Below are 144,179 nucleotides of genomic sequence, written 5' to 3'. Positions count from 1 at the left end.
AACATTTTTTAATTCTTTTTTTCTATCAACTCCCGGAAGATACAAGGAGTGATTCCTTTCTGACAGTTCCTGACTAATGACTTAGAAAAGAACGTTGTTGTTAATAACTTGATATTGGTTGGGAAAAACACATTGGGTATTTCAGGGCAACATAGAAGTTTTCAGTCAGAGGCTGACTCTGATGTAACGTTCAGGTAAATTCGGATTTCTCTAGTTTACCTGAAATTGAGAGTATGATACACAGATGTGGTTCTGAGCCAGTAAAAACCCAAATCAAACCAGTATTAAAAAACAAAATTCAAACAAGAAAATTTTAAAAATCTAATTGGCTTTATTCAAGAATCCATGAATCAGGCAGCATCCAATCTAGCAGATAGAAAGGAGCTCCGAGGAGCTGAACATAGTGAAGGACTTTTGTAGGCAGACGGGAGCAGGAACAAGGACGTTACATGAGCAAAAAGTGGACGGGCTGTGGCCAGGCCACTTTCCTTTAGTGGATGGCAGGCATTTGTCAGGCAGGTGACCTCACTAGTGCTGATTAGGTGATTCCTGATTGACTGGTTTAAGGTTCCATCTCTGGGAGGGGTCAAAACTGTAATTGAGTCTTGGTTTGGCGATGTGGGGTTAGCATAAGCCACTCCATTTTGGGCCTGCTGTCTTGTTTTTAACACCATTAACAACGTATATGAAGACTGTGAGCTTCTTTGGGAGAAAAAGCATGTGTTTAATTTACTGCCCAGTCCATCATGACTGCCGTTTATTGAATACCTGCTGTCATCCAGGGCTAGTATCAGGTGACTAAGGTATACACAGATAGTGTGACTTTTCACATGGAGGCCGTGATCTTCACAACTCCATTTCACCACCACCATTTCAGGTAAGGAAATCAAGGTCCAAATGGGGAACCTGAGGCCTGGAGATGTTAAATAACTTAGCCAAGCCCAAAGACTTGGGAAGTGGGGAAGACCTGTGTGCTTGCTCACGAGACGTGTTCTTTCTGCCTCTGCAGTTGACTGCTTCCATTGTATACCTGACAGAGGTCATTAAACGGTGCTCAGTGGGAGAAGGGGAAGCAATTTGTGGTTGAATTGGTAAAGGCAACGAATAAAATGGATTTACGGTTTGCCATTCTCACCTCTCAGCTTTGCAAGAAGACATGAGCTACATAGCATCCTCTGATGCCAGTTAACCAAATTATGCTCAGAAACCAGGTTTGAGTGTGAGTGAAGCTGCAGTGAGGTTTTGGCTAACCTCTGTCTGTTTGTAGATTACCTTCTCATTCAAGGTTACAGCACAGGATAGGTCCTATCCTTGGGAGGAAGTGTGGTTGGTGAGCTCTAGGACTTCTCAGAATGTCACAATTCAAGAGACACCTGTGCTGAAGCAAGTGCAAAAATCACAAGTGCAAAGAGGGTTACACTTTGGTTACCTTTAGCATCTTTGTTTCTGCTTCTGGAGCAAGAATGTATGTCAGAGTGGAGTGGAGGGCCATAAACTGGGGGAAGAGTGAGAGTAAAGGAAGTCAGGGGTAGGGGAATAATGATAAAAAAACACTTGTTTTGGGCTTCCCTGGTGGCGCAGTGGTTGAGAGTCCGCCTGCCCATGCAGGGGACACGGGTTCGTGCCCCAGTCCGGGAAGATCCCACATGCCACGGAGCGGCTAGGCCTGTGAGCCATGGCCGCTGAGCCTGCGTGTCCAGAGCCTGTGCTCCGCAACGGGAGAGGCCACAACAGTGAGAGGCCCGCGTACCGCAAAAAAACAAAACAAAACAAAAAAACCACTTGTTTGAATGTGCAAATGAGATTCCCTTGGGCTTCTTTTAAATGTCTTCATACTGTTTCTCTAAGTACAGTCAAATAAAAGATGACAAAAACTCAGACGACAGAACAAAGGCACCGAGCTGATTGTGTGCACATTGCACGCAGTAAACTGCAGGGTTTCATTACCCTCTTTCCAAAGAAAGCATATTTCAAGAGTTGAGATAGATTCACCCCAGTTTGCACTAGATTTTACTAATTATTTAGACGTTAAAAAGAAACAGCACCCCAAATCCAAGTGTTGCAGAGAGTTTTGGCAACTAAATTTGTACACCTGGGCCCTGTGAAAGAAAAAGAACAACAGAGGCTAAGAGAGGGCAGAAATGGGGGAAGGCCTCTCACTTCACAGAAGCCAGGCAGGAGTTACATATATCCATTTACACAAGGAATAATGGACCCAGAGGTTCAGAGAGTTCTTTCAGCCTTCCTTCTACCAAAGTATGGGCATATTCATTTTATAGAGGGTGAGTATTCTACTGGGAGAGTGGATCACAAACTCATTAGTTCATTTCACAGAGAAAGCACTCAGACTCCAAAGGAAGAGGGCTCTAGTCTGTTTCTTTCAGAAGCCCTTGAGTGAGAGAGCCACAAAAATCCACCTGATTTTAAAGAAAACTGTCACTATCTGTTTGAGCCCATCCCTTAACGTCACTTTCCTCATTTGTAATATGATGGCTTTATATTCTCTGAAGCCCTCCCAGCTCTAAAAGTGGATAGTTTTGGGATTCATTAAGTACCGACTAATACCTTTCATTTCCACTGATTCTAAGAGGATCTTGAAACTGATTGAATCAAACAAAATTGACAAATAAAAAGATCTATTTGTTACTTTCGAAAAAAGCTCCATTTCCCAGCCTTTACTCAAGCCAGAGTTTCTCAAAGTGTGGTCTCTGGACCTAGGGTATCAGCATCACCTGAAATGCAAATGATCAAGCCCCTCCTCCACCACTTACTGAATTAGAAACTCTGAAAGTGGGTCTCATCCATCTGCATTTTAACAAGCCCTCCAGGTGACTCTGATGCTTGCTCAGTTCCCAGGCCACTTGCTCTAGCTGTCCCAGCTGCCTGAAATGACGTTTTTTGAGGTTTATTTGAGACCTAGCTCAAATTTTGCTTTCTTCAAGAAGCCTTTCCAGCATCCCCCAGATGAAATTAAGTTCTCCTTTTCCTACTGCCTTGGAGCATTTCCATTCTACCTTTGTCAAACTTCTTTGCGTCTGCTGTAACTGTATGTGTGTTTGTCCATGATGTAGAGCCTGGCAGGGTGTGGTAGGCAGCCTCTAAAACGGCCCCCAGTGATCACCATTTGTTTCCCTCCTCTTGAGTGTGAGTTGGTCTATTAAGACTTACTTCTGGGCTTCCCTGGTGGCGCAGTGGTTGAGAGTCTGCCTGCCGATGCAGGGGACGCGGGTTTGTGCCCCGGTCCGGGAGGATCCCACATGCCGTGGAGCGGCTGGGCCCGTGAGCCATGGCCGCTGAGCCTGCGCGTCCGGAGCCTGTGCTCCGCAATGGGAGAGGCCACAACAGTGAGAGGCCCGCGTACCGCAAAAAAAAAAAAAAAAAAAAAAAAAAAAGACTTCTGTAGCAGAAGCAATGGGATATCAATTCCAAGGTAAAGTTATAAAATGGCTGGCATCCATCTTGGTCATATTCTCTTGCTTATCTTGCCTCCCTCCTTCTCCTTCTCTCACTCCTGTCACTCCTTCTCTCCCTTCTCTTCCTCCCTCATCACTCCTCCCGCCCAGCCTGACCTCCATGTAAATGTTAGGGAACTGTGGACTGAAACTGCCGGCTCTGGCCAGGCATGAAAATAATCACGTGCATAAACTGTCTCACAACACGAGGTCCCAATAAGGCACACGAAACTGACAAGCTGCCGCGAAAACCAGCCGGAAGAATTCGGGAGGAGCCAAAAGGTGGGAGGAGTCGCCACGCCAGCCCATAATGTCCTGCCAACCTCCCAGGAACCTTTACGCTGGAATCCATCTTGACTGGGGCATGCGCGGGCCACCCGGAAGGGCCCTGGGTTGGACCAAATATGGGCACGAGCAAGATGACTGGCCAGAGACATCCTGGAAACCAGCCCCATCTCCGTAAAACCTGAGACGGTGAAGCGCGAGGCAGAGCAGTTCTCCTGGGTTCTGTTACTCTGCTGCTATCCACTTCAGTGCCCCTTTTCAGTAAAGTCTTTTGTTTTGTCAGTATATGTGTCTCCTCGGACAATTCACTTACGAGTGTTAGACAAGAGCCCACTCTCGGGCCCTGGAAGGGGTCCCCTCCAGTAAAGTAAATAAGCTCAGGCTATCCTGGGCTGTCCAGGCAGGGAGGCCCTGGAGGATGAGAGACCACATGGAGAAGCGTGGAGCCAGCCCTGTGGAAAGGCACCTGTGAGTGAGCTTGTAAGTGGATCCTCCACTGAGCTGAACTTAGAAGTGACTGCAGCTCCTGCAGACACCTTGATTTGCAGTCTTGTGAGTGACCTTGAGCTAGAACCACCCAGGTAAGTCTCTTCTCCATTCCTGAGCCACAGAAACTATGCGGTAACAAGTGGCTAAGTTTTGGAGTAATGTGTTGTGCAGCAATAGATAACTAAAACGCAGGACTGGCATGTTTTTGTATTCTCCGAAGCACATAATGGGATGCCTTGCTTATAATAGTTTGTTATATGACAGTTGGAACCGGAAGAATGTTGCCTTGAGAAATTTTCAGGAGTAGTTGATTTCTAGGTTTGTAAGGGATGTATTCACTGTGGGTCCCAGGGAAAATATGTCTGAATAAGTTATTGGAAAACAACAAAAAGGGTGGGTGTTAGGGTGGCAGTTAACATGTGATGAGTTTGAGGAAAACACAATTAGGCTTCCAGACAATCTGCGTTTTCCTGCAGTTGTGGTTCTGTAACTGGATGAAATGAAACTTTTTTTTTTTTTTTGCGTTATGTGGGCCTCTCACTGTTGTGGCCTCTCCCGTTGCGGAGCACAGGCTCTGGACGCGCAGGCTCAGTGGCCATGGCTCATGGGCCCAGCTGCTCCGCGGCATGTAGGATCTTCCCGGACTGGGGCACGAACCAGTGTCCCCTGCATCGGCAGACAGACTCTCAACCACTGCGCCACCAGGGAAGCCCAAGACTTTTTTTTTTTAATTTTAAATAACCATTTGAAGAGGATTGAGGCCCAACTACCTAAATAAATATCTGTAGTACGATAAAGCCCAGAAGTGCCAAAATGTCAGCCAGAGGCCACTAGATGAGGACCAAGTGCAACACTCAAGAGTTTGAGTTTGCATTTAGCTGAGACAAGTATCCAAAGAACTCTGCTTCACATCTATTCTGTCCCCAACTACATACCTTTTTCTCAACATCCTGACATTTATATAATATGTTTTCTTTTTTTATTGAAGTATAGTTGATTTACAGTATTATATAAGTTTCAGGTGTATCAACATAGTGATTCACAACTTTTAAAGGTTATACTTTATTTATAGTTATTATAAAATATTGACTATATTCCCTGTGCGGTATCATATTTCCTTGTAGCTTATTTATTTTCTGCATAGTAGTTTGTACCTCTTATTGCCCTGCCTCACCCCCAACCATGCCCCTCACCCCTGCCCTCTCCCCACTGGTAACCACTAGTGTGTTCTCTGTATCCTGAAATTTATATTTTCTTTTTTTTTCATTATAGTTTATTATAAGATACTGAATAGAGTTTCCTGTGCAATACAGTGGGACCTTATTGTTTATCTATTTATATATATGGTAGTTTGTATCTGCTAATCCCAAACTCCTAATTTATCCCCCCTTCCCCCTTTGGTAACCATAAGTTTGTTTTCTGTCTGTGAGTCTGTTTCTGTTTTGTAAATAAGTTGATTTGTATCATATTTTAGATTCCCCATATAAGTGATATCGTATGATATTTGTCTTTCTCTGTCTGACTTCACTCAGTATAACAATCTCTAGGTCCATACATGTTGCTGCAAATGGCATTATTTCATTCTTTTTTATGGACGACTAGTATTCCATTATATATATGCACATTGACATATTTATTTTCTAATCAGCAACTCCCAACTTTGCCTTGAATGATCTTCTGAAAGGAAGAACAACAGATAATGCTGGGATTTGGGAGTAGCTGGAATTCTGTCTTCCTTCTTTTATGCAAAGTACACCTCTTGCCTGGTTCAGTGTCAGTCTGCTTTCTTTCCCCTTTCTTGTCTGAAGGAGAGCTGAGTATGCCTGAGAGGAAGGAGAGGAGGTTGAAAACAGGCTTGCAGCCCACCTCTCACACAACCAGAAGCTTGTCCACGGAGTGACGGTCTGCTGTTCACTCTACCCTTCAGGACTAGGACCCAAAACGCTCCCTGGGTGCTCCTGAATGCTGCTTCTGGCTCCTGACACACACACACACACACACACACACACACAGTTCTACCACATCTCTGTGGATGCGAGTTAGGTTAGATAACTATTGCTCTGCAAATCTCACTCTCCCCTAGCAGATTTACCTAAGTCTGCATTAAAAAAAATTTTTTTTATTGGGGTATAGTTGATTTACAATGTTGTGTTAGTTTCAGGTGTACAGCAAAGTGAATCAGTTATACATATACATATATCCACTCTTTTTTTAGATTCTTTTTCCATAGTGGCCATTACCAAGTATTGAGTAGAGTTCCCCGTGCTATACAGTAGGTCCTTATCAGTTATCTATTTTATATATAGTGGTGTGTATATGTCAATCCCAATCTCCCAGTTTATCCCTGCCCCCCACCTTACCTCCTGGTAATCATAAGTTTGTTTTCTATATCTATAACTCTATTTCTGTCTTGTAGATAAGTTCATTTGTACCCTTTTTTTAGATTCCACATATAAGTGATATCATATGATATTTGTCTTTCTCAGTCTGACTTACTTCACTTAGTATGATAATCTCCAGGTTCCATCCATGTTGCTGCAAATGGCATTATTTCATTCTTTTTTATGGTCGAGTAATATTCCATTGTATATATGTATCACATCTTCTTTATCTATTCTTCTGTCAGTGGACATTTAGGTTGCTTCCATGTCCTGGCTATTGTAAATTGTGCTGCAATGATCATCGGAGTGCATGTATCCTTTCGAATTACGGTCTTCTCCAGGTATATGCCCAGGAGTGGGATTCCTGGATCATATGGTAGCTCTATTTTCAGTTTTTTAAGGAACCTCCATTACATTCCCACCAACAGTGTAGGAGGGTTCCCTTTTCACCACACCCTCTCCAGCATTTATTATTTGTAAATTTTTTGATGATGGCCATTCTGACTGGTGTGAGGTGATACCTCATTGTAGTTTTGATTTGCATTTCTCTGATAATTAGTGATGTTGAGCATCTTTTCATGTGCTTTTTAGTCATCTGTATGTCTTCTTTGGAGAAATGTCTATTTAGCTCTTCAACCCATTTTTTGATTGGGTCTTTTTTTTGATATTGAGCTGCATGAGCTGTTTGTATATTTTGGAGATTAATCCCTTGTTGGTCTAAGTCTACATTTTAAGGGAAGATGTAGAAACCATACTGGACTCCGGTCCAAGTAATTATTTCTAATACATATCTGTTAGGTATTAAAAATAAGTTTGATCCCTCTTCCACTCTTGCGTCCATGTGTCAATTGGCTCAGCAATCAAAGTCTGGACTACAACCAACACCCTCTTTGGCCATTCCAACTCTGAGGGCTCATTCTAGCTCGTCCACCTGCTCATTCTAACCTAACCCCTTCCAACCTTCATTTGTTTGGTCTTGGAAACAAAGAGGTGGGGTCTGCTCTCTCCCGTCCCAAACTTATTTGTGCTGAGGCCACACGATGGTGGTCCACGTTGATGGCACTGAAAGAGCGAGCACGGCCCAACCCTGCTTCCTCCCTCTGTTTATACTTTTGTCCACTTGGAAGGCATTTGCCAGGGAAGAAAAGCCATGCATTCTTGGTCTAATTTATAGGGCACTGTTAAGCAGATGGCATAAGTGGTTTATTTTTAAGGAGGTTATTACTGGTCACAAAATTTCAAGTCAGCTATTTGCAGGGAACCCTGATGAAGGAGGCCCCTGTTTGTGGCGTCCACCCTCCAGAGCATCTGACAGAGGGCTTACTGTGCTTTTGCACCCAACCACATTTAATCCATTTATAAGACCCCTTTGTGTGAGATGCCATACCAGAGGAAATTAATGTAGGATATTGCAAACAGCTTTTAAGAATGTATTTTCTATAGAAGAACTGTGTCGTTCTGAGAGCAAAGTGGGCTTTTTTCCCCCCACATTGTTTTGACTTGACATCTCCGACATGGAGTGTTTCCAGCCAGTTATGATAAGAAAAGGCTGGAATTTTCACTCTTGTGAAAACCACAGCAGAAGAAAGCTATTAGATTATCTATTCTCTTACTCTCCTCCTGTAAATGTAAGTGCATTTAATTTGGGGTCCAAGTGTGGGGAAGAGAGGTGACAGCACTTAAAAATTAGGGTATGAAAAATTGAAAGTTCAAGATGACAATGACTAGTCATGCGGACAACAGAAGATAAACATGTGCCTTACATGAAGGAAGATATTTTCTCATCTAGTAGGAAATTTTAGATTTTTAATTTCTGGGAATGAAAACAAAATTTTTAAATTAAAAACTGACACCAGATGCCAACTTTTGGGGTTTTTTGTTTTGTAAGTAGGGCGTTGTGAAGAAAGTAACTACCAACTTCAATTTCCTCATTCCATAAGATAAGGACAATATGATATAAAGGAAAAGTAAGACATAATCCCATAAAGAACCATTCTTTAATAAAGCAATTTCTATGTAAAATGTCACTATACTGGACGTTGGGGGCTTTGTTTCTTCCTTTTACAACAGACAGTGAACTTACCCTTACTGCTTGGCCCCAGTTCAAGACCTGATGCTGGGAACACTGCTCTGGGCGTTGGAGTGCATCAGCTGTGAAGTCAGATGACCTGTGGTCAAGTCTATCCCTTGTCACCAGTGGGTGTGTGGCTTCGGGCAAGTTATTTCCCCAACTTTCCATTTTTGCACATGCACAATATGGATAAGAGTGATACCTACTCTTCATAAGGCTGTTGGGAGGATTACATGAGGTAAGGGAAAGTGACTGGTGCCTAATGAGTGTGCAGCACTAGGCAGCTGTTATCGAAGGACTGACATAGCCCTGTGGACCATTGTGAGGACAGAATACAGAGTTAAAGCAGAGATTTTAAAAGAGCTGACATTAGAGGAGCATGATTTTTTTTGTTTTTGCTTATTTGCTAAAGTCACCTGATTTTAGCTTTTATGCCTATAAGCGTACCATTTAGTAAATAAAGAGTAGAAATTTGAAAGAAAAGAAACAATATCTTATGAAGGTAGAGGTGGCTAGTATAGAAAATGGAGTTCATAGAGGCAAAGCTTATTGCTTTTTTTCTTAATTGAAATATAGTTGAGATACCATATTATGTTAGTTTCAGGTGTAGTACATAGTGATTTGACATTTGCACACATTGCAAAATGATCACCAGGATAAGTCTGGTAACCATCTGTCCCAATAAAAAGTCATTACAATATTGTTGACCATATTCCTTATGCTATATTTTACATCCCTGTAACTTATTTATTATATAACTGGAGGTTTATGCTTCTTAATCCCCTTCCCCTGCTTCACACAACCACCTCTGGCGACCACTGGTTTGTTCTCTGTATCTGTGAGTATGTTTTTGTATTGTTTTGTTTTGTTTGTTTGCTTTGTTTTTCAGATTCCACATATAAATGAGATCATATGGTATTTGTCTTTCTCTGTCTGACTTATTTCACTTAGCATGGTACCCTCTTGATCCATCTACATTGTTGCAAATGGCACGATTTCATTCTATTTTTAATGACTAATATTCCATCGTATTTTTATATACCACAGCTTCTGTATCTATTCATCTACTGATGAACACTTAGGTTGCTTCTATATCTTAGCTGTTATAAATAATATTGCAATCAACATAGAGGTGCACATATTTTGGGTGCATGTATTTTTTCAAAGTACTGATTTTGTTACCTTTGGGTAAATATCCAAAAGTGAAATCTCTGGCTTGTATGGTAGTTTTATTTTTAGTTTTTTTTAGGAGCCTCTATACTGTTTTACATAGTGGATGCACCAATTTACAATCCCACCAAAGTGCGAAGGTTCCTTTTTCTCCACATCCTTGCCAACACTGGTTATCTGCTGTCTTCTTGATGATAGCCATTCTGATAGGTGGTATCTCATTGTGGTTTCTATTTGCATTTCCCTGATGATTAGTGATAGTGAGCATCTTTTCGTCTGTCTGTTGGCCATCTGTATGTCTTCTTTGTTTTCCCAGCACCACTTATTGAAGAGACTATCTTTTCTCCATTGTATATTCTTGCCTCCTTTGTTGTAGATTAACTGACCATAGATGTGTGGGTTTATTTCTGGGCTTTCTATCCTGCTCCATTGATCTATATTTCTGTTTTTGTGCCAGTATCACACTTTTTATTACTGTAGCTTTGTAGTATAGTCTGAAGTCAGGGAGCCTGATTCCTCCAGCTTTGTTTTTCTTTCTCAAGATTGCTTTGGCTATTTGGAGTCTTTTGTGTTTCCATTACAAATTAAAAAATTTTTGTTCTAGTTCTTTGTAAATGGGATTGTTTCCTTAATTTCTATTATTTCTTCAAATACATTCTCTGCCCTTTTTTTCTTTCTCTCTTCTCCTTCTGGGACCCCAGTAATGTAGATGTTTACTTGATGTTGTCCCCAGGTTCTCTTAAACTATCCTCATTTAAAAGAAAAAACATTTTTTTTTTCTTTTTCCTGTTTAGCTTGGGTGATTGCCACTACTCTGTCTTCCAGATTGCTGATCTGTTCCTCTGTATCATCTAATCTACTGTTGATTTTTTTTCTTTCTACAGTATTGCTTATTTTAGTTATTGTATTCTTTGGTTCTGTTTGTTTCTTCTTTATATTTTCTAACTTTGTTGGAATTCTCACTGTGTTCATCCATTCTTCTACTAAGTTCATTGAACATCTTTATGATCATTACCTTGAACTCATATTGGATAGATTGCTTGTCTCCACCTTGTTCAGTTCTTTTTCTGAGGTCATGTCTTGTTCCTTTGTTTGGGACATATTCCTCTGTCTCCTCATTTTGCCCAATTCTCTTGTTTATTTTTATGTGTTAGGTAGGTCAGTTATGTTTCCTGATCTTGGAGAAGTGGTCTTAATGTAGGAGATGTCCTACGGTGCCCAGCAGCGCACTCCTCTCTGGTCAGAAGAGCTATATGCACTAAGGGTGCCCCCTATATGAGCTGTGTGTGCCCTTCTGTTGCAGGCTGACTACTGTGGGTGCTCTGGTAGGTGGAGCTGGCTCCTGACCTGGTTGGCTATAAGGCCCTGCCTCGTGAAGTTGCTACAGGCCTGCCGTGGGATGGAGTAGGCTTCCTGCATGGTTGGCTGTGCAGCCTGGATGTGCTTCTGCTGGCCTGCTGGGTCCCACGTAGCTGGCTGCATGGCCTGGAGGCACATGGCTGCTGCAGACCAACGGGTGGGCAGGGTAAGCCCCTGGTGCCAATAGGCTAGAGGGAGGATTCCAAAATGGCACTTGCCAGCACCAGTATCATCATGGTAGAACAAACTCCCAAAAATGTCTGTTGCCAGTGTCACTGTCCCCAGGGGGAGTCCCAGTTGCCTCCTGCTTCTCTGGGAGGCTCAGTAAGTGGGTCTGACCCAGGCTCCTTCCCAACTACTGTCTCTCTTCTGGGTCGCAGAGCAGGTGAGATACTATGCACATCCTTTAAGAGTGGAGTCTCTGTTTCCTATGGCCTTTTGGTCTCCTAAACATAAGCCCCACTGATTTTCAAAGCAAGATGTTCTGGGGGCTCATCTTCCCAATGTAGGACTCCCATGTGGCGATCAGACCCCACGCTCCTTGCGAAGAACCTCTGCAGTTGTGATATTCCTTCCGTTTGTGGGCCGCTGACCCCAGGGCTGTGGTTCAGACTATACTGTATCTCCACCCCTTATACTCATCTCGCGTAGCTCTTCCTTTATATCTTTAGCTGTGGAAATCTTTTCTGCTAGTTTTCAGGTTGTTCTCAAAGACCGTTGCTCTGTAAATAACTGTAATTTTGGTGTGCCCATGAGAGGAGCTGAGTCCAGGGTCTTCTTACTCTGCCATGTTGGGGAAGCTCCAAAGCCTATTGCTTCTTAAGCAGAGAGACAGAAGATCTTGGTAACAAACACAATCTGGTCTCTGAGAGCTGTTGTTCTCTGTGGTCAGTTAGAGATAGCTCAGTGTCCCCTTCAACCCTTAGATGCAGGAATGTTCCCCCCATCACTTATTTTCTTTCTCTTGTTCTGATTTTGTCATCATTTGTCAACTTCTGATTAATAACTTGGCTTTCCCGATTCTTTTGCCTAGATCCTCATTCTCCCCCAGCCTCCATCCTTCTCCTGACAAACTCTTCTTCATCCTTCAAGATATCCTCTTTGAAAAAGATTTCTCTCTCTGTCATTTCCCTAATTCTTTTACACCAAATTTTAATTTTAAAAAATTTTCTTTTTTTTCCATAAAATTGTGAGCTCCTGACAGGCAGGGGTGGCATTCTTATATTACTGGGAAGAGTTACCCTCTTTCCCAGGTGCCAAATCCAGTACAAAATATGCACTTAATAAATACTTATGGGGCTTCCCTGGTGGCGCAGTGGTTGAGAGTCCACCTGCCAGTGCAGGGGACACGGGTTCAAGCCCTCGTCCAGGAGGATCCCACATGCCGCAGAGCAGCTAGGCCCGTGTGCCACAACTGCTAAGCCTGCTCTCTAGAGCCTGCGAGCCACAAATACTGAGGCCCGTGCACCTAGAGCCTATCTCCACAACAAGAAAGGCCACCGCAATGAGAAGCCTGTGCACTGCAACGAAGAGTAGCCCCCGCTTACCGCAACTAGAGGAAGTCTGCGCACAGCAACAAAGACCCAACGCAGCCAAAAATAAAATAAATAAAATAAAAATAAATAAATAAATAAATACTTGTGGACTGAATATTGAATAAACACGTTGAATGAGTGAAGGTCAATTTGTAGGTGAACAAGTGTTAGCCAGTGTGTTGTATCAGAGTAATATAGATGAGCCATTTCTGGGGGAAAATGTTGATGTAGTTTTAAACTGATGTGACAAAAGGACTTTCTTAAAGGGAAGAAGTCACTTAACACCAACCAAACAATTACAACAATAGCAAGTCACATTTATTGAGTGCTTACTGTTTGCTGACATTTGTTAAAGTGACTTATATGCATCATCTTCTTAAACTTTTTTAGTAATCCCATGAGGTTGTATTTTTTTTAAATAAATTTATTTATTTACTTTTGGCTGCGTTGGGTCTTAGTTGCTGTGTGCAGGCTTTCTCTAGTTGCAGCGAGGGGGCTACTCTTTGTTGTGGTGCGTGGGCTTCTCATTGCGGTGGCTTCTCTTGTTGCGGAGTATGATGCGTGGGCTTCAGTAGTTGTGGCACGTGGGCTCAGTAGTTGTGGCTCGTGGGCTTCGTTGCTCTGCGGCATGTGGGATCTTCCCGGACCAGGGTTCGAACCCGTGTCCCCTGCATTGGCAGGTGGATTCTTAACCACTGCGCCACCAGGGAAGTCCCAACCATGAGGTTGTTATTATCATCCCCATTTTACAGATGAGGAAACTGAGGTTTAGAAGGATTGAGTAAAATCTCACAGATCACACAGGTGCTGAGTAGTGGAGCTGGGCCTTGAACCCAAGCTCATGTGCCCATTCCACCATTATTGCCAAGTTATATCCATCACCCTGAATAGTACCCTCAAAAGCAGTGGAGAACACACCATAGAATTTGAACAGTCTCCAAGGCATGCTTTCACAAAAGCATTACACTTCAAAGGAACATGTCTTTAGAAATACATGGAACAACTAAAGATATTCTGAAAGTTTGCTGATGGGTGAAATTATATATTTGGGTACTTGAGAAGACTTTTAGATAGGGATGAAATTAATTTTGAGAATAATTTATATTGCACTAGGCAACAACTGAGTGAAAAATAAAACAGATACAAATATGGGGCATGCAAAAAAAATTGTGGAAAATTCAACCTAAACAACCCTAATTAATTAGTATCTGAAGAGCTCAAACCCTCTATGAATCTTACCTTGTGGCAAAGGAACCAATGCCCAATTGCAGAAATGTGAAGTTGTCATATTCTTTCATAAGTGAAATATGGAAAATGGACTCAGTTCAGGTCTTTTCATGAAAGATCTAGTTTTTTTCTTTTCCCACAAAGTTAAACTTAGCAAACAGTTTTTTTCTCCTTAGGAATTTCTTCACTAAAGGACTATTAACAAGCTTTTTAAAGTCTGTATTAATGAAAACACATTGCTTAATTACACCACTAATTACAGTCTTCTAGTAATTCCAAAGTCTAAGAGGCACCTATTAACTTGAAACTCAACACAATTTAGAAAATAAACCACAGTGAAATATTCTGGAAGAATAAAAGTACTTTGCTACAAATGCTTTTGACCTCTTATCATCCCTTTAATGTTCGCCAACTTTCTTGAAGACTAGGTTTGTGTTGACTGTTACTTTCATGTTATCCGCATTTCCCAGCAGTGGTTGAACCGGATTGAATTCTCAACTGTTCAGAACTGATCCAAATATTGGTTTCCTTTGAAGTCAGTTTTAACTGTGCTTTTGGAATAGCAGAGGAGGATCAGGACTCTTTTCCCAACTTCGTTAACCATAGCTGATTGTGGTTTATTTTAATGTGCAACACCTGCCTTTTTGATTTTTAAAGCTATTCCAATGAGCCAAGAGTTTGACTCGCTTGAACAGAGAAAGACAAATACTATATGATATCACTTGTATGTGAAATCTAAAAAACCTGAACTCATGAGAACAGAGAGTAGAAGGGTGGTTACCAGGGGCTGGGAATTGGGGAATTGGAGAGATGTTGTTCAAGGTACAGATTTGCAACTAGTAGATGAATAGGTTCTGGAGATCTCATGTGAGTGATTATAGTCAACAGTGCTGGATTATAAACTTGAAAGTTGCTAAGAGACTAGATCTTAATTGTTCGCATTACAAAAAAGAAATGATAATTATGGGATGTGATAGAGATGTTAGCTAACGCTAAGGTAGTAATTATATTGCAATATATAAATGTATCAAATCAACATGTTGTACACCTTAAATGTATACAATGCTATTTATCAATTATATCTCAAAAAATTAAGTAAAAAATTAAAAGAGTCTGACTGGCTTGAAATCTGTTATGTGATATGGCAAAGTGTGATTTTAACCTTTAAAGGCAAGAGAATACTCTTTATCCTCTACCATCCTAATTCTCTGGGGGAAAAGATTAATTGCAAGGGGATAAGTGTGCTGCCTGTAATTATGTGGTATGTGTAAGAAAAGGCTAGGTCAAGTGCCCCAATACAGCTTCTTTTATAAAACAAGACCTGACCTGAGTGGATAAAAAGCAATGGTGGGAATTAGATCAGGGAAAGAAATCAACCCAGATGTCACTACGTTTTATTATGAAAGTAACAATAGAATGGAATCACTTTTAAAAAACTTTAGAAACAACCTACACTTATTCTCAGTTAAGATTCCTTATTGGTCCCTGGTTGAACTTTACAAAGATTTAAGCTGAAAGAAACCAAGTGTTCAGCATGCACCAGTGAAATTCTCCTTAATTTAATGATCAGAGAAGAATAGGATCAGAAGAAGGTTAGATGTAGCATCAAATCCTTAAAAAAAAAATCTTAAAAGGCCACACATTGTCACATCAACTAGGACTAGGCATAACACTGATTTCTTTCAACAGAATTGAGTAAATATTTGACCTCCAATGTCATTATGGTTAATGTATATTCTAGACCTCAGAGGACACTGAGACGGAAGCTTTGCTTTCTGATTGGCTCCCTAATAGCCTTTGCTTGCTTGGGAAAGACTGATAATATACTGTGTCCTTAACTTAGTGCAGTTCAACTCTTAGCTGTTCAAGAGATAAAACAGTAATGATCTCATCCTTTGATGATTTAAGTTCATGTGATTTGTAAATCAGTACATAGTAATAACCTCTGGGTTAACTATTAACTCTCTGAAAATATTCAGGATTAATATCATTCCTTTATTTAATTCTGAAAAGATTGAGATGTAGTTGGTGCACATACATGAATGTCCCATAGAATAAAGGATGACAATTACACTAATATTTCTAGAACTTGTATCTCTTGCAATTCCCTATAAGGATGCAGCAAACTCCCCCACGTTAAATTACTCATTTTGATAACTATGTGAGAAGAAGAGGCCCAGATGGTATTTCTGAGAATGGCATCAAAGCAATTTAAAATGCTCATTGGCAACATATCGCATATTTATGTGTGAGTGGAGAGTCATCTTTTGGCTACATTAATGCTGCAAAAATAAACACACTTTGGTCTCTGATGCAAAGTTGAAAGTTCTCATGGCAACTTTCACTTTGCTTACCAGATACAATAAAATAGTCAACATTTATCTGTCAACTGCATGTGTTAAACACCCACTGTGTGTTTAGTATCAGGTGCTGTGGAGCCTTAGAGAGAAAGACATTCAAGGACTTTATAGTTTAATGGGGGGGGAAGGAGAAACACAAATGTGTACATGTAAACAAGCATGGCTGGAGATGTATAAACACACACACAATCCTGACCATCTGTGCAAAGGTGGAAACTGACTGGAAGGATAAATGTGGGTGGGTGGAGGGAGTGAAGCAGCTGAAATGAGGTGAGTCTTGTTTTGTCAAGGCTGCGTTGGGGTTTGAACGGAATGTGTTTTACATCTCTCAAAAAGTTGAGAAGTAAGATACATACATGAACGGAATTTTTCATTCCATTTTTGGTGCAGCGGGTAGGGGTCTATGGGATTTGAGAGAGGACTGGCTTGAAGTGAGAGAAACACCCATGGCAGTGATTTTCAAAGTGTGGTCCTGAGCACCAGCATCAGCATCACAGGGGCAATTATTAGAAATATAAATTCTCAGGCCCCACCCCAGTCTTCCTGACTCAGAAACTCTGGGAGCGGTCCAGCCGTCCATGTTTCCACACGCCTGCCAGGCATTCTGATGCTCCCCCAACTGAGGAACGCTGCTCTGTGAGGTGGTTCTGAGGCTGGAGCAAGAGTAGTATTTCTGAAGTAGCAGGTCCAGAGGCCAGCAGTGTTCGTAGGAAGGTTCTAGAAGCAAGCAGCTGGTGAGGAGGGGCAGCTGGTGAAGGCCTCAGAGCTCTCTGGCGGGAACTCCACGAGGCTGAACTGGAGCCCTCTGAACTGTGTCAGAGCCGCGATTCTGAGTTAATGTCTTCAGAGAATTCTAACTTTTGCATTTCCTGACTTTTATGAGCGTGTTGAGTGTTGTAATTCCGTGAGGCTTTTAAATGTAATTTCCTTTGCTTTTAAGGAAAAGTTGAGTTGGGGGGAGGGGGTTTTTAGGGGTTGGGTGGTGGCTGGTAGTGAGATGGTAAAAATGGGGAAACCATGTTCAAAGGGAATAAAGCTTCAGCAAAATTATTCTGTAAAGATATTGCTGCAAAGCCTGTATACCTTTACCGAAACATGATAAGATAATAATAATAAAAGCTAATATTTAGCTCTTATGATGTGGCAGGCATATTCTAAAGTATTTACGTATGTTGACCCATTAATCCTCAGACCAAGTTCTGGGGTAGGGCCTGTTATTGTTGCCATGTGTTAAAAGAGGCAACTATATCTCAAGAGTGGTTAAGACACTTGCTCAGGGTTACACAGCTAGAGCTGGGACTAGAACCCCAGCTTTCAGACTGTGTTTTTAGCCGGTATACTATGTTATGCTGCAAGAACTTAAACACTGCATGACAACTATTTCTATTTTGAAAGATTTCTGTGACTCATTGTTCTAAATTGTTTGGCTTTTGAGAATTAGGCTTCAGGGCCTGATGACTTTCTTATTTAATTTTCTGGTTGGCCAGCCGAGTATTTCGTGAGTCTAGCCAGTTCTCACAGAAGGTAGCCAAACCTGACTTCTGGGTAGAGTAAATCAGTTACAAAAAAAGGTTAGGCTCAGTGCCAGAGCAAAGCTTGGAAAGACTCTGGAACCCCCCGCCAGCCAGAACAGTTGAGCCCAGTGTCAGCAAGGGTTAGAAACTCCTAAAAGACCTGGGTTCCCCTCTGAGGACATGGAGTGTGGGTTCCATGGGGTGGAGGGAGCTAGAGGGAGGAGAAAGGAAGGACTCAGTCAGTTTGTTTGTTTGTTTCTTTTAGTTGTTTCTGAGATTTACGTTTTAAAGTAATAACTAGAATTATGACTTATAACATTAAACCAGAACATATAAAATTTTTAGAAATTTCATGTAATATCTGAAACATTTATATTAACGTATTATCATACAAATAACTCAAAGAAAGTTTCATATTAGTTGTTTTGTTTGTTTGTTTGTTTATACTGCAGGTTCTTACTAGTCATCAATTTTATACACATCAGGGTATACATGTCAACCCCAATCGCCCAATTCAGCACACCACCATCCCCACCCCACCACGGTTTTCCCCCCTTGGTGTCCATACGTTTGTTCTCTACATCTGCGTCTCAACTTCTGCCCTGCAAACCGGTTCATCCATACCATTTTTCTAGGTTCCACATACATGCGTTAATATACGATATTTGTTTTTCTCTTTCTGACTTACTTCACTGTGTATGACAGTCTCTAGATCCATCCACGTCTCAACAAATGACTCAATTTCGTTCTTTTTTATGGCTGAGTAATATTCCATTGTATATATGTACCACATCTTCTTTAGCCATTCATCTGTCAATGGGCATTTAGGTTGCTTCCATGACCTGGCTATTGTAAATAGTGCTGCAATGAACATTGGGGTGCATGTGTCGTTTTGAATTATGGTTTCTTCTGGGTACATGCCCAGTAGTGGGATTGCTGGGTTGTATGGTAGTTCTATTTTTAGTTTTTTAAGGAACCTCCATACTGTTCTCCATAGTGGCTGTATCAGTTTACATTCCCACCAACAGTGCAAGAGGGTTCCCTTTTCTCCACACCCTCTCCAGCATTTGTTGTTTGTAGATTTTCTGATGATGCCCATTCTAACTGGTGTGACATGATACCTCATTGTAGTTTTGATTTGCATTTCTCTAATAATTAGTGATGTTGAGCAGCTTTTCATGTGCTTCTTGGCCATCTGTATGTTTTCTTTGGAGAAATGTCTATCTAGGTCTTCTGCCCATTTTTGGATTGGGTTGTTTGTTTCTTTAATATTGAGCTGCATGAGCTGTTTATATATTTTGGAGATTAATCCTTTGTCTGTTGATTTATTTGCGAATATTTTCTCCCATTCTGAGGGTTGTATTTTTGTCTTGTTTATGGTTTCCTTTGCTGTGCAAAAGCTTTGCGGTTTCATTAAGTCCCATTTGTTTATTTTTGTTTTTATTTCCATTACTCTAGGAGGTGGATCAAAAAAGATCTTGCTGTGATTTATGTCAAAGAGTGTTCTTCCTATGTTTTCTTCTAAGAGTTTTATAGTGTCCGGTCTTACATTTAGGTGTTGAATCCATTTTGAGTTTATTTTTGTGTATGGTGTTAGGGAGTGTTCCAATTTCATTCTTTTACATGTCGCTGTCCAATTTTCCCAGCACCACTTATTGAAGAGGCTGTCCTTTCTCCACTGTACATTCCTGCCTCCTTTATCAAAGATAAGGTGACCATATGTGCGTGGGTTTATCTCTGGACTTTCTATCCTGTTCCATTGATCTATATTTCTGTTTTTGTGCCAGTACCATACTGTCTTGATTACTGTAGCTTTGTAGTACAGTCTGAAGTCAGGGAGCCTGACTTCTCCAGCTCCGTTTTCCTTTCTCAAGATTGCTTTGGCTATTCGGGGTCTTTTGTGTTTCCATACAAATTGTGAAATTTTTTGTTCTAGTTCTGTGAAAAATGTCAGTGGTAGTTTGATAGGGATTGCATTGAATCTGTAGATTGCTTTGGGTAGTAGAGTCATTTTCACAATATTGATTCTTCCAATCCAAGAACATGGTATATCTCTCCATCTGTTGGTATCATCTTTAATTTCTTTCATCAGTGTCTTATAGTTTTCTGCATACAGGTCTTCTGTTTCCCTAGGTAGGTTTATTCCTAGATGTTTTATTCTTTTTGTTACGATAGTAAATGGGACTGTTTCCTTAATTTCTCTTTCAGATTTTTCATCATTAGTGTATAGGAATGCAAGAGATTTCTGTGCATTAATTTTGTATCCTGCAACTTTACCAAGTTCATTGATTAGCTCTAGTAGTTTTCTGGTGGCATCTTTAGGGTTCTCTATGTATAGTATCGTGTCATCTGCAAACAGTGACAGTTTTACTTCTTCTTTTCCGATTTGGATTCCTTTTATTTATTTTTCTTCTCTGATTGCCATGGCTAGGACTTCCAAAACTATGTTGAATAAGAGTGGTGAGAGTGGACATCCTTGTCTTGTTCCTGATCTTAGAGGATATGCTTTCAGCTTTTCACCATTGAGAATGATGTTTGCTGTGGGTTTGTCATATATGGCCTTCATTATGTTGAGGTAGGTTCCCTCTATGCCCACTTTCTGGAGAGTTTTTATCATAAATCGCTGTTGAATTTTGTCTAAAGCTTTTTCTGCATCTACTGAGATGATCATATGGTTTTTATTCTTCAGTTTGTTAACATGGTGTATCACATTGATTGATTTGCATATATTGAAGAATCCTTGCATCCCTGGGATAAATTCCACTTGATCATGGTGTGTGATCCTTTTAATGTGTTGTTGGACTCTGTTTGCTAGTATTTTGTTGAGGATTTTGCATCTATATTCATCAGTGATATTGGTCTGTAATTTTCTTTTTTTGTAGTATTTTTGTCTGGTTTTGGTATCAGGGTGATGGCAGCCTTATAGAATGAGTTTGGGAGTGTTCCTTCCTCTGCAATTTTTTGGAAGAGTTTGAGAAGGATGGGTGTTAGCTCTTCTCTAAATGTTTGATAGAATTCACCTGTGAAGCTATCTGGTCCTGGACTTTTGTTTGTTGGAAGATTTTTATTCACAGTTTCAATTTCATTACTTGTGATTGGTCTGTTCATATTTTCTATTTCTTCCTGGTTCAGTCTTGGAAGGTTATACCTTTCTAAGAATTTGTCCATTTCTTCCAGGCTGTCCATTTTATTGGCATAGAGTTGATTGTAGTAGTCTCTTAGGATGCTTTGCATTTCTGCGGTGTCTGTTGTAACTTCTCCTTTTTCATTTCTAATTTTATTGATTTGAGTCCTCTCCCTCTTCTTCTTGATGAGTCTGGCTAATGGTTATCAATTTTGTTTATCTTCTCAAAGAACCAGCTTTTAGTTTTATTGATCTTTGCTATTGTTTTCTTTGTTTCTATTTCATTTATTTGTGCTATGATCTTTATGATTTCTTTCCTTTTGCTAACTTTGGGTTTTGTTTGTTCTTTTTTCTCTAGTTCCTTTAGGTGTAACATTAGATTGTTTATTTGAGATCTTTCTTGTTTCTTGAGGTAGGCTTTTATAGCTATAAACTTCCCTCTTAGAACTGCTTTTGCTGCATCCCATAGATTTTGGATCATCGTGTTTTCCTTGTCACTTATCTCTAGGTATTTTTTGATTTCATCTTTGATTTCTTCAGTGATCTTTTGGTTATTTAGTAACGTATTGCTTAGCCTCCATGTGTTTGTGTTTTTTACTTTTTTTCCCTGTTTATCATTTCTACTCTCATAGCGTTGTGGTCAGAAAAGATGCTTGATATGATTTCAATCTTCTTAAATTTACTGAGCCTTGATTTGTGACCCAAGATGTGATCTATGCTGGAGAATGTTCTGTGTGCGCTTGAGAAGAAAGTGTAACCTGCTGTTTTTGGATGGAATGTCCTATAAATATCAATTAAATCCATCTGGACTATTGTGTCATTTAAACCTTCTGTTTCCTTATTTATTTTCATTTTGGATGATCTGTCCATTGGTGTAAGTGATGTGTTAAAGTCCCCCAGTATTATTGTGTTGATGTCGATATCCTCTTTTATAGTTGTTAGCAGTTGCCTTATGTATTGAAGTGCTCCTATGTTGGGTGCATATCTATTTATAATTGTTATATCTTCTTCTTGGATTGATCCCTTGATCATTATGTAGTGTCCTTCCTTGTCTCTTGTAACGTTCTTTATTTTAAAATCTATCTGATATGAGTATAGCTACTCCAGCTTTCTTTTGATTTCCATTTGCATGGAATATCTTTTTCCATCCCCTCACTTTCAGTCTGTATGTGTCCCTAGGTCTGAAGGGGGTCTCTTGTAGACAGCATACAGATGGGTCTTCTTTTTGAATCCAATCAGCAAGCCTGTGTCTTTTGGTTTGAACATTTAGTCCATTCATGTTTAAGGTAATTATCAATATATATGTGCCTATGACCATTTTCTTAATTGTTTTGGGTTTGTTTTTATAGATCCTTTCCTTCTCTTGTGTTTCCCACTTAGAGAAGTTCGTTTAGCATTTGTTGCAGAGCTGGTTTGGTGGTGCTGGAGTCTCTTAGCTTTTGCTTGTCTGTAAAGCTTTTGATTTCTCCATCGAATCTGAATGAGATCCTGGCCGTGTGGAGTAATCTTGGTTGTAGGTTCTTCCCTTTCATCACTTTTAAGTGTATCATGCCACTTCCTTCTGGCTTGTAGAGTTTCTGCTTAGAAATCAGCTGTTAAACTTCTGGGAGTTCCCTTGTACGTTATTTTTCGTTTTTCCCTTACTGCTGTCAGTAATTTTTCTTTGTCTTTAATTTTTGCCAGTTTGATTACTATGTGTCTCGGCATGCTTCTCCTTGGGTTTATCCTGTATGGGACTCGCTGCACTTCCTGGACTTGGGTGGCTATTTCCTTTCTCATGTTAGGGAAGTTTTCGACTATCATCTCTTCAGATATTTTCTCTGGTTCTTTCTCTCTCTCTTCTCCTTCTGGGGACCCCTATAATGCAAATATTGTTGCTTTTAATGTTGTCCCAGAGGTCTCTTAGGGTGTCTTCATTTCTTTTCATTCTTCTTTCTTTATTCTGTTCCGCAGCAGTGAATTCCACCATTCTGTCTTCCGGGTCACTTATCCATTCTTCTGGCTCAGTTATTCTGCTATTGATTCCTTATAGTGTAGTTTTCATTTCATTTATTGTATTGTTCATCTCTGTTTGTTTGTTCTTTAATTCTTCTAGGTCTTTGTTACGCATTTCTTGTATCTTCTCAATCTTTGCCTCCGTTCTTTTTCCGAGGTCCTGGATCATCTTCACTATCATTATTCTGAATTCTTTTTCTGGAAGGTTGCCTATCTCCACTTCATTTAGTTGTTTTTCTGGGCTTTTATCTTGTTCCTTCATCTGGTACATAGCCCTCTGCGTTTTCATCTTGTCTCTCTTTCTGTGAATGTGATTTTTGTTCCACAGGCTGCAGGACTGTAGTTCTTCTTGCTTCTGCTGTCTGCCCTCTGGTGGATGAGGCTATCTAAGAGGCTTGTGCAAGTTTCCTGATGGGAGGGACTGGTGGTGGGTAGAGCTGGCTGTTGCTCTGGTGGGCAGAGCTCAGTAAAACTTTAATCCACTTGACTGTTGATGGGTGGGGCTGGGGTCCCTCCCTGTTAGTTGTTTGGCCTGAGGCAACCCAACACTGGGGCCTACCTGGGCTCTTTGGTGGGGCTAATGGCAGACTCTGGGAGGGCTCACGCCAAGGAGTACTTCCCAGAACTTCTGCTGCCAGTGTCCTTGCCCTCACGGTGAGCCACAGCCACCCCCCGCCTCTGCAGGAGACTGTCCAACACTAGCAGGTAGGTCTGGTTCAGTCTCCCCTGGGGTCACTGCTCCTCCCCTTGGGTCCCGATGCACACACTACTTTGTGTGTGCCCTCCAAGGGTGGAGTCTCTGTTTCCCGCAGTCCTGTTGAAGTCCTGCAATCAATTCCCTCTAGGCTTCAAAGTCTGATTCTCTAGGAATTCCTCCTCCCGTTGCTGGACCCCCAGGTTGGGAAGCCTGACATGGGGCTCAGAACCTTCCCTCCAGTGGGTGGACTTCTGTGGTATAAGTGTTCCCCAGTCTGTGAGTCACCCACCCAGCAGTTATGGGATTTGATTTTACTGTGATTGTGCCCCTCCTACCGTCTCACTGTGGCTTCTCCTTTGTCTTTGGATGTGGAGTATCCTTTTTGGTGAGTTCCTGTGTCTTCCTGTCAATGATTGTCCAGCAGCTAGTTGTGATTTTGGTGTTCTTGCAAGAGGGTGTGAGAGCATGTCCTTCTACTCCACCATCTTGGTTCCTCCCCAGTCAATTTGTTGATATCATTTTCATTGGTGAAGTGCATTGGCTTTGGGGTTGGATGATGGCTTGAGTTTGAGGACCGATTCATTCCCTTGCTAGATGTGGAAACCTACTGCTATGCCTCAGTCTTCCTCACTTATGAAACACAGGTAGTATTATTGCTGGCCTTAGTGTTGTTTAGAGGAATAAATAAACGGTACATTTAAAGTTCTTTAAACAGTGCCTGGCATAGAGCAAGTACCAAATAGGTGTCAATTCTTATCCTTCTTGTTTATTGACCTCCTGCTACCTGCCTGGCACTGTTCTACAATCTTTTGAGAACACTGATGACCAGGTACCACTATTTTTCGCATCAGCACTAGGACTTAGGTATCTCCCATTTTGCAGGGGAGGAAACTGAGTCTCAGTGGGGTCATTTGCCTGAGGTGACACAAGCAGGGAGTGGCACAGTGAGACTTTAACTGGGGTGTGCCTGAGCCCATGGCTTGGTGGCACTACTGTTGTACCTCCCACAGGCAGCCGTTGTGCTGACATTCACCCCCACTGGATTGAAAGAATTGGCTCTGAGCCCCTGGGGAAACTGATACTGAATTACTGCTTTATTCATGCTTTTAAAAGCTGGGTTTGAAGTGGCTTTTAATCACTTTCCTCAAACTTTTACCACTGTGGAAATCCTCCCAATTTGTTGTCTTATGGATACATCAGCAGAAGAACTGTTTGATGGGACCCGTGATTTGCTTGTGGTTTTCCAACCACCGTGTGATGGATAAGTGGTTTGAATCACAAATGCGTGGGACTTCCTCTGCGGAAATGAACGTAGATGCCACAGTCACATTCCCTGACACTTCTCACACTTAACTTTGCACTGTTACTAACACATTGGCATCATAAACTTGGCGCTCTCTGTCCATTGTCTACATACGAAGGAGCAGCTGGTCCAGATGAGGAGAGAGGTCTACTATGACCTCTGACCTCTTCCCAAGCCTGGGTTGCTGTCAAGGTCATTGCCAGGCATAGCACTCAACTTCCTGTTGCTGTAAATTGAATTTATTGTTCTCTGACTAGTCCCGCAACAGGTTTGGACTTCTTTAGTAGATTGTTTTCTCCCCTTGGTGTCTTACTGTGTCTGTGTCAGACAAGGCAGGGAAGTATTGGGGACCCCAAAATAGATGCCCTAGATGTGAGAGACTGAGATTCAAGGGGTATATTAATGGGCATTTAGCTCATATCTGTGCATGTTTTACTGCTATTTACACAGAAAATCTTTTGACTTTATAATATTTACTTTAAAGTATACTGTATGCCAAGAAAATACAGAAGCAAGAAGCAAAATTCACAGTACCAGTGACTACATAAACCTAGAAACAGAGACGGTATTTGACTTTTCGTTATCAGGTTGAAACATATAAAATTGCCAATACAAAATATTTTTGACCTATAAAAACAGAATGCCCCTTGGGAAACAAAGGAGTTAAAATTAGATGAGAAAAGAAAAGATTAAAAAATATGAAAATGAAAGCCCCCCCCCAGCCTCCATATATTATCAAGACAAATGATAACTGAGGAGTTTTTGCTAGAAAATTTAGCAATATCTTTATTGGAGATGGGTGAGCAGTCTTTAAAATTTGGGAAAGATGAATTTGATAAGACAAAATATCAGAGGAAAAATATTATGAGGGGCACTGACTTAACCCATTTGAGTCTCAGTTTTCTCATTTGTAGAATGGGAACATTATACTGGGTGATTCAATGTGAAGAGTCTGAGACTTAATGGACACTTGAAATAGGCATGGGATTTGAAAAGCAACTCTCCATAAGTCAGGATGCTCCAAAATAGATAGAAAAAACTTTTGAAGAAGTATGGCAAAGGCAGATCAATTTGGGATTGGTATCTTTTTTTATCTTTCCAAGGCCTGTTTAAGCTTAACATTACACAGAAGCATTCCTAAGTTGCTACATTCCATGGAATTTTAGGTCTCATGCCCGTCATAAAAAAGAAAAAAAATCCATTTGCAGATTTGACCACAAACAGGAGGTGATTCTTCTTACCATCCGCCTTGAAAACATCTTCCGCCATCTCAGTGTGGCAAAGGGCATAAAACACACACCCTCACCCTCCTCAGAGGTTACTAGGAGCTACAGGCAGCTGTGGACAAGAGGGAACCTTTTCTGGGCAGTTAATAAGCCAGTCAGGTAAGAGCATTTTACAGATGCTTTGGAGAGAAGCAAAGTCTCTTTGGCAATATCCTGATAATGTCCGTATTTTTTAGCAAATCCATCAATAGGGACTAAAGTCAGTTCTTCAAATGGGAATGTGATCCCTCTTCAAGGATGTGGCATGATGCTAATAGGTAACATTTCCAAAATACCAATAATATGCCAGACACTCTTCCAAGTGTTTAATTTTTTTAAATTTTTTTTGCTTTTTATTTTTTTAACATCTTTATTAGAATATAATTGGTTTACAATGGTGTGTTATTTTATGCTTTATAACAAAGTGAATCCGTTATGCATATACATATGTCCCCATATCTCTTCCCTCTTGCATCTCCCTCCCTCCAACCCTCCCTATCCCACCCCTCTAGGTGGTCACAGAGCACCGAGCTGATCTCCCTGTGCTATGTGGCTGCTTCCCACTAGCTAGCTATTTTACGTTTGGTAGTGTATATATGTCCATGTCACTCTCTCACTTTGTCCCAGTTTACCCTTGCCCCTCCCCATATCCTCAAGTCCATTCTTTAGTAGGTCTGCATCTTTATTCATGTCTTGCCCCTAGGTTCTTCTGACCATTTTCTTTTTTTTTTTCTTTTTAGATTCCACGTATATGTGTTAGCATACGGTATTTGTTTTTCTCTTTCTGACTTACTTCACTCTGTATGACAGTCTCTAGGTCCATCCACCTCACTACAAATAACTCAGTTTCATTCCTTTTATGGCTGAGTAATATTCCATTGTATATATGTGCCACATCTTCTTTATCCATTCATCTGTTGATGGACACTTAGGTTGCTTCCATGTTCTGACAATTGTAAACAGAGATGCAATGAACATTTCGGTACATGACTCTTTTTGAATTATAGTTTTCTCAGGGTATATGCCCAGTAGTGGGATTGCTGGGTCGTATGGTAGTTTTTAGTTTTTAGTTTTAAACTATTCTTAGTTTTTTAAGGAACCTCCATACTGTTCTCCATAGTGGTTGTATCAATTTACATTCCCACCAACAGTGCAAGAGTGTTCCCTTTTCTCCACACCCTCTTCAGCATTTATTGTTTGTAGATTTTTTGATGATGGCCATTCTGACCGGTGTGAGATGATATCTCATTTTAGTTTTGATTTGCATTTCTCTAATGATTAATGATGTTGAGCATTCTTTCATGTGTTTGTTGGCAATCTGTATATCTTCTTTGGAGAAATGTCTGTTTAGGTCTTCTGACCATTTTTGGATTGGGTTGTTTGTTTTTTTGATATTGAGCTGCATGAGTTGCTTGTATGTTTTGGAGATTAATCCTTTGTCAGTTGCTTCATTTGCAAATATTTTCTCCCATTCTGAGGGTTGTCTTTTGGTCTTGTTTATGGTTTCCTTTGCAGTGCAAAAGCTTTTAAGTTTATTTGTTTATTTTTGTTTTTATTTCCATTACTCTAGGAGGTGGGTCAAAAAGGATCTTGCTGTGATTTATGTCATAGTGTGTTCTGCCTATGTTTTCCTCTTAGAGTTTGATGGTGTCTGGCCTTACATTTAGGTCTTTAATCCATTTTGAGTTTATTTTTGTGTATGGTGTTAGGGAGTGTTCTAATTTCATTCTTTTACATGTAGCTGATCAGTTTTCCCAGCACCACTTATTGAACAGGCTGTCTTTTCTCCGCTGTATATTCTTTCCTCCTTTATCAGAGATAAGGTGACCATATGTGCGTGGGTTTATCTCTGGGCTTTCTATCCTGTTCCATTGATCTATCTTTCTGTTTTTGTGCCAGTACCATACTGTCTTGATTACTGTAGCTTTGTAGTACAGTCTGAAGTCAGGGAGCCTGATTTCTCCAGCTCCATTTTCCTTTCTCAAGATTGCTTTGGCTATTTGGGGTCTTTTGTGTTTCCATACAAATTGTGAAATTTTTTGTTCTAGTTCTGTGAAAAATGTCAGTGGTAGTTTGATAGGGATTGCATTGAATCTGTAGATTGCTTTGGGTAGTAGAGTCATTTTCACAATGTTGATTCTTCCAATCCAAGAACATGGTATATCTCTCCATCTATTTGTATCGTCTTTAATTTCTTTCATCAGTGTCTTATAGTTTTCTGCATATAGGTCTTTTGTCTCCTTTGGTAGGTTTATTCCTAGATATTTTATTCTTTTTGTTGCAATGGTAAATGGGAGTGTTTTCTTAATTTCACTTTCAGATTTTTCACCAAGTGTTTTAAATCTATTAACTCTCTTAATCTTGATAGCTCTCTGAGTTCAGTACTGCTTATACAGATGATAAAACTGAGGCACAGCTGGAATGTAAATGTTGGCAGTCCACACACAAATGGATTAGGAAAAGCTAGACAACCCAGGGAGGAGAGAAACTTAACAAGGAACAGAAGCATTCTTTTAGTTGGGAATAGTGGGAGGAGGTGGATGTTTCTATCCTAGTCCTACTATGATTCATTTAACAGAACAATGACACTGTATGTCATTTAATTATATCACACACACACACACACACACACACACACACACACACACACACTTAGTTCTCATACTCAGCTACTCTGTTTTCTTCATAAATCGTAAGATAATGAGCCTTTCCGGGTATTGTTAGAGGTAGATAACTGTACAGGTGGGGCCGCATCTGATATTGCAGTATCAGTGCCGGGTTTGGTGTCCTTTCAGGCCTGGTTAAAATCCCAACTTCACTATTCATCAGCTGTGTGACCCAAGTAAATTGCCTGATGTCACCCATATGTAAAAAAGGCTTAACAGTACTTACTTCACAGAGCTGTTGGGAGGTTTAAATGAGATCATATGAATAGTTAACAGAGTACATAGCACAAAGCAGATGCTTAGGAAACAGTGACAACAGTAGCTATTTCTAGAGTCACCTAACAAAGTAAGCCACCTCATTTCACAATGCTTATTTTGCCAGGTTTAACTGCGTGTGACACCCTATGAACTTGTTTCTCAAGGTACTTCAGTGGACCCAGCAGATAGAAATATGTTTAAAGTAATGAGCTTGTTCATTATCTTGCTAATTTTATGGGTCAGTCAAACAGGATCTATATGATCCTGGAAATGAAGTGATGAAGACAGTGCTGCTAAGCTGAGATTTGTGGTGGGGCAGCTCTTCCCATAAGATGCCTCTGCTAGACTTCCCTTTGCTTTTTCTACCTCTGTGCTGGAAGCCAGAGCTATGTGTATTTTCGTTCTCAGCATTCTCATATGTTGATTTTTTTTTCACCTACTAAAATGTAGTAAGCTTAAGAAAAGTTCAATTAAAATGAAACATAAATATTTTCTTTCTTACTGTGTCATTAAAAACTCTACCCCCACGCCCGAAGTTCCTTGGCATCCGCCCAAAGGAAACATTTTTCCCTCTTGGCCCCCTGCCGTTTAAGGCATAGAGGAAACAGATCTGCTTAGTCTGTCTCAACAGGATCCTTGCATGGGGAGAGGAGCAAAGGTTTCAAAGGACTGGAAAAGAGAGTACGAAGTAGAAAAGTAAGCCAAGAGAAAAAAGATGGAGCGTGAACACTAAAAGAGGGAGAGAAGAAAACGATTTCATAAGACAAGCCTATAATGGACAGTTTCTGGAAGATAGCATCTTACCCTGAGTTTCTGCCTTGAAGATATAAAGCTCACTGTTAGGTGATGACCTGCTCCAGAAGAGAGTCCAATATAGCATTATTCCTGACTATTTCTAATGGATTCCAGCATTATTCAACATAGCTAGTACTTCAAGTTTATGTTATGAGGTGAGATCGTCTTCACCAGCATCAGTAGCACTAATATTTACTGAGCATTTACTATTGCTATGAAGCTAACAAAGATTAGTTTCTTTAATCCTTAAAAAACCTTGAGCCAGCTATGATTATAATCCCAACTTTAAAGATGGGAAGTTTAGGGAGGTTACAATTAGTAGAGAGTGGATCCTGGATTTAAATCCCGGCAGTTGGACTCCAGTACTTGTGCCCTGAATCTTACTTGATTGTACACTCCCATTTGTTGGGCACCTTTTCGGAGTTCTTCCTACTATAACTCCTCTCCCTCCTCTTCCTCTTAATCTTCTGCCTTCCCCTGTTTACGTGGATCCCATCCACAGAGTCAGGTTCTATTTTGTAAGTGGTGGATCATCCAGTTCTATTTCCTATCATAGAGCTAAGGTATTCCTACCAGTCATCTTTCCAATAGATACTAATCCAGTGGAATCAGGATTCCATTGCCAGAAAAAATTCAGATAGAGGGAACTGCTCCATCTAGAGTTCCATCTTGCAAATAAGTTCAGTTATTTTCATTTGCTGCTCTTCCTCCCTTCCTCCCTTCCCCAGAAACTTTTGCCTTGTCTAAACATTATGCTTTTATTCCAGGTTGAGCCCCGAATAAACTGATCTATGGTGGCGCGCACGGAGAGCGGCTTCCTGTGGATATCAGGAGGGCGGCACATTCCTTTTCATCTTCTCTTTTCTAAACAAATATATCTCTGTGTCAGTCTTTCTTCCCATGTGCTGAACACTCTCTGTTTCTTTCTTTCATCCATTTAGCATGTCAATTTCTGTTCTGCGCACATTAAAGCAATAGAGTCAACACTGAGGTGAGGATGGGTGATTGCTTTACAATGTTCTCATTTTAATCAGCCCATCCTTACATTCATGTAGAAAAATTTCAACCTGAAAAGTGACACAGAGGCTGCTGAAATCCAGATAAGAGTTTCTCTGATGTTCATCTGTTGAGGAGCTTGACATGTAGAGAAGATACAGAGTTTTTTACTTTCAAAGTCCTATTCCAAATAAGATAAATTCCTGCCCCTTAAAAGCAGTGGTTGCTAAAACCCTTAAAAGTGGTTGGGCAAAACGGTTCCCAGAGAAGATTGGCTACTTGTGGTTATGTATGAACATAATATCTCTTCAGTTATGAGGTACATTACATTTGCTAGCTGTGTGACTTCCTTTTTTCTTTAATAAATTTATTTATTTATTTATGGCTGTGTTGGGTCTTCGTTGCTGTGCACGGGCTTTCTCTAGTTGCGGCAAGTGGGGGCTACTCTTTGTTGTGGTGCACGGGCTTCTCATTGCGGTGGCCTCTCGTTGTGGAGCATGGGCTCTGGGCGTGCGGGCTTCAGTAGTTGCAGCATGCGGCCTCAGTAGTTGCAGCATGTGGGCCCTAGAGCGTGCAGCCTTTAGTAGTTGTGGCACGCGGGCTCAGTAGTTGTGGCGCACGGGCTTAGTTGCTCCACGGCCTGCGGGATCTTCCCGGACCAGGGCTCCAACCCATGTCCCTTGCATTGGCAGGCGGATTCTTAACCACTGCGCCACCAGGGAAGTCCCTAGCTATGTGACTTTGAGTAATTAATTTCTATGTAGTTCAGTTTCCTCATCTATGAAATGAAGATGATAAAAATAACTACCTCATAGGGTTGTCATGAGGAATAAATTTATCTTAAGACTTAACATTGGAAGTTCAAGATGTGTTACCTATTATTATCATTCATTTAAAATGCTAGACCTTCTCTTTCTTATTTTAGTAGTATCCATTTGCCACCCATACATTCTTCCTCCCTCCTTTCCTCCCTCCCTCCCTCCCTTCTTCCTTCCCTTCCTTCCTTCCTTCTGAATGTGTTTATTTAGTAACTGGTATGTGCCAGACACTGTGCTAGGCTCTGGAATACAATGGTAAGCAAAAAGAGATAGTGTTCCTGCCTTTACAGATCTTACAGTCTAGTGGGGAGACCAGGTAGAAATTAAACAATCATACAAGAGTATATACATGTCCTGTGATACATGCTTTGAAGGGTTCATGAGCCGGTTGATGATGTCAGAGGAGTTTGAAACATGGGGATTTGGCCTAACCAGGAAAGAGAGGGCATTCCTTAAGCATCCTTCAGGAGCTGATATGAGTTAAGAGCTAAAAGGTGAGTAGGAGAGACAACTTGGCAAAGCAGGGAGGGAGAAATGTTCCCAGGCGGTGGAATCTGGGTGAGGAGAGCAGAGGGAGTGAGGAGGGAGGAACATGATGCAATAAGAAAAGGGAAAAGGGTGGGAGGCACAGATTATGCAGAGCTTCTCGACCTAATCTACCAGCTAAGTGTTTGGAGCAATGGGGATCCAGAGAAAAAATTTAGGCTAGGTTTTACGTGTATGTGTGGGGTATTTAGACTTTAGTGGTTTTATTTGAGTTTCCAAAAGAGTGCTGTGAATGAATTACTGTGAACTAATACTGTGAATTAGTGAGTTACTGTGAATTAATGTAAAGACAGATTTGGAGTGGGCTAAACAGGATGTGAGAGACCAAGTAGAAGGGTCTTGCAGTAATTTACGAGAGAGATGACATCAGTTTAGACTATGATGGTGGTGGCCAAGGTGGAATGATGTGGAAGGACGTGAGTGGCCTTTAACGAATAAAATTCCTAACATTTGGTGATGGATGAGGTTAGGGATCGGGGAAGAAGAACCGGGTGCCGTGGATGACTTCATTAATCCTAATGAGAGTGAACAGTTTCCCTTTTGTTTCCCTTCAGTGCTCAAGAACTATAGACTGGTATAATATGTGGGGTCTTTATAGAGTTGAAATTGTTAGCAGACCTGAAACATTTGAGAAAGGCTGCTTAGGTGTGCTTTTTATTTAGCCAAAATAAAAGAAGTTGACCTTCAACCCTTGTCTTTGTTTTGTTCCAGCAGCAGAAATCATTTTTGGTTGCTCTCTGACTTGAGTAAACAACACTCCCTGTCACCTTATCCCTTTGACGGTCAGTTCCACTTCTATATTTTCACTGGGACATGATTCTTACTGACAGGAGAAAGTTCAGCACCCAGGCCTGCAGCTGTGAAAATACTTGCTCCTCTCCAGAACTATTAGTACTTCTGGGAAACCTGTCACAGTGCCAACCACTTACTGGTCCTGAAGTGACCCTGTTATTTTGGGAGGTAGTAAAGGAAACGATATTTTAAAAACCCCAAGTGGTACTCTCTTTGGGCATTGAAAGGTGTAAGTGATAAAATGCTCACTATACTTAAAGGCCAGAGGTAAACGGGTGCTGGATGCTCCCCAGACTCCTTCTATGTGTCAGCAAAATATATCTGAGCTTGGTAAAATAACCCAGGACCGAAGCGTTCTCTTCAGTTGAATAATCAGACAACAAGAAGCAGTCAATTAGGTTAGGCAGAAGTTAGGCAGAAAAGCTAACTTCTTCTGTTCCTGATTTAGAATTTTTATTACAAACAAAACACAGTCCTTAGGCAGATTTAAGAGCACAGGAAGAAGACTTTAGATTTTGAACTGCTGTCAGTGGAGCCCATGTTTTACTTACCTTTGTCTCTAAGCACATCCACGGTGCTTGTCACATAGTAGATACTCAATGAACGTTGGGTGGATAAAGCATTCATGTATGTTTTCATGGGTATTTATAGGGTATAGTGAGTTAATTATTTTTGTCCCAGTCTGTAGAGATGGGTGCTTCCTGTATTCCAAATTTATTTTGAATACTATTTAGCCACAAGGATGTTCTAAAATTAAATAATAAGGAAATCAGTTTTAGTACAATTTTACATGTTCTGATGGATACACTTGCTGACCAGGTGCAGCTGTGGATGCTCTCCCTGGAAGAAGCTTTTGCAACCTAAATTGCACTAGAATGAGGTTATTGATGTGGGAGGAGGGGAAAGTAAGATAAAACTCACACCTTAATTTCTAGACAGGATTTCTATTTTAAAAACCAATTCCAAGCGCTCCTTGTATACCTGGCCCAGGCACTGGAGATTTACCAACGATCTGTGATTTGAAATGACCCAGAACAGGCCCAACGGTTCCCCTGTCCTTGGAAGCAGCTGATCTGTTCTCTTGACTGCTGATCTGTACTTTCCCACCATCAGCTTCCTAGTCAGGGCTCCATTCCTTCCGGTCTATCCTGTTGGAATAGTCTCTTTACCTTCATTTTCATGCTACTCTAGTCTTGACTTCTTGTTGCTACATTACTGTGTTGCTGGTTCTCAAATGGTGGTTCCCAGACCAGCAGCATTAGCATTGTCTGGGAACTTAACTATTAGAAATGAAAATCCTTGGGCCTCACTCAAGAAGAAACTGGCCATGGGACCCAGCAATTTTAACAGGCACATAATCTCAAATGTGAGAACCACTGCTGATACAAAGCTCAGTTCTGAGCGTGTCACCTCTTTGTTCAACACCCTTTATTGCCTTCCTTGTCAGCGACCATGTAACCATGTGTTTGTATGTCCTTCTACAATAGAGCAACAGCTTCTGTTTCCCGATCCATGTAGGTATAGGTGTACCCATGCTCTCCAAATGGATTACTCCCCCTTGCCTCTGCTCTCCGGCCTTCTCTCTCTGTTAATGCTGGTTCCTCTGCTAGGAATGCCCCCCCGCTTCCCTCTCCTTATAGAAACCTTACTCATTTCTTTGAAGGCCAGTTAAAAATTAATATTTATCGAAGTAATTCATACCTGTGACTTTAAAATCAAATAGTTTTGAAGGATTTATAAAGAAACATGACAAGCCCTACCCCACCTCGCAACCCCAATCCTTCTATCCCCCCAGTTCCATGCCCCAGGGAAGCCTACTTTAGCCACTTCTATTTTAGTTCTTCTTGTGTTTACTTCTATTTACATAACTAATATGCAACTACTTCTATTTAAAAGTAATTTAGAAATATTATCTATTAAAGGTAATTTGAAAATATTTAATATTAAATATTCTATTTAAAAGTAATTTAACAATATCATCTTGCCATGGTAGATACAATTTGAATAGATGAAATTTTATAGACAAAATTCAGTAGGTAAAATTTGGTAGACACCCCATTCCCCTCTTCATTTTTCTCAGTATATCCTCAATTAAATCTTGATTTCGTGCCAAGTTCATCTTGGAATGAAAGGTGATTTTTTTTGTGGAATGTTTTCAGATACTGCCCTTTCCCTGCTCCTGTAGAACTCTGCATCTCTCCTGGTGCATGCGCACCCTTCCCTTGTATCACAACAATGATTGTATGTGTGTGTTTCCCATCCCAACTAGGTTGTAACAACCAGGGAAATCTAACCTGTCTTTTACTTTCTCCACAACCTCCCAGGGCACAGCACAGGGCCTGTGATATAGTACACACTGAGTAAGTGTGGCCAGTTTAACCATAAAGTAAAACATTTACCTGACCTTTGAAGCTTGGTGCTATGACAGCAGTACTAGGAATGAGTCTTTCCTTTCCAATGTGGTTTTCTAATATTACCGTGGAGAATATTAAACTGGAGTCAGGAGACTTGAGTCAGATCAGTCTTCTTGGTGATGTCCTCTAAGACTTGGGAAAGCATTTAATGGCTTTGCTTCCATTTTTTTCATCTATGAAGTGTCAACAATAATATCTATGGACAGAGTTGTAGTGAGGCCCAAATGCAACAGCACATGTTATCAAATACAAGGTATTCCATTGATTTGGTGTATTTAAAAAAAAAGGCAAACCATTTTCTGGTTGCACATAGCACTATAAAGAACATTAAGGACAACCTTTAAAAAGAAAACTCCATTTTTAGATTATCCAGAGGGTCTTTCTTTCAAGGTCAGCCTAAGAGTTTTTACGGGGGAGTTGTATTCTCATCGTCTGAAATTTGAAGCAAGGAAGCACAAATGCTTCGTACCACTTGTCTATTCTTATCTGTTGATGAGAAATCAGCATTACTTACAACCTTTTAGGCTTTGAAGGGATTTCAAGCTTTATCTTGATTTAATGGTTGAAAAACAACCAAAGGCACATTTTCTAAGAGCTTCCCTGGTCCTACCCATCAGAAAAGTGTGAGCTACTCTTCAATCAAAACTAATTAAACCGGGCTTCCCTGGTGGCGCAGTGGTTGAGAGTCCGCCTGCCGATGCAGGGGACACGGGTTCGTGCCCCGGTCCGGGAAGATCCCACATGCCGTGGAGCGGCTCGGCCTGTGAGCCTATGGCCACTGAGCCTGCGCGTCCGGAGCCTGTGCTCCGCAACGGGAGAGGCCACGACAGTGAGAGGCCCGCGTACAGCAAAAAAAAAAACACACAAAAAAACCCGAATTAAACCTTGGGCTTCCCTGGTGGCCAATGCAGGGGTTTGGCCCCTGGTCCTGGAAGATCCCACATGTGGCTGAGCAACTAAGCCTATGTGCCACAACTACTGAGCCTGTGCTCTAGAGCCTGTGAGCCACGACTACTGAACCCGAGTGCCACAACTACGAAGCCCGCATGCCTAGAGCCCACGCTCCACAACAAGAGAAGCTGGTACAATGAGAAGCCCGCACACTGCAACGAAGAGTAGCCCCACTCGCCGCAACTAGAGAAAAGCCTGTGTGCAGCAATGAAGACCAAATGCAGCCAATAATAAAATAAATTAATTAAAAAAAACTAATTAAGCCTTAAGTGTATAACCAACTTTCAATTACCAAGGTTACTGGGACTACATGCATACATAATTATATCTTACATTTATATAGTGCTTTTAACTTCTTCAAAGCACTTTTCACTGTATTGCATATATAACATAGATGGATTTTTTTTTTAATCCACAAATCAGGTGAAAAAGAAACCTTTGATTCAATAATTTCAACTTTGTACCTTTCCAAAGCTATTAGAACTAGTAAAATTGTCTAGTAGAACTTTCATTGCTCTACTCTCTTCTTGACCCCTCTCAACTAAAGGCGAGAAATGACTGAAAGATTTGGAGGAATCTCCAGAGGAAAGGAACCCAAGAAGGAGAGGCAGGCAAGGACCTGCGCCATCCACAGACTAGATCATTAGTGCCAGGGTAATTAAGAATAATGGACTGTATATGTGATTATATCCAGAAGTCCAGGAGGAGATGAAAAAGCACGGGAAATGATGCATGAGTAGCAGTATTTACAGGACTCTTGTCATTGTCATTCACTCCACAGGCATTATTGAGTACCTACTGTATGCCAGGTACTTTCAACAAAGGGGATGGATACAGCAATGAACAACCCAGGCAAGACTGCTACTGTCATGGAGATGGCTTTTTTGAATGGTGAAGACATGCAATAAACAAGAACATAAGAAGACAAATCAGATAAGTTCTGTTTATGGACTTTTATGAAGTCCATAAACACCAGAATGTGATAGTGAGTGCCTTGGGGAGGCCATGCTATTTTAGATAGGGTAGCCAGGGAAGGCCTTTCAGGATATTTGAGCTGTATCCTACAAGAGGAGCCCACCCTGTGTAAGTCTGCTAAACAGAATGATGGAATAAGTGAACTCATCAAGTTCAATGCTAGAGGGAGGGCCAGGCCCCACCAGTTGTGTGGTTATTCATTTTGTGTCCTTTTGTGGATATTCCTAAAATCCTCTCCAGGAGCCCTGATTTATTGCCTCTGCAATGGGGGTTGCTAATTCTGTTCACCTTGAGAGGGGTGCTCTGAGGAATAATGGGTAAACAATTGTGAGGAGCTATATAAATGCTAAATAATGATCACAGTAATAACCACTTATTAAAGTCAGCACTGTGATAGGCAGCTCACGCTCGGATGCCTTGGCGAATGTGGAAATCGATGCTCCCTGCGAACCCCAGCACCATCCTTTAAACTAGAAAAAATAAATGAGCTGATGATCATGATATTCAGAGTGGTTAGTGATCAAATAACTGTCGTGAGAGAAAGCTGGTGTGTGAAGTGTAAAATGGGAGTAGCGAGATAATGGCACATTCCAGCCCAGAGCAGGTAGAGGGTAGCTGGTGACTGTAACAGGATGCTTGCTGGTACACACACCGCCCGCTGCAGAGTGGTAATTCTAACCTCATCAGGATGAGGCACTGCCACCACCACCAAAAGCACTGGCAGACGGAAAGTGGGATGAGAAAGAGCCGGATCAGCAGCATCTCTGCCAGCAGCCCCATCTGGCCCTCTTGGCCTTGGCAAGCCTCCCCAGGGGGAGGACTGAGAAGCCAGCACCAACGGGCCCTACCTTGGAAGGGCACCAAGGAAGCGGGGAGGGAGGGGGGGAAGGAGGCGAGGAATGAGTGTTGCATTTTCTCCTTTCTCAATGAAAGATCCCAGTTCCGGGAAAGACTTCAGTTGTCTTTTTTACCAGAGCCTCCCTACATAGTTAGAGACAAGAACCCACTCCCCTAGCTGCACCTCTTCCTTCCCTGCAAACCTCTCTCCAAAATATAACATTAATATCACAGAAAAAGTCTTTTTTTTGTGGGTCCTATCATCTCTTTAATATAAATGTGCGTGTGCCCAAACTTTCTTTCGTCTCCCACCTCATACTGGCATACAACATAGTGTGAAGTGCACACACACACAAGCACACACACACACGTGTATACCCACGATCACGCAAGTCCTTTGTTAAGCACTGGCTAGGTTGTTATACAGTGTCTGTGGAATGTAGGTCACATAGTGGAAAAGTTTAAATTATTGTTGCTGCTTCTCTGAAAAGCAGGAAAACAACAAAAAAAGAGAAGACAGTAAAAAAAGAAACCACTTATTTTAAGGCTGATACTAAACACTTCGCTTCATTTTGACTGAGCAAGTCACCCCCACCTTTGGACAAGTAGAATGGAGGTGATCTCTGAAGTGCTAAGAGCCCCAAGTGTATACTTCATATTTTGAGGCTTGACTAGAAATTAGGGAGGTTAAAAAGAATATGGCAAGATAATCCCAGTCTTCACAAAATTATGGTTTAAATTGGGGTGGGAAAGGATCAAGCGCCTCACAAAAATCTCATTGATTTTAACCAAATGGAGAAAATGTTAAACGTTAAACACACTGGAATATTAATATCTAAAGAACTTTGGGTGGGCATGCTGCATGGGGCATAGTAAGTGCTCAGGAAATTTTCTGCACACGAGTAAGGCATTTCCAACCACCAGCATCTCAGGCTGCTTGAACCTAAACTCACTTATTTACATATACCATTTCTTCAAGTGCTCTGTTTCTCAAACTAGTCAATGGAGGAATCTGGGGAGAGCTGTCCTCAGTAGATGTGGTCATCTTCATGGCCAAATCAGTCTGAATTAAGTTGGTTCCATTAGCAGGACTGCCTAAATGGCTTCCAGATTTTGTTTGGTAAATATTTTAAATGCCTTGTTGATAATGGATTGGCAATAAGGTGGGAGATAAAGTCAGAAGGAGACAAGGTACCTGCTCAGATCCTATGCTTTTAAATTAAGCTAACTCGTACTCAACCAAATCTAGTGCCAAACTCCAAGTAATCGTTCCCAGTTATTGTCTTGGATCCTTCATTTCACTTTATTTATTTATTTTTAAGTCTCTGTTTCTGCTTTTACCTGACACTTGACTTTCTTAACTCCCTTCTCCCGCCAGCTTCTGGCTCCGTGCTCACCCCTTTGGACTGGATGAGTAATTTTGTCTTTCCTGCTTGTCACCTTTGGCTCCTTCGAAAACGGGTTATGTTTATCTTCTGGCTCTGTCTGCTTTGGGCTGCTCAGAACTTTTCACCCTACACAGCCAACTTTTGGTCCCAGGACCTTTCCCTGCTTTGACCGTCTCAGTGGCATCTGTGCTGGGCTTAACTCCTCCAGACTGGGGACATGGGCAAGAGGAGAGATCAAGCAAAGATCAAGCAAGGAAACAGGAAGAATATCTGGCTCAACTCAAACTGTGCAGGGCCCTGAGGCCTTGCTGGTTGCACAATTTCTGCCTACTTATTCCTCTGCTTTTTTTTTTCCCCCTCCTGTCTCTGACTCTTTCTATTTCAGTTTTTTTTTTTTTTTTTTGCGTGGGCCTCTCACTGTTGTGGCCTCTCCCGTTGTGGAGCACAGGCTCCGGACGCGCAGGCTCAGCAGCCATGGCTCACGGGCCCAACCACTCCGCGGCATGTGGGATCCTCCCGGACCAGGGCACGAACCCATGTCCCCTGCATCGGCAGGCGGACTCTCAACTACTGCGCCATGAGGGAAGCCCTCTGTTTTAGTTTTTATTAAGCCTTCACCTTCTAACTGGCTGATCCTCCTCTAGTACCCCTTTGTAAGACTTAAATGGGAGTGAAAGTAAGTGATATCCATTAGCCAAAATAAATTTGATAACCAGGAGAAATTGCTGAATCTTGAGTGTCCTTATAGCACTTATCAAATGCCATTTTACCAGATTAGTTGGTAAACGGCTGTGGTTTTCCAGAGAGTCTATTGATAGGTAAGTCAATAAATATTTGTCAAATGAATGAATGAATGCATACTAGTTGTGTAGCACTGTATCAGGTATTTTAAATAATACAAAATATAAGATTTCGTCCTCGGCTTAAGAAGGACATCTTCTCATGCCCATTTACAAAAAGACTGTTTTGAAATATTACCGAGGGCCAGACAAGTTTCACTATTTCTTCTAGAAAACAAGATCATCTCTTAACGCACAACCAGCTTCATTTGGGCAAAAGGGAATGAGAGCAAAGTACTGGGTAGGGCAGTAATTGACACCTCCAAGTTAATGGACTGTAGAATTTGAACATTGGATTTTTTATATTGCATCTTCAAAATGCATAAAAGATAAATGAATTGAATGAAGTGAGCACCTGCAGAAATACCACCCATGTCAAGTAATACAACTTTGATATCACCCCAGAAGCCTCCACTCTCCTGTCTGATATAATAATATTTTACTTTTCTTTATAATTTTACCATATTTACAAATTTCCCTAAAAAGTTTAGTTTTACCCAATTTTGAAATCAAAAAAGATTAAAAAAGAAAAATAGCAATTTGCACGCACATTCAATGTTGGGCATGAAAAAGAAAACTAATTTTTTAAATAAGATTCAGAAGTGTATGATTTCATACATAGTAGTTTGTACCTCTTAATCCCCTACCCTTATCTTGCCTCTCCCCACTTCTCTCTCCCCACTGGTAATCACTAGTTTGTTCTCTAGATCTGTGAGTCTGTTTCCGTTTTGTTATATTCATTTGTTTTATTTCTTAGGTTCCACATATAAAAGACGTTTACTGTTTAGTCCTTTTTTTTTTTTTTTTGTGGTACGCGGGCTTCTCACTGCTGTGGCCTTTCCCATTGCAGAGCACAGGCTCAGCGGCCATGGCTCACAGGCCCAGCCGCACTGTGGCATGTGGGATCTTCCCGGACCCGGGGCACGAACCCGTGTCCCCTGCATCGGCAGGCGAACTCTCAACCACTGCGCCACCAGGGAAGCCCTGTTTAGTCCATTTTTATGGTGGCTGTTGCCAGTCACTCTACTCCTTTATACTTCAAAGGTATTCCTCCCAAAGCTACCTTTGGTCTTACACAAATGCTTTCCTGCACTCAGTGGAACTTTGAAGGATACTGAGCTCATCTTGATGAAATGGATGTTGACATTCCATGATCATCACAGTAATTATTCCTAATTTCCACTTTGCTTCAAAAGGTCTCTTCCCTTGCCCCCTAAATCTGTACTTTTAAAATGGTATCTACAACTTTAATTATACTTGACAATAAACTTCTTTTACCACAAAATCTGTTTTATCATGTATATACCCATCATTACCTTCAAATATCCTATTTTTAAGAAATCCCATTTATGTAGGGCTCCCAAAGAGTTATAATATTAGCAAGGGTGTTTTTAACTGTTTCTATAATTGCTGTTTGTAATTATTGCAAATCAAATTCGTACAAATTATTAGATGCTGGTTGAATTATCTGTCAGACTGGGGTGAAATTGTCCTGTAAACCACTGTATGCTGAACAAATCTACAGAGTAGAAACTGGGATGGAATTTGGATTCCATGGACAATCAAATCAGACGCTGTAGTATTAACACATACTTTGGGTTCAGAATAATCTTGCTAATCACACTTCCAAATTAATCAGCTAATGTCAGTTTCCATGAAGAAGAGATTTTCTAGTGGGTCCTGGTTAGATAAGATTTGGGAAGGTTGAGGGCAACAGAGAAAGCTCCTGGTGAGAGGATTAGCTAGAGCACAGGACAGAAGACAACACTGAGAAGGCTGTATTTGTAGATGAACTGGGCTATAAGTGCTATAATATAAACTTACAATTTTGCCACACTGCTTTGTGAATTAATTATTTTCCTTGATTCAGATTTTGTATTTTTCAAGATGTAATAAATAGTGAGATCTAGTCTCATTCTTCCGTGTGTTTGGATACAGTGAGTAGACTGCTTTGGCTGAATCAATAGTTTCATGCAGGGGAGATCTGAGAAACAATATTGGCAGGAAAAGTTAGGTCAGATTGTGACAATCCTTAAAATGCTTATATTGGACTTTATCCTTCAGAAGTCATTTAGTGTTTATTTTTAATTGAGAGCACCATGAGGAAAACAGTGTTTCTAAGGGAATAAAGGCTCTAGGCAGGGAGATTAGGTAAAATAATATAGCAATAATTCAGGCGTTAAGAAATAAGGTTGGACTAGGCTGGTGATGGTGGCAGTGGATTAAAAAGGAAGGGGAAGGTGCAACATTATAAGGGGTAGAATTTGGCTACTTTCTCTGTCTTTTCAGCCACTTGGGCTTAATCCTGCTCACTCTCCTTTATTTATTTCCCTTCCCATTTATATTTTCCTTCTTCTCTTGATCCTACTTTTTCTTTACCATTTTTTCTCTCTTTCCTTTGCCTGCATGAAAAAAAATTCTCTTAATACCTTACTATATAGGATGATGACTGAGTCAGGCAGATATCAAATGGGCGATATGGGTAGAAATTAACCGTATGATTCACTAACTAATCAGAATATGTTGGTGCTTGTAAATATATACATATATTTAAATATATATATTTACCTTTTATTTTCAGTTACAAAGAAGGAAAGAAAGGAAAAAAAAGAGTAAATGGAAAAATGAGAGACAGAGGCTTTCATTTATTCATTCATTCATTCAAGAAGTGCTGTGTTTCCAGAGAATGAAATAGAGCCAAAGAAATAGAAAAAAGACAACAAAGTAATTTATGTTATTGTAATTTTATTATGTACTTCCCCTTTTAACTCGGCTGGATAAAGTAGACTTGCCAGGATGGGAGGCAAAAGACTAAGGTGTGATGGGTAGTTTCCTTGCCTCGCTTTTTGTCATGTTGTTTCTCTTATCAAAAGGTGGGGTCTAAATCTGTATTCCTAGGCCCCAGTGACTGGCTCAACTAATAGAATGCGGTGGAAGTGACTTTCTGGGACTTCTTAGGCTAGGCTGTAAGAAGCCTGGGTCTTTTGGAACATTTACTCTTGGAATGCTCCGTTTTGGAGCCCAGCCACCGCTTTGAGAGAAGCCCGCATCACGGCTTGTCCGTGATGTGGGCTGTCCTCCAGTTGGTAGCTGCAAGCAATAGCCAGCATCCCGTCAGTCATAGGAGTGAAGCATCTTGACGTCCAGCCCCATTGAGCCCACAGGTGATTGCAACCCCAGCTGACATCTGACTGCACTTTCTAGGAGACCCCCAGCCAATCCCAATGAATCCATGGAACAATAAGAGACAAGAATAAACTACCATTTTAAGCTACTACACTTTAGTGTGATTTGTTATATAGCAATAGATAATTCTTTCATCAATTGTTTGAAAGATTCATAATGCCATCCAGAATGCATGTATATTTTTAATGTTTTTTTTCTTTTAAGGATCACTTTATTACTCATTAGCCATGAAATTGAAATCTGAATTGATCTTGATCAGAAGTCTTAGGAAATATTTAAGCAAATATTTTAAGCACTATCATATTTTTAGTACTGGTTCAGGATAAAGTGACATAAATGTGACAAGAATATTGATTTGTAATCCGAAGATGGAGTTTAAATTCTAATTCTGTCATTCATCACTGTGTGACTTAGGGCAAGTTATTTAATATCTCTGATTCCTAGTTTCCAATGCTATAGTATATTTGAAAGTATTTAGTGTTGCCAGGCAAAACACAGATAGTCAATAAATTTCCATTTCTTTCCTTCTTAGGAAAGTCCTCTGTAAGTGCAACCATGCTGAAGCTTAGCACATTATCCTACTGCTTACTAAAACTTAATATTGTTATTATTTATCAAATATTTCTCTTGATAAATATTTCATAGGCTTCTGTAGTACTACCTTTAGTAGTGTGGTCTACCTTACCTTTCCTGTGGGATAACTTGTTTAATAGATTTTGGGACTCATTTCTGTTGCTAGATTCTCACAAGGGCAATTTTGTGGCAACCTTCTTTGGGTTTCAAGGACATGACCTTGTCTCACATCTTGAATGTGGTTCCCTACCCTAGTACAAATGTTAATATGTTAAGTGCATATCAAATAAAAATTTTAATTCAGTTCATCATATGTTTATGTATTTAAATTTAAGAATCAAATTGATATAATTGGTAACATTACCCATTTGCTTTGATTTGAGATGCCAAGTGATTGAAAAAAATTTTAATTTAGAAGAGCATTACCTTGCTTATTTGAATTTCTCATTTTTGTATAATTAGGGTGAACTAATTTAATTTGCAGTTATCCTTTTTAATGACTTAAATGATATCAGCTGAGATATTCAAGACCACATGATTAGTGGAGTTATCCTGACTATTACTCAGTCTCATAGAGTTGGAAAGTACAAGTGCAACTTGTGAAGCTTGGAGATGGAAGTTGTAAGCTTGATCTTTTCTTCATTAGCATATATATTTTTTTCTATTTTGTTCCCCTCACCTCACTCTAATCTGCTTTGTGTTTTCCAGAGGAACCACACACTGCATTTGGTGACAGTCCTCCTTTTCTAACTCTGCTCTGATTTTATGTCATTTTCACTCAATGTTCAGCTCACATCTCAGTTCTGCAAAGTATAGGCTTATTATTCATTTTGTGAGTTATGGTAGAAATCCCCAAGACAATGCTCTTTATGGTGAGTTATGGTAGAAATCCCCAAGACAGTGCTCTTTATGGAGACTGAGTTACCTTCAGTAAATACTTTTTTTGATGATGCATTTTAACGAGGCTTTAAAAAATTTTGACACCAGACTTCTGACTAAAGTAGCTGGAATCTATAGTTTTAGAATAGAGTTTTTCAAAATGCAGGTCTTGACCCATTAGTGGATTATAAAATAATTCTTGGGGTTGTGACAATCACTTAAAAACAATGAAACAATGTGGAATAGATAATATTAGAATGCATTATATGTAATAAGGGTAAGGTATCATAAAACTTTTTTATTTTGTGTTTGTATATATATACTGGTTTATGATAAAAATTATTCTATATATTTTTGTGAGTTGCTGTCAAAAGATTTTGAAAGCCACTGCCTTGGATTTACTTTTTAATTTTTTAAAATTTTTATTTTTTTTAATATTTTTTTGTTGTGGACCATTTTTACAGTCTTTATTGAATTTGTTACAGTGTAGCTTCTGTTTTATGTTTTTGTTTTTTTTGGCTGAGAGGCATGTGGGATCTTAGTTCCCAGACCAGGGATTGAACCTGCACCCCCTGCAATGGATTGGGAAGTCTTAACCGCTGGACCACCAGGGAAGTCCCCACTGCCTTGGATTTAAAGCTATCTGAAACAATTTTAAAATATAACAGTTTGTAATGAAGCCCCAACAATGTATGTGAAATATAAAAGTGTAGATAGCATTTAGTTACATAATTTAAAGGGATTTGCAGGACCCAGCATAAGTCGGCATTATCCCAATAAATGGTAGGAACCCAAATCATATGTCCCTGGGAGGGTCTGAGGTAACAAGTTACTCATCTAGTCTGTGACATTGCTATTTATTGCCTTGCTACAGTTGGCTGTTGGAAATATTATGTCTTCCCTAGCCAGACTAGAAGGGCCTAGTTTTCCCAAGCCCTCAGTCTGCCAGAAAGATGGCATCACACTTCTCCCCCATTAGTAGGACCTGTTCCCGGATGGAGAGCTGGAAAACTTTAACCCTTAACTCCCCTTTTTGCTAGAGAACCTCCTTTTTCTTCCCCACTGGGTCTTAGAAAGGTGGAAGGCAGCATTAAAGGTTTTGTTTCATCCATATTATGTGAGTCTGTGTTTTTGTGTGAAGGCCTGCTCATTTAGAGGAGCGTTCCATCCCTGGAATTAGAAAATTAATCCTTAATCAGAGTAACGCAGTGTCACATTTTCAGTCTGCTAATGAGCTGTGGAAGGAGGTGGCACATCTTTCTCCAGTTGATGGGTGCCCCTTTTAGAGGATATATGATATCCTCACTAGTAGGTTCACACACTTCAGAACCAAAAGAATCCTCATGGCAGGAAGGAGTCCCTTGCTTTTCTGGCTCTTGCCCCTTTAAGTTTCCCAACTTCTCACTTCGCAGTATGCTTTCTCTCCCGTTAAAATGTCTACCTATTAAGCTCATTGGTGGAATCTACCATATTGTGTCACTTAATTTTTTCCATCTGCTTATGTTTAAAAAATTTTTTTCAAAGAAAGCCCTGACCTAAATCCTTTACTCTCCTTTTATAATGCTTTTATTTTGAACTTGCTAAAAATCAACCCAACTCCTTCATCACTGCCTCTCCCCGCAACCTCTGTCAACATTTCCCTGTTATTCAGATTTTTTAAAAAAAAATATTTATTTATTTATAAATAAATTTATTTATTTATTTTTTATTGGGTCTCCGTTGCTGCACGCGGGCTTTCTCTAGTTGTGGTGAGTGGATGCTACTCTTTGTTGTGGTGCACGGGTTTGTCATTGCGATGGCTTCTCTTGTTGCGGAGCACAGGCTCTAGGCACGAGGGTTTCAGGAGTTGTGGCATGAGGGCTCAGTAGTTGTGGCGCACAGGCTCTAGACTGCAGACTCGTTAATTATGGTGCATGGGTTTAGTTGCGCCGTGGCATGTGGGATCTTCCCGGACCAGGGATCAAACCCGTGTCCCCTGCATTGGCAGGCAGAATCTTAACCACTGCACCACCAAGGAAGTCCTGGGACATTTTTTTCCTTTTACTACATGGGACATTTTCAGGACTAGGAGCTTTCTCCTATTCTTCTCAAGGAGCTTTCAGATGAATTAATGAAACAAGGTAGATAAATTTGTTACCATCATTAGAATCTCATTATAAAATATTCTCTATAACTCAAAATGTGGCATAAGGCAGATCCCTATTTAAGAGGAAGAGCCTTATTATAAATTATCTTGAAGACCCTGAGATTGTCCTTAAGAGCAGTGCTGTGGGAGGATATGAGGCACAATCTTGGTCACTACAGTATTTAAGTGGAGAAAGTGAGATGGTCTCCCAAAGAACTGGACTTGATTTTATCCTGAGTCACTCCTTGATTTTAAACTCTTATAATCATAGAATATAAAGAAGGAAGAAACCGTGTTCATTCTGTCTCATTTTACAAAGTAGGAAATTGAGACACAGAGGCACGAAGTCATTAAGATCATTCAGTTATTTATTTGGTTACTTGGACTAGGGTGGTTTCAGAAAGGAGTAGAAAAGTGGATATATCAGTATTTGAGAGCTATTGAGGGACCGTAATAATCAGCATTGACTGGTTGGTGGCAGGCTGTGGGGTTGGACACTGAGAGGGAAGATTCAAAGATGGTGCTTGAGTCTTTAGCCTTAATAACCACGCATTCAGGAGACATTCATTCTGAAGGACAGTCTGGGACAGCCAAGGGGAGGGTAGAAGTAGGGCCATCCCTGCAGGGGAAGATGTAGAGGGAGGGTTTTATCTGATATGGGAGAGAGTTGGGCATGTTTAAGTACTGATGGTAAGAGGCCAGTTTTTCTACTGAAGTCCTTTTTCTCTCCTCTGGCTCCTGCCTTCTGTCTAAAGGTCTGCGTAGTTCCTGGAAGTCTCAGAGCAGATCTTTTAGGAGCATCAGAATTATCTCTTGCTAATTCTTTATCAACTCTTACCAAGCAACTTTTGTTATTAACTCATAAGCCCACATTCCCAGCTGACTATTTTCCAGATGCTCACATTCACATTAGATAAAAGCATTTCTCAAATTTGTTAATGGGGGTAAAGAAAACAAAACTAACCTTCTCACATTTCAAATTGGAGGAAAAGTGTACCTGCAGAGAAAGATTGTGAATTCAGACTGGAAATGTTGAGTTTTGAGCATCTTTGGTAAAATCCAAGACAGTGTGTTACAATTGAATATATACAGGAGGAAAAACTATGAGACTATTGGGTTATGAAAGTGTAGTACAGAGAGTATTTCCAAGAGGAAGTTATTATCCATAGCTGCAGTTAGGCCAAGTAAGACAAAGATGGAAAGGTGTTCATTAGATTTAACTACAAGGAAGTCATTGGTGACCTTGACAAGTTTCAGTGGAGCAGTGGGGCCAGAGCCAGACTGCAGTGGGCTGGAAATGAGTGGGAGGTGAGGAAGTAGAAAAAGTGAATATAAACAACCATCAAGAAGTCTGGGACAGCCAAGGGGAGGGTAGAAGTAGGGCCGTCCCTGCAGGGGAAGATGTAGAGGGAGGGTTTTATCTGATATGGGAGAGAGTTGGGCATGTTTAAGTACTGATGGTAAGAGGCCAGTTTCTCTACTAAAGTCATTTTTCTCTCCTCTGGCTCCTGCCTTCTGTCTAAAGGTCTGCATAGTTCCTGGAAGTCTCAGAGCAGATCTTTTAGGAGCATCAGAATTACCTCTTGCTAATTCTTTATCAACTCTTACCAACCAGCTTTTGTTATTAACTCATAAGCCCACATTCCCTGCTGACTATTTTCCAGATGCTCACATTCACATTAGATAAAAGCATTTCTCAAATTTGTTAATGGGGGTAAAGAAAACAAAACTAACCTTCTCACATTTCATATTGGCCTGTGGATTATTTCAAACTGAGACATTAACATTTTAGACCAATTTTTAAAGACTTGAAGAAATTATTGTTTATGATTAGCATTAATTACACATTTAGTCATTGACTTGTTTTATATTTACTTCACTATTATTTATAGACTTACTAATATATAGCATATGTTTGTCATGGAACACCCAACAATGACCTGAAAGTCTTGTTTTTTAAGTATTTTACAGTTTGAAGATAAATTTTTGGGATTTATGATGATTTTCTACATTTTTGGTAGAATGCTTTCTGCTGTGTCCAAACAGTGTTCTTTATGGTTCAGCTGAAACTTTTTATTGATACCCCACCTTCAGATTTCCTTCTATTTCTAAAATAAGTCCTTCTGTGTGATTCTTGGTAGGAAAAATGACCCTACTTCCTCCTGTGGATGTTGAAGAGGCCAGTTACCTTCTCTTAATAACCACTGGCAGCTGAGATGTGGACAGTTGACTTAGAATCAGTCAACAGATTCTCTCATCAAGGGTGTCACATCCTGGGGGAATGGTAGAAAATCTCAGGGACACTGAGACTCACTCCTTTTTTTTTTTTTTTGTACATGGATTAGCGTTTCTTTTATTAAAGAACTAAACAAATAGTGCAAGATGTGGGTACAAGGCAGATTTCAATATTTCTAACGAGGGCAGAAAGCCTCGCTCCAGGAACAAAAAGATTGTAATATTTGAGCTTGACCAAGTTCAGCAGAAAATGAAGTGATAAGCTAAAAACTCTCAATTCTGTGCCCTGCTGGCATTAAGTCCGAAACCAGAGGATTTTCTTTGTGTTTACCATGTGACGTTCAATAAAAATACTCCTGTTGACATAAAACTCCAAAGCTCAGGGCACCCCTAGGCCACACAGCGGGCACCTGCCCCAGAGAGCACCACCGGCCTCCATGGGAAAGTGATGCTTTCACTTCTGACCCTTGGCTGGCAGGCATCTCGGAAATGATCCTGAAATGCTCCCTGGGAAGAGGATTTATGCCCTTTCTGGATGAACCACTCCCAGGACCCTTATACACTGGGCTTATTTTTTTTTTTTTACATCTTTATTGGAGTATAATTGCTTTACAATACTGTGTTAGTTTCTGCTGTACAACAAAGTGAATCAGCTGTATGTATACATATATCCCCATATCTCCTCCCTCCTGAGCCTCCCTCCCACCTTCCCTATCCCATCCCTCTAGGTGGTCACAAAGCACTGAGCTGATCTCCCTGTGCTATGCAGCAGCTTCCCACTAGCCATCCATTTTACATTTGGTAATATATATATGTCAATGCTACTCTCTCACTTCGTCCCATCTTCCCCTCACCCCCCGCCCCCTGCCATGTCCTCAAGTCCATTCTCTACATCTGTGTCTTTATTTCTGCTCTGCCTCTAGGTTCATCAGTACGGTTTTTTTAGATTCCATATGGTATTTGTTTTCCTCTTTCTGACTTACTTTGCTCTGTATGACAGACTCTAGGTCCATCCACCTCATTACAAATAACTCAATTTTGTTACTTTTTATGGCTGCGTATTATTCCATTGTATATATGTGCCCCACCTTCTTTATCCATTCATCTGTCGATGGGCATTTAGGTTGCTTCCATGAGCTGGCAATTGTAAATAGTGCTGCAATGAACATTGGGGTACATATATCTTTTTGAATTATGGTTTTCTCAGGTTATATGCCCAGTAGGAGACTGCTCTCTTTTTTTTTTGAATTTTATTTTATTTTTTTATACAGCAGGTTCTTATTAGTTATCTGTTTTATACACATCAGTATATATATGTCAATCCCAATTGCCCAGTTCATCACACCACCACACCCACCCCCGCGCCACTTCCCCCTTGGTGTCCATACGGTTGTTCTCTACATCTGTGTCTCAATTTCTGCCCTGCAAACCTGTTCATCTGTACCATTTTTCTGTGTTCCACATATATGCATTAATATACGATATTTGTTTTTCTCTTTCTGACTTACTTCACTCTGTTTGACAGTCTCAAGATCCATCCGCATCTCAACAAGTGACTCAATTTCGTTTGTTTTTATGGCTGAGTAATATTCCATTGTATATATGTACCACATCTTCTTTAGCCATTCGTCTGTCGATGGACATTTAGGTTGCTTCCATGACCTGGCTATTGTAAATAGTGCTGCAATGAACATTGGGGTGCATGTGTCTTTTTGAATTATGGTTTTCTCAGGGTATATGCCCAGTAGGAGACTCACTCTTGACGATGGCAGCAGTGCTGAGTGCCCAGCGGCAATGGTGTCCTTGGCACTGACCTAACCAGACTGCTCCAGGGAGTTGGTCCAGGCTGTGTCCTCAGCTGCCTGGCCCCTCTGGGTTCCTGTCTCTGCTCTGAACCTACTTCCTATTGAGTCATTGAACTCTCTGAGACCCTTCCAAGAAATTTCTCTTCTGTTTGAGGTACCTGGAAGCAGTTTCTGTTCTTTGCCATGAAGAAATTTGACTGATTCAGAGGGTCACAATAGAATAATAAAGCAGCCAACAAAAACATTATACGTAGCTAACATTTGTGGACTGCAGGCATTGTGCAAAATGCTTTAAATAAATGATGTCACCAAATCCTCAGAACAACAGGATGAGGCAGGCATATGGGTCTATTCTTTCAAGAATCATCTCAAGGGCCTCCTTTTGTAAGAAAGCTTTTCTAATCTCCATTCCCTCTTGCAAGTAGACTTGAGTCCTCCTTTGTGTCCATTCTATGTCCTATAAAGAGGAGAGGATGGGTGTATGTGTGTGTGTGTGTATATATATATATATATATATATATATATACACATATATATATATACTTATTTTTATATTTGAATATTTATATATATTGTACACACATGTACATACACACATATTCTTATATATAAATATTAAATATATAAAGTATGTATAATATACCTAATATTATATGATATAATATGTAATATATAATACACTATATATATTTTATTTCCTAGCCTTTTATTAAGCTCTTAACTATATGTCAGATACAGTGCTTAGCCATTCACTCACATGATCTCATGACATTCCCAGCAGAACTTTATGAATTAGATTTATTAGCTATTTTACAAAAGAGGAAGTGAGACTAAGAAAGGTTAGATAACATTTTCAGGATATTACCTATGAACTGCAGAGTTGAGAATTTAACACGTTCCATTTTGTTTTGTTTCAAATTCCAAAGCCTCTGCTCTTAACACTGTACGAACTGCCTTCACTGCCTCATTACACTCGCATGGAATTGCTTCCTTCCTGTTCTGGACTGAGGCAGAGTCTGATTTCACTTGTCTTTTTTCTTTTCCCTTACTTGTCTAGGAGGGAGGGCAGATCTCCATTTCTTACGGCACTTCACCCAGTCCTCTGTCCATGGCAGACATCACGAGTCGATGATTACACTCTGTCCCAGCAAGCTATCTCAAGAATTCCTCTCCCTCTTTTCTACAGGAAGTCACTCCCAGTTAGTTACAGTTGAATCCTATTGCTATTTCTGACTTAGAACAATGCCTCTCACATAAATGTGCTTAGCAAACTGTTGTTAGAGTGTTGCTATTTTCTTCATTTTACAGATGAAGAAATGATAATTAGAGAATTAAATAATAAGCCATTCACCTGGGGATATTAGTGTCTACCTCATTGGGTTTTTTTGTGAGGATTAACTGAATGAATGCACATAAAACTCTTCAAATAGTGTCTTGGCACAAGGTAACTTGGTTATTAGTACTGCTACTCAAAAGCACACATGTGGTATCCATAGAGATAGGAAGGCAATTGGTGGTTGCCAGGGGTTGGAGGGAGGGACGGATGAGGTGTGACTACTTAATGGGTATGAGGTTTCCTTTTGGGGTGACGAAAATGTTTGCAACTAAATAGAGGTGGTGGTCGCACAACATTGTGACTCTACTAAATGTCACTGAATTGTACACTTCCAAATGGTTAATTTTGTGTTGTATGAATTTTCCCTCAAAAAAAAAAATTCTCAGAGGTTATAGTGGATGGGGCAGGACCAGGGAGATCTGAGAGTGAGGGCTGCCTTTAGTTTTGCTCCCTGGGCCCCTTGCTCACCTCAGCTTAGTCCAAGCCCTGGTAATGTAGCCAGAATTTGGACCTAAGCCTTTTAGTTCTCTAAATAAAGGATCCTTTCCGCTTTAATATGTTGCTTTAGAAATCAGGGAAAGTCTGTCCTCACTGGTGGATAGTTGTGATTTGTGTGCTGATAATTTCAGCTGGAGGGGGAGTTGTCCTCACCTCAGGCAGGAAAACAAGTGAATTTTTAAAGCCCTTTATAGTTTACGAAGCAGTTTTAGAGAACAATGGGTTGCAAATAATAGGAACTTACTGTACGTGAGTAACCCATCTAATGAGCATAGTCAACATGACTCAAAGAGACAGGTGGGCAGGAAGGGAATTCTTGAAAGTTTATAGTCAGAAACTTCTCTTCCTGAACTTGGGGTCTGTCTTGCTGACTGCAAAGGAAACGCAAAGACTTCAGAATGGTGTCTGTTAAAAGCAAAGTGACATCATTCTCCTCCCTGGTCTGTAAGCAGCTCCACTGAGTTTGCTGCGGCATTAATGGGGCTGGTGACAGCCGCTTAGTCTAGGCTAAATACACCTTAGGGTACAGTCATGAATTTGCAATAAGCGTGAAGTGACTGGGAGAGTCCTTGTGAAAACAGAATCTCAGATCTTCCACAGCTAATCTCTTGGCAGTTTGCTTTATTTATAACTGTGTAAGTGTGTTGCAGCACAACCCATTTTGTAAACACAGTGCAAGCAGTAAGATATTAATGAACCGCCACCTCTCATTTTAAGGCAACTTGACATGTAGAACATAGCTAAGAACTAAGTAGCAAAAGGTGGTTTTAATTTATTACATGTTGTTCTTGTCTTTGTGTTAGATGGATTTTGAGGTGGCCTTGACCAGATTTCTGGTCAAAGGGGAAGCCAGTGTCCATGTCCACCATCTGTCTCCTTGTAGCCCTGGCCCTAACGTACCAGTAGAGCAGAGGGGAGTGCACAGCGGTTATTTCTGTTGCTTACAAAACCTTAAAAAGATCTCGAAAACCTTTTCAGGTTTTTTTTTCTTTCTTTCTTTAGGCATAAACCTTCTCCCTCTGCCACTGGAGATACAGAGATAAATGGCATGGTTTCTGCCTCCAAGATCTATCAGTCTAATGGGAAGATGGTCACCGAAAGAGCTAATTGTGATGTGGGTAATACAGACCATTCTAAGAGGACTAAGTACCAGGTGAGCAGAGGAGAGGGGATATTCAACTCTATTGATCATATTGGGCTTGGGGGTGTGGAATAGGGCAAGATTAGTGGGGGGTTGAGAGAAGAGATAACATTTAAACTGGACCTTGAAGGATTTCCTTGGACGGTGGAGTGGTGGAAGGGTGTGCGTGTGTGTGTGTGTGTGTGTGTGTGTGTGATGGGGACAGAGAGGAAGCTTTTGCAGAGCAATGACAGAACACAGAACTCTGCACGTAGTTGAGTTCAGAAAGAGAAATACTGGGTGTTGTATGGCTGGAATGTGGGAACCAACTGAAGGGATAGGTTGGGGAAAGAATGAGTTGAACAAATCTTGCGTCCTTATTTCATCAGTGAGAAAAAACAAAGATGTGGAAAAATTAGGTGCCCCGCTCTAAGTTCACAAAGATAAGAATGCAGAGAGTAATGGAAAAATGATGCAAAGGGAAAAAGTGATCTTTTGAGATGCTAAGAATGACAAAGTTTTCTGTATTCCTAGGAATACAGGTGATTTTATCGTGATTTTAGACTGCCTAGGTGTCAGAAAATATAGCATTGAGGGCCTGTCTGAGCAAAGATGTTGAAAGAGATGGTGCTTTAATAGTCTGTGCTGCGAGGTCAGCGTGGGCGAAGTGGGCCTTGGGCTTGTGTCATTTGTGATCTTACATAGGGTCACTGTTTCTTTGGTTTCCATTTTCAGCATTTTTATTTCCAGATTTGTTTTGGTGATTAACTTTTATCACATGTTGAGGTGAATTTTGGGTGAATAACATTTGTATTTAAATACATTTTGTATACTCTTTAGGCCGATTTCATTGGCCTGTGGTTAATTTTTTCTCCTTGAGGAATGTAATTCTGTTTTTGCCAAGAGACTCAATGGGGAAATTCTACTTTATCACCAGTTTTAAGTACTTTGAGTATTCTGTATCAATTACAATGATATTTGTTAGAATTTAGAAAATGAAATACATGTGCTGAATATTCGCTATTTGCCAGTCCCACTGAGCTGTTCACTGGTCTGCATCCTGCTCTGTGCCCAGCACCGGCCGGGCTTCCTTGCCTGCTGCTATCCAAGGCATCAGCACATCAGAGAGAAGCTCAGCTCCATCCCTCTTTGGGCTTGGGTGACCACTCCCTCCCCTTCTCTCTGCAGGCCTGGGGATGCTAAGGCTCCCTCTGGTGTTTCTCCATCCTTCCTCCATTTGCTGACCTTAGCCTCCCACTGCCCCAGATCTTTGTAAACTCCTCAATTGCTCTGTATGAAAATTCCACATTTCCTGGAGGACCCCACTGATGCATTATTTAGGTATGCTCAGAGAAGGTATATTGAAGATGCATATATGATAATTTGCATTCATATAGTAAGTTTATTACATAAACTGAATTTAGTGGGGGTACAGTTGGGAAACAACGTTTTTCTTTACGTTAAAATGTAAGGCAAAACATTTTTTAAAAATTCCTACAACTAACAACATGCTTTAGGACTTTTGCTTCCTCACCTCTTGAAAACAGCTCAGGCAGAATCATGTTTGGCTATTACTGAAGAGTTATATTTTCAAGTATTAGAGAACCTAGTTGAATCTAAAAAAAAAAACCCCACACAATGACTCTCCATCCTGCATACAGTTTAAAAGTTTCACCCGAGTTCTTTGCTCTCTCCTCAGCTTAATTCCGACTCAAAGCTTGGGGTTTGGCAGTGGGAAAGATGGGCATTATCTGTACTTTCACTCTTTCCTTTCCTCCCCTGTCCCACCAAACTCCAGTATTACGGATTTTTTTTTTTTTTCTGGCCATGCCACATGGCTTGCGGGATCTTAGCTCCCCGACCAGGGATCCAACCTGGGCCTTGGCACTGAAAGCACTGAGTCCTCACCACTGGACTGCCAGGGAATTCCCCTGGAATTTTTAAAATATCCAGCTTCAAGTAAGTAAGATACCAGCCTCCCTTATCTGACAAGCTCTGGCTTTTCTGAGAGATTCACTTGAAAGCTTCTTCAGTTGGCTCCAGGCTGGGTGAAAACATCCCTTTCTCATATCTACATATAAGTTCACCTTTGAAGAACTTTCTTTCTGATGAAGCTCTAGTTTTCTCTTTCATTATGCTGCTGGGGAGGTGAGCAATGGATGAGTTTGGCCTCTTTTAATAATTTCTGAGAGGACGTGTCCCTAGATGATAGATGATGATCTGTTTTGATAGCTTTGAGGCTTTAGCTAAAATTTCCTGGTTAGACATCAAGAAATGTCTAATCTCACATCCTGTTATGTTTGCATATTTTAAAAGGCATGTTAAGAAAAGAAAAAGATGATGGCCATTCTGACTGGTGTGAGGTGATACCTCATTGTAGTTTTGATGTGCATTTCTCTAATGATTAATGATGTTGAGCATTCTTTCATGTGTTTGTTGGCTATCCGTATATCTTCTTTTGAGAAATGTCTATTTAGGCCATCATCAAAAACTCTACAAACAATAAATGCTGAAGAGGGTGTGGAGAAAAGGGAACCCTCTTGCACTGTTGGTGGGAATGTAGATTGCTACAGCCACTATGGAGAACAGTATGGAGGTTCCTTAAAAAGCTAAAAATAGAGCTACCATATGACCCAGCAATCCCACTACTGGGCATATACCCTGAGAAAACCATAATTCAAAAAGAGTCATGTACCACAATGTTCATTGCAGCTCTATTTACAGTAGCCAGGACATGGAAGCAACCTAAGTGTCCATCAAGAGATGAATGGGTAAAGAAGATGTGGCACATATATGCAATGGAATATTACTCAGCCATAAAAAGAAATGAAATTGAGTTATTTGTAGTGAGGTGGTTGGACCTAGAGTCTGTCATACAGAGTGAAGTAAGTCAGAAAGAGAAAACAAATACCATATGCTAACACATATATATGGAATCTAAGAAAAAAAAAATGGTCATGAAGAACCTAGGGGCAAGATGGGAATAAAGATGCAGAACTAGTAGAGAATGGACTTGAGGATATGGGGAGGGGGAAGGGTAAGCTGTGACAAAGTGAGAGAGTGGCATGGACATATATACACTACCAAATGTAAAATAGATAGCTAGTGGGAAGCAGCCACATAGCCCAGGGAGATCAGCTCGGTGCTTTGTGACCACCTAGAGGGGTGGAATAGGGAGGGTGGGAGGGAGTTGCGAGAGGGAGGAGATATGGGGATATATGTATATGTATAGCTGATTCACTTTGTTATAAAGCAGAAACTAACACACCATTGTAAAGCAATTATACTCCAATAAAGATGTTAAAAATAAATAAATAAAAGAAAACGATAAAATAGAAAAGAAAAAGAGGAATATAGATGGAAGAAAGTGAGGAAAAAAATTCATGAGAAAATAGAGGGAGACAAAAATAAGGGAAAGTGGAGAGAGAAAAAGCAAGAAAGAAGAGCTCTCATCTTGATGTCCTGAAATTCCTGCTGATGTCTTGCCTTGTATTAGTTGACTCTCAGTGTAACATTGCCCTTGGATGCTAAAGTGTGATATTTTATTTGGAAAGTGTTCAGTGTAGTGAAATAAGTGATAATTTCAAAAAGAAAAAACCAGACATTTAGGAACACTGTGCTAAATTGCTAAAATTTCGTTTTTAATTTTAGCAGACATTGAATTTGTTCCTTTACCATCCATTTCAGCTTCCTTGAGTGACAACCATGGACTTTAGGAGGGATGAACCTTATCTTCAGATCCAGAGGAGGGTCCTGCTTGATCTAAGCCTCTCAGAATAATCCCAGTTCTTTGTCACAGTGATTGATACAGGTTTAAGCCAGTCAGAGCATAGCAGTTCCCATCCTACAGACACTATGTTGGAGTAGTCCAGTAAGAGTGAAGCCTGGGACTTTTGTATGATGATGTTACCAAAAACTGGCTTTGGCCTTTGTTCTACCCTTGGATGTGACTGCAGAACCACCATAAGTGCTGCTGGCAGTCATTTTATGAGGCCAGCCCAAGAACAAAGCCAACATTTGAAGGCAGACAGAACTGAGGTAACTGCAGAAAAATTGAGCCAGAGCCTATAGACCAAACCATGCCTGGGACCAACCCATGGAAAGTCCTATGGACTTTTCAGTTACAGGAGCTAGTAAATTCCCTGAATTTTTAAAGCCAGTTGAATAGCTTTTCTATTATTTGCCACAGAAATAATCTCAGTTGATAACACTTTTATTGCATTTGAGTAATTTAAACTGAATTAAAACAACCAGTCCTCAGTCCTCACTAAAAGACAATATACATTTATAGTTTCTGAATATCAAATGCATTTATAGTTTGTTACATATGCAATGCAAAGGATCGAAACTAAAATCCCAAAAGCCGGACCTCATTGCTTCATTCACACAGAATAAGGGCTATGGAATTTCAAGGAACACAAACTTTAATATTAAAGTTACTTGAAGATAAAGGAAAAATTATAGATGAGCCAGAGCTGAAATGCTTTGAAAGAATGCAGCTATTTTGACATAAACTTCTGCCAAGCTAGGCAGAATAGAAATGAAGAAAAACTGATATGAGTTTAAAGTCTACTGTTTGCCAGTTACTTTCATAAACATTATCACACTGAATTTTTACAATAATCCTTTGAGATTGCTATTATTCCCTCCCCCACCTCCATCCCCATGTTACATTTGTGGAAACAGGCTCGGAAAGGAAAAGCAATTTGTTCAAGATAATATAGTTATTTAGTATCAGAGGCAGGATTTGAGTCCAGATTATGTTCTTTCTACAAACTCGCTGTTTCTTTATAACAGCGGTCCCTAACCTTTTTGGCACCAGGGACTGGTTTCATGGAAGGCAATTTTTCCATGGACCCCGGGGTGGGGGATGGTTTCAGGATGATTCAAGCACATTACATTTATTGTGCACTTTATTTCTAATTATTATTACATTGTAATATATAATGAAGTAATTATACAACTCACCATAATGCAGAATCAGTGGGATCCCTGAGCCTGTCTTCAGTTGCCACTCACTGATAGGGTTTTGATATGAGTCTGCAAGCAATTGATTTATCATGGTCTCTGTGCAGTCAAACCTCTCTGCTAATGATAATCTGTATCTGCAGCCACTCCCCAGCGCTAGCATCACTGCCTCAGCTCCACCTCAGATCATCAGGCATTAGATTCTCATACAGAGCGGGCAACCTAGATCCCTTGCATGTGCAGTTCACAGTAGGATTTGTGCTCCTATGAGAATCTAATGCCACAGCTGATCTGACAGGAGGCGGAGCTCAGGCGGTAATGCGAGTGATGGGGAGCGGCTGTAAATACAGATGAAGCTTTGCTCACTTGCCTGCCTCTCTCCTCCTGCTGTGTGGCCTGGTTCCTAACAGGCCACGGACCGGTACTGGTCCATGGCCCGGGGGTTGGGGCTTTATAAGATGTAGCTGGAAACTACAGGGGTCTGTAATGCCAGCCAGGGTTGGAGCAACTTAGAATGCATTTAGTAGTTGCTTTGTGTGCCGGAGGTCTTTTAGATTGCAGACCCTGAGCTTTAGCTTTTTTGGTAGTATTTAATTTACAAACAAGTCTGGCCCTCTGCCTTGGGAATAGCAAACACTCAGGAAGAATTGGATTCAGTAGTGTTTGCTTCCATATAACCTAACCAAACACAGGATGCCTTATTCTGATGCACTGCTTCCTTCTCGTTTTCCTAAAAAGATTCATGAACCCTCTGCCAATATGATAAGTGTTGGGGGAAATGAGTTTCTGAATTGTCATTCTAGGAATTGCCTTTTGCAGCTGAAACTTCACCACTTAGTCAAGCCTTCCCCTGCCATCTGCTCAGCTCCAAAACTGCTGCAAAGGTTGAGAGGATCTGCTTAAATTACAAAGAATCATATCTATGATAGAAATTCCATGCCATGAAATCTTCTCTTATTTTCCCAGCTTGTCTGACACTGGCTCCAGAGGACCACACTTTTAGGATCACCAGGGTATCAGGTCTTCAAAGGCAGCCTTTCTTTCTTTCTTTTTTTTTTTTTTTGCTGTACGTTGGCCTCTCACTGTTGTGGCCTCTCCCATTGCGGAGCACAGGCTCTGGACGTGCAGGCTCAGCAGCCATGGCTCACGGGCCCAGCCGCTCCGCGGCATGTGGGATCCTCCCGGACCAGGGCACGAACCTGTGTCCCCTGCATCGGCAGGCAGACTCTCAACCACTGCGCCACCAGGGAAGCCCCAAAGGCAGCCTTTCATCAACAAATCATCATTTCCAAATATTCATTGGAACTAACCTCATAATCCAAACTTGCAAACTCATCTTGTCCCCAGCTCTGGGCCAATCAGGTCTGAGAGAATTTAAGGAAATCTCCATCAGTTTTGATGGCTTAATATCATCTTAGTCTGTTGGTATTCGTGGAAGTGACTAACCAGGCACACAGCAGGCATTGTCCTTCAGGTCTAATTGTCAGACTCTTCCCCAGTTTTTGTGAGAGAACCTGTCTTACGCCATTGTTCTAGAGCCTACATGCCTATCTTTTCTCCCTGTGCTCAAGCTGTCAGTTTAGCAAGGGCTGAAGTTCTTTTGTTATCAGTTCAGCCCTTGTAAAGGCCTGTGTAGGTCTTTGATGCTTGCTTCCGTGTCTCTCCAACATTTATTCCTTCATTTGTCCACTCATTCATTCATTCAATATGTTCATTTATTAGACAGTTTTCGCCAGTTTGTTCATGCTGGTCATGGCAATTCAAAATGTCTCAGGTCATGCTCCCTAGAAGCAGAGATTGATGTGGGTATTCTTAGCAAGCCATTTAATCCTGAGGGAATGCTGTATATGTGGTGGGGAAACAGAATAGGGCAGGGGAAGAAGCTAAGCTACGATGTGATTTCACAGGACACTCTGGGGAGTGAATGGTGCCATACAAGTTATTCTCCCCATCGGCAAAGGGGCTGGGCTGTTACAACCCTGCTATCGGTCACTGGTTAGCTATGGACCACCCTTGGAGGTGGGTTTGAGTAGAGGCTAATGTGAGCTCGCAAGCACCGCCAGACAGTTCTGTCAGGCAAGGACAGTTTCTCTGGGAGGCTTGGAGTGTGAGCCATGCACTCATGACATCTGAGGCACGATAATGACAAAGTGGATCTAGGTGGAGCACCAATAGTATCTGCATCACAGTGATACCTGATATTGAGTCTCTGAGTGACTCCATAGGAATGGGTCATTGTAAAACAACGTGGAGTTGGAGTGATAGAGCTATGCACATAAGGAGCACATACACCAAGCTAGGTGTGAGTATGTGGGGGAATGCAATAGGGGTGAGATGGAGGAGAAAATGTTCTCAAGGAAAGTTTCCCCAAGACAAATGATTCATAAATTGAGGCCTGAAGGGTAAGATGGATGATGGAAGAGGGAGGAAATTTCCACCAGAGAGCATGAGCATTGGTAAATGGGGCTGCATTATGACTTTTGTGTGCCTTAAGCACTTTAGCCTCTCCTGAGCCCCCTCCTCCATAAAAAATATTAAAAATTATATGTTATGACTATACTGATATAAATATCAATGTAATCCAGGTTGGATTATATTTATTTTTTCTTTAGATTTTAAAAGAGATTGAAACATTTCCATAGTCCCCTAAAGGTACCTTGACCCTGTGCCTCTTATGCCTGAATGGACACGTGGGCCCTGTCAGTGAAGGTAGGAACATGTGGGAAGGCAATCCTGAATAGATCAGTGCTGCTGGATGCTAAGTGCGCCGCTGTTTCTGTCTCCTGGCCTTTGCTCCCATCTGCTGCCTGCCTGCATTTCAACTAACCCTTATCACCGCCTTCCCCTAAGACCATGCTTTCCTGAGACTGGACTGGGTTGGATAGTGTCTCCCCCAAATTCATATCCACTGGGAACCTTAGAATGTCATTATTTAGAAATAGGATCTTTTCAGATGTAATTAGTCAAATTCACATGAACATCTTAGAATAGATTGAGCCTATAATCCAAGGACTGGTGTTCTTATAAGAAGAGATGACATAGAGAGAGGAAGGCCATGTGATGTTTGAGGCAGAGATTAGAGCAATGCAGCTACAAGACAAGGAATACCAAGAATCGCCTGCAGTTATCAGAAGCTAGGAGAGAGGCATGGAACAGATTCTCCCCTAGAGCCCTTAGAGGGAGCCTGGCCCTGCTGACACCTTGCTGTTGAATTTCTGGTCTCCAGACTGCAAAAGAATAAATTTATGTTGTTTTAGCCACCCAACTGTGTTATGGTGGAACTTAGTTACGGTAATCCTAGGAATCTGGTATAGACGGTCTTTGCAGAACGTCTCACCTGAATCTCAGGTGTTCCTGGTTATGAGTGGGCACAGTCGGGCCCTGATTTGTCACCTCTTTTCCCCATTACTTTCTGAAGTAGCTGTCCACTTTCCAGCACTGATAGTTAGTCCCTGAGTACTGAAGAGCAAGGAGATGAGTGGACAGACCAGAGAAGTTGCTAAGGTAGCTTTTGTTTCATGGGGCAGTTTCCTTCATTTACTCATTGTATCACACTTACTTTCAGTAGTGCTGGGTGCTAGAAGAAAATGGAGCATTGTTTTCAAAGTTTCAAAGAAAAATGTTTGCTTTGGGGGGCAGGAGGAGGAGAGGAAGCTAGGTACAGTAAATGTACTGTATAATATTTTTCTTTTATCCCTAATTCCAAAAAGCCTGTCCAAAAAAACCAGGCTTTTCCAGTTTCCTAGCCATTTAACAAAAAACTTAATGTGTAAAAAAATTGCTGCATGTGTAATACATGTAAATGTGAAGATAACATGCTGCAACATCTCATAAACTGTGTGCTGCTGGAGGGGAAGGACCACAGCTTTCTCTTCTTAATGCTCAGAGTCTGGCACAGTACCTGGAATATCATAATCCTCCAGTAAATGTTTGCTGAATGAATTAATCTGCCATACATTCATTCCCAAGGTGATTTAGCTCACTGGGGTCATGGGGCAGATGTCCCTCATTGTATCACATGCACAAGACCTAAGGTTGCATCTTTTCTTTTTTTTTTTTTGATACATTCATTTATTTATTATTTATTTTTGGCTGTGTTGGGTCTTCATTGCTGCTCACAGGCTTTCTCTAGTTGAGGCGAGTGCGGGCTAGTCTTCATTGTGGTGTGTGGGCTTCTCATTGTGGTGGCTTCTCTTGTTGTGGAGCACAGACTGTAGGCGCACAGGCTTCAGCAGTTGTGGCACACAGGCTCAGTAGTTGTGGCTCACGGGCTCTAGAGCACAGGCTCAGTAGTTATGGTGCACGGGCTTAGTTGCTCTGTGGCATGTGGGATCTTCCTGGACCAGGGCTCGAACCTGTGTCCCCTGCATTGGCAGGCAGATTCTTAACCACTGCGCCACCAGGGAAGTCCCATAAGGTTGCATATTTTAGATGGGACCACAGTTTTTTTTTGTGCAAGTGTATGAATGAATAGCTATATTGTCTAGATATTACCTCCAAACAAGTTCACAAGGTCAAATACTCTCCACTTACATGTCAGTATGCTTGACAAAGGTACTGTCCTTTATATACAGTAATACTAGTTCAAAATTATAATTTTACAATGGAAATTTTTTGTTTATGATTGAAAACACATCATTTTTATCAGGTTTACTGGATATGGAGAGTAATTTTAACATTTATGGAGTGTCTATTATGAACCAGGACTATGGTAAGCACTGTATATGCAATATCTCATTCAGTCATCACAACTTACCTATGTGGTAAGTTATTATTATCACCACTTTACTGGGAAGAAAACTTACATTAGACAGATTAATTAATTAGCCCATAAATTTGCAGAGCCAGGGTTCAGATAGTTGTTTTTCTAACTGCAAAATGATCTGCTGGTGAATCTCAAGCTTTAGTGTACTAAAAAACATCTAGGGGAGTTTGACAAAAATACAGATTCTTAGATCTTACTACTAGGGAACCAACAAGTCTAAGGTAGGCTCAAGTATCTATATCTTTAAGTATCACCCAGGTGACCTGGATGCAAGTGGCCCATGGGCCACACTTTGAGAAGCACTGCTTTGTACTATGAGATGTCAGATACACAGTGTGAATTATTCTTTTTTATCTAATGTCTTTGATTTAACATAATTTTCCCCCTTGTGGCTGTCTAGTTTTTCCAGCATTATTTATTGTAATGGCCATTCTTTCCTCACTTCTTGTAGTTTCATTTTTATCATAAATCAAGTGTCCATATATATGGGTTCTGAACATGACCCTCCTGTTTTATTTTTTTCTATATAATTCTTATCATCCATTGTAAACACTCTTTGAGAAATTACACTGTAGACCAAAGGGCAAGAAACATTGGAAAACCCCATGGATCTTTTTGTGAGGGGACATAATATCTGTAAAATTTAGAGATGGCCATTTGCAAAGCAATGCCCAGCATTTCCTGGAATCCTCATTTAAATGTATCTATTTGGTCTACCAAGTACAATTTCTAGTATTTTTAGAAATCTGTCTACAGTTCAGTAACACTCAGGAATTACTCTTTTTCCCTCTCCATATTTGTAGCTCTCACTCCCCAAGACCTCTTTTACCAAATAAGCATTACAACATTTTGGGAAAGAAGTCATCTTTTTTAAAAAATTAAAATTTGTATGGAAACACAAAAGACCCCAAATAGCCAAAGCAATCCTGAGAAAGAAAAATGGAGCTGAAGTCAGGCTCCTTGACTTCAGACTATACTACAAAGCTACAGTCATCAAAACAGTATGGTGCTGGCACAAAAACAGATATACAGATAAATGGACAGGATAGAAAGCCCAGAAATAAACTCATGTACCTATGGTCCATTAATCTACAACAAAGGAGACAAGACTATACAATGGAGAAAAGACAGTCTCTTTAATAAATGGTGCTGGGAAAACTGGACAGCTACATGTAAAATAAAGAAATTAGGAGAATTCCCTGGCAGTCCAGTGGTTAGGACTCAGCACTTTCAGTCACAGGGCCCGGGTTTGATCCCTGGTCATGGAACTAAGATCCTGCAAGCCATGCCAAAGAAAGAAAGAAAGAAAGAAGAGAGAGAGAGAGAGAGAGAGAGAGAGAGAGAGAGAGGGAGGGAGGGAGGGAGAGAGGGAGTGAGGAAGGAAGGAAGGAAGGAAATAAATTAGAACATTCTCTAACACCACACACAAAAATAAACTCAAAATGGATCAAAGACCTAAATGTAAGGCCGGACACTATAAAACTCTTAGAGGAAAACATAGAACACTCTTTTAGAACACTCTTTTACGTAAATCACAACAATATCTTTTTTGATCCACCTCCTAGAGCAATGAAAATAAAAATAAACAAATGGGACCTAACTTAAAAGCTTCTGCATGGCAAAGGAAACCGTAAACAAAACAAAAAGACAGCCCACAGAATGGGAGAAAATATTTGCAAATGATGCAACCGACAAGGGATCGATCTCCAAAATTTACAAACAGCTCATGCAGCTCTATGTAAAAAAAAAAAAAAAAAAAAAAAAAACCTGACAAACAACCCAATTAAAAAATGGGCAGAAGATCTAAATAGACATTTCTCCAAAGAAGACATATAGATGGCCAAAAAGCACATGAAAAGATGCTCAACATCACTAATTATCAGAGAAATGCAAACCAAAACTACAGTGAGGTATCACCTCACACTGGTCAGAATGGCCATCACCAAAAGTCTGCAAACAGGGCCTTCCCTGGTAGCCCAGTGGTTAAGACTCCATGCTCCCAATGCAGGGGGCCTCTGTTCAATCCCTGATCAGGGAACTAGATCCCGCATGCTGCAGCTAAGAGCCTGCATGCCGCAACTAAAAGATCCTGCTCACTGCAACTAAAAGATCTCACATGCTGCAAGGAAGATCCCGCATGTGGCAACTAAGACTCAGCACAGCCAAATAAATAAATATTTTTTTAAAAAGTCTACAAACAATAAATGCTGGAGAGGGTGTAGAGAAAAGGGAACCCTCTTGCACTGTTGGTGAGAATGTAAATTGGTACAGCCACTGTGGAGATCAGTGTGGAGGTTCCTTAAAAAACAAAAAGTAGAACTACCACATCATCCAGCAATCCCACTCCTGGGCATATATCTGGAGAAAACCATAATTCAAAAAGATACACACACTCCAGTGTTTACTGCAGCACTATTTACAATAGCCAAGACATGGAAGCAACCTAAATGTCCATCAACCGTGGAATGGATAAAGAAGATGTAGTACATATATACAATGGAATACTACTCAGTCATAAAAAAGAACAAAATAATGCCATTTGCAGCAACATGTATGGACCTAGAGATTATCAAACTAAGTAAATCAGATAAAGACAAATATCATATATCCCTTATATGTGGAATCTAATTTAAAATGATATAAATAAACTTATTGACAAAACAGAAAAAGACTCACAAATTTCGAAAACAAACTTATGGTTACCAAAGGGGAAACATGGAGAGGAGGGACAAATTAGGAACTTGGGATTAACATACACGCACTACTATATATAAAATAGATAACCAGGGCTTCCCTGATGGCGCAGGGGTTGAGAGTCCGCCTGCTGATGCAGGGGACACGGGTTCATGCCCTGGTCCGGGAAGATCCCACATGCCGTGGAGCGGCTGCGCCCGTGAGCCATGGCCGCTGAGCCTGTGCGTCCGGAGCCTGTGCTCCGCGACGGGAGAGGCCACAGCAGTGAGAGGCCCGCGTACCGCAAAAAAACCCCACAAAAAACAAACAAACAAGAAAAGTAGATAACCAACAAGTTCCCTACAGGGAACTCTACTCAGTATTCTGTAACAACCTTTATGGGAAAAGAATCTGAAAAAGAATGCATATATGTATATGATAACTGAATCACTTTGCTGTACACCTGAAACTAACACAACGTTATAAATCAACTATGCTCCAATAAAAGTTTTTTAAAAATTAAAATTAAATATACATACGTTTTAATGTATCTGAAAACATACATTACATTTCTTGAAAACATACATTACATTTCTTGAATGATCAGCCCGTAATCCTCATTTTAAAAAGCTGAAAACTGTAAGGCAGCCATGATTATATTATCTGAAAACAAAGTAGCAGTCCTGTTTTGCCCCCAGCTACTTCTCTTTCTCTTCCCATCTATAACAATGTTACATGCTCTTCATTTCCCATTTAATCTTTAACCACTGTTATTTGCCCTCTGCCCTCACTACTCCAATTGGTCACCTTCAACTTTGTGTCTTCAAAAGTTATCTTTTATTAAGAACATCTTATTTTACATTCAAATGTCATTAGGAAAGAAAGATAAAATATAGACATAGTAGTATTTACCTCTCAGGTGTTCTGCTTTTGAACAAAATTTTCCCCCTCATGGCAGTTTTCTATTGCCTCAGATAGGGTGCCTATTGTAAATTTAGCTTCATTTAATTTGATTTATAAATGAGAAAAACAACAGATTTTACATATTTTCCCACTGAAACATAAGGCTTCCATTTAAATTTGATTTGATGCCAACATGTAATTTTGATATCCTGTCAAGCAAACTCTTAAAACCATCTTTTCTTTTTATAGTACTATATGATACAGGCTTAAAAGACAGCATTTATGATGAATTGAAGGTGAGGAAACTGAGGCATAGAGATATGAAATTATTTAGCTAAAACCATGAAGGAAATTGTATAAACAACCCAGATTCCACTGTATTGCTTTTCAATGAGTTCCAAGGTTCGAGGCAGTTACCCAGTTGGATCCCCAAGATGGGCAAAAGCTTCGCATTAGAAGTGGTTCAGGGGGCTTCCCTGGTGGCACACTGGTTAAGAATCCGCCTGCCAATGCAGAGGACATGGGTTCGAGCCCTGGTCCGAGAGTCATGTACTACAATGTTCATTGCATCTGTATTTACAATAGCCAGGACATGGAAGCAACCTAAGTGTCCATCGACAGATGAAAGGATAAAGAAGATGTGGCACATATGTACAATGGAATATTACTCAGCCATAAAAAGAAATGAAATTGAATTATTTATAGTGAGGTGGATGGACCTAGAGTCTGTCATAGAGAGTGAAGTAAGTCAGAAAGAGAAAAACAAATACCATATGCTAACACATATATATGGAATGTAAAAAAAAAAGGTTCTGAAGAACCTAGGGGCAGGACAGGAATAAAGATGCAGATGTACAGAATGGACTTGAGGACAAAGGGAGTGGGAAGGTTAAGCTGGGATGAAGTGAGAGAGTGGCATGGACATATATACACTACCAAATGTAAAATAGATAGCTAGTGGGAAGCAGCCACATAGCACAGGGAGATCAGCTCGGTGCTTTGTGACCACCTAGAGGGGTGGGATAGGGAGGGTGGGAGGGAGTTGCAAGAGGGAGGAGATGTGGGGATATATGTATATGTATAGCTGATTCACTTTGTTATAAAGCAGAAACTAACACACCATTGTAAAGCAATTATACTCCAATAAAGATGTTAAAAAAATAATTTAAAAAAAAAGAGAGACTTTGTTGAGATTTTGGGGTGAGGATGGGTTTTCCAGAATATTTCATGATGATTTGAAAAATTAGGAACTCTGTGCATGACAGGGGCACATTTCCACTGAACACGTTCTGTAAGACTCTTCTTATTTCCCTCTAGGGCTTTCTCTACTCTGCCCTGTAGATTTCTACAACATCATTTTCATATTTAGCAGTTGTTCCTCATTGAATGAATTATGACTATAGAAAATCTTGTATTAAAAATATTTTAAAATGAATAAAGTCATTCTATTATTCAATGTAACTGCTTTATTTCCTCACATATTCATAAGAAATGCCATAGATCTTACTGAGAGTTTTATTTTTTTATTTCTATTTTTAAAAATATATTTATTTATTTATTTTTGGCTGTGTTGGGTCTTCGTTGCTGTGTGCGGGCTTTCTCAAGTTGTGTTGAGCGGGAGCTACTCTTCGTTATGGTGCGTGGGCTGCTCATTGCAGTGGCTTCTCTTGTTGAGGAGCGTGGGCTCTAGGGCATGCGAGCTTCAGTAGTTGCAGCCCGTGGGCTCAGCAGTTGTGGCTCACGGGCTCTAGATCGCAGGCTCTGTAGTTGTGGCACATGGGCTTCGTTGCTCTGCAGCATGTGGGATCATCCCGGACCAGGGCTTGAACCCGTGTCTCCTGCGTTGGCAGGTGGATTCTTAACCACTGCACCACCAGGGAAGTCCCATGAGAGTTTCAATAAATTAAAAAATTACCACCAAGGGATAAGGTTCTGATTATTCAAGCGACCACACTAACCGAAGACTGATCCCCACCCCCACCCCCCGTTTTTTTTTTTTTAAACTCTTCGTCTGAGAGGTGCTCATCTCAGGTCCTAAGACATCTAGTAGAGTCTAAGTCAGGGATCAGCAAATTAGAGGCCACACCTGACCAGTAGCCTTTTCCTGTAAATACGTTTTTATTAGAACATAGCCACACCCATCTATTTAAGTATTGTCTATGCTGCTTTTGTGCTTCAACAGCAGAGTTGAGTAGTTGCAACAGAAAATATATGGCCCACAGAGCTGAAAACATTCACTATCTGGTCTTCCATAAAACAAAGTTTGCCGACCCTGGTCTAAGATATGTTTCTATATGTTCTTTGACTGTCATTAAGCTACGAGCTCCTTGAAAGCACAAACCAAATATGATTTTTCTTTGTCTCTTCAGTGCCTGTCACATTGTTGTGATGGAAGGAAGTGCTCAAATTCAGCATAAATGAAAGTAACCTAATCCACCTGTATAAATACTCATGCCACCCCGCTACTCCCAATCTTAAAGAATATGGGAAAGAACTATTGAAAACCAGGCATAGGATGATTTCCTATCAGGACAATTTTAGGTTGATTTTCAGGAAAATCTATATCAATCAGGCAAACTCAGATCTTGGTGTGCTGCAAAGGGTTGCTTCTTTTCTTATTCTAGCAATCCAGGGATGGGAAGGCAGGGATGTGAGGAAAGGACCAATGCAACTTTTCAGCTCCAAGAGAATTTTCGTACCTAGTGATTTCCCTAAATATTTATAAAGATGTCCCAGTGTCAGGTGCTGGGCAGCTTGGCCACGGAAAAGCTAAGTGGGCATGCTGGGGATATTTGTATTCCCCACTCACTCATTCCAGTAGGTAGATTCTGTTTTGATGTTTGGTATTATGCGAAAAAGCAGGTTTTGGGGAAGCAAATGTAGGTTGCTATCTGTTCTCTTTCTCCCTTTGTTTGAATGCTCTTGGTTGACGTCCCTATATAGGTAAATCAGGGAAATGACTAGAAAGTATATTAGTTTTTTAAAAAAGTTCATAGATCTGATATCTTGTTTGAGTAGGCATTGGAAAGGGCTCAGGAAAATACTTCTGGTTAGTTTGCTTAATAATCACGCCAGAGAGCAAATAAGTTTATTACCAGTCTGACCCCTTCTCACACTTCTGCTGTTAGATATCACTAACAGATCACTGTGTTCTTTCAGAGAGCCTCAGAATCCTCCTTAACATGTTCCAAGAAGCTACCACCACTTAGTCAGAATTGGCATATGAGATGGAAACGTATTTTCCAAAGTTGGTTTTATATATGTCAGAATGTGAGAATCTGATTTCTTCCTTAGCTCCCCATGTGGTAATTGATCCAGGCCTTGAAGGTAGTAACTGGGGAGGCCTGCCAAACCAAAGCATTCTCAGCAGAGTACAGAGCGCAAACAAAGGTGTGAGGTGACCAGATGGAGTAAAGCAGAGTGTGCAGTGGAAAGTCACATGAAATGAATTTGGAACAGGAAGGAGAAGTCAGATTTAGGTGGACATTGGCATACAGGCCAAGACTCTTGAATGTGATTTGTAAAGTCAGTGTTCCCAAAGGATGGCCAAGGTTCTCCAGAGAAATAGAACCAATAGGATAGAGTGTACGAGTGTATACACACACACACACACACACACACACACAGACAGACAGATGGGGTGAGGATTTATTTTAAAGAATTAGCTCATGTGATTGTGGAAGCTGGCAAATTCAAAAACTGCAGTGCAGGCCAGCAGACTAGAAATTCCGGCAGGAGTTGATGTTGAAGTCTTGAATCTGAAGGCAGTCTGGAGGCCGAATTCCTTCTTATTTGGAGGACCTCAGTCTTTTATCTCAAGTCTTTCAACTGATTGGATGTGGCCCACACACATTATGGAAAGCCATCAGCTTTACTCAGAGTCTTCTGATTTAAATGGTAATCACATCTTAAAAAACCACTATAACTGTAACATTGACTGATGTTTGGCAAACAGTGGGACACCATACCCTAGCCAAGTTGACATTAAAATTAATCATCACAGTCAGCATAGGTAATTTTCAATGGTAGACATATTTGTGTTTTTAAATTTGTATTATACATTTAAATCTCATTTACATAAAACTTCTGATTTCATAGAAATTATTGGTTGGAACAAAGGTAAATGTATTTAAGTAAAACAGAGTTGATTTAATGAAAATTATTAAATAAATATTGGGTAGAGATGGCCTATGGATATGGTGAGTATGTGAAGGTTGTACTGAAATGACTGACATTAGAGAATGGTAAACAACAGAGAATTGCTATACTCCTGCAAGGAAATGTCATAAGGAAACGGGGTTTTAGGAATATTAATTCTGTTGCCCTGAACAAAGGCCACATATAGAAAAAAAATTCATCAACAAATAATAAATGTGGGGACTTCCCTTGTGGCACAGTGGTTAAAAATCTGCCTGCCAATGCAGGGCACACGGATTCAAGCCCTGGTACAGGATAATCCCACATGCCGCAGAGCAGCTAAGCCCCTGCAGCACAACTACTGAGCCTGCGCTCTAGAGCCTGTGAGCCACAACTACTGAGCCCGCGTGCTGCAACTACTGAAGCCTGCACGCCTAGAGCCTGTGCTCTGCAACAAGAGAAGCCACCACAATGAGAAGCCCGTGTACCACAATGAAGAGTAGCCCCCACTCGCCGAAACTAGAGAAAAGCCCACACTCAGCAATGGAGACCCAACGCAGCCAAAGATAAACAAAATTTTTTTTTTTTTTTTTTTTTTTTGTGGTACGTGGGCCTCTCACTGTTGTGGCCTCTCCCGTTGCGGAGCACAGGCTCCGGACGCGCAGGCTCAGCGGCCATGGCTCACCGGCCCAGCCGCTGCGCGGCACGTGGGATCCTCCCGGACCGGGGCACGAACCCTTGTCCCCTGCATCGGCAGGCGGACTCTCAACCACTGCGCCACCAGGGAAGCCCTGTCTTATGATTTCTTAAAAGATTTTAAGCTTAGGAAGTCATCCTTGGTTTTAAATTCACAGATCTAATACCTTGTTTGAGTGGGCATTTGGAAAAGGATGTTTTAAAAATATTTAACTTTTTAATATATCTGGGATTTATTTTGTCATACACTATGAAAGATGGGTCTAAATTAATTTTATTTTCCTTAAATTCCTACCCAGTTATTCCTGCACAAGTTAATGAATAGTTCTTCCTTTCTGGTGATGTCACTTTTGTTTTCTATCAAATTCTTGTATGGAAAAAAATCAATTCTGGACTGTCTAGTGTGTGTTCTATATCTTTATATTTTTTCTTCTTTCTCTAGTGTCTTATTTTAATTATCATAGCCTTATTTTTTTTTCACCATAGAGAGTTTATTTTCCATATAAAAGGGCAGAAGCTAACATGTGAGCAAAAGGGTAAAAAGCGTGGCGCTCGTGTGGGAGACCATGACAGGTGACTTGAGGCTGAGGGTGGTGAAGGCTGGTCCAGGGGGAGAAGTGGAGGTTGTGATGAAGAGATGGGGTCAGATCCAGGCCCTGTCCTTCAGGCAGAGATCATGAGACATGTTGATGCCAAAATTTATGGGATATAGCAAAAGCAGTTTTAAAAGAGACTTCTCACAAAAAAATGCTTACTGGTCTTGGAGAGTTTCCCAGAGAGGCATGGGGTGAGGGATGGTGACGACTGCAGCTCACCCTGGGGACAGAGTCAACTGGCGGCAGCCACCCTTGGAGCTCTCCCCACCATATGGACACTGGTGCTGGTGGGCACCACTCCTTTCAGCTCAGCTTTATGCTGTATTTAAATATCTAGTGTGGCTAGACCCATTCATATACTTCATTCAAAAATTTCTTTGATAAACTTATCAATTTTTTCTTCCTGAGAACATCAGAATCTAGTCAGATTCTCCAAATTTTCATATAATATTTATTGGACTTCTTGGAATATTTATTGGACTTTTGTATATCATTATGAGGGTTGTAATGAGTTTGTGTATTATTCATTTATGTATGAATTTACACCCATTTTCCATCAACTTTTGATGTTTGTGACGACAGAACGCAGATTAGAGTCAATGAATTAGTCTAAAATAGTAACAAAGACATTTTATCTCAGTTGCCACCTTCACTTGAGCAATTCATAGCCAAGTTAACTGTAATCCCCTTTCATGTTGGCACCTAAATGTCTGGTGGAGACGTAATCCAACAATCAAGGATCCAGTGACTGGCCTCAGGGAGCAGAATAAAAGACACAATGATAAACATTGTCAGTGAACGGATTTGGAAACACTTGAAGGGTAATTGACATTTCAACTTTTATTTTAACTTTCATTTTAATTCCTCAGTATTTCCAATGGAAACCCATGATCCCCTTCTGCAAGAATTTTCACCTTGGGTGTTTACAATTTTTTTCTCTTACTTCCTTTGCCCTCTTCATGCTTGTGGTATCTGTACAGCAAGTTCTCCTGGCCCTAATTCTTAGTACTCTTGAAACTCTCCTGACAGCAGAAAGCAGTGATCAGACAGGTTGAATGATCCAATGGAAATTTAATCTGATCTCATTTTAGCTGTGTGTAAGAAGCAACCTGCTGTGAACTAGAATTGTAATGCTGGAAATTATCTGATTCCTACAGGCCTCTCTTCCTTCTCTGCCCTGGTGAATGACTGCTAAAGGAATTTAAAGCATGTAAAACATGATAAGCATTGATTTGTTGCCTTGGCCATTGAACTGGACATCTTGCCTTCTTGCAGGTAAAACTGAAGAGGAGTATCATAGATTCTAAATTTTATTTATAAGGGTGAAGCTTTTAAATGTACTCACTTAAGTTGCTTCTTGAGGCAGTAATGTCCTATTTCCTTTAAATTAGACTTCCAGCTTTGAACCCAGTTTATAAAGCAAAGCAAAATGAAACAACAACCTAGACAAAGAAACCTCTGTCAGTAGAACACTTCAGCTGCAAAGACTGATGACCTGAAGAATAGGGTTGACAAGATGCGATTGGTCAGTTCACTGCTCTGAAGGAGAGGCATCCTTTATTTGTGGCTGCCTAGGGAAGGCCAGTTACAATGCAGAAAAGCTAAGAAATGGTAGGAGAAAGTGGAGAAACAAACAGGAAAAGAGTGAAAAACTGGACATAAGAAAAAGGGAAGGTATAGAAGAAACAGCAACTTTTACAGTTGATTGTGCCACAGTTCAAGAAGAGTATAGCGACCACTGTTACATTGTTGGCCCCCCGTGATCTCCCAGTATTTGCCTCTGTGTAGTCCTCTTTCTTAGAACCTGAGTTGGGAGTGTGACTTATTTTAATTAACTGGAAGTGGCAGAGTGATGCTCTATTAGTTCTTGTTCTAAGCCTTAAGAAGTTCTCCTTTTGTTCTGTTCAGAGCCATGATCTGCTTTATAAGAATTCTGTTAGCCTGCTAGAGCTATGTGGACAGGCTGTCAGAAAAGCCACATAGGAGGGAGAGGCCCTGAGAGACAAGCCTGGCCATCCCAGTACCTCAGTCAAGCCCAGGCCCCTGCTGACCTGCCAGCTGGATGAATCCACGTGAGTAGCCATCAGTAAGATCAACAGAAGGATCACCCAGCCAAGCCCAACCCAGACTGCAGAATTATGAGCAAATAAAATGTTCATTGTTTTAAGCCACTCATTTTTGGGGTGGTTTGTTATACAGCAAAATATAGCTCCTGGCCTGTTAAAATGAAGTCAGTGGTCAAGACCCAGTGACTCTACTCTCTGAGACAGTATTGTGTGGATTGAAGAAGCACGTCTGGGACAAAAGCAAGCTTGGTTCAAATCCTTACTTTTTCACTTTTTAGCTCTTATGGCCTTGGGCAAGTTATTTAATCTTTCTGGGGCTCAGTCTTGTTATCTGTGAAGTGAGAGAAATATTTCTTCTCTCACAAGACAGTTAAGAAATGAAATGAATGAAAGTTTGGGGAACATATTAAGTACCCACCAAATCTTATATTATTTGTTATATTCCATTTCCTTCCTGTCGTTCCCTCATCCCCTGAGGGGATACAAGTGATCCAAACTACATTAACTCTTTAGGGTAGCCCTGTGACCTGCTAAAGGCAGTTCTGTCATAGGTCAGTTTTGCACTGCGTATGTATATTTGACCAACAATTGTGTTTTTATGAAAAAGAGGGAAGCTCCTAAAATACAGGTGATGGATTTTTAAAATGATAGCAGGTTTGTGGGGCACTGCTGGAGACAATGCACATTTGTGTCCATGTCCCAGACCACCTACACCTGCTCCTCTGCAGTATCACAGCTGTTTATTAGACTAAGCTGGGGTCACCAAGGAATATTGAAGTTGCATTCAGCTTATTTTATTGCAGAAGGCATGAAGGCACATGCTGTATTTCCATTTGGTTTTCACAAAAAAGCATTACTCTCTCAATGGTTTGTGAAGTTCACTTAGGCAAAAATTGCAGATTTCGAGGTAGTACTGCATAAAATTTGGTGTTTGTTGAGTCCTTGTCTTCATACTGGAAAGAAGAAAGTCCTATATTGAGTGACTAAATTATGTGCAGACACCAAGAGAAAACACGCACACGCACACACACGAAAGAAAGGATTAAGGAAAAAATAAATAAACCTGCTCTGGCCTCAGTTTCCAATTTGTAAAATGAGAAAGCCAGACTAGAAGGTTCTCCAAGGTCACTTCCAGCTCTGAGTTTTAGCAGACATCTCAAATTCTGAGCATTTATTAGCCCTTTGTGAGATTAAAAACACAGGTTGCTCTCCAGCAAAACATTAATTGCAGAGCTTTCATTAGAAAAAAATCAAAACACTCTTTCAGATTATGCTTTTTTAATTTTAGTTTTAATTGTGTTTTTATTGTTTCCATATTATTTTAAAAGAGAGATGAAAGCTGCAATTTGACAAATTGCTACACCCATTTCCTTGCCCTATAACTGCCCTAGCAAGTTAACTTAAAACAACTTTCTAAAATGTATTTTTAATGAGAAACTCAGACCCCTGAAATTTGTATAAAACATTTTTTTCCTTCAGACTTCGTATAGGGCTGTAGAGTTTCCGTACCTCAGTGCCAAGAGCATGGCAGAGGAATTTGGCTCAGCTTAGTAATTACCTTCTGTTAGTCTAGCTCGAAGTTGTTTTTCTCTTAATGGCTTAAGAGAGCCATTCAAATGCTTTGATTCTAGTAATAAAAGTTCTAATGGGCAAGGTAGGTGAATGCCCATGTAATGTGTAGCCTATTAAACTGGCCATATCCAAAGCTTATGCAGAGTAAGTTCTTACTAGGGACTTTGAAGAGGGCAGGTCAACGTGGAAAAAAGCATGAGAAAATAAGAGAGCTAAAGTAAGTCTGGGAATGTGCTTCCTCTCTCCAACCAAGATCCCGATTATAGTGGACATTTATTTTTGCCTTCTTTCATGGCGAGGGGGAAAGAGCTCCCCAAAGTCTCCCTGTGTGCTTCCAGAATGTTGATTCACCCGCAAGCTTCTCAGTGGACCATGTATATGAGACCACGGTTTCTCAGACTATCTGTGGTGAAGGACCAGTTTGCTTCATCTCCCACACCCCCATCCACTGTGGACTGGTACTTGTATAAAATCTGGTAAAAATGAATCACTGGAAAAATGACAGATGAACTATGACATACAAAATATAAGCCTCAGTTTTTATTATTAAATTTAATTACTCTCTCAAATTGCAGAACAAGTTTCTAACCATCCTCAGTTTCTATACTTACCTTTTTTTTTTTTAACATCTTTATTGGAGTATAATTGCTTTACAATGGTGTGTTAGTTTCTGCTGTATAACAAAGTGAATCAGCTATACATATACATATATCCCCATATCTCCTCCCTCGTGCGTCTCCCTCCCACCCTCCCTATCCCAACCCTCTAGGTGGACACAAAGCACCGAGCTGATCTCCCTGTGCTATGCAGCTGCTTCCCACTAGCTATCTATTTTACATTTGGTCCATGCCACTCTCTCACTTCGTCCCAGCTTACCCTTCCCCCTCCCCGTGTCCTCAAGTCCATTCTCTGTGTCTTTATTCCTGTCCTGCCCCTAGGTTCTTCAGAACCATTTTTGTTTGTTTGTTTAGATTCCATATATATGTGTTAGCATATGGTATTTGTTTTTCTCTTTCTGACTTACTTCACTCCGTATGACAGACTCTGGGTCCATCCACCTCACTACAAATAACTCAACTTCGTTTCTTTTTATGGCTGAGTAATATTCCATTGTCTATACTTATCTTGTTGCAGATGGTAACAAAAATGTGGAAACAGGCATTGGCCCACGGACCACACTTTGAGTAGCACTGACCTAGACTAGGCCAGTAGTATTCTCTGGTTCCTAGTAATTATTTCATGGGTGTTCTTATGACCTGAGCTGGTCCCAGTCACTTGAATGTTGGGACTTTGGTTGAGAAACTGGGACAACAATTCTGTTTTTCCTGGCTGGATGCCATCTTGGGACTATAAGAGAAGTGGCTTGAGAGTGAGTCAACACCAAGAAAGCAGAACCAAGAGGTAGCAAGTCAGAAGCTGAATCTGCTCCTGTGTTGTAGAGAAATAGAAGCCAATAAATTAAAATTTTTGCTCAAGCTAGAATTCATTAGGTTTTCTATCATCTGCAAGAGAAAAAGTCCTATGTGATATAATTTGCATGTTTTCCCCTAACTCTCAGTCACCTTGCCAGTCATCTTCCCAAAACAGAGATCTGGGAATGCCATTCTTCTGGTTATGAAAACCTTAGCTTCCCACTGCCTTGGTCCAGAGTTCAGGCTTCTTAAACTGTCATTCAAAGTCATTCGCAGTTGAGTCCCCTTCTTTTTCAGCCTCATTTTTTTTGCTACTCTCATCCTCAGGCACATGCCCAATGCTTTAGTGTGACCAGACATGCACTTTTATACATGTTATAGGTTTGCTCATGTTCACTTGGGCTGGATTGCACTTTCTCTTCCCACACCCTCTTCTGATTTTCTAAGAATAGGAACTTGAGAACATAAGGTGTTCATTACTTTTAAATGTTAAGCATTATGCATCACCATAATTCCTGCTGACTCAAGGGCTAATTTTGAGAGTGTTGGCAGGAGGGCAAATTGATGCACCCAGACATTTGACAAAAACTGCATTTAGACTCCAAAGCTTTCATTTCATAGGGAGTCTGGTATGGTTATATTACCAAAATCTCAGAAAACAACAAACTTAGACAAAGTGTGACTTTAAGTTATCGCAAAAATGAATAAGCAAGAAATGAAAACATATGTCTGCACCAAAATGTGTACACAGATGTTCATAGCAGCTTTATTCATAATAGCTGAAAGTGGAAACAAACCAAATGTTCAACAACTGATCAGTGTATAAACAAAATGTGGTATATCCATAAAATGAAATATTACTTGCCATGAAAAGAAGTGAAGTACTGATACCTGTTACAACATGGACTGACCTTGAAAACATTATGCTCAGTGAAAGAAGCCAGATATGAAAGGCCACATATTGTATAATTCCATTTATATGAATGTCTGGAATTGACAAATCTATAGAGAAAGTAGATTAGTGGTAACCTAGGGCTGGGGAGAGTGATGAGATTGAAGGGTGAAGGCTAGAGTGATGAAAATGTTCTCAAATTGATCGTAGTGATGGATGTACAACATTGTGAATATACTAAAAGTCATTTAACTGTACACTTTTAATGGGTGAATTATGTGGTATGTGAATTATGCCTCAACAACGTGTTTTTTTTTAAAAAAGTTTATAGGAGCTTTATTCATAAGTGCCAAAACTGGGAAGCAACAAGATGTCTAAGGTGAATGGGTAAATAAACTGTGGTACATCCAGACAACTGAATAGTATTCATTCAGCACTGAAAAAAATGAGCTATTAAGCCATGAAAATACATGCAGGAAACTTAAATGCATATTACTAAGTGAAAGAAGCCAATCTGAAAAGGCTACAACATACACACTGTATGACTTCAACTATATGACATTCTGGAAAAGGCAAAACACAGGAGACAGTAAAAATGATTGGTGGTTGCCAGGGGTTAGGGTGGAGGATGCGGTGAAGAGGCAGAGCACAGAGGATTTTCAGGGCAGTGAAACTGCTCTGTATGATACTACAATGGTAGATACATGCCACTATACACTTGTCTAAACTCATGTAAACTATGGGCTCTGGGTGATAATGCTGTGTCAATGTAGGTATGATTGTAACAAATGTCCCACTCTGGTGCTGGATTTTTTTTTTTTTATTTTCTCCCTCCCTCCCTTCCTCTCCCCTCCCCTCCCCTCCCCTCCCCTCCCCTCCCCTCTGTGTTGGGTCGTCTTTGCTGCGCGCAGGCTTTCTCTAGTTGCAGTGAGTGGGGGCTACCCTTCATTGTGGTGCATGGGCTTCTCATTGCAGTGGCTTCTCTTGTTGCAGAGCATGAGTTCTAGGTATGTGGGCTTCAGTAGTTGTGGCTTGTGGGCTCAGTAGTTGTGGCTCACAGGCTCTAGAGCACTGCCTCAGTAGTTGTGGTGCACAGGCTTAGCTGCTCCATGGCATGTAGGGTCTTCCTGGACCAGGGATCAAACCCATGTCCCCTGCATTGGCAGGCATAACCACTGAGCCACCAGGGAAGTCCTGGTGCTGGATGTTGATAGTGGGAGAGGTTGTGTGTGTGTGTGGAGGGGTGTTGGGGGGTCAGATGGCATATGGGAGCTCTGTGTTTTCTGCTCAGTTTTGCTGTGAACCTTAAACTGCTCTAAAAATTAAAGTCTAAAGAAAGAAGCAAAGGAGGATGAGGAGGAAGGGGGTGAAGAACAGGAAGAGGGCCAGGGCAAGGATGGAGAGGAGGAGGGGTGACCTCACAAGGCCCATCTCAGTGGGCACCACGTCTGAAAGTTGCCCTGCGTCTCTCTCGTCTCCCTCCTGGCGGAAGAATTAATTGCTCCTTTATCTGTATTTTCATTGTGTTCTTATTCCTACTTCTTTTATAGTTCGTATCACTTTATTATAGTTGTTTGCAGGCCTTACTGAACTATGACCTGCCTGAGGGCAGAGGCAATGCCTTATTTTCTTGACATTTCTACTAGAAATACTACATGGTAGAGTTCAGTTGAAAGTGTGGTGTGTGTATGAATGAAGAACATCTTAAAGCGGCAGTGTTAAGTGCAGTTTTAAAGGATTCTGCTCTAGAATCTGTTGTTCTTCAGGCTTTTTGGTAACCTAGAAAAAGCTCCCTCTACGTGGCTCATCCTTGGGACCGTGGCCAGGATGTGAGCGAGAGCACTGAGGACATGTGACAATCCTAGACAAACGACTTATCCCTACTGAGTCTCCTCCAATAGGCAGCGTACTATTCTAGTAGAGCTGTTGGAAAATACTCTTCCTTGGGGATAATCTAACCATGTGCACGCTGAAATCTGGGACCAGACTTCTGTGTGGTGACGAAGGTCAACTGGGAAGATGTCATTGGGGGGAGAGGAGAAAATCTCATTCTACTGAAAGCCACCACTGCCACCTCAGGATGGCTGCCTGACATGCTCAGGTGAGAGCTTTATTACAAGGCTTTGGGGTTAGACATATGTAAAATGTGTGAAATGTGTTCCTGGGAGGGATGACATTTTAAACTTTTATTATTCATTTATACCTTACTGAGAGTCATATGTAATAGAGTTCTTGAAAGTAGGTTTTAAGAGGGCAATGGAGAAAACTCATCAAGATACTGGTGCTAAGAATGATAAGGAAAAGGTACCTAAGAGGTGATAGGATGCCAAAAATAGCTTTTCTTTACTTCCCAAATTTGGCATCATTTAATGGATAAAGTGAATATTCTCAATCACATAACCACTTTAATTTTAGTACCAGGGCATACTTTTTAAGAAGTCACTTATTTATATTGTTTAAAATAGTAGCATTGAGAATGTGGGGAATTTAGTAGTCAGGGCTCTACTACTTACTTGCTGAACGATCTAAGGAAGTTTCTTCCCGTCTCTGAGCTTCAGTTTTATTCACTGATAAAATGGGCACAATAATACCTGTACTGTTTACATCACAGGATGTTTGTGAAAATCCACTGAGATCGCTGAAAGCAAAATGTTTTACAAATTAGACAAATAAATTTATAATTGATGTTAGTCTAGGAAGGATAAGTGCTGTGAACTTCTCCTACTAAATACCAATGGAGTTTATTTGTGGTTGGTACAAAAAGCAAAAAAAAAAAAAGGAAAAAAAGTGCCGTACATTTAGTCCTTTGTTTCTTTAAATTTTGAAGGAGCTCTACCACGTTCTGAAAAGGAATCTTATTAACATTTTGGGAAAAGCCTTTTTATTGAAACTTCTTGTAAGTTTTACACGCAAGGCACACACATGTATGTAAGGATATCTAGCCAACATGTGCCCTTTTAAAAGAGAAAAGCTCTTCTTTAACCATCTTCTCCAAGAATCGTTAATTTGTATCAGAAAATTGGAGAGGCATGCAGGGATACCTTCCTAAGGAGCATAAAATGTCTGAGCAGTTATCACCCATAGCATCTGTCCCTTCTCTGATCTATTCCAGAGATCACTTGCCAATTCACAAATGCCATGGGGGACCTCTCCTGTGCCGTTATGTAACTCTTGACCTGTGTAGGGCTTTCCCCGAAAACTGCACCATGAGGTCCTTAAGGACAGAGGCTGTGACTTACAGGTACTTGTGTCTCCTAGTTCCCAGCAGTAAATATTTATTAAATGAAAACTTGGCTGAGACTGCATATCAAGGTCAGGAGGAAGTGGTGCCTCTTGGCAGATTTTATCCTCAGCGTAGGTTACCTCTTCCTGCATAATTGAAAGAAGACTCTGTGGGTTTGAAGGCTGTCTAACCCTTTCACAGGAGATCGAGTAACTGTGCTAGGCCATGGGTGTCAAATAGAGGGCATCACAGTTTAAGAAAGACATGAGAAATTAGGAGACAGTTCAGAGAACAGCTATCATGAAGGTAAAGAGTTTAGAAAGGAAGATGTAGGAAGAGGGGAGGGAAATACTGGGATTATTTAAACCTGACAAGAGGAGCCTGAAAAAAAGCACGACAGGTAGTTGATTTTCAAACATTTATGGGGATGATTATATAGAGCAGAGCTTCTCAACCTTTGTGGCAAGGCACACTTCAGAAAAGAGTATAGTTACAGGGCCCACAAGGATAATCAGGTAAGGCTGCTCAAGACTTGATTCTTCTCTAAGGCTTTGACATTCCTAGGTCCCACCCTGCCACCAGAGGACTTAGCACAGCCTTTGGGTAGTGTTATGGACAGAATATTTGTGTCCCACCAAACTCATATGTTGAAACCCTAAGCCCAATATGATATCATAGTATTAGGAGATGGGGCCTTTGGGAGGTGATTAGGTCCTAACGGTGGAGCCTTCATGAATGGAATTAGTGCTCTTATAGAAGAGACCTCACAGAGCTCTCTCACCCACTTTTTCTGCAGGGTTGCTGGGAGAAGACAGCTGTTTATGAACCAGGAAGTAGGTCTCACCAGACACAGAATCTGCTGTTGCCTTCATTTCGGACTTCCCAGCCTCCAGAACTATGAGAAATAAGTGTTTGTTGTTTAAGCACCCAGTCTATGGTGTCTTGTTATGGCAGCCCAAACTGACGAGGTCAGGGATTTGTGCACATGTTAGAAAATTGATGTAGAGTGCAGGGCCTGTCTGTATTTTAGGTAGCATAAGAAGAAGTAGGGTCAAAACGAAAGATGGAAGATTGGAATAAAATGAGAAAACACTTTATTCGTAGATTTGAAAATACCAGATTGGTTTGTCAAAGGGTGTGTGTGTGTGTGTGTGTGTGTGTGTGTGTGTGTGTGTGTGTGTGTGTGTGTGTGTGTGTGTGTGTGTGTGTGTGTGTGTGTGTGTGTGTGTGTGTGTGTGTCGCATGTCCTAAAAGTCTTTATGCAGTTTAAGTTTCACTGACTTCAGAAAAATAAGTGCTACGGACTTATCCTCAAGATCTCGTTTAAGTTTAATTATTTACATTTATTTTATAGTAACTTTAGTTTTGTGAATGTTGAATAATGAATTATTCATTTTAATTATTTGAGTCAGCCCCTCTGACTGAAGATGGTAATGGCTGACTGCAACACAAAGCAAAATTCCCTATTCAACATTTAGAAAACAGGATAAAAGAACTTTTAAGTTCTTTATAACTGGGTTTGTGTAGTGAAAAGATTCTATAGGAAAGATGGATTTAAGGACGTATATGATCCTGAGTATAAATGTGTGGGTACAAGCAAAAATTCCAGACAGTATTTCAGACACTTAAGGCAGTGGAGTTGGTGAGACCCAAGTCAAGTTTCTATCAAACAGTAAAGGGGACCCAGGTAGTATCTGGGTTACAGATGGGACAAGCAGAAAATTTCATTACTGTAAATATATGAAACCATGAAAGGATGGAGTTGGAAAATAGGATGGCAGGGTAGGGCAGAGGGACCTGGAAGGCCCAGCAGGGGCGGAAGGGTCTGCTGGACTGGTGGGTGGGGGAGGGGCTGTGGACACACCCTCTCCATGTTGTCCCCTCCCCCACACTCAGAAACCCTCTGTGACTCTTCAGTGCTCTGTGATGCAGGCCTGGGACTGCACTCGCACTCTCAGTGCTCAGTGTGTTCAGGCAGTCTTGCGGTTCAGAAATGGGATTCAGAGAATGGAATGTTCTCTCATTTTTGAACAGCGTTATCGACCCATGTCTGAGCTGTGACTCAACATCCTTGGATATTTACCGAAACCTCATCGTCCTGTGCGAGTTGGTGTTGCTTCTTCTGTTGCTGTGGTACCTGGTGAGCTTGCCATTTTCACCTACCTTCAGTAAAACCAAAGACATCCGAAAGGTAAGCAGCCCTGGGTGAGCCCCCAACAGAGATTCTTTGTTGTTGTTTCCATTTCTATTCCCACATTTTAAAATGAGATTGGTTGGCTCAGAGAGACACCTAAGGTGGGAAGTTCAAGGAGAGGATAGAACATCATCCTCCTAGGGAAAGAAGCCAGGCAGGGCTAGGGGTTCAGGGAGGACTAAGGCTTCCAGTTGAAGCCCATGTCCCATCTGAGTGTTTGGAGGACTCCAGGATAAAATCCCAAACAGCAATTTTGTGGCCCTAGGTTGGGTTATTTAGAGAGTGTGGGATCTCTGCAGGAGAACAGAGTTCCCTAATGCTTGATCATGAGTACATTCTCATGTCAGGCATCACTCGACAAAGCCTTCCTTTGTGCTGGGCTGATCAGAGCAGCAATGCTGAACCTCTGAGCAGAGGCTGGAGCCTGAGCTCCAGGATACAGGGTCCCATCTGAGGGACATGGACGTGACTGTTGGCCTCAGATGCTATGCCCTCCTTGAGCAGATGACTTCTGACTGGGAATATCAAGTGTGGATCTCATAGACAAAAGTCCTTCTTTGAGTTTGTCAAAGAAGAAAAAAATCGAAAGCATTTTAAGCCTTTAAAATTGATAAAAGGAAGGAACATAAAGTTCTATTAATTAAAATAGAGTCATATTATTCATGGATAATGAATATCTGAGTTTCCTAGAGAGGAGTGAGAGAAATGAGCCCCAGCCCTTCATTCTTTTCTTTTTGTTCTCAGCGTCAGGGCAGAGCCAAGAGGAGAAGGAAAGGTGGAACACCGAAAGGTAAGGTTCTGCCCATCCCAGCTGAACTCTCCAAGGGTGACCCTTCCTGCCTTTTCCATGACATCCAAGGTCCCTGATCTCTGAGGATGTCAACTGCTAGATACAGTTTCTCTCAGAAACCAGAGTTCTCAGAGGAGAGGCTTGTGGGAGGGCAGTCAGAGCCTGAGACACTGCTCAGATTCCCTGCTCTGCTCATCGCTGGGCATGAACCAGTGATGGACCTGGGCAATGGGTGTTTCCCAACAGGTGGCCATGTGAGATGTCAAGAGTCAGAACTTCTGTGTCCTGACTTTGTAAAAGTCCTTTGACTTCCTGGATGATCAGATCCCTCTCTAAGGCAACACTGATCTCTGGGCTTCACATGGTGGTTTTGAGCATCACATGAGATAAAATGCATGTGAAAGTACTTTACAAGAAGCAACATACACATGTTAATATCATTGACCATTTGACCTCATCTACTAATTCTTGGGTCTTTCAGAGTCTAATACCCCAAGGGTTTCCCGTAAGGGGACTCCTTTATTATACCTATGCTTCTACCTTCATTACATATAACCCACTCTCCTGGTTTCTCAGGTTGGAGATGTCACCAGACAGAAATAGAGGAGAAAACGAAGCTGATTTCTATTCTGAAAAGGTGACTAACTAGTCTTTCCCCTTCTTTCCTGATCCCTCCTTAGCATGTTCTATGCAATTCCAGGGATTCAGTGCAACCTGCTGTAGTCATGGCAGGGGGTAGCACAGGAATGAGTATGTGATGAAGGCCTTGAGGTGAGGGCTGTTGAGCATGTTGTGAACTCATGGATGTGGAGCAATGTGAAGGGGCAGCAGGCTTCAAATGACCCCACCCCTGCCAGGCCAGCAGGTCCCCCTTTCCTTATTCTGGTCCTGGTTGCATCTTTGTACTTCCTGTCTCCTGCAGCCTCCTGGGCCAGCATGATGACAACACCCGCATTCGTCGGCTCTTATGTCCAGACCCCTTCTGTGAGGCGTGTAATAATGCAACTGCTGAGATCAATCGGCTGCTACTCCCAGGGGCCCTGGAAGATTCTGCTTCCTCTGTGTCCCCGTTGGCTTCCACAGCTCCTGTGACTGAGTCGTCATTTACTCTGTCCCCTGCCTTCTCAACAGTCCCTCCAAGAGACCTAACACCAGCCTCTCTTCTTGAGCCTTCCCCACTGCCCCCCTCCGTTCTCTCCCCTAGCCCAATGACCCCCTTAGTTGACTCTTTTTCACCCTCCCCATTGGGTCATTCTCTGGCACCAGAGCCTTTTCCTTCCTTGGATTCCGAATTCCCAGTGGACTATTCCCCACCCCAACCCCTTGCCTTTCCCCCTCTCCTACCACATGACACTCAGACAGCAGATCCTGTTCTCCCACGAGAGGCCACTTTGTCTCCGGATACCGTTTTCTCTCTTGACCCCACCCTTTCCCAAGATATCAATCCCCTATCAGATTTGGCCCAGGCAATGAATCACCCCGATTCTTTTGCTTGTCATCATGCACCACCAACTCTGATGTCTCTTTCACCACAGCCAGAGTGCACTTTATCTGTGACTCAATCTGTGACTCCAGAACAGGAGAACTTATCTCCAGATAGCTCTGGTGGGTTATCCACTTGTGTGTCAACAATCAGAGGCACTGAGCATTCAAGCCTGTCAATTGCAGACTTCTCCTGGCGGCAAGCTCATGCCAAAGACTCGTTCCCTTCCACGTTGGCACAATGTGATTTCAATCAGGAGTTTCTTGACCTCCATTCTTCAGAGGCCTCTTTTGGGGGAGACCCTGCAGCCAACCTTGTAGAGCCTGGTAACCTCTCATTTCTCAGCCCTGATGTCCTGGCACTCCTGGAGAGACAAGTCCAAAAGAGGAGCGATTTCCTGATGTGGAAGGAAAAGGAAAATGAAAAAGATTCTCTTCCAGAACAACTTAGGCCAGACTACCAACGAAATTCTTCGTGGAAAATGTTAGAGTCAACTGCTGATAAGCATGACTCGGCAGTCTGCCTTCCCTTTTGGAGCAGCAGAGACAAATCAGAGGAGCTGCATGTGCGTCAGCAGCCCCCATATCCTAAGACCCTGGAGGACCATTTACAGCAAAAACCTATCCAGTTCTTCTGGGGTCTCCCGTCTCTGCACAGCGAGTCCTTGCCCTCTGCTGTTCATGTCTTGGCTGACAGTTCCTCAATCTTTATTTTCAATAGAAACTCGAATGCCTCCACAGGCCAAGAATCACCAGTGCTTCCTGATCCCCTGCCTCTGTCCTTGCCTGAGATTCAGCCTGAGCCCTTGCCTCAAACCCTGCCTCAATCTCAGCGCCTACCTCTCACTCAGGTCCAGTCCCAGGCCGACCCTCAGTCTCCACTCCCAGTCATACCATCTGATCCTCTACCCCAGATCAGGACCTGTGGAGTAAGTTTCCACAGACCTCAGGATGAGTCCCAGTCTCTCTCCTCATCTGAAATTCAACAGCTGGAAAGGAACATTTTGCAGAAACAACAGGAAAATTTGTGGGGTTTACCCTCTGTGGTCCAAAGATCTTGGGAAGACTTTTGTCCATCAGCTCCTAACACTCCTCGCCACCGGGCCCCCCAGGCCCGTGTTTCAATCTCCATCCTTCCTGGGGAGTTTCCTCTCGGTGATGAAGTTCGGAAGAAACTAGAGCATCACCTTCGAAAGAGGCTCATCCAACACCGGTGGGGCCTGCCCCGCAGAATCTACGAGTCTGTGTCACTGATATTGCCTCCAAATGGTTTTTCAGAGGCATCTGAGTCGGTGAGCAATAATGGAGTCTCACTGATCTCTGTGTTTAAGGGTCAGAGTAGCAAAAATGGAAATGTTGGATTGAGCCAAACTGGAGGCTTCCATGAGAGGAGCTCAGAAATGTTCCAGCTAGAGGAAGGTGTGGGGAAGGATCTGGGACACAGCCTAGAGAATGGCCCAAAAGATCACCTGTTGAATGACCCAAAGAGCTCTTCAGGTAAGGATCTGGGGTATGACTCTGAGAAAGACCTAAAGAGTCAGATGGTGAGTCTCTCAGAGAAAAATCCAAGGATGTCAGCAGAGAGTCTAGGTCAGAGACAACTTCAAAATGTCCTAAAAGTACATTTGAGCAAGAAGTTTGGAGAAATAAATGAGGGTCGGCTCCCTGGGACTGTGCATAATTCATGGCATGCTATCAAGCAAACATTGCTTCTTTCTGTGAAATCCCACACCCAAACAAAACAGAGAAGTGTGCCATCATCAGTGGGTGCGGCCTACTCCCTGAATACCCTCCAGGACCTGACTTTTGTTGATTCCAATACACAACAGATGCTGGAAGCCCATATTAAAAGGTTTCATATGAGGATGTTGTGGGCCCTTCCCCGCAAGGTCCTTGAATCCATACAGATCTTTAAATTGAAAGATGCCTCATCCCAGTCCTTGTCTCATGCCAACTTGCCCTCCTCAACCAATGTGATTTCTGAGGCAGACTCCAAATCTGGGAGCTTCAAGTCCTTTAGAGGAAGCTCTGAATCTCTCCATGGAGACAAAGCGGGAACAACAAATTCAGCCCCTGTCCTGGATCGTTCTCTCCCTGCCACCTCACCTGTGGGCAAAGGAGGACAGAGGGTCCTGAGACAATCACGCTCTGATGTCAACCGTAGGCTGGCAGAGGATGTTCAGAGAATTAAGGATGCCAGACAGACTCCTCTGTCTGTTTCACTCTCCATCACAGGGAAAGCAGGTCCTAGACAGACTCAACTAGCCAACAGATATCCCCAAAAGCTGCTTGCAAAGCAAGCTGGGGCCAGATATGAGCCGAAGCATAGGAGTGTGAGTTCCAGTGATAAAGGAGAAATGCAACGGGGCAAAAAGGTGGAGAAGTCAGAACCTGTTTCCATGCCCAAATTGTCTAGGGAGGTATTCGCGGCTGAGGAGCCTGATCCTCTTCAATTAAAAACTAGTGACATGGTGACAACTAGCAAGCCAGGGAGCGCCCAAATGGTAAATGTGAATGAGAATAAAGCAGAAACTACCGTGACCACTGGAAGCCCCCCACCCAAATTACCAGTTCGCCAAGATCCTAAATCATTAGACCTTAAAGAACAACTGTTCCGTGAGTTAAACTTTAAACTGGAGAACAGGGAGCATAGCCAGGCTCAAGGCCAACCCACTGACACATCCCTTGCTTCAGATAACTTGACTTACGAGGCCTCACTGACTCATGCCCAAGGTGTCTCAGGTGGGGACATGGGAGCTTCCCAGGTGCTGCGTGTCCGTTTGGAGGACAGAGGAATCAGGATGGAGCAGCAGCAGAAACCTTGGGCCCCTAAGCAGGATAAGAACTTCCCACCAACTGCAAAGAGAGTGAGCCCTCTGGAGCCCAAGGCAAAAGAGCTTGATGGAGGGGATAAAGGCTTGGGGACATCCCAACTTAGGAGGAAGAGTTTCCGTACTCAGGAGATGGTACTAGGGCAGACACGTGCGAGCAAGTCTTCCCAGACCCTATCACAGAAGGGACAGACTCTTCCTGAAGGCCATAACGGAAAAAGAATGATGCACTTCTTGCAATGGCTTTATTCTGGGATAAAATACGAAAGTCAAGAAGATGCCCAGGAAAAGGGCAGCCCCATATCAACTGTGCAGAACAGAGGCCTAGTTAAAAGTAAAGCTGCCTTTACTGGGACAACTGAAGCTCAGAAAATCGTGACAGACAACGGGAAGTTCCTAGAGGAGAAACTGGGGTGTCAGCATGCAATTGATGTCACCTGCTCTCAAGGGCCCCGTCCTCCCCCAGTGCAGGTGAGGAAAACTCAGCAAAAGGCGGAAGTGCAGGTCCGGACAGAACCTGTCCAGGGACATCCTGTCAACTACAGGGCTCCCTCCTGTAAAGTGACAAATGTCAAGTCCTGCCATCAAATATCAAGTCCTACCTTTGCTGGCCAGAGTTATCCTCCAAGTACAAGACAGATCAGAGATAAGAAGAGACACCCCCAGAAAGTTGTGGCATTCAAGGACCAGCAACTATGTCACAGACATCTCCCACCAGTGTCCCACGGGGAGCCTGTGCCCCATCCAAGCCCCACCCACAGGCGTCAAGCTGGCCAGGCACCCACGGCTGCTCTCAGCACTGCTGAAGGCACTGTGTCTGGACATCGGTCTCTACTCTTTAGACAGAAAACAATTCTCCAGAATTCCCAGGGAGGAAGACTTCCCATCCAGAAATAACTCCTTCCTTGTGGAGATTATTGATTCTCCCAAATAAATAGTTATCTAATAATAGTGTATCTTTTCTGTGTACTGTGTTGGGGGCATGGGTTTTGGGTAACTCAGGGCTTATGTGTAAGGGAAAGGAAGGAGATAGTTCAGCTGTTACTGATTGCTTCCTTTGGCTTTGGCTAAAAGGTGACCAGTCCTCTGGAGTTCTTGCTGAACCCCGCCACCCCACCCCCCGCCCCAAAGCCCATTTCCTCCCTGATGAAATTTGAGGAGATGGGCTTTGTCTTCTGCCGCTTAGCTTAGCCTTAATGAAAATGTATAGCAGCCCACATCTCCCCCCTCACTGAACGTTTTATATCCTTTAGAGAAGTAGGGAAGATAGGTGTTTTATACCTGAGGAGCGTTAAGGACAGGTATACTTTCTGAAAATAATGCTGAAGAAGAAACAACAGCTTAATCGTTATTTAGAACTCAGTGACCAGAGGCTCCTACAGGGGGCTGAACCCTGAATGGCACTATTTGGGCGGAGGTGTTGCTCTGCTGGACCCTGGGCTAGTTGCCGTAGGGTCCAGGAACAGCACAGCAGCTGCTTAAGAATCTGTTATGTGGGTCATGTTAATGTATCGGGAGAGCATACTTTAAACTTGACATGGAGGTTTCCTTACTAGAAAGGCACCCTGGGGAAGTGGTTCCCCTCCCTGGGTATTTTTTCAGGCTGCTCAATTGATGACTTTTTTTTTTGGTGGAGGAAAAGCACCACTCAGCTGTCAGTGGTAGGAATGTTGACCAGGCAGCCACCTACTTCCCAGGGTAAAATACAGCTGAGAGTAAGCAAAAGATGTCTTAAAGTGAGTGGGAAAGTAAGAAAAAGTGAAGAGAAAGAATGTCCTTACTGGTGGAACAAAGTTCATGCCTCATCATTCCCATATCCTGACCCTGTCCTGCTGCCCCATTCCTCAATCTGATCCAAGCACCATGTCCTTGAGGCTGACCAGAGAACTGCACAGCACACTGATGCCTTATATCAAAAAGGCATGGGGGTGTCTTTGAGTACTAAAACAGTATCTCCAAGGATGTCATCAAGATGGCATCCCCCTCTTTGGGGAAGGTGATCATGGTGCTTTCTTTCCATCTATGCTTGATGGGAATACACAAGATATCGCCCTTAGTGTGTACAGTTCACCAGTCAAGATGAAGGTGCCACCACTGATATTAATAGCCTTGGTGGAGCCGTGGTACGCCTCCCCCAGGATACCTGCAGCTCATGAACCAGAGGTGAGTCCTAGACTATGCACTGGGGTATCAGACATTTGGGGGCTTACCATGGACCTCCTTTTTTTGGCCAAGGCTGCACACATACCCACCCTTACAATGAGGTCTAGAGGGAAGGCAACTCTACTTGTACAGACTGGGACTCAAAAATAGGGTGAGTATCCTAGAGAGCACTTGAGGTAGTTTTTCCAGAAAGACTTACGGATACTGGGTGTTAAAACAAAAAACCAAAAATAGATGTCCACTACAGCCTTCTCTCACTAATTTTATTTTCTTATCCAGAGTTATGACATTGATCCTACAATATCTGAAGCTTATGGTCACAGAGAGAAGGCAGATTCCGCGGAGCCCCCGGGAGAGGGACAAAAGGTGGAGGGGGCCCAGGGTGGGGAACATGAAGAGGTGAGGAGTGGTGGAGGGCTCTAACCTCCATGTGGATAGACCTGTCAGTAACCCAGCTTCCCTGTTCCTACGTCATCTCATTTTTACTTCTATTCCAGTGCAGTCACTGCCACACTGTAGAGCTTATTACCAGGAACACTTCTGCCATCTGGAATAATACAGTCTGACATTCCACCCTTTGGCCTCATCCTCCATCCTTCCAGCTTATATACTACTTGTTAATTTTTCAACTTTAGGTCGTTTTTCCACTTACTCTTCCTCTATCCACCAAGCTCTTGTCTTCTTTTTCTCTCTCTCCAAGGTAGGCTTGGGGGTCTATCAACATTTAAAAAGCTCCACTACAAATAGGCCCCATCCAATCACCTTTAATCCTTCCTGTCTGGCAAAATCCCCTATCTCTGCCTTTTCCAGAAATACCTTCCCATAAGTAGCTGATGACTATTGGATTAAATCTCACAATCAAGTCTACTGATGCCATGATAAATTCAGCCCTCATACTACCTGGAAATAATGCATCCATTCCACAAATTCTTATTCCATGCTTGCTTACATGTGAACAAAACAAATGGAACTTAGGTCACTGTTTCCTTAGTCCATTTTCTTTCCAGTGCTACTCAAATCTATTTCAAATCTCCTTCACTTTTCTCAAATTTAGGCCATCTCCACTTGCTCAGCAGATGTGCCAAACCACCATTCACAGAGGAGCTAGAAGTCATGAGATGGGAAATTTTCATCAAAATCCTTAAAAAAAAAACAAAAAAACTTTCCCATTCCTCTTTTCCTTCTTCCTTCCTGTTATATGGAAAGAAGTTTCTTTCCCAACCTCAAAGGAATTACACTTCCTGAAATTTCCTTATTGAGAGAGAGCTAAACTCTAGTCTTGATGGACTGATCACCCTGGCCAGGTATCGTTTTGCTCCCTCCCTCTCCTTATGAGTCACTCTACATCTTTTATTATTTTTAAAGCTTTTTAGTACAAAAATGTTTAAACATGCACGAAAGCAGACAGAACAGTGTAACCTCCCATACACTCCTCACCCAGCTTTCACAGTTATCATTTGGCATGTGTGATACATCCCATTTTTTACACTATGATTAAAGTGTAAAAGCCCATTTAAACATCTTGTCATCTATCTCTTAAGACATATGCTATGTGCCCATGTCAAAGCTCTCACATTTCTTTGATATTTATCACCTGTGGTACACAGTTATTCACAACAGATGTACACAGCATTGGTGACAAAAAAGCATTGTGCTTTGGAGGCTCTGGCAATCAGTTCTGCTCTGCCTTTTAGTCAACCCTGAGGAGTCATTTGAATGAATTCCTCCCTCAACCCCATAGAGGAAGGAATCTTACAGATCAAATTCAGTGCACAGTAATGCTTTCCCTTAATCACACAGTAACTATAACATGCAGAAAGAATAGAAGTAGTCAACTGTGCATGTTGATAAAGACTTGACATCATTATATGTGTTTTCAAATATTTACAAGAAAATACTTTTCCTGTCACATAGTTAAAATGAGCTATTGTGTTTCAAGTTAAACACAGTAGATAAAACACACTTGTTTATCTTCTCTCTTTCCCGAAATGCCATTAAAAGCAAGAGTAGATGAAAAAAAAAAAGAGTAGGTGAAAAGAGGTTCAACATCTCTAGCCATCAGGGAAATGAAAACCAGAGCCACTATGATATAACACTTCACACACACAAGAATGACTAGAAACAAAAAGTCAGATTAAAACAAGGGTTGGTGAGAATGCGGAGAAACTGGAACCCTGATACACTGCTTGTGGGAATGAAAAACGGTGCAGCTGTTTTGGAAAACAGTCTGGCAGCGCTTCAAAATGTTAAACATAGAATTACTATGTGACCCAGCAACTCCACTTCTAGGTACATACTCAAGAGAAATGAAAACATATGTCCACACAAAAACTTGTAAACAAATGTTCATAGCAGTATTATTCATAAGAGTTAAAAGGCAGAAACAACCCAGATGTCCATCAACTGATGAATGGGTAAATAAAATATAGTATATCCATGCAGTGTAATATTTTTGGCATTAAAAAGCACTGATACATGCTACAACATGGCTGAACCTTGAAAATTTTACACTAAGTGAAAGAAGCCAGTCACAAATAACCACATATGATTCAATTCATGTGAAATGTTCAGAATAGGGAAACCAAGAGAGGACAGGAAGTAGATTAATGGTTGCTTAGAGCTGGGAGATGAAGGGTGGCGAGTAATAGCTAAAGGTTACAGGGTTCTTTCTGAAGTCATGAAAATGTTTTTAAAATTGTGGTGATGCACATGTCTGTGAGTATACTAAAAATCATGGAATTACACAACTTTAAATGAGTAAATTGTATGGTATGTGAACTATATTTCAATAAAACTATTCAAACAAAGGCTTTAAAAAGAATAAGTGCTTAAGGATGACTAGAAGGAGAGAGGATACGACAAAAGATGTCAACACATTTTGGGAAGATGGAAATCTGGTGGAGGAATGGTAACTGGGGAACAGAGCAGCCAAAGTGCTGGCAAACCAATTCACACCACAAAACGCCAGAAGACACCAGGTGGTGTCTTCTGGTGGCACCAGATAAGAAAAATTAGGGGTTCCGTGCTGTAAACATGTTGATTTTTTTCCTTCTTTTTTTTTTGTATTGTGTTTAATTAAAAAAAAATTGTTGGTGGGGAGTGGGTGGTGCTCTTCTTCAGCATTTTGTAAAATCCTGTTGAAATGTGCAGAGGATCCCAGGTTTCTTGCCTGGGACAGAACGTGAGATAACTTTTAAAGCTGGCATTACACATTTCTGGGGTTTGGGTATGGTGATGGTGGTAGCTGCAAGAATCAAAGGCAGAAATCTCAAAGTTTAGGTAAAATCCAGGACAGCGGGCAATGGTCCATTTTTTAAATGTATTTATTTGAAAATAACTAAACTTGTGGAAAAGTTGCATGGATGGTAAAAACCATGTACCCTTTATCCAGACTTACCTACTAACATTTTGACCCATTTGAGATCTCTCTCCTCTCTCTGTCTCTGTTTCTGTCTCCTTCCCTCCCTGCCTCCCCTTTCTCTCTCTATATGAATACGCACACACACACATATATGAAAACTATGCATACATTTCTGAATATTTGAAAGTACATTTCATGCATCATGCACCTTCTCCTTGAATATTTCATTGTGTATTTAAGAAAAAGAAGATTCTCTTACCTACAGTACAGTTATTTATCCCCTTCAGTAAATTTAACAATGACATAAAACTTTTAACTAATCTCCCATTCATATTCCATTCTTGTCAATTTATTGAGTAATGTCCTTTGTGGCTTTTTTTCAAAACCTCCATTACAGGATTCAGAATCACAGACTGCATTTAGTTGTCCTGTGTTTTTAGTCTCCTTTAATCTGGATCAGTGTTTCTCAGTCTTTCTTTTTTATGACAAGGCCATTTTTTGAAGAATACATTTGATGTGTCATTTTTATGACCCCTTCTCTCCTGGAAATTCTTTTGGTGGAGCTTATATTGCTCAGACTTTAGAGGATGTTTTTACAGTTGTGAATCCTAGGGACCTCAGGGACAGTCAGGACCAGACTTTCTATTAAGAAAACAATACCAGAGATACAAAGATATGTGGAGGGATTTTTCTGAACAGATACACCTCCTGCAGTCAAGGGAGGAGGGTATGTGAGATGGAGTGGGCTTGAAATGTACCCTCCTTTTGGGTAGAGACAACAGTGGAGCTGTGGATGCAGGAGAAGACAGGTCAAGAAAGGAGCTGTCATTACTAGTATCCTCCTCATAGGGGAGGGAGAGAATCAGGTATCTGGGGTCAAGACTGATTCATCAGACTCAACGAGGGAATACAGGCTAGCGAAGTAAGGAAATGACACAGCTTAATTTCAGCAGTTTATAATCTAAATAATGAAGGTATAAGGGCTACAACTATTAAATGAGTAGCACGGGGAGATGAAATAAATACATATACACATCAACAAAAATGACATCATTGTTTAAAAAGGTATGGAGATGCCAACAGGAATTTTGGTGGAAGGTAAGAAAGTAGATGGGGAAAAAAATCATAAGACTTTTCATAGAAGAAGTAACCATGAGTGTGATTCAAGAAAGCTAAATAGTGTGAAGTTTTATGTTAATCTGGGTAGGTGTTGGTTGTGTTTAATATTTACTGTAGCTGTATATGTCAGAGACTTCGATTTCCTATAGTGTCCTTGTTTTAATCTCCCTTGGTGTCTTCAGATTTCCCTGTCTCCTCCTTATATAGAGCGTATGCCTTGCAGGTCCTTCGGCTATGATCCTGTTACCATACTGGAGCCCTGTTGATGTGGTAGTAAGGTGCATGGCGGGGCGGTGGGGGAGGGGATATGATTAAATCCTTTAGTGGGCCTGTGTCCTTGGGTTATTCACAGATGTTTCTAACACTTTTCTCTCTTTCTTTCTTTTCACTTTTTAGAAGAGATAGGAAGGCTAGAGGGAATTGGAGTTGGATAATTTCCCTTCTCCCATGTGGGATAAGTCTCTGGTAGTCTTTTCCTCTGCTGAGTAAGCTTCTGTTATGGAGAACATTCAGGGGATATTTCAGAATGTTTTCAAAATTGTTACTTTTCTTCCCATTCCCACACTTCTCCACCAGAAACATCAGAATTTTTCATGGCTCTTCACTGTGAGAACCTGGTGTGGTTCCCATAGGCGAAACCCATGAATAGGTGGAGGCCCCCCTAAGATAATGACCCTAGGAGTTTCTCGCTCTCATGTTAGCCCACAGGCATCCTCTAGCGATTTGTCAAAGTGTCCTTTTAAGTGTTCCTATCAATTTATGGCTCCAGTGGCCCCTGCTTGAGGTAAGCTGACCTCAACTGTGATTCTCTGCATTCACCCTCTATGAAGATTTTGGAGTGATTTGCCCTGTGACCTTAATTCTCTAATGCTACAAGAAAAGTCACTGACTTTCAATTGGTTCAGATTTTGCTTCTTCTAAAGACTGGAGTAATGACTCCCAAGCTCTTTAAATGTTGGAGCTGGAACCAAAAGTTGCCTCTCAAAGAATGATTATTTTCTTGTTCCCGTGCTCACATTTCTCAGTGAGATTGGTTGGGTCAGAGAGACACCTAAGATAGGAAGTTCAAGGACAGGATAGAACATCATAGGCCAGGCAGGGCCAGTATTTCTGGGGGGACTAAGGCTTCCAATTGAAGCCTGTGGCCCATCTGAGTGTTTGGAGATTCCAGGATAAAATCCCAAGCAATAATTTTGCAGTAACTTTGTGGTCCTGGGTTGGGTTATTTAGAGAGTTTGGGATCTCTGCAGGAGAACAGAGTTCCCCATTGCTTGATCATGCATCACATTCTCACGTCAGGCATCACTCAACAAAGCCTTCCTTTGTGCTGGGCTGATCAGAGCAGCAATGCTGAGCCTCTGAGCAGAGGCTGGAGCCTGAGCTCCAGGGTACAGGGTCCCATCTGAGGGACATGGACGTGACTGTTGGCCTCAGATGCTATGCCCTCCTTGGGCAGATGACTTCTGACTGAGAATATCAAGTATGGATCTCATAGACAAAAGTCCTTCTTTGAGTTTGTCAAAGAAGAAAAAAATCGAAAGCATTTTAAGCCTTTAAAATTGATAAAAGGAAGGAACATAAAGTTCTATTAATTAAAAGAGTCATATTATTCATGGGTAATGAATATCTGAGTTTCCTAGAGAGGAGTGAGAGAAATGAGCCCTAGCCCTTCATTCTTTTCTTTTTGTTCTCAGCGTCAGGGCAGAGCCAAGAGGAGAAGGAAAGGTGGAACACCGAAAGGTAAGGTTCTGCCCATCCCAGCTGAACTCTCCAAGGGTGACCCTTCCTGCCTTTTCCATGACATCCAAGGTCCCTGATCTCTGAGGATGTCAACTGCTAGATACAGTTTCTCTCAGAAACCAGAGTTCTCAGAGGAGAGGCTTGTGGGAGGGCAGTCAGAGCCTGAGACACTCCTCAGATCCCCTGCTCTGCTCATCGCTGGGCATGAACCAGTGATGGACCTGGGCAATGGGTGTTTCCCAACAGGTGGCCATGTGAGATGTCAAGAGTCAGAACTTCTGTGTCCTGACTTTGTAAAAGTCCTTTGACTTCCTGGATGATCAGATTCCTCTTTGAGGTAAATAACCATTGACCTGTATTCCTCAAAGGGTGGTTCTGAATATCACATGGGAGAATACATATGAAAGCCCTTTGTGAACGATAAAGCAACATATATTTGAGCTTTGTTATTATCATCATTGACCATGTGTTCTGACCCTATTTCCTAGTTCTTGGGGCTCTCCAAGTCCAATCCACCAAGGGTACCACTAAAGGACATTCTACTAAGCCTCCTATAAGGTCTCCTTGTTTCTACCTTCATCACTCTCCTGGTTTCCCAGGTTGGAGAGCTTGCCAGAGCGAAGTTGAGGAGGCAAGGAAGGTGCTTTCTCTTCTGCAAAGGTGACTGAACATTACCTTCTTTCCTGTATCCCGCTTTTTAGTGGAGTCTTTGAATTTCTAGGGCCTCAGTGAAGCCTGGTATTGACATGGGAGGGAAAATCCTCAGATTCAGAATGTGAAAGCCTTGGGGAGGGGGATAAAAGATTTATTGTGAGATTAAGGAAGTAAAAGAATGTGAAAGGATAGTATACATTGGGCAGCCATACTTTTGCCAGACCTGTCAGGGTCTCATGTGTGTTCTGGTCCTGGTTGCATCTTTGTACTTCCTGTCTTCTGCAGCCCCCTGGGCCGGCACGATGACACCACCTGCTTTCGTCAGTTCTTATGTCCAGACCCCTTCTGTGAGGTGTGTAATAATGCAACTGCTGAGGTCAATCGGCTGCTACTCTCAGAGGCCCTGGAAGATTCTACTTCCTCTGTGTCCCCATTGGCTTCCACAGCTCCTGTGACTGAGTCGTCATTTACTCTGTCCCCTGCCTTCTCAACAGGCCCTTCAAGAGACCTAACACCAGCATCTTCCCCACTGCCCCCCTCCGTTCTCTCCCCTAACCCAATGACTCTCTTAGTTGACTTTTTTTCACCCTCACCACTGGGTCACTCTCTGGCACCAGAGCCTTTTCCTTCCTTGAATTCCCAGTGGACTATTCCCCACCCCAACCCCTTGCCTTTCCCCCTCTCCTACCACATGACACTCAGACAGCAGATCCTGTTCTCCCACGAGAGGCCACTTTGTCTCCAGATACCATTTTCTCTCTTGACCCCACCCTTTCCCAAGATATCAATCCCTTATCAGATTTGTCCCAGGCAGTGAATCACCCCGATTCTTTTGCTTGTCATCATGCACCACCAACTCTGTCTCTTTCACCACAGCCAGAGTGCACTTTATCTGTGACTCAACCTAAATCAACTTCCATCTTACTGAAGCCTGTTCTGCAGAACTTATCTCCAGATAGCTCTGCTGGGTTATCCACTTGTGTTTCAACAATCAGAGGCACTGAGCATTCAAGCCTGTCCATTTCAGACTTCTCCTGGTGGCAAGCTCATGCCAAGAACGTGTTCCTCCCCACAGTATCACACTCTGATTTTCAGAGAGAGAATGTTTCCCTCCATCTACCAGACACCTGTCTCTGGAGAGACTCTGTTACCAAGCACATGGAGGCCAACAGCCATTCTTTCTTTGGCTTTAACATCCAGGGACTCTTGGAGAGACAAATAAAAAAGAAAATGGCTCTCCAGAGTTTAGAGAAGGAACAAAAGGAAGAGGGACCATTTTCAAAACAAATGTCAGAATGCCAACAGACATCTTCAGGGAATTCACTGCAGTCACTTGATGTAAAGGACACTAGAGCCCCCCCCCCCCCCCCAAACTGGCTGGAACAGGGAAAGCAAAACAGAGCAGCTGCACATTTGTCAGCAGCTCCTATATGACATGACTTTGGGGGAAAACTTGCAGCAGAAATATAGCCAGCTCTTCTGGGGTCTTCCCTCTTTGCACAGTGAGTCCCTAGTGGCTACTCTCCTGGCTTCTAGTAATAGTTCCCCACTAGAGTCTCACTCTGTTTTATTCAATGGAATCTGTAATGCTTCTGCATTCAAAATGCGGGATCAAGGATCTCCACCACTTCTTTATTCCCATCCCCTTCTGCTCCCTCATGTACATCCACAACGCTTGCCTCAAACTAAACCCCAATCCCAGCCCCTACCTTTCACTCAGGTCCAGCCCCAGGCCCACCTTCAATCCCAACTCCCAATTCTACCATCTTCTTCTCCATCCCAGGTTAGGGACCATGGAGTATCTTTCCATAGATTCCAGAATGAGTCAGACTTTCATATCGCGACTGGAAATCAACACCTGGAATGGCACGTGTTGCAGAAACAACAGGAAAGTTTGTGGGGTTTAGTTCCTGTGCTCCAAAAATCTCAAGAAGCCACTTGTCCTCAAGCTCTTAACCTCCCATTGGTCAACCGGTCGTCCCATGCCTATGTACCAGTCTCTGTCCTTGGCCATTTTCCTATCACCAGTGAACCCCAGGAGAAACTGGAGCTCCATGTTCCAAGGAGGCTAATTCCACGATGGTGCCTCCAAGCCTGTAGGAATCTAGAGCCCCCAGCACTGATGGAGCCTCAGTATAAATTAAAAGAAGTACCTCAGCAGAGAGGCACACATGTTCACTTACAAATCTCTGAGCTTCAGGGCAAGGATAGCAAGGATATAGGGAAGACTGAATTGGGTCTCCCAGCAAATTTCCATGAGAGGGCCCCAACAAAGTTTCAGCTAAGGGATGACATGAGGAAGAATCTTGGCTATATCCTAGAGAAGAGCCCAGAAGACAGTCCCACAAGAGGTCTCAGAATGTTACCTAGTGCAGGGTCTGAGGGCTGCTTTGGAGACAAAAACTAACTGTGTGTGTCACTCAAGGAATCACTCAGGGAATGAATTATTAAATGTCTCAAGGAAGGACATAGATTGGAATCAAAGAAAAACCATTCTTAGATTACATGTGAGCACGAAGTCTTGGCAGATCAGTGCAGGTAGGATTCCTATAGGTGTGTGTCGTTCATGGCTGGCTGACGACAATACTTTGCCTCCTTCTGGGAGTTCCCAGACCGACATGGAAGACGCAGATTCAAAAAGTGCAATGGTAGGTAAAGTCTACCACCAGATTAGCAGTCTAGAGCTTTCTTTTCTTGATCCTAACATCCGAAAGGTGCTAGAAGCCCATATTTTAAGGTTTCGTGTGACTCAGAGATGGGGTCTACCCCTCAAGGTTCTTGAATCCATAAAATTCTATATGTTGAGGGAAGCCAAAACATGGTCTCTTCCTCAATTTGACTTTCCCTCCTCAACCACCCATATTTCTGGGGTGGATTCCAAAGGTGAGGTTTCCAAGCCCCTTGAAGGAAGTTCTAAAACTTCTCAGGGAAACAAGGTGAGAACTACAAATTCAGTCCCGGTGCTGGATCATCCTCTTCCTGTTATCTCATCTGTGGACAAAGAAGGACAGTGGGCCTCGCAACCATCACACTCTGATATTGACCAAAGGCTTGCAGAGGACGTTCAGACAATTGAGTATGGCAGACAGACTTTTCAGCCGCTCACACACAGAAACAAAGACAAAGTGAGTCAGAGTGAGACTCTACTAGACCACAGATGCAGCCCAGAGGTGCCCATAAGGCAAGCCGGGGATGGACATGAGCCAAGGGATGAGAACATGAACTCCAGTGATAGAGTAGAAATGATTCAGGGCCCAAAGATAGTGGGGAAGAATTTAGAACACTCTTTCATGTCCAATGTATCCAGGGAGATATTCAAGGCCAAGGAGCTGTGTGCTCTTAAATCACAATATTGTGACATCTTGACCACCAGCGAGTTGGAAAGCTCCCAAATGGCATATGTCAATATGGATAAAATAGAAACTACCCTGACCACCCAATGTCCCTCACCGAAAATAACTGTTCCCCAAGATTCTAAACTATCAGACCTTCAAAACCAGCTGCTTAGTGAGTTAAAGTTTAAATTTGAGGGTAAGCAGCATAGCCAGGCCGTACACTGTCCCACTGACATGCGCCTGATTTCAGGTAGGTTGCCTTCCAAGTCTTCACTGATTCATGTCCACAGTGTCTCCACTGGGGACATGGCAGCTTCCCAGGTGCTGCATGTCCACTTGGAGGACAGTGGGATCAGCACGGAGCAGAGGCAGGATCCCTCTAAGCATGTCTTATGGAACTGCCAGGATAAGAATTTCCCACCTGTTGCAAAGAGAGTGAGACCTCCGGGCTCCAAAGCAGGAGAATACAGAAGTGAGGATTCGGGACTAGGGACATCTACAGGCAGAAAGAAGAGCCACCCTGTTGAGGAAAATTAAAGGACACTTCCCCACCTCTGTCACAGAATGAACAGCTTCCTCCAGAAAGTTACTTCAGAAAAAAGATGAGGTGATTTTTCCAGTGGATTGACTCCAAGAGGAAAATCAAAGACCAGGAAAGTCCCCAGCCAAAAGCCAAATTCATGTCAACCTTTGTGCAGCACCAAGACTCAGTTGAAAGTGCAGCTATCTTTGTGAGTTATGAGCCTCCTGAAGCTCAGGAGCTCACGACAGCCATTGGGAATATCCTAGAGGAGAAGCTGGCATGTAGGTTCAAATCTGAGGCCTTGGAGTTAAGTCAGCACAAGAAGAAACTGCAGACCCAGGTACAGCCTGACAAGGGACATCCCTCCAACTGTGGGGCTCTCTCTGACCCACAGCAAGAGGAATGGGCATGTACCAAGTCCTCAAATCAAGAAGCTGTTTCTGTTGACCAGAGTTGTCTTACAAGTGTTAGACAGAGCAGAGACAGGATCAGACATCACCAGAAAGTTGTGGCCTTTGAGGACTAGGTATTATGCCAGAGTCAACTCTCCTCCCTTTCCTCCAGGGAGCTTGTACCCAATCCAAGCCCCACCTGCGTGCATCAAGAATGCCAGGTACCTCCGGCCACCCTGATGAAGGCACTGTGTTCAGAGATTTGACTCTTCTATTCAAACAGAAATTGCTTCTCCAGCATTTCCAGGGAGAAAAAATTTCTCCAAAGAACTCGGTCGTTGTTGAGAAAACCTCGCAGTTTTCATGATAACACATCCTCTGATGAAAACAATCTTTCTTTAGTACAACTGAGAGTATTGATCCTCCTCAATAAATGTTTCTTCTAATAGAGAAACATTAGTGCTCTCTGTGTACTGCACTGGGGGCATGGGTTTTGGGTATCCTGGAACTTGTTTGTAGAGAAAGGAAGGAGTAGTTCAGCTCATACTGATTTCCTCTCTTGGCGTCTAAGAGATGACGAGTTCCTTGCAGGGAGCCTGTCAGCAGCCTCCTCAGTTTCATCCTGGGGTCCTTTATTTGATCCTGCTCAGATGTCCCCTACTTAAAAAACTTTATTTTTCTATTAAAAAAAGTACAAAAATTTACTCTAGAAACTTTCAGGCTTTTCCAAAGTGAGAAAACCCTTTAAAGTCCAGAACTTGGCTCAAACTGTCTTATCTGCTCTCAAACTATCCTGAACTATATACAGCTATAGTCGGATAAGTCACTCTGGCATAATGTAGCCAGAATTAACCCTTGTTCCTGCAGAAAGTTTTGGAGAGTGTTTAGGCCCTGAGGTTAGTGGAAGACAGAAATCTTCCTCTTAGATCTCTTGGTGAGGATTAAATGTCACCTGCAACTGAGAGCCCTTCTCTCCTTCATGAAGTTTGTAGTGATGGGCCATGTTCCCCACCCCTTAACCTTACCCTAATGAAAATGGGTAGCAGTTCACTTTTTCCCCTTCCTCTACCCTTACTGGAGCAGTAGGGAAGACTGAATTGGCAGCTCTGAAAAGGACAAGGGATATGAATATTTTCCTGAAGATGGTGACTTACTTTCGTTTAGAAAGAAGCTGCTGATTCCAGAGTATCTCATAGGTAGGTGGTCATTGAGTGGGGTGTATATAAATGGGCTTTGTGATTGTGGACACTGGGTTGGCCAGGGCAGCGTCTAGGAACTGGGTGGGTCCGGCTTAACAATCTGCTACACATGGGGTGTTAATCTGTTTGGAAAGCACATTTTGAGCTTGACAATGAGGTCACTGTGCTTGTGAGAACACCTTGAGGAACAGGAAGAGCTGCTCCTCAAGGAAATTTCTTTAGGATATGTAGCTTAATAGCATCATTTACAGGAGTGGTCATCAGGCAGTCACCCAGAATTTTGGGGAAAAGGAGAAAGAGAGTAAGGAAAATATAATGGTGGAATGAATGGGAAAGGAAGAGAAAAATGAGAAGGGGAAAGAATGACATCATCATCACTACTCATGATCCCATACTGGCCATCCATTCCACCCAACACAACCCTACCTATGCCTCCAGTACCTCCTGGATACTAATCAGGGCTTTGTAGAGCACAATGATACCATTTTAGCATAAGAGTATATTGGATAATCTTTGCGCATGAAGACAGTATTCCCAGGAATGTCATCAGGGAGACGTGCTATTCGGTGCCTGCCCTCCCAGTCATGCTACATTTTTCACCAAGATTACAGTAATTTAGGGGTGTATTAGTTATCTATTGCTGTATAAAGGACACCCCCAAATTTAGTGGCTTAAAAAAGCACATATTATTATCTCACAGTTTTTGTGGGTAGGAATCAAGGCAAGGCCTACCTGGGTTCTCTGCTTCAAGGTCTCTCACAAGGCTGCAATTAAGGTGTCAGTTGGGGCTGGGGTCTCATCTGAAGGCTTGACTGTAGAAGGACTCACTTCCATGCTCACTTATACGACTGTTGGCAGGATGAAGTTCCTCAAAGCCTGTTGGACTGAGATCCTCAATTCTTTGTTGGTTGTTGGCTAGAGTTGGCTCAGTTCCTTGTCATGTGGGCCTCTCCAACATGGCAGCTTGCTTCATCAATGTCAGGAGACAGTCTGCTAGCAAGACAGAAGTTACAATCTTTTGTAAACTAATAATGGAAATGATATCCCATCACCTTTTCCTTATTCTATTAGAAGCAAATTACTAAGTCCAGCCTACACTCAAGGAGAGGAGTAATTACACAAGGGTGTGACTATCAGGACGTGGGGATCATTGGAACCGTCTTAGAAGTCTTCCTAAGACAAGGGTTTCTTCTTGGACACCCCATTCAGTTTACTGAAGCAAAAGTGGCCAGAGGTGTCAAGTGTATCCTTGCCCTCATTCACATTCATATCATCAAGGTCAAAGCTATTTAATGGCTAAGTAGAGTGGTAGCTGGTAAGAAAAACAAAGAGGTTGGAGCATCCAAAGAAGGAGGGAAAGGTGGCATGCAGGTAAAGGTGGTGTGGGGTCACCATGAATAATCAAGTGAAAGGAGGCCTTAGAACCACGTGATTCACCATTGCCAGTTTTCAGACTTGGGAGAGAGAAAAAATTAGGTGCAATATAGCTCATGCTGGCTCCCCCAGTCCCTCCCCTCTGCCCTAGCTTTCAGACCATAGGGCTAAAGAGGCAACCTTCAGCTCCTGCAGAGACAGCCACACTTACAGAGGAAGCAAACCCTACAGATTGCAAGGTTTAGTTTCTGCTCTTATCAATATATTTAATATAGCACATCCATCATTTCAAATGTGCTTCTCACAGCTGAAACATCAGAGAAAATGAGTCACCCAATTGGTGGAAAAGCCGGTACTAGGGAACTCACAGCATTTAACTCCCATCCTGGGATATTTTCTATGTAACCATGGCCTGAGGACTTTTAACCAAGGGACAGGTAGTGGCTTAAAAGATGAGTTACTGGCGTGGGGTCACATAACAAGTCATACCCGGTGCCCAGATGTTTGCTTCCATTCAGAGAAACATTACATGCGGAAACGAGGCTGAGTTTACACCTTCAGAACATCTATAAAGTGACCTGTCCAAATGAGGTGGCAGCACCATCCAGGAGTGATCCCATACTCTTGTTCTGCTTCTAGGACTGTTTTCCTTTTCCCCAGACTCCTGTTCCTATGGGAAAGGACTGTCATAAAAGGCAGGAAAGTATATTAGCTGAACAATGACTGGAGAGATCAGGATCAATTTCTCTAGAAAAAGATTCCATGTGCTTTGTGCCCACACTCAGGATCACAGTGTTGGGCAATTTCAGGAGGGGTTTCATATACAGGATATTTTGTGGTGCCTGAAGCAATTGTCACTGACATAGAATGTGACAGGAATGGTCTATCTGGATTTTTACAACCGCAAGCCCACACTCCAAACCTAATATCAGGGCAAGCAAAATGGATGAATCAACTGGTACCTCGACGTGGATTGGGCACAGGAACCCCATATCACAGGTTCAGGCATCATGAATTTCTTTGGTGCCAGGTGCTACCTAAGAGGATCAGATTCCTTTAGGCAGCCTTCACAGGGATTAACACTGACAACTGTGCCCCAATGTGCAGTCTCAATGAAGAGGTCCAGGCTATGAGATCAGACTCTTCTCTGAGGCCTTTCTTCTAGAACTTCTACTTGGTCCTGGATTAGAGCCTAAATTAGGCTGTTATTTTCCTGGGGATACAAGTATATGTTTGGTCTTCATTAGGGAGGCCAAGAGACAGTTCAAAGACTTGTGGAGGCTGCCTCCTTATCTCTCCCAGGAAACTCAGGGTTTATTCTTTCCTTCTGTGAGGTGGGGTGGGGGTGGGCAGGCAGGAAAGGAACTGATTATTATGCAAGTTTAGCAGTGCTTCACTGTGGGAAGGCGGTTGGGCTGACAATGACAAGGATGGGTAATTTTCCTCTGTAGCAATGCTTGCCCAGCTTTAGGCATCCTTCATTTGAGGCAGGATAATTTACCAAGTTATGGATTGCTGTTTCCACTCCCTGCCAGAGGGGACTCCATGAGGAATAAAAGCTAACTTTCCCCTTCTGTCTTACAGGAAGTTCTGGGCTTCTGGTCTAAGGGATTATTAATGGCTTTCATGTTTCCTGACCCCAAACAGAAGTTGTGAGATACCTGTTGTACAGTCCAGTCCAGATTCTCATGTGGGAGGAGAATTTACCTGGGTGTTCCCAGGGGAGAGGAGATGGGGGTTGATATAAGTGCTGGGTTGAAAGAAGGAGAGTTGACTCAAGGTAGCAGTGGCTCCAATGACTCCAGAATAAGGATGTAAAGATGAGTTCCTTATGTGGATGGCTTTTGTGTGGAAGTCCTCTAGGAGACAGCACGATTTTTTATGGGATGAAATAATGTTTGGTGAGATGACTAATCATCAAGTGCCATTATTTTGGGAGCTTCAGTAAAATACTGCACTGCCCATGCTTAGCATAGAGGCTGTGAAGCCAAGGCCGTTAATTTGGCCTTTTAATGGACCAAATGGGCCTGGGCAATGAATATCCCAGTCCCACCATGGTGGACTTAAATCAGAGGCTCTTTCCTATATATTTGTTTGACAGTGAATATTACACTAAATAGGCAAAAGGCCCCAAGTAATGACTAATACTGGATATCTTTCTACACTTTAAAATGGGGGCTTTGAGCCAGATTTAGTTTAATTTAGAAAAATTAAGTACTGCTTGTTATTGTACTTCAATTCTGTGAAACAAATTTATGCTTTTATGTATATTATCCTGTTTAATCTTTACAACTCTTTGAATCAGGTTTCTCTATCCCCTTTTATAGAAAGCAACCTGAAGGACAGAGAAGGTAATATACATTTAGTGTGCTAGCATGGAAGAAGGAGCCAGGGATAGAGAGCTCCCTTACAATGTGAGGAATTATTTGGATGTAAATGACAGCAAACACAATTCAGCTGACTTAAAAAAGAGAACTGTGCTCAGCTACCTGAAAGACCCTAGGAGTGAGGCTAGCCTTAGGCAAGAGGGTTCATACTGGGGCTCAGTGGATGTTATCAGTATTGTTTCTATCCATTTCTTGGCTTTATATTCTGGACTGGCTTCATTGTGAGACTTTCTGATGGCAACTTCATAGCTATATCTTCCAAGCTTCAGGTGCAACTAAAAATGGGTTATCTCTTCCACTAGTCCCTTCAAAAGTCCTATTGTGCCTTACTGTCTCTAGCTTGGTCCTATGCCCATCTCTCACTGTTGCCAAAATCATGGAACAATCTTTTTGGCCAAGCCCGAGTAGTATACCCATCCTTAAAGTAGGAGAGTCGGGGAACAACTACTCCACTTGCACATGGACTGAGACTGAGAATGGGCTTAGTTTCCCAGAGGGCAAGAGAATAACTGTTTCCAGAAGGTGAGTGAAGGCTGAGTGTCAAAATAAAAACAAAAACAAAACAGATGTCTGTCATAGCCCTCTCTCACTGCCCCATGTTTCCCTTCCTGTCCAGAGTCATGCCACTGACTGAAGGTTAGAGTTGTAGGAAATACCAATTCCATGGAGACCTCGTGACAGGAAAGAGTCCCAGGAAAGGAACTCAAAGTGGGAGGAATCAGGCAGAGGCCTAATATTCATGTGGATAGACCATCCAATAATCTGGCCTCTCACTGTCATCCTAGAGCCCTTTACCTCCATTCCAGTTACGGCCATATTCTAGAACTCATCACCAGGAATATTTTTTCGTTCTGAAAAAATACAGTCGGACATTCCTCCCTTTTTTTTTTTTTTTTTTGCGGTACACGGGCCTCTCACTGTTGTGGCCTCTCCCGTTGCAGAGCACAGGCTCCGGACGCGCAGGCTCAGCGGCCATGGCTCACGGGCACAGCCGCTCTGCAGCATGTGGGATCTTCCCGGACCGGGGCACGAACCCGTGTCCCCTGCATCGGCAGGCGGACTCTCAACCACTGCGCCACCAGGGAAGCCCAGGACATTCCTCCCTTTATTCTTTCAGTTTATGCCCTGGATATGTCAATTCCTCAACCTGTTCAGGAAGTACAAGCCACTTGTAGTTCATCTGACAACACTCTGTCTTCATTTCCTCCTTTTCCAAGGAAAACTTCATGGTCCATCACTTAACGCCACACGTAAATAGCTGTACTCTAAAGAGCCTTCCCCATTCTCCTGTCATGTCCTGCTGGCAAAATCTAACTCTACCTTTTCTAGACCTGCCTTCTAATAAAGGACTGATTCCTCTTCGATAAAATCATACGGTTAAGTATGTCGGTACCACCACAAATTTATGTTGTACAACTAATGGTCAGCTTCAACATTGCCTAAAAATAATCCATTCATTCTTCCCATGTTTACTACGTACTTGGCACTTAGGACACACCAATGAAGGAAACAGTTCCCTGTCTTGGTGGCGCTCACATGATTGTTTTCTTAGTTCTCTTGCCCAAGTGCTCAAAACTATTTCACTTTCCTACAACTTCGCCACACTCCTCACTCGTTGAGCATATGTGCTGGACCACCACAGGGGAATGAGAAGTCATGAAATGGGAACTTTTCATCATTAAAAACTTCAAAATAACAACAACAAAACCAAATCATGAACCCTCATCCTTTCTTTCCTCTTTCCTTCCTATTATACTGAAAGGTTTCCCTCACATGCTTTCCTTGATCCTCCCACGCTGGGATCTGTCCTTGTTTTCCAGTTCACAACACTTTCACATGCTGTGGAACACTTTTGGCTTAATTATCTACCTTCTCAGAGGACAGAGACCACGTTTACCTCATCAAAGCGGCGGGCGTACCTAGTAGAGCTCAGAAACCTCTGCAGAAAATGGAAAAGGGAGGGATTTCTACACGGAGGCCCGGCCCAGTGTGCTCTGGCGGTGGGGTCACGCTCAGGGGCGGGGCCCCGTTCAGAGGCGGGGCCCCGTTCAGAGGCGGGGCCCCGTTCAGAGGTGGGGCCTGAGGGGCTGCGGCGTTTGGCTTCGTAATGGCGACTGCTCCCGGCTGTTTGGCAAGACGTCTTACCTCAGGCTTCTGGGTCCTGTTTCCATCGCTTCTGGAAGACAAAAGTTGAGATTTAAACTCAAAGACAGGATCTGACCAAGGTTTCTGGACGCCTGCGTGACCTTCCCCCTTGCCCTGTCTGAGGAATCGTCCGCCATTTCCATCCCAGCCGTTGGGCTTCGAGGCTTCTCAGTCCCTGACCACCCCCCCCCGCCCCAGGCCGCTGTCTCAGAAGCCCTGGAGGTGGCGCTGCGCCTGCGCGACACCCGTCCCCTTCGCACGGTGGACACTCAAGGGAACTCCACGGGGGTGATCTTAGCAACAAATGCAGTAACAGCATTGACTTCTGCTAAGACTACACCTTGCCCTGGCCTTGCACAGGTGACCTAAGTCTCAGATGGCGTGCTAATATGAGCTAATGGGGTTGGCCTTGAGAACCGGAATGGACAAGTGAAGAGCTTTGAACACTGTTAAGGGCCGATGTTAAGGAATGGGCTGGGGGCCCTAATGCAGTTACCCTGTGAGCCTTGCCAGCCCCCAGAGAGGCCAGTGCCGTGGAAGTGCCTGCACAGGTCAGAAGGACGGCGAGACTTCAAGGTGCCAGTCCATACACTAAATTAAGAAGTCATCTCTGATTTTCTGCAGGACCAGTGAGTATAAGGAGGATGCTCACAATCCTCTGGTGGTGGTTTCAGGGGAGCCCAAAGTGCTTTCATTTCCCTTGGGACCCATCAGTGAGCAGTAGTGCGTGGGAACCCCAGGTGAAGGCCTATCAAGGCGTTAGAGTCAATGGACAGAGAGGGTAGAGGCAGAACCATTTTTCACGCTTTGCAAGATCCAGGACGGCGGGACATGAGGCTCTCCCGCAGAAAGGGTTAGGCTTTTTACAGGTTAGAATATCTCAGGTAAATGTCTTCAATTGCAGGTATTGATACATTCATGGATTATTGAGGGCCTACTGTGTGTCCAGGTTCTGTATTAATTAGGAACCGTAGCCGTGTTTATGTTAATAAAAGGGAAGAGAATCCTTTTTTTGTGACTGTTTTCCCTATTAGAAAATATTAGTGAATTTGAAAGATATGGAATAGGAGAAGGAAGAATCTCATAGATTCCCGCCTTCAAAATAATTACTGTTAACTTTTTGATGCATCTCTTCCCAGATTTTGCTGTGCCGAATTTTACATTGCTTAAATAATATGTACTTTAAAAGAAAAACACCCACTATCATAAACATTTTAATGTTATTATAAACTTTCAGAAGTGACATTTTTAATGATGACATCCTAAGTGCTACAGTATTGAATTCTACTTTTTATTGACATTTGGGTAGTTTATAATTTTTAAAAATTTTAATATTTTGCTCTCCATGTTTGGTCATAATTGTACTTGCTTATAGACTGTCCTATTACAAACAGCATAAAGCTTTTTCTAAATGTCTGATTAACCCAGGGCTGTGCCCTGGGCTGAATGCTTTTTTCTTTCTCCAGCCTCTTTCAATGAGTGGTTAGCTATTTCAGTGCTAGTGTCAAGCCAGTGAAAACAACTGCTCGCTAAACTGCTTGCTAAACATCCTCAATGTAAAATCTTCTAAACTTAACCCAGTGTCTTCCATTGGCCCCAGTCTTTGTTCCCTCCCTCTTATCTTCCCAATATCAATTAGTAGCATCTGGACACTCAAACATGACACACAAGAGCCATTCTGTACTCCTCTCTCTTCATTTTCCCCGTTACTAGTCAGCTACTACATGGATGAACTGATAAAATATGCTGGGCAGAGAAATCCTAGAGTTCTCACAGTGAACTACATCCCCTCCAAATGGATTGTAAGATCCATCAGGTCATGAGTTGCATTTTTGCAATTAATTTAAAAATATCCCATTCCAAAACAAAAACAAATATTTCATTCCATGTCAAAATTTCAACTTATTTATTTACTTTCTTTTCTGCCTTAATTAAAAATTTTATTTATTTATTTATTTTTATTAATATATATATTTTTAAGTATATTAGTTCTCGTTTTATTTATAGGAAAATTCTGGTTTGGAGAACCAATTTTATAGCCACTCTACTTTCCTATCTCATTTCCTTCAAACGACCCATCTTCTAAACACTCTTAGGTGCTCACTGTCCTCAAATATTTTGCACAGTGCCCAACACACAAGACAAAATTTCAAAAAAGGAGACAAATATGTTATCTTGGTTGATTTCAAAATTATCCCATTCCTTAACTTTTTTTTTTTCAATTTTTGAGACTGAAAAGAGTTGGGAAACACCTTTATCTCTCCCTAGTCAAAGAATATTTTAATCTTACTCTCTGATCAAAACCAAAACTTTCTTTAACTCCTATCTAGAAATCAAACTCTGCACATCAGTCAAGGCTCTCTCAAAAGTCGCCTCCTCCATGAAGCCTGCTCTGAATGATTCAACCACAAAAAATCCTTCCCATGCCACATTTTATCTGAAGCTCTATATACTGAGTTTTTTTGTGGATGTTTGATCTTCCCAGTTACCTTATCAGTCTCCACATCCCTTGCAGCACCCAGGGATCTGACCAGCAACAGATCCTGCATTAATGAATGAATGAGGCCAGAGCCTAAGGAAGGCGGACACAGTGCTGGGTGGAGTGGAGAAGTTGGAGCTTTGTACTGGATCTGAGGCAGGCTAAGGACTCTGCCTCACGGAGGGTAAAGAAGACAGTGTTGAGGAGGGAGCAGATGAGCCTTGCTGGGCACAGGGTCAGGAAGGAGACAAACTGGTATATCTGATTGCCAGACTGAAAAGGATCAATTCCCTTCTGAACACAGTGAGTAAGGAGGGATTCTAGAAGCACACCGGGTTGCATCTAAAATCTACATGCAAGGGCATACACTCCTCTTCAACCTGCTGGCTGCCTTTTGCCTTGATTTAATTTTCCCCTTTCTCCTTTCACATTGTTTCCAACAGGGAAGCAGCCAATATTTGCTATATAACATACACTAAGAAAGCTGAAGAGAGTCAAAAATCATCAACTGGAGAAAATGTCCTGTGGGGATTTCTTTCATTTTGTTTTTTTTAACCCAACACAGCCAAAATTTAATTAATTAATTAATAATAAAAAAGAGTACATTTAATGTATAGGTATGTTGCATTGAATCACTGAAAAGCAGTGAGGTACCCATCCCACCGCCTAAGGAATGGAACTTCACCAATACCTCCTACTCATTTTTTTTTTAATTAAAAAATTTTAATACAATTTTTATTTTATTTTTAAATTTTTTTGCGGTATGCAGGCCTCTCACTGTTGTGGCCTCTCCCGTTGTGGAGCACAGGCTCCGGAAGCGCAGGCCTAGCGGCCATGGCTCATGGGCCCAGCTGCTCCGCAGCATGTGGGGTCTTCCCGGACCGGGGCACAAACCCGTGTCCCCTGCATCGGCAGGCGGACTTTCAACCACTGCGCCACCAGGGAAGCCCCTTAATACAATTTTTAAAGGTTACTTTCCATTTATAGTTATTCCAAAATATTGGCTATGTTCCCCATGTTGTACAATACATCCTTGAGCCTGTCTTATACCCAATAGTTTGTACCTCCCACTTCCCAACCCCTATATTGCCCCTCCCCCCTGCTCCCCACTGGTAACCACTAGTTTGTTCTCCATATCTGTGAGTCTGTTTCTTTTTTGTATTCACTACTTTGTTGTATTTTTTATATTCCATATATAAGTAATATCATACAGTATTTGTCTTTCTCTGTCTGACTTATTTCACTGAGCGTAATGCCTTCCAAGACAATCCCTGCTGATTCAAATGGCAATATTTCATGGCTTTTTTAATGGCTGAGTAGTATTCCATTATATATATATGTATATACCACATTTTCTTTATCCATTCATCTGCTGATGGACACTTAGGTTGCTTCCATATCTTGGTAATTTTTTTTCCCCCACCCCACCACAGTGTTCCCCCCCTTGGTGTCCATACATTTGTTCTCTACATCTGTGTCTCAACTTCTGCCCTGCGAACTGGTTCATCTGTATTGGCAATTGTGAATAATGCTGCTATGAACATTGGGGTGCATGTATCTTTTCAAATTGGTGTTTTGGGGGTCTTTTTGCATATATATCCAGGAATGGAATTGCTGGGCCATATGGTAGTTCTATTTTTAGTTTTTTGAGAAAGCTCCATACTGTTTTCCATAATGGCTGCACTAATTTACATTCCCACCAACAGTGTAGGAGGGTTCCCTTTTCTTCACATCCTCCCCAACACTTGTTATTTGTGTTCTTTTTTGAAGATAGCTGTTCTGACAGGTATAAGATGATGTGTCATTGTTGTTTTGGTTTACATTTCTCTGATGATTAGTGACGTTGAGCATCTTTTCATGTGCCTGTTGGCCATTTGTATTTCCTCTTTGGAAAAATGTCTGTTCAGTTCTGCCTCTTTTTTAATTGGGTTGTTTATTCTTTTTTTTTTTTTCTTTTTGCGGTACGCGGGCCTCTCAGTGTTGTGGCTTCTCCCGCCGCGGAGCACAGGCCCCGGACGTGCAGGCCCAGTGGCCATGGCTCACGGGCCCAGCTGCTCCACGGCATGTGGGATCCTCCCGGACCGGGGCACGAACCCACGTCTCCTGCATTAGCAGGTGGACTCTCAACCACTGCGCCACAAGGGAAGCCCGGGTTGTTTATTCTTTTGATGTTGAGTTGTATGAGCTGTTTATATGTATTGGATATTAATCCCCTTATTGGTCATATCATTTGTAAATAATTCTCCCATGCAGTAGGTTATCTTTTCATTTTGTTTATGGTTTCTTTTGCTGTGCAAAAGCTTTTGAGTTTAATTAGGTCCCATTTGTTTATTTTTGCTTTTATTTCATTTACTTTAGGAGATGGATCCAAAAAAATCTTGCTATGATTTATGTGAAAGAGTGTTCTATCTTTTCCTCTAGGAGTTTTATCATATCCTGCCTTACATTTAGGTTTTTAATCCATTTTGAGTTTATTTTTGAATATGGTGTTATAGAATGTTCCAGTTTTATTCTATTACATGTAACTCTCCAGTTTTCCTAGCACAACTTACTGAAGAGACTGTCTTTTCTCCATTGTATATTCTTGCCTCCTTTGTTGTATATTAACTGGCCATAAATGCATGGGTTTATTTCTGGGGTCTCTCTCTTGTTTCCATTGCTCTATGTGTCTGTTTTTGTGACAGTTCCATACTGTTTTGATGACTGTAGCTTTGTAGTATTGTCTGAAGTCAGAGAGCGTGATTCCTCCAGTTGTGTTCTTCTTTCTCAAGATTCTTTTGGCTATTCGGGGTCTTTTGTGTTTTTATACAGATTTAAAAATTTTTTGTTCTAGTTCTGTGGAAAATGCCATTGTTGTTTTGATAGGGATTGCACTGAATTTATAGATTGCCTTGGGTAGTATGGTCATTTTAACAATATTGATTCTTCCAATCTAGGAACACAGTATGTTGTTCCATCTGTTTCTGTCATCTTCAGTTTCTTTCATCAGTATCTTATAGTTTTAGGAGTACAGGTCTTTTGCCTCCTTAGGTAGGTTTATTCCTACCTTTTATTCTTTTTGATGTGATGGTAAATGAGATTGTTTCCTTAATATCTCTTTCTGATACTTCGTTGTTATTGTGTAGAAATGCAACAGATTTCTGTATATTAATTTTGTATCCTGCAACTTTACTGAATTCATTGATGAGCTCTAGTACTTTTCTGGTGGCATCTTTAGGATTTTCTATGTATGGTATTATGTCATCTGCAGTGACAGATTTACTTCTTCTTTTCCAATTTGGATTCCTTTTATTTGTTTTTCTTCTCTGGTTGCTGTGGATAGGACTTCCAAAACTGTGTTGAATAAAAGTGGTGAGAGTCGACATCCTTGTCTTGTTCCTCATCCTAAAGGAAATGCTTTCAGCTTTTTACCATTGAGTATGATGTTAGCTGTGGGTTTGTCATATATGGCCTTTATTATGTTGAGATATGTCCCTCTATGCCCACTTTCTAGAGAGTTTTTATCATAAGTGGATGTTGAATTTTATCAAAAGCTTTTTCTGTATCTACTGAGATGATCATGTGGTTTTGTTCTTCAGTTTGTTAATGTGGTGTATCACATTGACTCATTTGTGGATATTTAAAAATGCTTATATCCCTGGAATAAATCCCACTTGATCATGGTGTGTGATCCTTTTAATGTATGGTTGGATTCAGATTGCTAGTATTTTTTTGAGGATTTTTGCATCTATGTTCTATTGACCTGTAATTTTCTTTTGTGTGTGTGTGTGTGTGTGTGTGGTATCTTTGCCTGGTTTTGGTATCAGAGTGATGGTGGCCTCATAGAATGAGTTTGGGAGTATTCCTTCCACTGCAGTTTTTTGGAATAGTTTCAGAAGAATAGGGGTTAACTCTTCTCGAAATGTTTGATAGAATTTGCCTGTGAAACCATCTGGTCCTGGACTTTTGTTTGTTGGGAGTTTTTAGATTACTGATTCAATTTCATTACTGATAATTACTCTGTTCATATTTTCTGTTTCTTCTTGGTTCAGTCTTGGGAGATTGTACCTTTCTAAGAATTTGTCCATTTCTTCTAGGTTGTCCATTTTATTGGCATATAGTAGCTCTTAGTAGTCTGTTAATGATTCTTTGTATTTCCATGGTGTTGGTTGTAACTGCTTTTTCATTTCTGATTTTATTGATCTGGGCTCTCTCCCTTTTATTCTTGATGAGTCTGGCTAAAGGTTTATCAATTTTGTTTATCTTTTCAAAGAACCAGCTTTTAGTTTCATTGATCTTTTCTATTGTTTTCTTTTTCTCTATTCCATTTATTTCTGTGCTGATCTTTATGATTTCTTTCCTTCCACTAATTTTGGGTTTTGTTTCTTCTTCTTTCTCTAGTTGATTTAGGTGTAAGGTTAGGTTGTTTATTTGAGATTTTTCTTGTTTCCTGAAGTAAACTTTTATCACTATAAACTTAACTCTTAGAACTGCTTTTCTGTCTCCCATAGGTTTTGGATCATTGTGTTTTCATTTTCATTTATCTCTAGGTATTTTTTGATTTCCTCTTTGATTTCTTCAGTGATCCATTGGTTGTTAAGTAGCATATTGTTTAGCCTCCACATGTTTGTGTTTTTTGCAGTTTTTTCTTGTAGTTGATCTCTGATCTTATAGCATTGTGGTTGGAAAAGATGCTTGATATGATTTCAGTTTTCTTAAATTTACCAAGCCTTGTTTTGTGACCCAGCATGTGATCTCTCCTAGAGAATGTGCCATGTGCACTTGAAAAGAAAGTGTATTCTGCTTTCAGGATGGAATGCTCTATAAATATCAATTAAGTCCACTTGGTCTAATGTGTCATTTAAGGCCAGTGTTTCCTTATTGATTTGCCATCTGGATGATCTCTCCATTGATGTAAGTGGGGTATTAAAGTCCCCCACTGTTACTGTGTTACTGTCAATTTCTCCTTTTATGTCTGTTAACATTTGCCTTATATATTGAGGTGCTCCTATGTTGGTTGCAAATATATTTACAATTGTTATATCTTCTTGGATTGATCCCTTGATCATTTTGTAACGTCCTGTTTTGTCTCTTATGACAGTCTTTATTTTAAAGTCTGTTTTGTCTCATATGAGAATTGCTCCTCCAGCTTTCTTTTGATTTCCATTTGCATGGAATACCTTTTTCCATCCCCTCACTTTCAGTCTGTATGCATCTCTAGATCTGAAGTGGGTCTGTTGTAGACAGCAGATATATGGGTCTTGTTTTTGTTTCCATTCAGCCAGTCTATGTATTTTGGTTGGAGCATTTAATCCATTTACATTTAAGGTAATTGTTGATATGTATGTTCTTATTGCCATTTTGTTAATTGTTTTGGATTTGTTTTTGTAGGTCTTTTTCCCCCCCTTTTCTTCTTTTGTTCTCTTCTCTTGTGACTTGAGGACTATCTTTAGTGTTTTTTTTATTCCTTTTTCTTTTTTGTGTGTATATCTATTATAGACTTTTGGTTTGTGGTTGCTTTGATGTTTTTGTATAGTGGTCTGTTTATATACATGATTGTTCTAACTTACTGATCTGTTCGTTTCAAACCTTACATTTGTACTCTCTTCATTTTAAGTACCCTGCATTTGTACTCTCCTTCCCTCACGATTACTGTTTTTGATATCTTATTTTACATCTAATTGTTTTGTGTATCTCTTAACTGCTTATTACAAGGTGATTTTAGTATCAATACTTTCATCTTTTCACCTCCCTACTAGCTTTGTGCATGGATGATTTCCTACCTTTACTGTATGTTTGTTTTTACTGGTTAGCTTTTCCATTCTGTAATTTTCTTGTTTGTTTTCTTGTTTCTTGTGGCCTTTTCTTTCTCACCTAGAGAGTTCCTTTCATATTTGTGGTAAAGCTGGTGGTGTTGAATTCTTTTAGCTTTTGCTTGTCTATAAACCTTTTGATTTCTCCTCAAATCTCAATTGAGAGCCTTGCTGGGTAGAGTATTCTTGGTTGTAGGGTTTTCCTTTTCATCACTTTATTTTTTTTAACTTTTTATTTTATATTGGAGTATAGTTGATTAATAATAGTGTTAATTTCAGGTGTACAGCAAAGTGATTCAGTTATACATATACATGTACCCATTCTTTTTCAAATTCTTACTCAGCCATTAAAAAGAATGAAATACTGCCATTTGCAGCAACATGGATGGACCTAGAGATTGTCATACTGAGTGACGTAAGTCAGACAGAGAAAGAGAAATATCGTATGATATCGCTTATATGTGGAATCTAAAAAAAAAGATACAAATGAACTTTTTTACAAAACAGAAACAGACTCACAGACTTCGATAACGAACTTATGGTTACCAGGAGGGAAGGGTGGTGGGAAGGGATAGATAGGGAGTTTGGGATTGACATGTACACACTGCTGTATTTAAAATGGATAACCAACAAGGACCTACTGTATAGAATAGGGAACTCTGCTCAATATTATGTAACAATCTAGATAGGAAAAGAATCTGAAATATATTGTGATACTCCCTTCTGGCTTGCTGAGTTTCTGCTGAACAAGTTCCCTTGTATGTTACTTGTTTTTTTTTTACCTTGCTGCTTTTACTATTCTCTCTTTATCTTTACTTTTTGTCCTTTTGATGACAGTATCTTGGTGTGTTCCTCTTTGGGTTAATCCTGTATGGGACTCTTTGTGCTTCCTGGACTTGGGTGACTATTTCCTTTCCCAGGTTAGGGAAGTTTTCAGCTGTTATCTCTTCAAATATTTTCTCAGGTTCTTTCTCTCTCTCTTCTCCTTCTGGGACCCGCATAATGCAAATATTAGCACACCTGATGTTGTCCCAGAGGTCTCTTATGTGTCCTCTTTTCATTCTTTTTTTTTTTCTTTTTTTTGTTCAATGGCAATGATTTCCACTACTCAGTCTTACAGGTCACTGATTTGTTCTTCTGAATCATTTAGTCTACTATTGATTCCTTCCAGTGTATTTTAAATTTTAGTTATTGTATTCTTCATCTCTGTTTGGTCATTCTATATATTTTTTAACTCTTTGTTAAAAACTTGTAACTTCTTGTTCTGTGCATCCGTTCTCCTCCAAGTCTTTGATCATCTTTATCATCACAACTCTGAACTCTTTCTCAGGTAGATTTCCTATCTCCACTTCACTTAGTTCTTCTTCTGGGGTTTTATCTTGTTCCTTCGTCTGGAACATATTCCTCTGCTGCCTAATTTTGTCTAAGTTGCTATTTATATTTTTATGTCCTAATTTTGTCTAAGTTGCTATTTATATTTTTATGTATGTGGTAAGTTAGTTACGTTTCTTCACCTTGGAGAAGTGGCCCTCTGTAGTAGGTGTCCTATGCGTCCCAGCAGTGCACTCCCCTCTCGTCACCCAAGCTTTATGCTTTAGAGGTATACCCTAAGAGGGCTACATGGGTCCTTCTGTTGTGGTGGACTAACTATGTGGGTGGTCTGGTAGGCCCCAGGTCTAGTTGGTTCCCAGGCTGCCTTGTGCAGATGCTGCTGGCTGCTGTTTAGTGGGGTCTGGTCATGACGTGGCTGGCTGTGGAATCTTGATGCTAGTGCCGGTTCAGTGGTGGGTGGAATCAGGGTCCTGAAGGCTCTGGGGCTGTTGCCTACCCACTGGCAGATGAGGCCAGATCCTGGGGTTAGTGCTGGTCCGCTGGCAGGCAGAACTGGTTTCCTGGAGTCTGCTTGCAGGCCCCAGGGAAATCAGAGCTTACTTTATCAATAGATCGTTGGGTGTGGAGGGGTGTCAGTTCCTGACACATTTGGGTATGGGGTCTGGGTGTCCCTGCTAGTGGGCCAGGCCAGGGCCCAGCTGGTACCAGGTACGGTATATGGCCTGATTTGTGGGATCATAGTGTTCATGGTTCTGGTGGATGAGGCTGGTCTAGTAGCTTGGTCTGGCTTCCTGGTAGGAGGGGCTGGTGCCTGTCCACTGGTGGGGGGATCTGGGTATTGGCCCTCTGGTGCGCTGGGCCATGTCTAGGGACAAGCCTAGAGGTGGCTGTGAGGTCTTTAGTTAGCCTATCTACTGATGGATGGGGCTGTGTCCCATTTTGTTGTTTGTCTGAGGTGTCCCAGCAGTGTTGCCCGCAGGCTGTTTGGTTGGTCCAGGTCTTGGAACTAATGAGCCAAGATGTCAGCCGTCAGCAATGTTCCCTAATATATCTGCCACCAGTGTCTATGTCCCCAGTGTGAGCTGCAGCTCCCCCCACCCCCCAAACAGGAGACTCTCCCAGACTAGCAGGTAGGTCTGGCCCAAGCTCCTATCAAATTAATTCTTTTGCCCTGAGTCCCAGTGTATGTGTGATTTTTATGTGCCCTTGAAGAGTGAGGTCTCTATTTTTCCCTGTCCTGTGGGGCGCCTGCAATTAAGCCCTGCTGGACTTCAAAGCCAAATGCTCTGGGAGTTCATCTTCCCAGCACCAGACCCCCTGGCTGGGGAGCCTAACGTGGGGCTCAGAACTCTCGCTCCTGTGGGAGAATCTCTGCAATATAATTATTCTCCAGTTTGTGGGTCACCCACCCAGGGAGGGGTATGGGATTTGATTATATCACGAGTCCACCCCTCCTACTGGTCTTGCTGTGGTTCCTACTTTATGTCTCTAGCTGTAGAAGATCTTTTCTGGTAGGCTCCAATCTTTTTTTATCTATGGTTATTCTGCAGATAGTTATGATTTTGGTGTGCTTGTGAGAGGATGTGAGCTCAGGGTCTTTTTACTCTGCCGTCTTGGCTGCTGTCCTGCAAAATTTTGTGGGCTCACCTTTATGATCAGAAAGGCACTAGGTTGATTTCCCCCCATGATAACATGAAGTGGGAATATCATTCTCAAATATTAGATGAATTGGATGGAAAAGTATGGTTGACGGAGAAACACTAGCGTTCTCATTGTCTGCTATACTCCCAAAATAGACTGTAGACTCATGGTCAGGAGTATTTTTAAAAATTATTTTTACTTATGTAAGTAATGCATTATTAGATTGTCTGAGTTAAAAAATTAAAACAGTCTCCATAAGTCTAAAGACTCCCAGTGATCAGCCTTTCCTATGAGGTAAACACTCAATTACTATTATCAGTTTGATATGCTATACATTGACCTAGAATATGTATAGTTATAAAAATGTATCATATTGTATATGTTGCTCTACAGCATGGTTCTTTTATTCACCAGGTGTCTTGTCAGTTTATCTGTAATAGCTTTTATAGATGTACCTCACTCCTTTTAACTGCTGCATAATAGTTCTTTAAATGGGTAATCATCTTTTTTCTGGATTGCTGCACATTTGTTTCCTATTTTTCATTATTATAAACAGTGCTGCCATGAACCACTTTCTATATGCCTCACTGTGCATATTTGCAAGTGCTTCTCTAGAGTGTATACCTAGAAATGGAATTTCTGGGTCAGGCTGTTCTTTTTTTTTTTTTTTTTTGCGGTACGCGGGCCTCTCACTGCTGTGGCCTCTCACTGCTGTGGCCTCTCTCGTTGCGGAGCACAGACTCTGGCCGCGCAGGCTCAGTGGCCATGGCTCACGGCCTAGCCGCTCCACGGCATGTGGGATCCTCCCAGACTGGGGCACGAACCCGTGTCCCCTATATCGTCAGGCGGACTCTCAACCACTGCTCCACCAGGGAAGCCCGGAACAGTTCTTTATTGATGCTTGACTTTTATAAATGTTAAATACTACAAGCCAGTTATTTTGTAGTATGTCTTCAATTTGGGTTTGTCTGATGTTTCCTCATGTTAGTTTTAGGTTATATGTCTTTGGTAGGAATAGCACACAAGCGAGGCTGGTTTCTTATTTTATCCTATCAGGTGATGCATGATTTTCATTAATCCCGTTACCAATGATGTTCAATTTCATCACTTGGTTAAGGTGTTGTCTGTCTGCCAGACTTTTATACTATAAAGCTTTCCTTTTTTTTTTTGAGTAGAGGTACTTTGAGACTCTGTATATATCTTCCTATTCATCACACTTTTCATTCATTCATTCCTTCATTTATATTCACATGGGCTCATGGTTTTCTATTTTATTTGGTTAATTATAGTCTGTAATCAATATTTATTTATTTATTTTTCTTTTTTCTTTGGCCACGCTGAGTGACTTGTGGGATTTTAGCTCCCCGAGCAGGGATCAAACCTGGGCTCCCTGCAGTGGAAGCACAGAGTCCTAACCACTGGACCACCAGGGAATTCCCATGTAATCAATATTTATTTTGATGTTTATGTTGTCTCAGGTTTGGACAGTGGGAGCCCCTTCAAACTGGCTTCTGGATCCTTTTGACATATCTCTATCATTCTTTGAACATTTCCTTACTTTATCATACAACATGTGTCAGGAGCATCTTGTATTTTCTGGCAACCAATCCTAGAATCAGCCATTTCTCCAAAATGCCCTGGTTTAATTTGCTGGAGTATGGTATTTAGAAGCCATTAGTAGGTTCTAACTGTGGTAAGTATGTTCGTTGCTATCGGGGTGTTACTGTTCCATGTCTTCTCAGTGGACACACACATATATGTGTGTGTGTGTGTGTGTGTGTGTGTGTGTGTGTATATATAAAATATATATATACATATATACATATGTATGTGTGTGTGTTTATATAACACGTAATACATATAATAATGTACATATAATATGCATCTATATATTTTTTGTGTCTGTATATATTGAAAGCTGTGAGTTCACACTAATACCTCCAATTCCAGTTAAATATCCAACACTGTAGGATTCATTGTAGTTTTCTTCCTCTCTATTATCTGTAACTTCCTTCTCCAGTAGTGAGAAATCTGTCTCCCATTCTTCTTAAAAGAGGAAACACTTGTGATGTTTGGTAGACCAATATTAATTCTTCCTCTCTCAACTTGGGGTCTACATGGGACAGTATTTATGCAACGTGAAAACATGCATAATAGAGTTTTGTTTGATAGTTTAATCTGCATTTGATAATTTAATCTTTGAAAATATTAAATAGAGTAGAATCTCTCATTTTACATTTGTAGGTATTTATACTATGTTATCACTGCCAAGAGAAGCAAAATCTTAGTTTGATATCTCAGGAGATGATCATACTGTCATACTGCAAATGGGAAATGAATTATATGATATGTAATTGTCTTTATAAAAAAACTTCCTGACTTTATATTTTTAGTGGAAATAAAAACAACTGATTCCAAGTTGCAGCTATGAGGAAATCTCTGAGTTTATTTAAAGCATTTATTTAAAAATGTTTCTTTTTAGTTGGAAAACCTTTTGATAATTTTCTAACCTGCCAGCTACCATTTTATTTTTTAAAATTTATGGTTATCATTAGAATCAGGTATAAAATGTTATAATTCTTCACATTTACATGTTTTAAAATTAAGGAATCTTTAAGGGTGATATTTGATTCATTAATGGTAATGTATTTCTTCTAATAATTATCAGTATCTTAAATGTGGTATCAGCTATTCTCTTTGGCCTGGGATCACTTTTCCACCCACACAGTTCCCTTTTCATGTCTTTAAGTACTGCTGACTAGGCTGGGCTTCTCTAATCTCCAGTTTTGGAGATTGATTTTAGCTGTTAAATAGGAAGCTTAAACTCAACATGAACAAAACAGAACCCTTGTTTTTGTTTTTGTTTTCCTTTCAGTTTTATTGAGATATAAATGACATACAGCACTAAGTTTAAAGTGTACAGCATAATGATTTGACTTACATACATCATGAAATCATTACCACAATAAGTTTAGTGAACATCCATCATCACATATAGATTCAAAATAAGAAGTATTTTTTCCTTGTGATGAGAACTCTTAGGGTTAACTTTCCTAACAATTTTCATACATACAGCAGTCTTAATTATATTAATCATGTTGTATATTACATCCCTAGTATTTACTTATTTTATAACTAGAAGTTTTTATCTTTTGATCACTTTTATTCAATTCTGCCTCCTTCCACCTCCACCTTGGGTAACCACAAAATCTGATCTCCTTTTCTGAGTTTGTTTGTTTTTGAAGTATAATTGACCTGCAACAGTATGTTAGTTTCACATAGTGAAACATCGTGTTTCAGTATTTCTGTGTGTTACAAAATGATCACCACTATACTAGTTACTGTCACCAAACAAAGATATTACATTATTATTGACTATATTCTCTACACTGTACACATCCCCATGACTCATTTATTTTTGTAATTGGAATTTTGTACCTCTTAATCTCCCTCACCTATTTTGCTCATCCCCCACCCTCCTTCCCTCTGACAATCTATTCTCTGTATCTATGGCTCTGTTTCTGTTTTGTTATGTTTGTTCATTTGTTGTTTTTTTAGAATCCACACATAATAAAATCATACATTATGTCTTTTTGTCTTTCTCTGTGACTTATTTCACTTTGCACAATACACTCTGGGTCCATCCATGTTGTTGCAAATGGCAGAATTTCATTCTTTTTTTATGTCTGAGTAATATTCCATTGTGTGTGTGTATATATATATATATATATATATATATACACACCACATCTTCAGTCATTCATCTGTTGATGGGCACTTGGGTTGCTTCGGTATCTTGCCTGTTATAAATAGTGCCGCTGTGCACATTGGTGTGTAGGTATCCTTTCAAATTAGTGCTTTCATTTTTTCCAGATATATACCCAGGAGTGAGATTTCTGGATCATGTGGTAGTTCTGTTTCTAGTTTTTTGAGGAACCTCCATACTGTTTTCTATAGTGGCCTCACCAATTTACATTCCCACCAACAGTGCATGAGGTTTCCTTTTTCTTTCTTTTTTTCACATCCTTGCAAACACTTGTCATTTGTTGTCTTTTTTTTTCCCAAAAATTTCAATGTTTATTTACACATTGCATATGAAAAAGTTTGAAAAAAAAAGTTTCAACAGGAAGTTAGCAAATTCTCATAGATCTGCCTGTTTCTAGCACTTGGGGGAGATGGGAGTCTTGTAGTTCTTAGAGACTGGAATCCTGATGGCAGAACTTCAAACGTTCTCATCACTTGCCAAGGAAGTGCCATACTTGATCTTCTTCATTACTTCCTTTATTCAGTGAAAATGACACCGATTCAACTAATGATCTAGCTTCCTCTTGAGAGCAGTGGAAAGGGCTATCACATACCTGCACGTTTGTCCAATTTATAGCCCCTCCATCACACTTCTCCATAAGCAATGCTTTGCAATATTCATGAGTAGATTTAATAACTTTAAGAGCAAAAGCCTTGTTCTTGAATTCTCCATTAAAAGCAAACTGGTTGGGCTTCCCTGGTGGCGCAGTGGTTGAGAGTCCGCCTGCCGATGCAGGGGACACGGGTTCGTGCCCCGGTCCGGGAGGATTCCCACATGCCACGGAGCGGCTGGGCCCGTGAGCCATGGCCGCTGAGCCTGCGCGTCCGGAGCCTGTGCTCTGCAACGGGAGAGGCTACGACAGTGAGAGGCCCGCATACCACACACAAAAAAAAAAAGCAAACTGGTTTTCCAGTTTTCCCTCTGGTATCTTATAAAATCTAAACCAATTAAGCATAACTTCTAAGTAACCAGGTTTGTACTTCTTAACATCTTCAATATCATGAAACTTTGAGGCTTCAGGATCATTCACATTGATAGCAATTAATTTCCAATCTGTTTCATCCTGATCAATAAGAGCCAGAATTCCAGGGGTCTTCACATGAACAACATCTCCACGAGAAAGAACCTTTGAGCGTATCTCACAAATAGCAATAGGATTATTATCTCCACAGCAGTCTGTGCTCTTATCTTTTCGATGGGAATCTTCCCAAGTCTGAGGGAGGGCACCATCATTCCATATATAACCCTTGTGAGGAAAGATATTTGCACATAGGGAAGCTTGCCATCCTTTACATCTTGTTTAATGGGATTCAATGACTCCTCTGTGGCAATCTCCATTTTAGCATTTGTCCACGGAGGTACTTCTACAACCATATTAAACAAATTCTCATATTCATCATTTCGTGCTCTCTTTGTAGGAATGCCATTTTCCTCTTCAGAGGAATATCATGAAAGGGGAAATGTAGTGACCAGCTACATTCTTGAAAAAGAGGTGGTAACCGGGAGAGTGGGGCTGGCCGTGCTCCTCCGTGCGGTACAGGGCCATGGCGCAGCACGGCCGGGGCCCTGAGCTCGCTCCCTGTGGCAGGTGGGCGGCGGTGGCGGCGGCGGAGGTGGCAGTGGGAGCGCCAACGCGCCAGGCCCAGCTGGTCTGTTTGATAATAACTATTCTTACACGTGTGAGGTGATATCTCATTGTGGTTTTGATTTGTATTTCCCTGATGATTAGTGATGTTAAGCATCTTTTCATGTGCCTGTTGGCCATTTTCTTTGGAAAAATATCAGTTCAGTTTCTCTGCCCATTTTTTAATTGGATTGTTTGTTTTTTTGATATTAAGTTATATGAGTTCTTTGTATACTTTGATATTAACTCCTTATTGGATATATTGTTTGCAGATTTCTTCTCCCATTCAACCGGTGGCCTTTTTGTTTTGTTGGTAGTTTTCTTTGCTGTACTTTTTAGTTTGATGTAGTCCCATTTGTTTATTTGTTTTTGTTTCCTTTGCTTGTTTGTTTTTTAAGTCGAACCTTACCTTCTCACATTTTCCCCTATTTCTGTAAGTAGCAACATCCTTCTTTGAGTTTCTGAGGTCAAAAATTTTGCAGTTAGCTTTGACTTTTTTCTCACTCTCATACCCATAATTGGTCCATCATTAAATCTTTTATAGTATATTCAGAATCTGTCTAATGCTCTCTACCTGCTTCCTACTCAGGCATAGTGATTCAAGCTACTGTCATCTCTTGCCTAAATTCTTCTGGTAGCTTCCGAATTGTCTTCCTGCTTCCATGTTTGCCTTACCATCTATTCTCCACCTTGAAGCCAGACTGATATTTTAAAAACATACATTATATCATTTTACTTCTCTGCTCAACACTTCCAGGAGCTTCTCTTTTTAACTCAGAAAAAAGCCCAATGGCCTCTGCATACCTTACATTTGATCTAAGATTTTTCTACTTCTTTGGCCTCGTCTCCAACATTCTTTCCTTTTCTTCTTCTACTCTAGCCATACTACTGGCCTTCTTGCTGTTCTTTGAACATACTAAACATTTGCCTACCTCAGGGCCTTTGCAGTTATTATTCTCTCAGGCCGGAATGCTCTTTAATCTGATATTTTCTTGGCTTAAATCCTTCAGTTTTTTTCAGGTCTCTTGCTTAAATATCACCTTATCAGAAAAAGCTTTCCTGACTGCCCTAAGTAAAATTAACCTACCTCTCATGCTCCTTATCCCCCTTTCCTGTTTAATATTTTTCCATAGCACTTGTCACCATCTAACATATTTTTTATATAATTAACATTGTATTTTACATACAATCTATCTGAATAAATTATATATATTTAGTATAATGTATGTTGACTTATAGCCCCCACTAGACTCTAAAGTCCATGGAATCAGGGACTTTGATTTTTTTATTATGTGTCCTCAGTGTTTGTAACAGTTCTTAAAATGTAATTGGTGTTCCATTAATATTCGTGGGATAAGTAAATAAATAAATTTACCTTATTAGAGAAAGAATTTGCTTTGTTCAGATTCTAATAGTACCAGTCAAGTTAAGACATTTCCTGATGCTTTCTTCTCTCTTTGCCTAGTTCCATCCCTGATGGAGACAGAAGCAATTTTGTGTGTGGAGATGGGAGTTGGATGGGTTAAAGAATGCAAGGGAGGAAATAGAGAAAAAAGAAGACCATACCCTTCTCCTCCACTTTAAGTGTCCCAGCTTGAAACTACTACCAGTTGGCAGAGGGAAGAAGTTTTAACTTTAAATCAAGTTGGTGTTTTGATTAATAAACTGGACTAGACGTTATTATTACTGAGCTAGATTATTCTTGGCACTAAAAGTAACTTAAAAGTAGAGTGTCTAAGAAAATTATGGGACCTTCCCTTACCCAAAATTTTCTTCAAAGGACAAGAGAAAAAAATGAATCTGCAGATTGGTTATAAAAGACCTAGTATAAAGGGAATGAATGAAGTTGTTTGGGTTTTTTTTTGGTCTGCATTCTATGGAGTTCTGCTTAATCAACATAATGGTTACCCTTCTATTGTGCTCTTTATCACAATGGTTAGTAATCTGTTGTTTACGTGTCTGTCTCCCTTACTAGACTATGAGTATAAGAAGAGAGGGCCAGTGTTTTATTAAGCCTGTTTATCCAAGACCCACCATGGTGCCTGAAACATAGCAACCATTTAGTGTTTGTTGAATAACACCCTCCTCCCCCAGCCTCTCTTCTCACCTCAATTCAAGAGTTACCTGCATACCAAAATACGTTGTGTATCAAAAATGCAATATTTGGTGATATAAGAGGCTGATTGCTTAGATATTTAGAGATTATACTGTATTCCAAGGTTTAGATCTGCTTACCACAATGAAAATTTAATATCACTCCATTCTATACTCTAAGGGAAAACACTTTACTTCTGATGTATCACAGGGTTGCCTTTATTCTTCCTTTCTTGCTCAAGGTCTCAGCCACTTAATCTGTCTCCCCCGGCAGGGTATGAATGTGGCTTTTATGGAATCCAGTGTTTAGAATAAAAGCTGAAAATAATCCTCTTCTCTCCACATCTGGTATTGCTGTGATGCCTTTTAAAGGCAGAGCTTGAACCCTTATTATTTAAAAGTTTGAAAGTCAACATCTTCTGTATGCTTGTGGCAAATGCAAAAAAAATTGACGACTTTTTGAAAGACTGTGGAGAGAGCCTGTGTTTTAGTATAAAAACTACAGCATCATTGTCACTATGATCCAGAGGCGAAAAGTTATAAAACATTTCAGCACAAAGAGATGTCACATGAATTTAATAATTTTCATGTGGATAATCATTTTCCAAACAAACTGTAGCCATGACTTAATCCCTCCTAGAAAGACAGGAGTGTATCTTCAAACAAACTGCCTAAGCTGTTTGTTCACAGTTTGCTTTTTGATTCAGCAAGATGGATTATGAGGGGTAACAACCAGAGCTGTGACAGCTTTGGCTAAATCCCACCTGGCGTTCAGTTTGTTCGTTTCTCCTTTAAAAAGCTCTCCAAGTTCATAATTCTACAAAAGGCTCAATCAAAGTCATTGGAGGAGTGCCTTGGCTTAAGGGTCGTGGTAGTGGCGGGGTTGGGGGGTGGTGTTGGGGGAGGGGTTTAATATGCCAAGTAAAAGATCCATTGTTATTGAAAAATTCTTCATTTGTTTTATTTACATAGTGAAAGCAACCCAAGTATGAATCCAGTTTGAAAAATGCAGTACTTTGGCTGACTGTGAAGTGAAGTAAAAACATTGAAGTCCTATCCCACTGCTTTTAGTGAGTCTTTCCTGGTCAGTGACAGCCCAGTGACCCTTCTTGGGGCACAGTGCGGCTGCCATTTTCCTGACCTCTAGACATTGTTTCTTCCATAGCACTCATCCATAATCATATTATATATATAATACACATGTGAAACCTCCTCCATCATATTTATTAGCCTATCTCCTTTCTACTATGGTTACTATCACCTTTATTCCCCTCACCCTGGCTAAAAGTGTCAGTAGGGAAGGAAAGAAAAATTTGGTAGTCTTTCATTGCATATGAGAGTTCCTGACAGAGGAGTTGCAAAATACAGAACTAAATGGCTACTAAGTATTTCTTTTTTCAGTTGTAGGATGCCATGTTAGTTATCTCACAGTTCTTTAGTTCCTTGGTTAGAGTAGGCAAGTTAGTGTTAATTGTTTATGGTCAGCAGCTGTCCACTTTGGGATATCAACATATTGGTCAATCTTCATTACTCATGAAGTGGGTAGCAGATAATTTGCCATTAATAATTAAAATGCTGACATTTAAGAATAAATTAGTTTAAAAATGGGAGCTAAATCAAAACCATCTGTATTTACAGTAAAATCAGTTTATCTTTACTTGCATTGAAGCGGCAAAAGAAAGCGTAGAGTTAGCATGAAGAATTGTTGACAATGTCTATGGGAGTACTACATTCCTGGGAGGACAAAATGTTAGGAAACACTGATCTTTGCTTCAAAGCCCTAGAAAGTAGAAGCAAGAGATGGCAAAATTAGATTGCCTTATACTCTTTCATTCCTTGTCATCATTTCTTGTCATCATTCCCTGTATGGACAGTAATTTTTTACCTGATGCTACCTTCCTAAAGTCATCTTTGAGACTTGGTTTCTAATGTATAACTACTTAGCATGCATTTGATCCCATATGCTAACAGGAAAGGAAAGCTATAAATCCAATCTTGCTTTGAGATTGAACTATGGATTTCAATTACTATATCAAACCTTATACCTGAATTGTTGTTAAGCGCCAACATTATTTGCATCTAACTTCCTCTTCCTTTATCTGTATACCTATCATGGAAGTGCTAAGCAGGAATACAGGGGCACAGGGTTGTCAACCTATGGGAAAAGGAAGTAAATTTTAGAAATTTGGTGTTTGGTCCCTGGATCATTCAAGAGTGGCAGTCAGTTAAAATATTGATGTGCGCATATGGTGTCATCTCTTCAGATATCCTAGTAACAACCTATCTTTGAGACTCAGAGCTTGAAGTTTAAGAAAAGCATGAATTGAGAATATGGCATTATATTAGTCTTTTTCTCTCTTTCAGTCTTTGATAGGTGTCGAGGACAATAAACTTGAAGGTTTTTTTGTACTTTGATTTAACAGTTTATTGTATTGTTTTAATATTTTCTGTGGTTTCTGTGTTTTTCACGTTTTGCACCATTATTTCAGGTCTTCTGGACCTGAGATTCAAGTACAAGTTGTTGAAATTATTGCATTTTTAACAATATATTGGAATCTGGGATAATCTTATTTATTTTATTATTTTATGTTCAGGTATTTGTTGATGTCAGTTAAAAATTATGGCCTTTATATACATTAATTTATCTGCAACATATATAAATATACATATTGAAAGCATATTTATTTCTAGTATATATAAACACATATTTTTTAGTTTATACATATGTAACACTTATTTTCAGTGTATGTGTAATAGTCACAAATATTTTCCAGTGGCATTTTAAATGAAATTTTAATTTTTCATTGTTTTTCTTTTAAATTGATCAGTATAACTGATTAAGTAATCAGCTTTCATCTTTTTGTGTATGAAATGAATGTTTTCTGCTTTTACCTGGTAATATACTTTTAGGGTAGCTAAGGTTTGGGGATGCAGCAGGGAGTTCCCAGAATGAAAGTGTTAACTCCCTGAAGAAACAGAACTCTGAAGAAATGTAGTGACAATTGTTTGGCACTAGCGTAGCACAGGCAGGTTTTAACATGCAAATCCTGTTTTGTTGCTCTTGTTTTCCTGGTACCCAGAGAAAAACCAGATAATCATTGTCACTCCAACCACAACTGCTCAAAATGTGCTCTTATTCAATAAAGAAAATAAAGACACTTTTAAAGTTTGTTTTTGAGGGTCTGAGTTCTGTAGAAATACTCAGGCTGAAAACAGGGGGAGGAAAACAAATATTTGTTAAGTGATGTGCCTGTGTCTAACATTAAACTAAATGATATGTGATACAAAACAAAAATGCTAATATTTCTATAAACAAGGACCTACAGATAAGATAGATAAAGCACATGTAGGAGTCAGTTAATAAACATGGCATTATTTTCTACAGGGTTAACATTGTGCAGAATTTTGGGTCATGGACTCCTTGAAAATCTGTTAATACAATAATACATAGTTACATAAAATTTGTAGGCAATTTTACAGAGGAAGGGGGTCTAAGAACCCCTAGAATAGAAAACAGGACAGTAATTTTAGGTTGTTCTTTCTTCATTATTATTCAGAGAAATCCTAGATAAGGACATTACTACTCATATATTCTCTCACAGCACCATTTATCTCATCTTAGATGTTCATGGTTATAAATTAACATTTATTTGTGTGATTATTTGCCTAATGTCTGCATCCTTAACTTGACTGTAAGCTCCATGCTGGCAGAAATATCCTCAGTCACTGTTTCACTCCCTGTGATGAGCACAGTTCCTGGTACATAGTAATCACACAAATATTGGTTGAAAGAATCAACAGCTGATTGTGGATCTGACATTAAATATACAAGTTAGAGAAGACAGCTAGAGTTACCTGTGCTGGAATTGTCAGGATGAGTTTGATGGAGGAGGCAGCACCAGTTCAACCCACATTTATTGAGCACTTATCATGGGTAGGGCCTTGGGCTCTGCATGGGATGGGGGAGATATCTAGAGCTTATTTTTGGAAGGTGGGAAGTTTTGATGGTCACAGAGGCAGGGAAGAGGCATCTTGGGTGAGGGGAAATAGCAGGCTTAAAAGTGGTGTGGAATAAGCACAGTGGATGAGAAAACTAGCATTGCTGGTGGATGTTGGGTAATTGTAGAAAACGTGGTGTGACAAGTTATGAACTGTTTTGACCAAGATGTTGCCTTAGGTTGCCTTGGGTCTCCATAAGTAGACCTTGTGATGAGGATTCATGTGCAAGTGATTTCTTAGAGAAGTACTCCCAGGAGAAATGAGTAAGGGCATGAAGGGAAGGGGAAGAAGCCAAATAAGTGTGTGTTTTTTTAGGCAAAGTCCCAGTTTTAGCCTGACCCTGCCAGGGAGTTCTGAAGTGTAAATTACACCTCCGAATATGTCCAAATCCAGGCAAGGGAGCTAGGCTGTCACACTCCCACATTATTTGGGCATCAACTGCTGGTTACCCCAGGGGATGTAAACTCCCAGGCCCTTCCTGTTTTCTTTGCAGGAGCAGGGACAAAGTAGCTCTAGTAGCTCCAGGGCAGTCATTGGAAGAGAGTAGTATGTGCTGATAATTATTAAAAGCATATCACCCCAAAGCCAAGGAATGAACTCACAGAAAGGTCAGTAGGATGGTAAAGCCTCTGGGGAGAGCACCTGCGGTGACTGCCACAGGAGTTCTAGCTTGACTTAGTAAGCAATAGAGATTCATCACAGTGGTTCCCAAATCTGGCTACACGTTAGAAACACCAGGGGAACTTTTTTTTTTTCTTTGCGGTACGCGGGCCTCTTACTGCTGTGGCCTCTCCCGTTGCGGAGTACAGGCTCCGGACGCGCAGGCTCAGCTGCCATGGCTCACGGGCCTAGCCGCTCCATGGCATGTGGGATCTTCCCGGACCGGGGCACGAACCCGTGTCCCCTGCATCGGCAGGCGGACTCTCAACCACTGCGCCACCAGGGAAGCCCAGAGGAACTTTAAAAGAAAAATTCATGACTTGCTCTGACGGAGATGAATTAAATCAGAACCTCTTCAGGTAGAACTTTGGCATCAGTGCTTTTTTAAAAAGCTCCTCCCTTGGAATCAAAGGATTGACTGGATTACAGGCTCTGAGGCAAGGATGTGGCAGGATGTAAGTATAAATAGTATTTTTAGGGAGATAAAGAGGCAGAATTTTATAGGCTGTGTTCAAGGGAGAAAAAACTGGAGGAGGTAGAGTTTTAACAAAAGGTGATGACATGGACTGCGATGGTGGCAGAGAAAATGGAGATTAAAGGAACAAACTTGAGAGAAATTTTAAGGAAAAAATCCAGGAGATTTAATAACTGATTGAATGTAAGAGATGGAGGAGTCAAAGATGGCTTGAAGATTTCCAGGCTGGGAGTCTGGCTTTGAAGCAATGTTCTTTGAAGTACTATGATGCTCAGACTGTGTGGAAAATTATATTAGCATAACCCTTTGACATTTTCTGGAGAAGGGAAGGTGCTTATTATTAATAAGGAAGCGTGTCTTCCTTATTATTCTTTGGTCACAACTTAGACATTCTACTAACTCTTTTAGGCTAAAAGTGATTGTTTAGATCATATGATCCATAATATAATGAAAGTAAATATATCTTATGTGGCCTGAGAAATTTGTTCCCATGGAACTTGGAGCTTGGGTGTTCAGAAATGGTGTTCATAATTCTGTCATATTCTGCTAGTGTCAATATTCCAGTTGACAGGATTGGCACTGGTTACTTCTGCTATTAATACTGCTAAATATACAAGTTTATAGCCATCTATCTTTTCTTATATCTTAGTCATAAATTGTAACCCTTGATATAACATATAATTAGATATATCTTTAGCATTTTATGCTTTTTATAATGTGATAAGGTCTTTCTTATGTTTGTGGAGTAATAGAAACAACTTTTCTCTCTTGATACAATAATTATGTAAGCAATTGAAGTTTACATATTTTGCCTTAATTGTATAATATTTCTTTATATATACAAAGCAAAATATGGTTATATAACTACTAGTGCCACTCATTTTGTATAATACTTTCTCAACATATCACATGAAGAATCCAGTAAAGACGGTAAAAAAAGGGACTATTATCCCCACTTTATAGATGTTAAAGTTAAGGCCAATAGTTGCTTAGTACGTAAAGTGGTGGGAAAGAAGCATGAAATCAGGCCTTTTGTTCTCGATTCAAATGTCTTTCCCTTATGCATTGCTCTCTTATTCTAAAGCATTAAAAAGTGATTCTTCTGAGTTCTGCTTTTCCTAGGTTGTGATCATTCATATTTGGATATCTCACTTACTACATATGAGCTGTGGCTTTTAATTTCGGGAAGCAACAGTGGCAACAACAGTATCAATTTTGTTTTTTTTTTTTTTTTTTTTTTTTGCGGTACGCGTGCCACTCACTGTTGTGGCCTCTCCTGTTTCAGAGAACAGCCTCCGGACGTGCAGGCTCAGCGGCCATGGCTCACGGGCCTAGCTGCTCCACGGCATGTGGGATCTTCCTGGACCGGGGCATGAACCCGTGTCCCCTGCATCGGCAGGCGGACTCTCAACCACTGCGCCACCAGGGAAGCCCACAACAGTATCAATTTGATATTATCTGTTAAATGACAGAAATTGTGCTTGGAATTCTACAAACCTTTTCTCTAATCCTCGTAATAACATTATATAGTAGGTAAGTAATAACCTCATTTTGCAAATAAGAAAACTGAGACTTAGAATGACGTTTTTCTATAATAAAAACGGTTATATCATATTTTAGATTCCACATATAAGTGGTATCATATGATATTTGTCTTTCTCTGTTTGACTTACTTTACTTTGTATGATAATCTCTGGGTCCTACCATGTTGCTGCAGATGGCATTATTTCATTCTTATTTTGTGGCTAAGTAGTATTCTATTATATATATATATATATATATATACACACACACACCTTCTTTATGCATTCATCTGTTGATGGACACTTAGGTTGCTTCCACGTCTTGGCTATTGTAAATAGTGGTGCTATGAATATTGGGGTGCATGTATCTTTTCAAATTAGAGTTTTCTCTGTATATATGCCCAAGAGTGGAATTGTTGGATCATATGGTAACTCTGTTTTAATTTACAAAACAGAAACAGACTCACAGACATAGAAAATAAGCTTATGGTTACCAAAGGGGAAAGGGAGAGAGGGATAAATTAGGAGTTTGGGATTAGCAGATACAAACTACTGTATATAAAGTAGATAAACAACAAGGTCCTACAGTATAGCATAATGAACTATATTCAATATCTTGTAATAACTATAATGGGAAAGAATATGAAAAAGAATATGTATATGTATAACTGAATCAGTTTGCTCTACACTAGAAACTAACACAACATTGTAAATTAACTATACTTCAATTTAAAAATATGATGAAACAAAAATAATAGCTGTACTTACTAGGCATTACAGTTCATAGGAAAGAAGAAAAGAAAAAAATGTATTATAATTTTAAAGTTTGTACTACAGACAAATATTTATTGAAATCATACTCTTCAAGTAATTTTCTTATATTCATTCTTAATGTTTTACTTAGAAAGATTTCTATTTGATTAGTTTATACTCATAGGTTTTTAGAATCATTTCTTCGTATCTCCCCTAAGTTTCCTATTAGTTTTTTTTTTTTTTTTTTTTTTTTGTGCGGTACGTGGGCCTCTCACTGCTGTGGCCTCTCCCGTCGCTCTGGACGCACAGGCCCAGCGGCCATGGCTCACGGGCCCAGCCACTCCGCGGCATGTGGGATCTTCCCGGACCAGGGCACGAACCCGTGTCCCCTGCATCGGCAGGCGGACTCTCAACCACTGCGCCACCAGGGAAGCCCCCTATTAGTTTTTAAAGTCTGAATATTTTTAGATAATGAAGTAATGTTTGTTGCTAGTTGTAGCGGACATCTGTGGCTAAAGGTTATGTCTGTTTAACATATGTATTGTCCTAGCTTTATTCTTACGGTTCCTTCTGGGAACTTCCTCTCTAGCATGCTTTACTCCTGCTACTGGGATATAAGCAGATCTAGTTTGGCCTATCAGATTATTTCATTCACTAAGCATTAGTGATCAATTCTTTTAGGGATGGGCAAGTATGACTGTGTAATAAAGAATTTGGCCTCAGCTCAAAGACACATCTGGCCTTTGTCTCCTGTTTCTAGGAGGCAACCTCTAAACCCTTGTAATTTCCTGCAAGGAGTGTCTCTATTAGTCATGGTGGGCTCCTTAGACCACGTGATGTCAGACTGACTTCTGGGAAGTATGTGGGCTGGAGATTGAGCTAAACCATGCAGGTAATTATTCAGTCAATCATGGCTACATATTAAACCCCCATAAAAACTCTGGACGTGGAAGTTCGGGTGAGTCTCCTTAGCTGGGAGACTTAGCTCCTTAGCTCCTTAGCTCTTAGAGTATTGTCATATATGGGTACTGGAAGAGTAATGCATCTCTGAGGATGGTGAAAGCTTTGCATCTGGAACCCTTCCAGATTTTGCCCTATGCATGTTTTCCTTTGGTTGATTCTAACTTGTATCCTTTTGCTATAATAAAACTGTAATGATAAGTCTAATGTTTTCCCGAGTCCTATGAGTTGTTCTAGTGAACCATCAAACCTGTGGGTGGTCATGAGAACTCCCCTGAATTTTTAGCTAGCTGGTCTGAAGTAAGGGTGTCCTTTTGGGAACACTGAACTTGTGCCTGGTGTCTGAAATGAGAGCAGTCTTGAGACTGTTCCCTCTGATTTTTCACTTGGTGTCAGAAGTCTTGGGCATACTTGGCAGTCTGGAGGACTGTGCCCTTAACTTGAGTCTGACCAACTTTGGGTGATGGTCAAGCAGAGCATTGCATAGGATTGATATATAGACAGATAGGGAAGTTCTGTTTGTGGAAATGTTAAGCTAGGGATGTTAAGGAAAGATGTAGTTGTCTTGCTGGTAGTCATGTTGTCTACCATGTGGTGATAGCCTGCATGCAGAATGTAGCTAGGTAGAGTAAAAGAATCATGAAATGGAGAAAGAAAGCTCTGATAATGTTGTTTGAGCCCACTGATTTCACTGTGCCAGACACCATATGTATCTGTGACTTCCTGGTTCAGTAAATCATTAAATTTCCTTTTCGATTAAACTAGTTTGAACTGGCCTTCACCACTGCAGTCTTAGAGTTTGCCAAACACTTGTTCTTGGGACCCAATGCTTTTCCTAGAGGATCACAAACCTCCACATGTATTGCTGAATGAAATTTTGATCAAGAATTTCCTTATTTTCATGAAACCCTGATAATCACTTAGAACTTCATTTCAAATGTACTTTAAACTTTTTTTTTATTAAGGAAGAAAGCTTATCTTTGTTAAAACATTTCATTAATGAGTGACCAAGTTTATCCCCTTGAATCATATTATCTAACTGTATTTTTTGGTTTGGAAATTGAGAATAAGGGGGAAATGTAGAGTCAAAAAGATTCTGGAAATACTTATACTTTAAAAATTTTCTTTGTTGAGCATATAACTAATAAAAGGAAATAACTAATAAAAATTTGATGTTTGCGTGCACCAACTTGGGTTTGGGAGCAAATTCTTTTGGATTAAAATTATATGATGTGTAAATTTCCATATACGGAAATTAGCCTGTCTACAAATCTGTATAGAATTTATTCAAGGACAGATTATATATACATATACACATTTAAAATAATTATTGAATTTTTCCTATTAGAAATCAATAAATACTGATTTTAGAAAAGGGAAAAAATGTTCATTCATTCAAGATATGTCTTTAGCACCTATAATATATGAGACATTCTCAAAAGATTGCAATGAACAAGACAAATGTATTTTTGCTCTCATGCAGATTAAATTTTGTGGTATAAAAGAAAATAGAATTATCCATAATCCTACTCTCTAAAAGAACAAGGTTAATATTTTAGTGTATTTCCAACATACGTGCTTTAGTGGGGTGTGTATGTGTGTGTGTAGTGCAATTGAAATAATATTCTGCATACAGTTTTGGATTCTGCTTTTTCCTTTAGCTTTTTATTTTTAATCGTACCTTTAGCTATTTAACATTCTTCAAAAACAATAGTTTTAATGGCTATTAATATTGTAAGTCATATTTATTTGCCTTTAAAAAAATCTTTTTTTTTAAATTACCACACTGTGATGAGTAGTTTTGTCCACATACATTTGTCTAAACCATGCCTATTTCATCAAGATACATTCTTGAAATGAAATGAATGGCTAAAAAGACAGGAATATTTTAAAGTTTCAATTTCATAAATCTGAGTTTTTCCCTAGAAAGGGTGTATTATGTTAGATTCCTGCCAAAGAAGAGTTAGAAAATGCTTATCTCATTTCACTTTTGCCATAATTAAATATTGATGTACATTTCTTGCTAGCATTGTTTTACACTTTTGTTTTTGTTAAAGGACGCTATTCTGCAGTATAAGTTCTAGCTAGTTATTTCAGGCATATGGGAAATCAGTTATTTTCTTCTTTTTAAATAAATTTATTTTATTTATTAATTTTTGGCTGTGTTGGGTCTTCATTGCTGTGCACAGGCTTTCTCTAGTTACAGCGAGTGGGGGCTACTCTTCGTTGTGATGTGTGGGCTTCTCATTGCGGTGGCTTTTCTTGTTGGAGAGCATGGGCTCTAGGTGTGCAGGCTTCAGTAGTTGTGGCACAAGAGCTCAGTAGTTGTGGCTCGTGGGCTCTAGAGCGCAGGATCAGTAGTTGTGCCACACGGGCTTAGCTGCTCTGCAGCATGTGGGATCTTCCTGGACCAGGGCTCGAACCTGTGTCCCCTGCATTGGCAGGTGGATTCTTAACCACTGCACCACCAGGGAAGCCCCTAATATTTTCTTTTGCAGTGCCCATTCTCCAGCAGTGGTCTTGGTATTGGAGCAACAGTCAAACTCACAAAACACAATAGGCTTCACCCAGCTTTAAGTCAATTTAGCATTAGGAAAAGATACAGATGGAGAAGAGAACAGCATGCACAACAACAGCATAGAAGAGAGTTTATGATTTTCAGGCAAAGATTCCAGTGTTCCAGTTACTTCACACTTGATACATGCATGGTGTTAAGAGATGGGGCTATGTGATAGACCATCTCAGTTTTTTTTTTTTTTGCGGTACGCGGGCCTCTCACTGTTGTGGCCTCTTCCGTTGTGGAGCACAGGCTCCGGATGCACAGGCTCAGCGGCCATGGCTCACGGGCCTAGCCACTCCGCGGCATTTGGGATCTTCCCGGACCGGGGCACGAACCCATGTCCCCTGCATCGGCAGGCTCACTCTCAACCACTTCGCCACCAGGGAAGCCCATCATCTCAACTTTTATATAGCTTATCAAGTAACCTCTTTAGGGATACAGGATTAGAGTCCATTCTCCAGGGCTGCTACATCTTATCAATATAGATTCCTCACTTTAATTTCAACAACGAGGTACAAGTGCTTGGTTTGTACAAATTCTTATCTAGAGATTATTAATTTTGCAATCATTGTAGATCTACTCCTCACAATTCCTTGAGCTAACAGTAGCCATCCATGAGGATGGAGGAAAGGAGCCAGCTGTTAACTCTTCCCTTTGATCCTGTATCTAGAATTTTTATTAAACATTCTTTGTAATTCTAAGACTTTTAGAGTTTATTATCTTGTATGTGTGTGTGTGTGTGTGTTGCAGGCAAATAGTTATTTCATGTACAGTTTATGAAAAAGGGTGTATATGTTAAGGCTGTGGTCTCTGAAAGCAGTCTGCCTGGAGCAAATCCCAACTTCTGCCTTTACTTAAGTTACTTGAATTCCCCTTGCTTTACCTGTAAAATGAAGATAATAATAGCATTTACATCATAGAATTCCTTTATGGATTAAGTGAGATAATGTATGTAAGGCAGTTAATTCCTGGTACCTAATAACTGTATTCGGTACTATTTTACATTCTTGCTCAATAGTTGTAGCTCTTATTTCTACTTAATGTCTCAATGCCAGGTTAGTTTCCATAACAATTTAAAATAGTGATCTTTGATAATAAGCATACTTGCTCCTAATTCTTGTAGAGAACTCTTTAGCGCTCATTGTTAAATAAGTTCATTGTTAAGTTTAAAACATTTTTATTATTATTCCTTTTAACGATGTAAAGTAAATATATTTGTTAGATTGTTTTTGGCTGCAGGTAAAAGAAACATCAACATACTGACTAAACTATGTCACCATAAACACAAAACACTGCTTTCCTATAAATACTGTTCACTCCATACTTAGATACGTTTCCTTCATGGTCTAATGATGGATTCCAGTAATAACACCATACATATCCACATTGAGTAAATGAGAGAAGTCAACTTCTTGTGATTCTCTTAAGAAATTTACTTTCCTAGTAAATTTAAGTTTAGTTATCTCTGAACTAATCATTGACTAGCAGGAAGAGATTGGCCTAAATTAATCAAGATCTAAATTATTCAAGCAAGTTAGATGGTTACTTCCATGTCTTGCCTGTTGTAAACAGTGCTGCAATGAACATTGGAAACAATCTAAATATCCATCAATAGATGAATGGGTAAAGAAGATGTGGTACATATATACAATGAAATATTACTTAGTCATTAAAAAGAATGAAATAATGCCATTTGCAGCAACGTGGATGGATCTGGAGATTATCATACTAAGTGAAGTAAGTCGGACAGAGAAAGACAAATATGTAATATTGCTTATATGCAGAATCTAAAAAAAATGATACAAATGAACTTATTTACAAAACAGAAACAGACTCACAGACTTAGAGAATGAACTTATGGTTGCTAGGGGGGAAGGGTGTGGGGAGGGATACATTGGGAGTTTGAGATTGACATGCATACACTGCTATATTTAAAATAGATAACCAACAAGGACCTACTGTATAGCACAGGGAACTCTGCTCAATATTCTGTAATAACCTAAATGCAAAAAGAATTTGAAAAAGGATAGATACCTGTGTATGTAAAAAACAAAACAAAACAAAACATAGCTGCCTTTGGTGATTGAGGATTGTGCCATGACAGCAGCTACTCTTGTTATGAATGTTAATATTAACCAGTAAAAAACTTATAAGTAAAACTGGGAATGGGACCTCAGTGATGAGAAGAATATAAATGTCTTAGTCTTCACCTAGCTTCATAAGCTTTAGATACACATAAATGAGGATCTTTTCCTTCTTTAAACAAATATTTACTCAGCACTGCTATGTACTAGGCACTAGACTAGGCATTGAGGATAAAAAGAATAAGACTGATTATTTTCCTGCCGTCACATAACTTGAAATTCCTCTGGAAAGACAGATGATTACACAAATAGAGTGTGATATGGCTCTAATTTTTTTTGGGATACCAGGGAATGTTTCTCAGAGGAAATTCCTTGTGAACTTATGTCTGAAAGATAAATAAGACTTGACTGATAAAGTCTGAGGGGAGAGGGAGAAGGAACGAGGGCAGGGGAATAGGATGTATCAAGATCCAAAAGTAAGAGACAGCCCGGAGCCTTAAAGGCACTGGAAAGAGTTTGGTATGACAGTAGGACAGAGTTGTGTGGGGAGGGGCTGGAGGTGAAGAGTCTTGGAAGCCTTGTTAAGTTCTGACTTTGTCTTAAGAATCCTGGGAAAATTTACAACAGGTTTGAGCTGGGGAATGGCACAAATTGGGGAATTGGCATTTACAGAAGATTGTGGGGATTAAGAATGGATCCAAATTGGAGGCATTTTTAGTGGTCTAGGTGAGTGATAGTGATGGCATGGTGGCAGTCATGTTGGAGAGATGAACAGAATTGAAACATAATTCTTTTATTTACCATTAACCTGGTGCTTGATTCAGCAGTGAGAGAGAAGTCACAGATGGCCCCCATGTTTCTGACTTGGGTAACAGTGCTACCATTCAGCGACGTAGAAACACTGGAGTACACAGCATTGAGAAGATGATGGATTTAATTTCTGAAATGTTGAGTTCAATGTTCTTAGATGCCTCTAAGCAGAGCTTTCCAGTCAGAAGTTGGCTATGGGGCTCCGGTTGTATATCTATATACATATATATATTAAGCAGCTTTATTGAGATATAATTCATTTAAGATATAATCTGCCCATTATGTGTGCATTTTCTTTATCCATTCATCCATCTATGGACACTTAGGTTGTTTCCCTGTCTTGGCTGTTGTAAATAATGCTTCAGTGAACATGGTGATGTAAATATCTTTTTGAGTTAGTGTTGTCATTTTCTTCAGATGAGTGCCCAGAAGTGGGATTGCTGGATCATATGGTAGTTTTATTTAAATTTTTTTGAGGAACCTTCATACTGTTTTCCATAGTGACTGCACTAATTTACATTCCTATCAACAGTGCATAAGGCTCCCCTTTTCTCCACATCTTTGCCAACACTTGTTATATCTTGCCGTTTTTTAAAATTGAGGTATAGTTGACATATAATATTCTATTCATTTCAGGTGTACAGCAGAGTGATTCAGAATTTTTATAGATTATACTCCATTTAAAGTTATTATAAAATATTGGCTATATTTCCTGTGCTGTACAATATATCCTTGTAGCTTATTTATTTTACACACAGTATTGTTTGTACCTCTTAACCCCTACCCCTATCTTGCCCCCCCCACCTCTCTCTCCCCACTGGTAACCACTAGTTTGTTCTCTATATCTGTGAGTCTGTTTCTTTTTTGTTTTATTCACTAGCTTGTTGGATATTTTAGATTCCACATATAAGTGATATATACAATATTTGTCTTTCTTTCTGACGTATTTCACTAATCATAATACCACCCAGGACCATCCATGTTGTTGCAAATGGCAAAATTTTATTCTTTTATTTTTTTATGACCAACTAGTATGCCATTGCATGTATATATCATGTTTCTTTATACATTTATCTGTTGGTGAACATTAGGTTGCTTTCATATCTTGGCTATTATAAATAATGCTTCTCTGAACATTGGGGTGTATGTGTCTTTTTGAATTAGTGTTTTTTGTTTTGTTCGGATATATACCCAGGAGTGGAATTGCTGGATCACTTGGTAGCTCCAGTTTTAGTTTTTTGAGGAATCGCCATACTGTTCTCCACAGTGGCTGCACCAATTTACATTCCCACCAACAGTGTGCAAGGGCTCCCTTTTCTCCACCCCCTTGCCAACATTTGTTATTTGTATGTGGTATTTTGAGTCACAGCCATTGTGACAGGTGTGAGGTGATATGTCATTTGCATTTCTCTGATAATTAGTGATGTTGAGCATCTTTTCATGTGCCTGTTGGCCATCTGTATGTCTTCTTTAGAAAAATGTCTGTTGAAGTCTTCTGCCTATTTTTCAATCTTATTGTTTGGTTTTTTCATATTGAGTTGTATGAGCTGTTTATATATGTTGGATATTAATCACTTTTGGTCATATCATTTGGAAATATTGAATTTTTTCTCCCATTCATGAGGTTGCCTTTTCTTTTTGGCAGTGGTTTCCTTTGTTGTGCAAGAGCTTTTACATTTAATTAGGCCCCATTTTTAAATTTATGGTTTTTAAAACAATTTATTTTATTGAAGTATA

General features: G+C 40.9%; 2 protein-coding genes and 1 pseudogene across 3 annotated transcripts; 2 read left to right on the top strand and 1 right to left on the bottom strand.

Annotated features, from left to right (window-relative positions):
* Positions 1–54,182: 54,182 nt before the first annotated feature.
* On the top strand, positions 54,183–90,356 carry LOC309824041 (spermatogenesis-associated protein 31D4-like; the record flags this gene model as incomplete). The annotated part of the gene is made up of 5 exons (XM_082656784.1): positions 54,183–54,292; positions 84,197–84,353; positions 85,101–85,146; positions 85,723–85,783; positions 86,069–90,356. 5 exons carry the CDS (start codon positions 54,183–54,185, stop codon positions 90,354–90,356), a joined length of 4,662 nt encoding a protein of 1,553 aa, XP_082512910.1.
* Positions 90,357–91,538: 1,182 nt separating this feature from the next.
* On the top strand, positions 91,539–103,113 carry LOC309824135 (spermatogenesis-associated protein 31D3-like; the record flags this gene model as incomplete). The annotated part of the gene is given in 11 exon segments (XM_082656886.1): positions 91,539–91,622; positions 91,902–92,021; positions 97,797–97,842; positions 98,718–99,107; positions 99,110–99,861; positions 99,863–100,837; positions 100,839–102,360; positions 102,363–102,439; positions 102,443–102,877; positions 102,881–102,977; positions 102,980–103,113. Coding segments are annotated over 11 exon segments (4,632 nt in total).
* Positions 103,114–125,259: 22,146 nt separating this feature from the next.
* LOC309824415 (inorganic pyrophosphatase 2, mitochondrial-like) lies at positions 125,260–126,461 on the bottom strand (annotated as a pseudogene). Its single transcript has 2 exons — positions 125,802–126,461; positions 125,260–125,582 (listed from the first exon to the last, which is right to left on the bottom strand). The product of its transcript is annotated as an inorganic pyrophosphatase 2, mitochondrial-like (transcript).
* Positions 126,462–144,179: the final 17,718 nt, after the last annotated feature.

Source organism: Grampus griseus, assembly GCF_964374135.1.
Source record: "Grampus griseus genome assembly, chromosome: 6".
Taxonomy (NCBI): domain Eukaryota; kingdom Metazoa; phylum Chordata; class Mammalia; order Artiodactyla; family Delphinidae; genus Grampus; species Grampus griseus.
Note: the sequence above shows the minus strand (reverse complement) of the source record. Positions and strands in the feature narration are given on the sequence as shown.